The 144179-nt window shown below is 36.7% G+C and overlaps 2 protein-coding genes across 3 annotated transcripts; both read left to right on the top strand.

Annotated features, from left to right (window-relative positions):
* The first annotated feature begins 6157 nt into the window (after nt 1-6157).
* LOC122041058 (probable E3 ubiquitin-protein ligase ARI8) lies at nt 6158-71615 on the top strand. 2 transcript variants are annotated; one of them, XM_042600601.1, is made up of 15 exons: nt 6158-6536; nt 7622-7746; nt 19942-20044; nt 20175-20265; nt 47406-47578; nt 47706-47810; nt 47901-47989; nt 48841-48948; nt 49038-49128; nt 49204-49293; nt 69700-69747; nt 69937-70008; nt 70082-70181; nt 70259-70385; nt 71017-71615. In XM_042600601.1, exons 1-15 carry the CDS (start codon nt 6375-6377, stop codon nt 71297-71299), a joined length of 1767 nt encoding a protein of 588 aa, XP_042456535.1. In that variant the 5' UTR covers nt 6158-6374; the 3' UTR covers nt 71300-71615. The 2 variants fall into 2 exon arrangements, with proteins under 2 accessions (XP_042456535.1, XP_042456536.1); XM_042600602.1 differs by having other exon boundaries at nt 6395-6741.
* On the top strand, nt 28873-37072 carry LOC122041059 (probable E3 ubiquitin-protein ligase ARI8). The gene is made up of 7 exons (XM_042600603.1): nt 28873-28976; nt 35050-35222; nt 35350-35454; nt 35545-35633; nt 36482-36589; nt 36679-36769; nt 36845-37072. Exons 2-7 carry the CDS (start codon nt 35091-35093, stop codon nt 37055-37057), a joined length of 738 nt encoding a protein of 245 aa, XP_042456537.1. The 5' UTR covers nt 28873-28976; nt 35050-35090; the 3' UTR covers nt 37058-37072.
* Nucleotides 71616-144179: the final 72564 nt, after the last annotated feature.

The raw sequence follows: 144179 nt of genomic DNA on the forward strand, positions 1-144179 counted from the left end.
TACTTGTACCTGCAATCAAAGTTATACTCTTCTCGGTCGATCGAGCGTTAACTTGTTTATGTAATTCAAATTCAGCAAACAACTCATCTAATTTAATTGAAGAGAGATCCTTGGATACCTTGTACGCATCTACCATTGATGCCTATAAGTATTCCTTGGGAAAGCATTTAGGGAATACCTGATTATGTCTCTATTTTCTACCTTTTGTCCGATTGTGTGGAGACGGTTGAGGAGGTCTTGGATGCGTGCATGCAGTTGGCTCACTGTTTCACCTTCCTACAACTTTATATTATATAATTTATTAAGAATGAGATCTCTCTTACTTACCTTGGTGTCGGATGTTCCTTCATGTAATTCAATCAGCTTCTCCCATAGTTCTTTGGCGCACGATAATAGGCTAACGCAGTTCAACTCCTCTTTCGTCAGTCCACATTGGAGGGAGTAGGTTGCCTTGGCGTTGGCTTCTACTTTCATAGCATTGTCCATGTAGACGGTAATCTCCTCTTCATGTAATCGTTGAGTTTCCTGAAACCTCTGCAATGAATTGCAGACATGATCAGTGGCTCGCGTATCTACACACCAGGTATCGGTAGATAACACCACTAAACATGTTTTAACTACTAGAGAATAAGATATACCTTTATTGTTCTCCTTCTTGTGAGGACAGTCCACTTTCCAATGTCCAGACTGCTTGCATGTGAAGCACTTGCCCTTTGGTTTCTTCACACCTGTATGCAACCCAGTTCCTAGAGATCGATTCACTTCCTTTGTTGAACCAACTTATTTCTTCTTCTTCTTTCTGCCTTTCGACTTAGAAGCATAAACATTTTTAGCAATGTGAATCTGAGAACTTTGACGAAATAACCCTTTTGATGCTTGAAGTTCTGTCAGAAGTTCCACCAACATATAAACCCTCTTGTTCATATTGTAGTTCAGGCGGAACTGCTCAAAACTTTTAGGCAGTGTTTTGGAGAATAATATTAACCTGAGTTTCCCCATCGATTTCAGCCCCAAGGATTTCTATCTCATTTAAATGAGCGATCATCTTGAGTATATGATCCCTTACGAGTGTCCCCTCAGTCATAGTGGTCGTCATCAAGTTTCTCATAGCCTCTTGCCTAGCAACCCGATTCTGGTGTCCGAAGAGTTCCTTGAGATTGCGCATCATGTCATAAGCAGTAGGCATGGCCTGATGCTGATGTTGCAGCACATTTGACATAGAAGCCAAAATGTAACACCGCGCCATCCCATTTGCCCTGGATCATTTCTTATGACACTCAATCTCCTCTTCACTAGAATCACTATTAGGAAAGCTTGGATAGATCTTAAAAAGTACGAACTTATAGCCTTCAGTAGTTAAGACAATGTCCAAGTTACGTTTCCAATCAATGTAATCGGGACCAGTAAATTTGTTCTCTTTTAATATAACAGCAAGAGAATTGAAAGCTATTTGAAATCCTAAGAATCACAAAATATTGGGTCAATACTTAGAATTTAAAATAATATTGATTCCTCAAACAATATCATTTAAATTTATCAACATCTCAAACATCGTGAATTTTGTATATCACGATAGTGTCGACATATACAAATTCAAATATTTGTAAGAGGGGGTTTTACCCATTAATTTTATTATATTGTCAATTAACTTTATGACAAATAAAACTAATAGTTGGGTTTTTTTCGGTCACACAAATAATAGTAGTGACTCCGATAGGGAGGATACTATTAAATGCGCCTAAGTGTATACCATTACTTGATACTAAGTCCATTAAATAGAATTGTGCCCATTTAGATAGAGAAGATCACACGGTCCTAAATAATTTCCTATAATCATCCATTAAGGAAGTTTGATCTAGTGATCCGCAAATAAACTCATTCGATGTGGAGAAAGACACTCAGAGCCAACGCGCAAGTTTGAATGCATCACTTACAAACCAGTAATGGCGACCGTGGAATTTAATTAATTCCTCTCTCACTTAGTTATTTAGAAACGAGGAATTTTAACATGCACACAAACACAACATATCACAACATAAAAGGCAATAAATATGAAAACTAATTTTCCAACTATTATGGCTTCATCCATAGCTGTCCTCCGTGTGCTGCCACCAATGGGTCATGTCGTCGTATCTATCTTTCTTCCTTTTTCCACTGTGCCTCTGATCCTCAAATAACACCATGCCTCGTAAGGATACGATCCACGATAAAAAATAAAATTTTACATTTATCGATCCTATATTCCACGAAGAAATGTACATGTAATCTAGATCAAATAGAATGTAAAATCCTAAAACTAATACAGCTCCTGTTGTATTTAATAATTACAATCATGCACACATATAAAATACCCTCGACATGTCCGAGTGTCTAATCACACACAATCACAATATGCCATAATAATTGGAACCTGCAACCAAGTTAATATATTTACACATCCTACTATTATTCTGCCTAAACTTATGTATGAAAAGTGCATAATTAACTGAAAACTAAACACACAGAGGCAAAAACCTAGTTCTGATACCAATTGTTGGTTGCTACTCGGAATATCATTCTGTTTCCCCTGTACAAAAATTTATACAAGCACAGAACTTAACCTAGCTACCCATGTTCTCTATTGAAGTTAAACTTGGATTGGAAACGATACTTAACATTTTTACTCCAAGTTTAACCAATGTGATTTTCCTAAGTTAAACCATATTACAGAAGTTGATTAAATATCTATTTCAAAGATTGGCTTCCAGGTTAAACATGGCGAGACACTAGACCTTTTTGGTTATGAGATCATCCACCACTTCCTAGACAAAACCTTTCAAAGAAATTGGATATTTAACTTCTTACAGTAACCCTAGGTTTAACTACAGAGACCACAATCGAAACACAAGATCGAAACGTAAAATCGAAATATAAAATTGATAGCACGAAATCGAAACATAAAATCACTAGCCTCTTGTGTTGGTGTTTCAGAATCCATGCAAAGAAAATTAACTAATTAATTCGAAGTGGAAACCATTAATTAGTTATGCCTTTTTTTTGTAGCTAAAGATCTCTTGATCTTCTGTTGTATTCCTCTCCTCCTCTTGGGCGTTGTGTGGGTAATGATCTACCAAGATGGAATCCACCCAAACCACTTCTTCTCCTCCAAGACTCTTGAGCCACCAAGGGATGCCAAAATAGGAAACTTTCTTCCTCTTCTTCTCTTCCAAGCAACCGGCCACCAAGTGCTTCTCATCTTCTTCTTCTTCCTCTCCAAGCAACCGACTACAAGGACTTTTCAATCCTTGATACCACCGACCCTAAGGAAGCAAAAGAGGAGATAAGTGAGGCGCCGACCTAAGAGAAAAGGAGAAGGGAAGGGGCCGACCACACCAAGGAAAAGAGAGGAGGCTTAAGGTTATGTGTATATTTTTTATGAGGCACCCTCTACCTTTCTATTATAATCCTTGGTCATGGCAAAAAAGAAAAATTTTAAACATAATTAAAACTTCCTTATTTGTGACCTCCCATTAAAAAGGAAATTTTAACAACAATTAAAATCTCTCTTTTCTAATTTTCCTATTGTACATGGCAATAAAGGAATGTTTTAAAATTAATCTCTCTCTTTTAAAACATGTAGACAACTACAAAAAGGAAAGATTAATTAAAACTTCTCTTTTTAAATCATGGTTATAAAAAAGGAAAGTTTTATAAAAAATTAAAATATCTCTTTTAAACATTATAGATAACTACAAATAAGGAAATATTTTAACAAAATTAAAATATCTCTTTAATTTTTTGTAGATAGCTATAAAAGGAAAGATTTTAAAATTTTAAAACTCTCTTTTAAAACCATGAGGATAACTATAAAAGGAAATTTTAAAATTAAAATTTTTCTTTTAAATCCCTTCATGAATGACTACGAAAGGAAAGATTTTAACAAAAAATAAAATCTCCCTTTAGTTCTAATGGTGTGGCCGACCCCATGCTTGGACACCAAGCATGGCTTGGCCGGCCACCTCTTGAGCTCCAAGCTAATGCTTGGCCGACCCCCTTTGCTCCAAGCAAGGATGTGGCCGACCCATTACTTGGGTAAGAAGTGGACTTGGTGGATACAAGGTTTTATAGAGGCTACAACAGGGACTGAGAGGAGAAATTTGTTTTGGCCTCCCGATGAGCTTGAGCTTCCTGTGTTCACCTCGAACACCCAACTCAAGTTCATCAATAATAACTTATACCACTAAAGAGTTATTATTGAACTACCGCACCAATCCCAAATTACATTATGAGCTTCTTCTTATCATGAGTGCGTTAGTCTCCCTGCGTTTAAGATATAGAATGCCCACTAATTAAATGAGTTACTGACAACTCAATTAATATCTAGATCCAAGAGTAGTACCACTTAACTTCATTATCATGTCGAACTAAGTCCACCTACAGGGTTTACAAGATAATCCTTATGAGCTCCTCAAGGGGGCATTATTAACCTAGATTATTAGGACACAGTTTCTTTCTATAATCAACAACACACCATATAAATAATATTATTTTCCAACTTATCGGGCCTATTGATTTATCGAACTAAATCTCACCCATTGATAAATCAAAGAAATAAATACTAAGTATACGTGCTTATTATTATATCGGGATTAAGAGTACGCACATCCATAATAACATAGGTTTTGTTCTTTTATGTAGTCAGTATAAAAAGAAATAACCTCAAATGATCCTGCTCAATACACACATAGTGTACTAGTATAATTTTATAGTTAAGATAAACTAATACCAAATTATATTACAACCATTCCAATGGTTTGCCCCATTCTATCTTAGTTGTGAGTTACTATTTATAATTTATAAGGAACTGATAACATGATCTTCTGTGTGACACTACACACCATGTTATCTATAATATAAATTAAATGGACAACTACATTTAACATAAATGTAGACATTTGACCAATGTGATTCTTATTTCAAAATAAATATTTACAAAAAGCTAGGCTTTTAGTATACATCCTAACAATCTCCCACTTATACTAAAAGACTATGCTGACATATATATTACCATACATCTGATTTCTATCCTCTCAACATGCCCATCAAAAGCTCTCGCTGGAAAGGCCTTAAAGAAAGGATCTGCCAGGTTATCTACTGATGTAATTTTGGCGACAACAACCTCTCCTCGTATTAGGTGGTACTTGTGTTCTATGTGTTTACTTGCCTTATGGGCTCATGGTTCCTTCGAGTTTGCTACTGCACTACTGTTATCACAATAAACTGTAATAATTTTGGACAAACCAGGAATCACATCTAAGTCCATCATGAAGTTTCTGAGCCATACAGATTCTATGGCTGCCTTAGAGGTTGCCACATACTCAGCTTCCATGGTGGAGTCTGAAACGCATTTCTGTTTAACACTCTTCCATTGTTATGGCTCCACCTCCTAAAGTAAACACAAAACCCCGAGGTCAACTTACTATTGTCCATATTAGTCCGAATCCGTGTAACCCACAGGTAGCAAATCATCTGCCTTGTAAACTAGCATATAATCTCTAGTCATTCTCAGGTACTTTAATATATGCTTTACGACAGTCTAGTGTCCCGGTCCTGAGTGACTTTGATATATACTAACCATGCCCACGACAAAATAGATATCCAGTCTCGTACATAGCATTGCATATATTAGGCTTCCTACAGCCGAAGCATAAGGAACCACCTTCATCTCCTCTAGCTCCTTTGATGTTTGAGGAGACATCTCTTTAGATAATGGTATTTCATATCGAAAAGGTAGAAAATCTTTCTTAATAAGATGTTAAATTATGTTATAAACTAAAACCTCTAAATAAATAAGTTTTTATACATTATTACATTATATATATTGAACGAAATAATATTAGATTATATTTTATTTCTTATAATCTTAATTATATAATTATCAATAATCACATAGCTAAAATTATTTTTAATAACTTAAATCAAACAAATCCTTAAATGGTAAAGCCAATTCTAAATCCTACTTATGGATTCCTTTTAGTAATTTTGTTTTACTATCTTTTACCTTTGTTTAACACAATTATCATTATTAAACAATCTTCAATGAAAATTTTTAACCTCTTCAATTATTCGGCACGCCTTCCTTGATCTACTTGTCTATATAAAACAGAGAAGGGTAGATTACGCCTCCCGCAGCAGGGAAAACGCGGCCTAAAACCCAACAACAACAACTAGGATCGAATCGGCCCTTCACTCTCCAACGCTCTTTCTCTCATTTTCTCTCTCCTCCCTTTGATTCGATTTCTATCCCTCTCAGTTTTTATTGGTTCGGTCCGTCCAGCAGAATTCTAGGGTTCTTGGTGCGTTTGGGCTGGCGGGTTTCGGGTTCGGGGGGAGTGATGGACTCCGAGGATGACATGCATGACGCCAACGACCTGGAGTCGGTGGACGACGATTTCTATAGCGGGGACACCGCGATGGGCAGCGATGATGGCGACGATTTCGATTTCGTCGACAACGAGTCGGATGACTCCGAGGACATCACCTACCACCGCCAGCAGGTAAGGGAATAAACTGGAGCGTGTGTAAGTATTCTACCTTTCTTCAAGATTGGTGCTTCGCTTGGTGGCTGTGCAAGTTAGTCTTTGTCGACTTGAGAAAGCAAGGCACTTTCTGTCACCCACTCTCGGATAGATGGCATACATGGGATTAGATCAGTTCAGCTCAGATCGAGGAATGGTTGTGTTGAATTTTGCGGTTTTTTATGTATGATAAACTCTTCACGTTTTTATAATGATTTTCTTAATGAAACTTGTTTCAGAAAAAAAGGTTCCTTTCAGCTGCTATGTGTTGACATTAATGGAAATAAAATCAATTGTCTTCTTAAACGAAGTCAATGCCCTCTTATGTCCTTTCCCAACTTGTGTGGCAACTAGGAATTTTGAGACTTGAGTTAATCTCATTTGTAATTGTTGTTACTCTCAGTTTTTCCTAGAATCTTGATTACTTGATTCAGGAAATTGTGCTTACTATGAAATTTCCATTTGTTTCTTTCTGGCTTAATGCCTGTTTATATGTGAAAAGTACGTTGGAATCATCTTTTAAATGTGAAAAGGGTGAAATTTGCAATATGTTTGAGAAGGAAGTCCCTCATATTGTCTGATCTCGAATTCTTATACACTATCGCAGTACTTTATAAAGTGCACCATACCATATGCTATTTCACTGCTCAGCCCTTTGTCCTTACTGATTGGAAAAACTTCATTTTAAACTACTTATATGGTACACATCTATATGATGTTTCACCTCTACCTTTGATTAATCATCTAACAAAATAATCTAAGAAAAAGAAACAAACTTAGCTGATTATGTATTCACAAATAAATGCATTTTTCTTAACAGACTTCTATGTGAAAACTATGTTTTCTTTCTTTCATATTTCCAGCACTATTTTTGTAACTGATATCTTGGTATTTTTAAGTATTCATGTTCATAACACAGTCAAACATTGTAATGAAGTTCATTCTCTAATCAACAATTTGAAGGAATTCCTTCAAGCCCACTATGAATTTTATTGGTGTCGTTTCCATCATTTATTTCTTATTATTATGCTTCTTTTTCTAACAAGTCTATTTCACCCTTGTAGCAAAATTATACTATTTTAAGTGAAGCTGATATAAGACTGCGCCAAGAAGAAGACATTAGTAGGGTTTCAACTGTGCTTTCAATATCCAGATCAGCTGCATGCATTCTCCTACGCCATTATCAATGGTAATTTACTGTATGAATCAACTATTTTCTGCTAATATTCTATATTATTTTCCCATGTATGTAGTACAGTTCCAAATAATTAGCTTTAAGTTGGAAAATTATATGTAGACTGTCATATGCAGTGCTCTGTATATGTTTTTCACATGTTTTTTAAAAAATTAAAGTTGATGCTTTCAGATTTTTTTTTGTTTGATTCAAGGTGTATTTGGCTAGTCCACCACTTGAATACCAAGATTGTTTTTAAGAACATCACATATTCTATTAGAAACTCTTCTAAATAGATGCAATAGGATTGACAATTTTAAGCAATTTCTCAGTTTTGAGCTTTACCAATTGAACAAGTGAAGGTAGAACTTGCCAACATGATCCGCATTAGCTTTATCAATATTAGATAATTGATGCTTATAAGTTGATATTATGCACCTAATCAACTTCAAATAGCCATCGATTAGATTAGACAATATTGACTTAGAACTTAGAAGATCAGTATATAGCCTACTAATTATAAAGTATTTAATATATGGGATGTGAACATTTTGCTCCACTAAGTTCTAAAAACTAAATATTTTTACAGGAAATAAAGGTATACAAATAACGTTGGATGTTATCTTATTGTTGAAATCATTATTTCTTCCTAAATAAAAATAGTAATTGTAAATTATGAATGTTTAACAACACTTTTTTGAAATCATAAATAATAATGATGTTTATGATTTATTATCTAAAATAAATTAATAATATTGTTATATTAATATTGTTAATAGCATTCAAATTATTAATCGTTAATTAGTAAGTAATAATAATAATAGTTGTTAATTAGTCTACTAAATATTAAACTCCTAATAACCATTAAATAATATCAGGTTAAATTTGTAAACAAAAATAGTAAATTATATTAAAAATAAATAATGATTAATTTCTCTCACCTTCCTTATCTTTGTGAAATCTCACACCCATCCATGCACAATCACACATCCCTTCTCACCCATAATTGTTAGAGCTGGACGAATTCTAAAAAAAAAGATCCGGGTCTTTATTTGGTCCAATTCTGGAATTAGATTGGACACGCATCAACTTAGGTAAAAACTTGTCAATATTTACTATAATTGAATTGGCTAGTTCTATGAATATGCCTAAACTACCCATTTCTTTAATATAATATGAGATAGGTAACATGTCTTTGTTTTTTATCTTTACCTAACGTCCCATTTATTGAAAAATAAACCTAGCAAGTGGACTACACCGATGTGAATTTTTCCTAATCTTCCTTTGTGGATAGGAAAAGCTCTAGCTCCGGTGGTGGTGCCGCTAAAGAGGTGATTCTTGGGCTTTATCTTCACTGCACAAGTCCCTATACTTCCCTTATCAACAAACTCAATTCCTGCAACATCCATTGCATCGAGTGGTTGTGCGACCAAAGGAAATGATTCTTGGGCATTACTTCCATATCGTAAGTCCCTACACGTTTATCCACAACATTATAGGCAGGACAAAATATACCAAGATTAACATTAACAACAAGAGTAATAACAACAACATTGGCAGACACAACCAAGGTTTAAAATCTCGACCCGTGCCGAGGTTTCGGTCTCAGACCGGAACGATACGGTTTCAGTATCGTATCGTGCCGTGTTGATACGGTTTCGATACTTATATATATATATATATATATATATATATATATATATATATATAGAGGTTGTTGTATTAATGTTATGTAACTTGACCATATATGTAAAAACTTCTAAAATAAAATTAGACATTTATATCAATAAAAATGTGCTTTATATGTTTAGGAACTAAGAATCTAAAAATAGAGAAGATAAGTATTATAATATTTATTATTTCAAATCTCAAATTGATTCTAAGATAAAAAAATATTATCTATAATAATTATATAAATTAACAAAAATCATAATATATATAATAATTATATAATTATAGTTTATAAATATTCTAAATAATATTATATATATTTACACATAAAATTAAATTTATTTTAAAACATTTATTTATATTTTATTTTTTTTAACAATTATTTTTTTTAGAATTATTTATAAAATTTTAAAATTATTATAATTTTTCAAAATTATTTTAAATTTATAAAAATAATTTAAAGTTTGTTTTTTAAATTATCTATTTTACTTTATTTTTTTTATAATTTAAATAAAATAATAAAAATATAAAATTATATATTTTAATTAGATCAATTAATTAACCGTTTCTTTAATTAATTATTAATTTATATAATATAAAACTATAATTTATATAATAATTAATTAGAAATTAGAAATTATATATAAAATATAATAGTTTTATTTAAAAGTTTTAATAAACCCTAACGTTTTCTCAACCTCTCCCATCGCGATTTTTGCACTTGCCGCCGCCTCACCGCAGCCACCGCCGCCTCACCGTAGCTACCGCCGCCTCACCGCAGCCGCCGCTTCGCACCGATGATTCGAGGTAGGTCTTCATACCCAAATTGATTTGTTTTTTCTTCTTTCTTCCTTCTTCTTCTTCTTCTTCTTCTTCTTCCTTCTGTCTTCCTCCTTCTTCTTTCTTCTTCTTCCTTCTTTCTTCCTTCTTATTCTCGAGATTTCATTCACTGAACACAACTAAATCTTTTTCTACAATTGATGCCTCAGTGCCTCTTTGCCCTGGTTGTTTTGTGTTGTAATAAGATTTTCCCACTTGATTTGTAAGTTGAGAAACTGCTACAAATATGTATTGTATGTTCTTTTGCTTTATACATCTTGCTACAAATATCTATTGTATGTTCTTTTGCTTTATACATCTCACAATATAGCTTGACCATTGAAGGTAGTCGGGGAGGATACCCCATTTTTCTCCGTGTACTACATATGCAGGGTTTACAAGAATTGGGCAATCATCAACATCATGCCATCTTACACTGCAAAGCTCACAATAACAGTTAGAAAAATTCACAACATCCAATAGGTCGACCCATTGAGTTTGAGCATCCAACTTGCTTATACAGAAAACCTATCCATAGAGAGGTCAAAAAAAGACAGAAAAAGCATTAGAAGAAGGAATAAAAAATATCGTAGCAAAGAAATACAAAAAGGAATCTAGATTAACTAAATTGCTAATCAACTAATGTTAATCGAAATAGTCTTCGACAACGGCATTAAAAACTTGATGTGGTAAATCATAAGTGCACGATTTCATCGTCAAGTAAGAGACTGTTGATTAAGCACTAGCCGAGTTTGCAAATCAAGTTATCTAGGAGGGCTGAGAGTAGAGAAGGTCAAGGGAAGACAAGTGGTCAAAGGGAGAAGTTGGAATTGAAGGAACGATTCTATGACTTTGGTTTCATCACAATGATTGTAAATACCTAATCTATGTTTGATTTCCTATTCTCAATAGTTATTTATGTAGGTAGATTATCCTATGATATTCAATGTGAACTTTTGAGACTACATTGACATATTCATTCCAATTCATCATCTACTGTTGGAGCGATAAAGCTGAGGGATTGCTTTCTTAAGGAGATCCCTTTCTTAAGGAGATCCTGTCACATGATCCCACAACCCCCTTGCCTTTTCCTACTGTGTGGCAACAAATTGGAATTGATCTATTAAGATCTATGATAGCCTATTACTCTCCGTGGCATACAGATCTACTTTCGTAAGCGACTCTCAATGTCTCAGGTTTCAACGGGTCGGAAGATTGGGTTCTCCTTTCGGTTCATCCCCGCACCTTAAGAGATACGAATATTATACTTTTGGCATTAAGATCCTGGACCACAAACACACATGCCAATAAATACGAAACATGCAAACTCAATAGATTCAACAAATAGTGTTTACATATCAAAAGGATTAATCCCTAATCCTAAGATCCGGAGTTCTACTCCATGGAGAAAGATATACAATCAAAAGACAGAAAATAACAATTTACAACTCAATGAATGCTTATTCATGCGTTGTCGGTCTTCTCGGATGAAATCCTTGCTCCATAAGTGGATGGATAGTCGAGATGAATGAAGATAGCCCCTCTAGGGTTTCCCCTAGAGGCAAAACCCTTTTTAAAGGAAGGGGGCGAAGCCCCTGGTCCAAGATTATCTCAAGAAGGGTTTCACCCTTTTATATTTATCAGATTTACATGACTCCGTCAAAATATATTTTTTGCCCCTTAGACCTAGTTTTCTTAGGTTTGACCCTGAAACAAACTTGTAGAGCTTGTGATTATTTATATTTGATAGGCCGTACAACCCGTAACTCCAACCGAGCATAAAGTTATGGTCGTTCGAAGTTTAGTCTGTAATTTTGGGTCGGAAGCTGAAACGACCGTGACAAACTAGCATAATCGGTCGTGATCAGCTTTGGAAAATTTTTAAAATCGACACGGTCGTTCCTATCGGCACGACCGGGTCTGTTGGAAGTTGTTGGCTCCATTTTAGCACTGTTTTGTGATCGATTTCTTCCGTACAAACATGCTCATGTCATAGGACACGACCGGAGCATGTTCCTTTATTAAAACTTCATTTTGAAAGTCTTTTGAAAGCCTTTTTCTTCATGTATGCTTTGTGTGTTTGGCTCGATAATGAGGCTTGATGATGAGGCATGACTAGTCCGTGTTTAGTCTTTTTTTCCGCTCTATTCTTCATCTTTCTTAGCCGTATGAGTACGCCTGTGTCATGGACATGACCAGAGCGTGCTCCTTGCTCCAACTTCACGTTCCAAGGGGTTTATGCTCTATTTTAATTCCGAATTCACGTCCTATCAACAAAATAAGCAAAGAGCAGTTCTCCGAACTAAAAGAGTAAAAATAATGAAATCACATAGAAATAGGGTGCGATAATGTAAATTATGCTCATTAAATGTAGGTAAATGTACGATAAACAATGTCTAGAAACATGCATAATCTACGCACATCAATCTGTTATGATTTTTAATGTTTAGAGTTCACTCTTCTGGGACTTCAATCTTACTTGACATTCAATCACCCCGAATTTCATCATTGCCAAACATCTAGTCCTCCATGATATGTTAGGACTTTTATCTCCTACCTAACATTTAGTTCACCTTCACCGATTAGTTTTTCTTTGTCAAATCCTTTTGGACTTCAACCATTGCCAAATTTCAATCTATCCTGACCACTTGGTCTTTTCCCTTCCCAACTTCTTGTTGGGCTCTCTACATTTGGACTTCTTCAAGTATTAATTATCCAAACAACCTTGACCTACTTGACACATCATCCCTAACATTAAGCATAGTGCTCAAACATCAGACTCTAGACTATGATCACGGGCCAATTGTATCAACACTTACCACCTCTATAGGCTCGTAGGCTACAATGGTGCTAGAGTCTCAATCACTTGTTATTGGCTCTAGCTTCCTAGAAGCCATCAAACTTGACGATTAATGTAGTTATAAACTGAGTTTGACTTAAAAAATTGGTGAGTATTGAATTAGATTATTTTGGTAGACATGATTCTTCATAGTCTTGTTCTAATGTCATTGTTATGATAAGCCACATAATAATGGTGTTTGAATTATTGAGAAGTTAGTATTGTAGATGTAAATATGCAAGGAAGGCTATAAGCTTGTGAGCCTTTCGATTAGCATCTTTAGCACAAGCACACACATATATATTACAAAATGTCTACATCCGAGTAATATGGTTAACATGAATGATGGTATGTGTAAAACTAAAGTAAGAAGTTAAGATTAATAAAATGTGTTTAACACTATAAATAAACTTAGTGAAGCTCCTCATGATTTTTTTTAAGAAGATGAATTTAGCCATGTGTAGATTTTGAGTGAGATAAATGAAATAGGCCGTGTTCCTATTTTGTAGAACAATCAATAATGACACTAACAAGCCTGAATCTTGTTTGTGCAATTGTGCCCCAAGTGGTGAGTTCCTTTAAGTGGTAGACCTTGAATTTTGATGTGTAAATGGTTGAAGTTAGGCTTTGCATATTATATTTGAGTATGTAGGGACTTCTAGAACATACACGGAGCTAGGAGAGTTTGTGGCTCGACAAGATCGAGAATGCATGGATGATGAGTTGGCACAGCCAAACAACATGTTTAGTGACTTGGAGGTTCGTGGAGATCGGAGAAGGTTGCATGAGATAACTTGATGGACTGCAAGATGGAAGCACTAAGATTGTGTTATTGCAACTCTAGAGCATGACTTGGTGTGGTCAAATTGGAAGTTTGGTGGTTTGAGATCTGTAGAGATTGGAGAAGGATGGAATGAGACATCTAAGAGATCGTAGGATGAGGAGCATTGAGGATAAAGTTGATGATAGCCGGTGGAGGCACACTATATGGGTGACGCATGAGGATGACATATGGAGCTAGACGTAGACTGTGCATCTGAGGGATAACTAATGAGAGGTGAGGTTAAGTTGCAAAGGTAAGCTCTGGTAAAGTGTGAGATTTGAGAGATCTATATGCATGGAGTGAAAGTAGAATCTCAGCTTAGGTGCAAAACTTGATTAGGATAATTATAATTGCTCCAGTCGACTAAGGAATCAACTTAGTTTGATTAATCAGTGACAAAATTGTTTTTGTTTGGTGCTGAGTTGACGGAGTTGCGTTGCAATGGTGGATGACTTGAGAGTTACAGTTGAGTTGTCGACTTATGGCGAAATCTAGTCCACTTTAATAGCCATTGGCAGGCTTAGGTTGACAATATAAGATGAAGCAATCGATTGATGGTTGATTCTAGTCCATTGATTGATGACGGATCAACTTACAGTAAGTGAAACATGAAGAGGCGATGAGCGGTATAAAAGGAGAGCTCAATGGACGCTTGAAGGTTGACGAAATATAGTTGATCAAATTCTATTAGAAGCCTCACCCTTTTGTCTTAGTCTTTCTCTTTGTATTTTTGTAAGAAATTTCTCCACCTTCAGTAGTTGATCAAGGATGAGAAAGATATTGACTTTCCAAGAGTAATCCATTATAGGCCGTGGAGTAAAAGCCTCGGGGCTACCGAACCACGTAAACACCTTGTATTAACAATTGTGGTAAGCTTGCTTATGAGTGTTTTTATTTTTGTTGTAGTACTAGTATAACCTTGCTAAGCACTAGCAAGTGTAGTTAGAATCACATTTGTAGCTACGATGACTATTCACCCCCTTTAGGTTATTCGATCATCTCACATGCCAGTCATTGAGTTGTATAGTATTGTAGACATAAATATGCAAGGAAGTCTACATTGATGGTATGTGTAAAACTAAAGGAAGAAATTGGTTTAATGAAATGTGTTCAACACCACAAATGAACTTTGTGAGGCTCCTCGTGACTTCTAGGAAGATGAACTGCCATGTGTAGCTTCAAAGTGAAGTAAATGAAATAGACTACCCTTGCTCGTAGAATAGTCAATAGTGACACAGGCCTGAATGTAACGACCCTGATAACCCCAACACCAAGTTGACACTAGTTGAAGGTGGTCCTTCCATTCTTATCCTTTTGGTTTTCCCTTCTAGTTGTTTTTTGTCGTAGAAATTTACACTTGCATAATTATTGGGTGGTTTTGATAACCTATATTGTTAGTTATTTCAACTACATATACACACACCTAAACTGTTTCATTGCCATTTTTCCATAGGAGTTTAACAGAGGGTTTAGTTTTAATTATATATACATAATAATAACAACAATTTATAATAGTTATAATATCATTAAGTGTATTGCTATTACTATATTGTTATAACAATTATGTGATTAGGCAGGTTAATCAGGAACATTTAGGCTTGTTAGCTTGATCCATTGGTTTGACCAATGAATAAGTGTCTTGGCTTTTCTACTCACCACATACCTCACATCCCTCATGTGATAAGGAGATAAATTTTCTCTTGTTGAGCAAGCAATCCGAATGTCACTCACTCTTGGACTTGCTGTCAACACTCAAAGCCCCCACAGTTGCTGTTCCATCAAGACACCTATATAATTGGGACTGACTAATTTTGCTAGGCATTTTTGTTTTTCATTTATTTCCCACTACTCATATATTCTTTTGGTCTTTTATTGATATGTTCTGCTCTATCCTCAATGGTTTCCATGACATGAGCAAGAAATTAGCTAAAATTTAGATTGTACTAGACTAATTCTGATCCAACTATGCTAATTTAGTGTGGAATCAGTTGGGTTTTCCAACTATACAACCACATCTGACCTATTTCAATTGAAATGTAAAGCGTTTAATTTAGTGTAAGTATCTTGTTCTAAGGAGCCTTTGTTAATGTCTAGCATGCCAAAAATGAAGTACTTGTCACATATCCTCAAGTTTTATAACTGAAAAAAAAAATACTGCATGGCATTTGTGTTGGTTGCTATGCGGAATATCATACCGGTTCCCCTGTACAAAAATTTTGTACAAGTCCTGAACCTTTACTAACAACCTATTGTGTTCTTTAGAAATTAAATTAGGAATCGCAAATAGAACTTAACATTATTGATTCCAAATTTAACTTATCTGTTCTTAGTGATTTAGACTTGGATCGCAAATGATGCTTAACATTATTGATCCAAATCCACCCATGTTATAAATTCAATTAAATATTAATTTCAGAAATTGACTTCCAGGTTAAACATGGCGAGGCACTAAGTCTTCTTGGGTATGGGAGCATCCACCACTTCCTAGATAAAGCCTTTCAATGAAATCTAATATTTAATATCCTTATATAACCCTAGGTTTAACCAAAAGGAACAATCGAATCACAAATTCGAAAAACAAAAAAAACACAAACTCGAATAACAAATTCGAAAACTAGAATCATATGCCTCTTGTGTTTGGTATTTCAAAAACTATACAAAGAAAACTAGTATGATGCGGAAAATAATTACTAGTTATACCTTTCTTTGTAAGCAACAACCTCTTGATCTTCTATCGTATTCCTCTTCTTATTTCGGACGTTGTGTGGGCAACGATCTACCGAGATGAGAATCCACCAAGCCTCCTTCTTCCTTCCTCCAAGTTTCGGCCAATCACCTTTCTCCAAGAGATAGCAATTCTCGGCCACCAACCAAGCTCCAAGGGATGCAAGAGCAAAGTCTTCTTTCTCTCATTCTCCTAGCAAGAACCGACCACCACAAGAACTCCAAGAAGGGGATGCACCAGCCACTAAAGAAGAAGAGAAGAGGAGAAGAATAGGGCCGGCCACACACCAAGGAAGAGAGGAGAAACTATAGAAGATATATTGTGAGGTGAGGCACCTCTACCCCCTCTTTTATATTCCTTGGTCTTGGCATATAAGGAAATTTAATTATAATTAAAATTCCCTTATTCTCCTTGCCATTTGTTAATAAGAAAAATTTAATTAAAAATTCCTTTTAACCCATGCTATGGGCGGCCACATCACATGCTCCAAATAAGATAAGTTTTAAACACAAAATTAAAACTTCCTTATTTGTTTCCGGAATTTTTTTAAAATAAAAATTTCTCTAATAATATTTCCCTTCATGGTTGGTTATAAAAAGAAATTTTATAAATTAAAATCTCTCTATTAAAACATATGGATGATTTCCAAAAAGGAAAGTTATCTTTAAAATTAAAATCTTCCACTCAATCTACAAATAAGGAAAGATATCAAATCTTGTCTTAATTTTTTGTAGAAACTATAATAGGAAAGATTTAATTTTAAAACTCTCTTTTATATCATTAAGATGGTTAAAAAAGAGAAAGTTTTATCAAAAATTAAAATCTTCCTTTTAACTACAAATAAGGAAAGATATCAAACATTTCATTTAATCTTTTGTAGAAAACTATAAAAGGATAGATTTAAATTTTAAACTCTCTTTTAAAACTATGATATCCACATAAGAAAAGATTTTTAAAAAATAAAATCCTTTTTAATTTTACATGGCTGGCCACACCATGCTTGGGCTCCAAGCTAGGGCCGACCACCTATACTTGGCTCAACCTATGGCTTGGCCGACCCAAGCTTGCTTGGCCGACCACCTAATGGTTGGGTAAGAAGATGGGTATAGGTGGGTATAACACTTTATAAATAAGAGGCTGCGATAGGGACCGAGAGGAGGAATTGGTTTTGGACTCCTGATAAAATAAAGCTTCTCGTGTTCGCCCCGAACACCTAAGTTAATTTCATCAATAATAATTCATACCATTAAAGAATTATTATTGAACTACCGCACCAATCCCAAATTACATTTTGGACTTCTTCTTATTATAAGTGTGTTAGTCTCCCTATGTTTAAGATACAGAATGTCCACTAATTAAATGAGTTACTAATAACTCACTTAATTAATATCTAACTCCAAGAGTTGTACCACTCAACTTTATTGTCATGTCGGACTAAGTCCATCTGCAGGGTTTACATGACAATCCTTATGAGTTTCTCTTGGGGATATCATCAACCTAGATTACTAGGACACAGTTTCCTTCTATAATCAACAACATACACTATAAATAATATCATTTCCCAACTTATCGGGCCTCTTAATTTATCGAGCTAAATTTCACCCTTTGATAAGTCAAAGAAATAAATATTAAGTACACGTGCTTGTTACTATATTGGGATTAAGATCACACACTTCTATAATAACAAAGGTCTAGTTCTTTTATTAAGTCAGTATAAAAGAACTTACTTTAAATGGTCTAGCTCAATACACTGTACTAGTATAATTTTATAGTTAAGATAAACTAATACCAAATTACACTACGACTATTCCAATGGTTCGTTCCTTTCCATCTTGTCGTGAGCTACTGTTTATAATTTATAAGGAATTGATAACATGATCTTCTGTGTGTGACACCACACACCATGTTATCTACAATATAAATTAATTGAACAACTACACTTAGCATATAAATGTAGACATTTGACCAATGTGATTCTTTATTTCACAATAAAATATTTACAAAAGGCTAGGTTTTTAGTATACACTCTAACAATTTGATACTGAGAGGTTGATTAGTATTTAATAGGTGGGTTTGAGTATGATGGTCTTCTATCCAATGCATTTTTTGGTATGGTCAAGATGATAGAGCCATGAGCTCTCTTTCCTTAAAAAATGCATTTGATACTTCTCATGTAATTATCCTGGACTACATATTGTCTCTGCATTGCTTGTTCAATCCTTCAAGAATTTAAAAATGCATGCTTTTCTTTGTATCTATCCCTTATTTTCATTGTAGACAAGGAGTATATTATGTCTAGCACAACATAGATGGCCAAATAGAATTAAAACCTAGTAAAATGCTAAATTTGTAAAGAGCTCTAGAGTTGGAAATTTTCTGACGATTGGCTTACTCTAGGTTTTGGTGCTGCGTGGTACAGTGGGTGAAAACAAGCAGGGAAATTTGTATAGGTGTTGCAATTAAAAGAGAAAGATGCATAAACAGAGAAAGGGAGATGAAGAAAGAAAAAAATAGAGAGAAATAAAGAGAAAGGAGAAAATAAGGAATACAGAGTTTTTTTCTTGCTTTGGATTTTCTTCTTTGTCTTTTAGGAGTCTCACAAAATTTGGTGAGATCATTCTGTCTTCTGTTTCATTTCAATTAGTTTACGAGTTTGGGCCATCTTATGAAATGCTATAAATTTCTTCTCATGTAGTGGGATACTCGAAGTTGCCTTTTATATTTTATTGTTCATCTAGAGGGTTTTACATGTAAATCTTAGCATTTTTATTTTATTGTTGCTGCATATTTTTTGTTGCTTCTCATGTTTGCTTGTTTGTAATAGGATTATTGAAGGAGATATATTTCTCATTTAGATCCTGAACAGGATAGACAGTTGAATATGTGCTAAATCCTATTAATTTAGAGGTTGGATCCTGTTATTTTTTTTGTAACTGACATTTTTATTTTATTTATTTATAGAAATGCTGGCTGTATTTTTGTTCATGATATTGCAGTGGTCAATCGAACAAATTTAGAATTAACATCTGAAAATATGACTATATTTGAATTCAATGGTTGAATGAATGTGAGCATGGTATCTATGATAGAATATAGTTGTATCGTACTATCTACTACATTCAGGAAAATGTTTCTTTTTTCTTTGATCATTCTATTGATACCTTTTCATGGATATCTATTCCAAATGAGTTAATTCTCCATATCATTTATTGTTTAATATATAGACAAACTACTTGAGTGGATTTATTGCTTGGTATTGTTTTCACCAGAGGTACTTTTTTTGTACTTTTGTTTACACTTCAATTTATGATGTATTAACATTTGCTTGTTCAGGAGTGTTAGTCGAGTAAACGATGAATGGTTTGCAGATGAAGAACATGTTCGAAAGGTTGTTGGTCTGTTGGAGAAGCTAGTTGAAGTGCAGAATTCTAGAGAGGTAAGAGGACTTTGTAATTTTATTATTTTTAATAATGTTTGTTGCATGCGATTTTTTTTGGTATTGGATGGATTAGTGCAATTTTTTTTTAACTTTTCGTTTGTTATGCATGGACTTCTGTTGATGGCAGCTTACTTGTGGAATTTGTTTCGAAAACTATCCTCAGGACAGGATGACCTCTGCTATTTGTGGCCATCCTTTTTGTGGCACTTGCTGGAGAGGTAAGTAGGATCCCAAGGAGAGTTCTGGATCTAGTAATTTTCTCTTTCACACATTTTTTTTCAAAAATCTTTTTTCATAATTTAAAGGTTTAGGGAATTGCTAGTGCGCTGCTGCAATTCCATTTCCCAGCCGACTAGATTTTGATATCAAATTCAAGCTCTTGCACTATACATACACTAAGCTCATCAGTTTCTGATAATAAACTCTTGAATCTATTTAAAAAAAATATAATTGTAAATAAAATAAAGAGAAAAAATTCGTTTGGTTAAATTTGTTGCATTATTTTCTGGATAATATGAGAGCGAGCTGCTTTTTTGTTTCCTTGAGAATAACCTTAGTTCATTTCATAAGCTGTCAACATGTGGCTGCACCTGATTTGTTAAAAAAATAAAAATTGAAATGATCTAAAAAATTTATTTAACATATAAAAAAAGGAAATAAAAATTCTAATAATTATAAAGTTTATGTTGCATTATATTTCTATTATTAAGAACACTTCATATTATAATTACTATTTAATTATTGAAATATTGTAAGTGGTTATTATTAATCAAATTAATAAACAAATAAATTTCCATAATATTAATCGGATAATCTGATTATTGATAGAAATATTTATTTGTTTAATATTAAATTTATAATGATATGATATTAAAATTAATATTTATCAATTATTCATATGATTTTTATTAGATAATCATTTGAAATTACTAAGATAATTATTATATAGTAAACTAATATATGCTTGTTGATATTAAAAATTGATGAATAATCTATAATATAATTGTCATTTTTAAAATGTTATCTTTTCATGATAATTATGCAAATTGAACAAGAAATGCACTAACACAATCGCTAATACATATATGTAATGACGTTCAATAGCCCCTAGGCTCCTACTCCACTTTGGAAAGCCACACTTTCTCCTTCTCGATCAACTACCGAAGGTGAAGAAATCTTTTACAATCACAATGGATTAAAAGAATACAAAGAGGAAGAGTACAAAATGCAAGGTTTTTATTTAACTAAGGTTCAAAATTTTGAGCCATGTAGAGTTTTGGATTTTGACCATAACAATACTTTCAGTATTGTGCTGACATTTCACCATATAGTGTCGGTGGCAAATATAAGGTGAAAGGAGGAAGGAGATGAAAAAGAAATAGATAATACAACTATATACTTAAATTTAAAATTTATTTTCCACCAATAATGGTATGATTTTAATATTATTTTGTATGAAGATAATTTTTTTTAAAAAAATTATCTCAATTTATTTTAACTTGGATTGTAGCATGTCAAAAAGTATTGGTTATTAGCACAAGACAATCATAATCTATATGATTGACACAACAACACATGAGACATTGCTTACATCGAGTAATATTGAGTTTTAGTAATTTTCCAGAATGATATGCTTCAATCATTTCGCCAAACACGTTACATGATTTAAATAATAAGTTTAACCAACACTATTTCACCAACATGCAAGGCCTCGACCGAGCCTACTTTTATAGCTTTGGATCTTTTATTATAGGTTTGCGTATCGCCCAATATTCGACTTGTATCACTAATGACTTTTTTCTGCTTTCCATGTGAACCATTAGTCGACTAGAAACTTACTAACAATTAACCAACGGGATTAGTCGATTGCGCAGTTGATTCACGAACAAAACCATTGTATTCAACTACTCTATGGACCTTATCGATTGTCTTAGTCGGCTACTCTATCAATCAACTGAAATACACATTCTAGTCGATTGTAGTCAATTGAAATACACATTCTAGTTGATTGCTAAACCACTAAATCTCGAAACCATTTAGGGTATTGGGTTTTTGTTACCAATTGATTGGTCTCCAATACCAATTGATTGGTAACCCCGACTCCAACCTTACATCTTGTCTTTGCTCCTTGGCCATCTTCCGTTTGGCTAACCGACCCTCAGATGTGCATGAGTCCACAACTCCTCCACATGCAATCCTGCACTCCTTCACCTACGGAGATCGCCTCCATTGACTATCTTCCTCGTTGCCTTGATGCCTCTCTCGTTCTGCCTCAAGCAACAGTCTTCGATCTCTACGAACCTTGAGGTCAATGCTCTAGAATTGCGCCAGCACAACCTTTATGCTCTTCGTCTTGTAGTCTCTCGAATGTCCCCATATCATCTTTCTCCAATCTTTCAGACCTCTAAGTCATCGAGCATGCCACCTTGGCTACGAGCTCTCCAAGCTCTATGTCTTTACCTGCGACCCTTGCATATTCAAAACACATATCAAATAGATAGGCAATTCCTAATTTAAACCTTTTGCCCAAACGTTACACTGGACCTCTTAGAGCACGATTACACCAACATTAAGCAATTAATACCATTAGCAATTAGCTATATAAAGGTCTGACTTTGATACATTAGAAGCCCCCTCTCACTTGTAGTTTTTCCCCATTTCCCTTTTAAATAATATTTTTACAAACTATTGTTTTTATAAATATTAAGATATAATTAATAAAATTTTAACATGCATTAGTATAATTAATATCTCAATAAATAGTATATTTTTAGACCATTGAATTAATTAATTAAAAATATGATTTTTCCACGTATATAATATATTATTATTAACAGTATCTATAATACAACAACAACCAAGCCTTTTTCCACTAGGTGGGGTCGGCTATATGAATCTTTTTATACCACTGAGCTCTATCTCCGACTATATCATCTATATTTAAATAAATTTTATCTTGTTTTATTGTTGCTAACCAAGTCTTTTTTTGATCTTCCTCTTTCTCGTTTGATATGCATGTTTATCATAGTTTCACATCGCCTAACTAGAACATTTATTGATCGTCTAAGTACATGTCCGTACCATCTTAAACGTGCCTCTCGGAGTTGTTCCTCAATACATGCAACTCTAACTCTCTCTAATGCTCTCATTTCTTATTTTGTCCATCCTCGTATGCCCACACATCCACCTTAACATCCTCATTTCTACAACTCTCATCTTTTGCTCATGTGCTCGAGTCATAGCCCAACATCCAACTTCATATAATATAGCAGGTCTAACTGTGGTTTTATAGAACTTACCTTTAAGTTTAAGAGGTACTTTACGGTCACATAAAATACTTAACGCTCCTCTCCATTTCAACCATCCTGCTTGTATTTTATGTAAGACATCTTTCTCAATCCTTTTGTCGTTTTGCAAAATGATCCTAAATATTTAAATCTCTCGGTTTCGGGTAAATCGTCCTCTCCTATCTTAACAATCGTCTCATTACTTCTAATATTGCTAAACTTAAATTCTATATATTTTGTCTTTAATCTACTAAGCTTAAAATATTTTCTTTCTAGTGTTTCTCGCCAAAATTCTAGTTTAACATTTACTCCTTCACGTGTTTCATTTACTAAAATAATATTATCTGCAAACAACATGTACCACGGTACTGTGTCTTGCATGTGCGCAGTGAGTTCGTTCATAGTGTAAAAAGATAGAGACTTAGAGCTGATTCTTGATGTAACCCTATCTTTATTGGAAATACTTCAGTTATTCCGCCTGAAGTCTTTACTCTTATATCCTCATACATATCCTTAATTAATTCAATATATGTTATGCTAACATCTCTTTTTTCTAGAATTCCTTATGTAATTTCTCTTGAGGCTCTATTATAAGTTTTTCCTAAGTCAATGAATGCCATGTGTAGATTTTGTTTTTGCTTCAAATATTTTTTAATTAATTGTAAGAAGATGTATAACTTCTATTGTCGACCTTTCAGGCATGAACCCAAATTGATTTTCGATTACTGTGGTCTCCTTCCTTAATCTTTTTTGTATTACTTTTTTCCAAAGTTTCATAGTATGACTTATTAGTTTAATACCCCTATAGTTTGCGCAATTTTGTACGTCTCCCTTGTTCTTATATAAGGGAACTAGAGTACTTATCCTCCATTTATCAGACTTCTTTTTCGTTTTCAATATCATGTTAAATAATTTTGTAAGTTATTCAATACCTTGTTTCCTTAGGCACTTTCATACATCTATCGGAATATCATTTGGTCCAACGACTTTTCTATTGTGCATTTCATTTAAAATTTGTTTTGCTTTTGAATTTGAATTTTACGATAAAAATTAAAATTTCTATGCTCATTTGACCTACTTAAATTACCTAAGTTAAGTTGGTCACCAAATCTTCATTAAAAAATTGTTGAAAATACCTCTTCCACTGCGCGTTTATTTCTCCATCATTTATTAATACCCTATTGCATTCATCTTTATTACATTTTATTTGGCTAAGATATCTTTTTTCCCTTTCTCTCACTTTAACTATTCTATAAATGTCTCTTTCCTCTTCTTTTGTATCCAATTTTTGATATAATAGTTCAAAAATATCATTTTTTGCTTCATTCACTACTTTCTTAGTTTCTTTCTTGGCTATTGTATATTTTCTTAAGTTTTCTCGTTCTTACAAGTATATAATTCCATATAAGCTATTCGTTTTTCCTTCACTTTCTCTTGTACTTTCTCATTCCACCACCAAGACTCACTGAGTTCACTCTTAGCTACTATTTTCAATTTTGATACCATCTTATCCCATGTTGTATTAGAGTTATCGTATATTTCACCTAATGCTTGTACTTCTACCTTCTCTTTAAATATATTTTGCTTCCCATCCTTTAACTTCTACCCCTTAATTCTAGGAATCGTATATATTTTCTTTTTATTGATACTATGTTTGAGGCGTATATCCAACACCACTACCTATGTTGGGTAGTTAAGTTTTTTTCCAGGGATGACTTTGCAATCTTTACAAATCTTTCTATCATTTTTTCTAATCATAAGAAAGTCAATTTGCAATTTATTATTCCCACTTTTAAATGTGACTAAGTGTTCTTTTCTTTTATTAAAAAATGTATTAGCTAATATAAGGTCATATGCTATCGCAAAATCTAATATAGTTTTCCCTTCCACATTTCTCGTTTCAAACCCGTAACTCCCATGTACCCTCCTATATTCCTCATTTTTCACTTCGACATGCTCATTTAGATTACTTCCTATTAAAATCATTTCATTTGGTGGAATATTTTGTAATATTTTATCTAAGTCCTTCCAAAACTTTGATTTGGTAACTTTATCTAATCCTACTTATGGTACATATACACTAATTATGTTCATAGTTTTCTTTCGCTACTATTATCTTAAGGGCTATAATTTTGTCTCCTTTTCTAACTACTCCTACAACTTCATCTTTTAACAAATTATCTACAATAATACCCACTCCATTTCTTGCTTTACTCTTTCCAGTGTACCATAATTTAAAACCTGAGTTTTCTATCATCTTTGCCTTCTCGCCCACCCCTTTTATCTCTTATACACACAAAATACTAATTCTTCTCCTAATCATCATATCTACTACCTTCATTGATTTATATGTGAGAGTTCCTGTGTTCCAAATATTAGATTATTAGTTTTCCTATCATATTTGTTCTTATCTTAAATAGGCAAGAGTTCATATGGTGTGAGAACTCTTGCCTATTTAATACTATATCCAAGTTCTCATGGAGATGTAGCGGTCCTTGTCGAGACGTTACAGTCGGACCCTGTAACGCGAACTCTTGCATATTTAACATTACACCCGAGTTCTAGAGATGTAGCGGTTTTTGCCGAGACGTTACAGTCGGACCCTGCAACGCGTTCCTTCCGTGGAACGACTTAGCATTATCACAATAGTTTAATGGATCTATTCATTGAATATTTACCATAGTTTTAACGCTTGCTGGCAACCTAACGCAACCCTCCTCCTTTATCCGGTCTTGGGACAAGCTATGATTAGTCGTCATGGGCGGAGTTTAACCGTATCTATAATAGATCAATAAAAATAAGTCTTTTTTAAGTATTCTTATTTAAATTAATTAATAATGTATTAACCAACAAATAATTAAACAACTATGTTTTTAAATTTAATATTTGTTGCTTCATTATTTATTAAATTTTAATAAAACTTGAAGTCTAGAACGTTGCTTCTCATGCAATCTGTGGTGCAACACAAAACAATAATGCTGCCAAAAAAACTCAAAATCACAACTCATAAAGAAGGAAATATTATTAAACTCAAGATCCTCTAATACATGAGATCCTAAAGTAAAATAAAATCTTAGATTGTGTTATTCTACCTTTCCAAGACGAACTTGACTCTATTAAGTGGAAATATCAAGATCTATAGCGCCTTATATAGGTCCAATATAGGCACCTTCGTAGATGGATTAGTTGCGTTTTATTTCTTGAAATAATTCAGTGTTGAAACTCATCTTAGTAATCTAAACATCATTAATTTCCAGCATTTTCCCCACTGAACTAGGTATCTCTTACTGATGTTGCAAAAGGTTGTTGCTGTGAAAAAGCTAGCATTGTTTCAGCATTTGTAATGTGCTAATTTAAGGAATGAGCTTTGTCCTGGGTGGGAGTGCAAGAACTGACACTGTAGAAGGGTGTGTCCTATCTAGGGTTGTGTCCTCTAGGAAAATCAATAGATAAGACCTTTCCAATGTCCTCCTCCGTATGATAATAAATTCCTTAACCAAGTTTTTTGATAATTTAGAAGGGGTCAAAGGAATGAGCATGAAACTTTTTGAAGGGGTTTAGGAAAATGTTCAGGTCTGATGTGGAGAAGCATATAGTTCCTTATGTTGTATTTCTTAAATTTATAGTTGTGCAACAACTTTGAATTTTTAATTACGAATCTCTCTCAAATATGCATAGTTGATTGTTGTTTTATTTCATTTTTAAGTAACTTGGGAGCATAGGGAGGAAGGTTCGAGTGCCCCTTAGTATGATAGTGAATTCTTCAGATTGAATTGAACTAATATTTAAATTAGTAGGTAAGTTAGTAACCTATGTATTATAATCAAGATTGCTCATGATATAGTAGTGGCCTGAGGAATGAGCATAAAGCTTTTGGAAGGAGATTAAATGTGGAGAAGCGATTTTAGGAAAACTGTAGAAATATGAGATTTAGTTTCTGTATTAGAAAAGATTAAGATTTATTTATTTATTTTTTGGTAGTACCGAATTTAGGAAATTACAATCAATTAATTGATTGTCTTCCTAATTTGTAGATATTCAATTTCCTAGTTTAGTAGATATATACTCTATATATTAGGATGTAATTTTTTTCCTTGAGTAAGAAGAAAAAAAGGAAGATCATCAATTTCTTCAGGGTATCAGAGCAATAGTTCCTCATTCGTTCTTTTTCTGGGCAATTTTTTTTTTCCTTTCGTTCCTTTTATTTTTTGGTAGCATGGCGTCTCCCTCGACTTTCTCGGAAGTGACTTCTAAATCAGAGTCCACTCTTACGGTTTCCACCATTCTCGATTTTTCTCCACACCTTGTTATCAATCACAAACTGAATGGCAAAAACTTTTTGCAATGGTCCTAGCCTGTGTTCATGTTCGTGTGTGGCAGAGGCAAGGATGGACATCTCACTGGTGAAATCGTTGCTCTAGAGGCCATAGATCCAAAATTTCGCTCATGGAAGACTGATAATCATCTAGTTATGTCGTGGTTAATAAACTCTATGACCATTGAAGTTGGAGAGAATTTTCTGCTTCATAAAACAACCAAGGAGATAGGGGATGCTGCTCGTGAGACTTATTCTAGCATAGAGAATACCTTAGAAGTATTTGAGGTTGAGACATGGCTATACAATCTGAAGCAGGGAGACCTGAATGTGACGCAATACTTTAACCTGCTTACTCGCTGCTGGTTGCAATTGGATTTGTATGAGACATCCGTGGAAGTGTGCTAATGATTCATCCGTCTATCGGGAGATTGTTGAACAAAACGGATTATAAGGTTTCTTCTTGACCTGAATAGAGACTTAGATGAAGTCAGGCAGATAGTTATGGTGATGAAACCCTTTCCCACCATTTGGGAAGCTTTTGTGAAAGCAGGAAGAAATTAATGTTGCTCGAAACCACAATCACCGTTGAAGGTTCAGCCGTATTTACTCGTAGCCCTTCATAGAACAATAGGGTTGGAAAAGGCCATCGATGGTGTGATTATTGTAAAAAACCTGGACACGTGAAGGCGACTTGTTGGAAGTTGATGGAAGACCCACTGATTGGAAGTCCTCCAATCATCAGGATAGAGATTCTCGTGCCAATGCTGCTACATCAAGAGAAACGAGTGCAGAAAATATTTCGTTTACAAGGGAGCAAATTGAAGCACTACAAAAGATGTTTAGTCAGACTCCCGGTTCCAATAAAAAATCTGCTTCTCCGGTCGAGCAACATACTCGCTTTTTTGCACATAAAGGTATTCCGCCTCCTGATTTTGTGTTTGGACTGATTAGCCAATGATGTGGATTGTTGCATGACGGGAGATTCCAGCATTCTCACGAACTTTCAACCTTGTTCTAGTCACTAAGGAGTAAAAATTGAAGATGGCATAATTTCTCCAGTCGCAGAAAGAAATTTATATATATTACATAAGACTCACATCTTTCATCTGTGTTTTTTGTTCCAAAGTTGAATTGCCATTTACTTTCTATCAGTCAGATCACTCGGGATCTAAATTGCTTCGCTAAGTTTCATTCCAATTCTTGTGTTTTTTAGAGTGGATTCAAGGAAGGTGATTGGTGGTGCTAATATGCACGGAGGACTTTATTTGCTCAAACAAAAGAACCTCCCAAGTAGACAAGTTCATCAATCAAGTTGTGATTTCGAGTTAAGTCCAAAGTCCGTCAAGTTTACTTCTAATTCCGTGTTTGTTCCCAATTCTAAGTCTATCCGAGTAGAGAGTCAAGTCATGTTGTGACACTATCGCCTTGGTCATCCAAACTTTGCTTATATTAAAAATTGTTCTCTCATTTGTTTATCAATAAGGATTTAAGTTATTATCAGTGTGATATTTGTCAATTAGCAAAGCATACATGACATGTATACTCAAGTTTACCATATAAACCGTCACATCCATTTTCAGTCATTTATAGTGATATTTGGGGGCCATCATGTGAAAAATATCAATGAGGCTCGGTGGCTTGTAATATTTATCGATGATCACACAAGAACCATGTGGACATTTCTCATGAAAGAAAAATCTGAAACAACCATAATTCTTCAATCCTTTTATACCATGATTTCAACCCAGTTTAGAAGTCAAATCTAAGTTCTCAAAACTGATAACGCAAAGGACTATTTCAACTCCATTCTCGATCCTTGTCAAAACATGGAATTGTTCATATAAGTTTTTGTGTAGACACTTCACAACAGAACGGAGTGGCTGAACGGAAAAATAGACACTTGCTTGAAGTCGTCTGTGCTAATATGTTTACTAATAATGTTCCTAAACATTTTTGGGGAGGCTGTACTTGCAGCCACATCAGCCAAGTCATGTTTTAAAATTCCAAACATCTCATCATGTTCTCACCACATCCTCAAATTCTTGCTTTCACCTCTAATCTTCCTCTTCGGATTAGTGGGTGCACCACCTTCGTCCACATTCATCATAGTCATCGTACCAAACTCGATCCAAAATCACTCTTGTATTTTTTAGGGTACTCTTCTCATCAAAAGATTATAAATCTCCTATTACCAGGAAAGTCTACAATTCCATGGATGTTACCTTTTTCGAGAGTCAATCCTACTTTCCTAAATTCGACATTCAGGAGAAGAACAATTCCAAAGAATATCAGATTTGGGATCTACTTCAAGATACTTAATTAGTTTTTATTCCATTCGATCAGCCTTTAAATTCTTGTACTACACTTGATTCCAGTGCTACTCCTTTAGATTCTAGTACTACTCCTGTCCTTGCACCTCTTCAAATTGTCTCTGTCACTATAGAAGCGTAAAATCCGTTGCAGCTTGATACCAATAACATTGAGCTTCGTGTCTACAGAAGGAGAACAACCAAGCAAATGGGAGAACTTCTGTAAACTCAACACTCTTAAACACAAAAACCAAATCCCACTGTATCTGACACTCATGATGGTATGGATTCCTCTCCTCATTATACTCCTGCTCCTATAATTGATGATTCAGATTTGCCCATTGTTCATAGGAAAGGGATCTGTGGATGCATTGAACATCCAATTCAAAGATATGTTGCATATGGAAAGTTGTCTCCATACAAGGCATTTGTCACAAATCTGGACAGTGTTAAAGTGCCCCTATCTATTCAGGAGGCTCTCATAAGACCAGAATGGAATAAAGCTGTAGAAGAAGAGGTTCGGGCCTTAGAAAACAACAACACCTGGGTCTTGACAACATTACCACCTAGGAAAAATCCAGTTGGGTGTAAGTGGATTTTACCGTCAAGTACAAAGCTGATGGGAGTATAAACAGGTTCAAGGCAAGACTTGTGGCTAAGGGGTTTACTCAATCCTACGGAATTGACTATCAAGAGATCTTCACACTAGTGGCCAAACTAAACACAGTTCGAGTGTATTGTCCTTAGCAGTAAATTGAGATTGGCCATTATATCAACTTGATGTCAAGAATGTATTCTTGAATGGAGATCTCGAAGAGGAAGTCTACATGATCATACCTCCTGACTACAAAATAGGTTAAACTGAAACTTGGTGTGCAAATTAAAGAAGTCATTGTATGACTTAAAGCAGTCTCCTCGCGCATGGTTTGAGAGATTTGCTAAGACTTTGACAGCCAATGGGTATTTAGACCGATCACACATTGTTTGTTAAAGGTGGGTCAGAGGAAAAATGACAATTCTTATAGTCTTTGTGGATGATATCACCCTTATTGGAGATGATTCAGAGGAAATTCTTAGGATGAAAAAATTGCTGGCAACCGAATTCGAAATCAAAGACCTCGGGACGGAGGTGGCTCGATCAAAGGAGGGTATTGTTATATCACAAAGTATATACTGAACTTGTTGAACGAAATCAGTTTTCTTGGCTGCAAACCTGCTGATACATCTATGGATTCTACAAAGAAACTGAATCGAAGTGAAGAAAGCACGCCAGTTGACAAGGGTAGGTATCAAAGGTTGGTTGGAAAGCTCATTTATTTATCACACACTCGACCCGATATTGCTTATTCAGTGAGTGTAGTCAACCAACATATGAATAATCCAACTAAGGATCATTTAGATGCAGTTACCAGAATTTTGAGATATTTGAAGATAACTCCTGGTCATGGATTACTCTTCAAAAAGAGTAAAGGCCGTGTAGTTGAGATTTACACAAATGCAAGTTGGGCAGGAGAACAGACTGATAAAAGGTCAACTACTGGTTAGTGCTCTTATGTTTGGGGGAATCTTGTCACTCGAAGGAGCAAGAAATAGGCTTTGGTTTCTCGCAGCAGTGCAGAATCGGAATATTGAGCTCTTGCTCTTGGTATATGCGAAGGAATGTGGTTACAAAGATTGCTAAGGGAACTCAATATTGAAGTTCAAGCCCTGGTGAAGATGTTTACTAGGCAGCCATCTATATAGCTAAAAATCCAGTGCATCATGATAGGATGACACATATCGATATTGATTGTCATTTTATCTCTAAAAAGGTCAACACAGGAATCATTTAGCTTAGCTACATTCCTACAAGACACCTGATGTCCTCACCAAGGCACTTCCAAGAGTCAGTTTTGATGAGTTGAATTCCAAGATTGATTTTTTTAACATATATAACTCAGCTTGAGGGGGAGTGTAGAAATAGGAGATTTAGTTTTTGTATTTAAAAAAGATTTAATATTTATTTATTTTTTAGTAGTACCGAATTTAGGAAATTACAATCAACTAATTGATTGTCTTCCTAATTTGTAGATATTCAATTTCCTAGTTTAGTAGATATATACTCTATATATTAGGATGTAAATTTTTTCCTTTAGTATGAAGAAAAAAGAAAGATCATCAATTTCTTCAAAAACATTTGGGTTAGATGTGGAGAAGAATATAATTTCTTATGCCAGGCTTCTTAAATTTACTGGGTGCGTGACAACTTGAATTTTTTCATTAGTCAATATAATCTCTCCTAACATTGGTGTGTATCTCTTGGATACTTGCTGGAAGACTCTAGCTAACTTGGATAAATTGGAAGTGTTGGGTAAAAGAATTAAGATGATGCTCTTTAAGTTCATACATGGCCTTGAATGTACTTCAACCAAAAATGATTTACTAAATTGTGAATTGTTGTAAGTAAATTCCTTAAGTGGCAAAATTGAATCTTAAACATACTTTTTTGCCGACTAGCACCTAAGGTTCCTAAAATGATCTGGGATTGCTCATCAGTTTGTGGGTGGAAGACAAATGAAAACTTGAGTTGTGTCCAAGTAACTTCTATAAGGCTTTCCAAAAGGAATTTTACATCCTTATTTGAAATTTTAGATGTAGTAACCTATGCAGTCTATCTCTTTAAAAAATAAACTAGGTTATCAGTGATTCATCATTGGCCTTACTACAAATGAAAACTTGAGTTGGGTTCCAAATATAACTTCTATAGGCCTTTCCAAAAATAGCTAAGAAATTTTATGTCCCTATTTGAAACTATAGATATAAGTAATCTATGTTGTCTATCTTTGTAAAAACTAACCTAGGTTGTCTATTATTAATCAGTGGCCTTATTACATGGAATAAAATGTGTCATATTCAAAAATTAGTCTACCATTATTAATATAGAGTGGTGGCTTTGATTAGTCCAGACTACCACTATTAAGATAGGGTCGTGGCTTCGGTTAGTATGGGGCAAACTTAAAACGGAATCTATGTTAATGTCTTTATGTCTTTTCAAGGTTTATATGAAATTGGATGACGTGGAAAGACCCGTGGTTTGCTTAATTGTGTTGACCATCTAACACATGACACTATGGTACAATTCGGATAATATCTTTTCATAATGAGGGCCAAGGGAATCAATTTAGAACAATGAAAATGGTCTTATTTTTCCTAAAATGTTTGGCTAGGCCACTTGTTTTTATTTCCTAAATAAGAAAGTGTCTAAGTAATGTCCTAAGAATGCATAATTTTGCATTGCTAAATAAGTAATCATTTTTCATCACAAAGTCAACCAAGTCTTGATGGTTCCTGTCACACACATCTCGGAAGATGACAATTGGCATTCTCTTCCGGTGCTCAAATTCATTGTGTGCAAAGAGGCTATTAGACAACTTAGTGCATTCGCGGGTTTATTATTCACACCAAATTGATATTTAAAGACAAAGGTATATTCTTGAAGGAATTCAATCCACCTGTTATATTTGGTACTTAGGTTCCTTTGGGATTTAATGAAATTTATAATTAGAATATAAGGTGAATATATTAGGAATAGGTAATAATGCCAATGTCTAAGTGTACAAAGCGTAAAACTTGTCCTCATTGGTCGAATACCATTTTTGAATTTTGTTTAAAGTTTTTCACCAAAAATACAATTGGATATCAGGTTCCTCCTACTCTAGTTAGGACACTTCAACAGGTTTATAGAGATTGGGATGTCTAAGAACAAGGGGCTAAGTCATCCCTTCCTTAATCTTCCTAAAGACTACCAATGGGATCTAATGCCTTCTTAATATATGTTTTTATAAGATCTATAGTATTGCTAAATGTTGGTGTTGCGGAAGCGGTTTAGATCGCTAGAGGGGAAGAGTGAATAGTGTAGCTGCAATTAATATTTCTCTTGCTAATGGCTTAGCAAGGACACACATTAAGCGATAAAAACAAGCAAAGACAAGCTGACATAGAGATAGTTTAGCTCTAATATTAATTAATGTAGCACCAACTAATTGTGATGCCAAAAACTCATGGAATAGGTTTCGGGATATGAACAAAAAAGTCAGGGGAGAATCGCACTGAGACCAAACCAGGATTTTAGCTCTAATATCAATTGATGCAGCTCAAACTAATCATGATGCCAAACCACTTTGAACTCACAACTTACAGAGAGAAAAATATTATTAAGCTCAGATCCTCTGACTCATGGGATCCTTATGCCTTTTATTGGCTCGAAGTAAGACCTGTTCAACGGAAAAATAACTTGGCTGTCTTAAAAATTCTAGCAACTCCCAAATAATTATAAGAAACCTTTGATTTAAAAATAATAGAAATAAAATAAAATCACTATGTTAATTTTCTGACGACCGTATCTATCCTCTACCTCATTTCCATCACACAAGATCTACTGAAGTCTAGGTTAACCTCCACCACCTCCCCTCTTCATCTACAACCTAATTGTCCTCCATCGCCTTTCCTCTATTGTTGCAGGTGTTCAAAGGCTTCTTTCTCTCTTCCTGGTTTTGATTGTGAGAAGTTTCATAATAAATTGGCTAGTTCAATTCTCGCCCGACTTCATCCTTAATCTATCACTTTCCACCAATTTCAATTGTGTTTTTTTAAAGAAAGTTGTTTTCTTTGCTCAATCTCATGATTTTGAAATGATGTCCAAAAAAATTATCCTGATTTTCATCTAACTTGGCTGATTTGGATCAGGATTCGCCTAGTTTTCCAACTATACTTTTCTGACGTTACTATTCTGGATACTAATCATATACAATTGGTACAAGTGTAATCTTTCAATTTAGTAATTCATTGCTAACTTGGCAGCATTGAGGATATGATGGTGTACCACCATTCGAGTAGTTAACTTATCTGAGTCCTGATTCCTTTAGAAATGATGCTCTAGCTTTATACTTTATCAACTGATTAAATGGTTAAAAGAAAGAATTATTGCAGATTCTACATTATTGCCAACTTTTGGTTTAAATGACTTTAAAAATTTTCTTTTCCTGTACGAAAAGTCATTTATATCTCTTCTTCAGAGTTTGATTTCATGATTTTTTTTTTCTAATTCAGGTTATGTTGGCACATCAATAAGCGATGGCCCTGGATGCTTAATGCTGAGGTGTCCAGATCCATCATGTGGTGCTGCTGTTGGTCAAGACATGATTGATCTATTGGCTAGTCATGAAGATAAAGAGAAGTATTCTCGCTATCTTCTTAGATCTTATATTGAAGATAATAGAAAGGTAAAGTTTTGGAAACAATATACATCAAGATATAGTTGACTTAGTTTTTGATTTGTATGAGGATGAACATATCTTGAAAAAATTATTTATGGTTGATCTTGCATTTTCATAATTTCCCCCCATGCAGACAAAATGGTGCCCTGCTCCTGGTTGTGAATTTGCGGTTGAGTATGTAATTGGTAGTGGAATCTATGATATTTGCTGCAATTGCTCATATGGCTTCTGTTGGAATGTAAGTATTACAAATACTTATGATTATGTTCTATGTTTTGGTCTTTATCTTTGCATTAACATTTGGGGTTGATGAAATGAAAAAACACAGTGCACTGAGGAGGCTCATCGGCCAGTTGATTGTGATACAGTGGCAAAATGGATACTGAAAAACAGTGCTGAATCTGAGAATATGAACTGGTAGTTATGAGGAACAATTTATTTTTCTCTCTTCTTTGTACTGCTTCTTCCCTTATGTTTCTAGTAGCTGCAGTTGATTGGTGAATTTGTATCATCTCCTTATAAATAGTAAAATTCTACATATATCCCTTGTTTCTTTGGTGGCATTTTTACTTATCTTCTTATAAATACCAAAAGAATCCAACATTTATCTATTAAGATGTGTGTGTTTTTAAAAACTAAGGTAAATATTCTTTTCAGGTTCATAAGGAAAGGATACAATTATAAGGCCATCGATGTTGTAACTTTACTAATATATAGGCAAAGATGCACAAACAACTTGAATCCATTATATTTAATTTACAGGATGAGATATAATAGATATCAATGTTAAATAGTTTGATATATTGAGTGTAGATTAGTTTTGGTGCTTAACCAATGGAATCACTTTGACTTTGTATATTGGATATAGAGAACATTAGGAAGATATTTGACTTAAAAATGTTAATCCTATTCCTTTCATTTTTTTTTAATTTCATAGGAGGCAAGAAGTCAGGACCTGAACCTACAGTCTTGGCAACAGCTTTCAAACTCCTTATCCAAGCAACATGGCACTTTTCTATTTCCTCATTTTTTTTAAAGTTTTATTTATTCAAGTTTTGCAGTGACTCTTTTTTGGAGCATTGTAACATTATCTTTGACAATTGATGTTATAGTTGTGCATTGAATAAGATCTTTAGTCTCTCTCTCTCTATATATGATTAAAATAAGTTCTTTTGGGTGCTAATAATGTGTTAATTTTTCTTTAACCAAATATATTATAGTATTTGTTGATTAAATTGTCATATAATTGTTGTTTCCATTTCTAGGATATTGGCAAATTCAAAACCTTGTCCTAAGTGCAAACGCCCAATTGAGAAAAATCAAGGATGCATGCATATTACATGTACACCTCCTTGTAAATTCGAGTTTTGCTGGTAAAATCTTATATATTCACAAATTTAATATGCTCCTAATTTGGTTGTTCTACTAGTCCTTTTCTGTTGCATAATAACTGTCCTTGTAGGCTGTGTCTTGGTCCATGGTCAGAACATGGGGAAAGGACTGGTGGCTTTTACGCCTGTAATCGCTATGAAGCTGCAAAGCAGGAAGGAGCGGTATAGGTTTACTTGCTTTATCATTATGAGATAGCTTTCACAATCTTGACAATCTGGATTTCCTTCTTTTTTTAGTATGATGAATCTGAAAGAAGAAGAGAAATGGCTAAAAATTCTCTGGAAAGATATACTCATTACTATGAACGATGGGCAACTAATCAGTCAGTATGTGACCTTTCAACCCTTCATTCATTTTCATTACTTAACTCTTCTATTTTTGAAATATCAGTGGTTTGGACATTTGATTTACTTACAAACTATCAGTTGCTGACACTGATAATTAGTTGAGATAGTGCCTCGCATATTTACTTGTTAAAATACCTTGAATTTTTAAATTCAGGTCTTAGTTAAATAGCAATGATTTTGATAGCACTTCTTTCTACACTATGCTATTCTGGAAACTTAAAGACTTGATAATATGGATAAGTAAGATACACACACTCCTAGCAAGAAGAGGGAAACAGGTAATTTAAAGTGAGCAAACAAATTTGATCTCATTAATACATATAGAATTTTGTGGAAATACTGTTTTTTTTGGAGGGGGAGTGCATATCTTTTGAGACCATCAAACCTGATTTTATAGATAAATACAAAACTTTTGAGTAGTGTATTTGATGAAGCCATAAAGGGTGAGTTCTGTATCAATAGAGATCCTCACTTCCATATCGGTTAAAAAGACAAAATAGTTAATTTGTGTTTACACTAAAAAGAAATGAGAACAGAAGACGAGAAACACTAACAATTTTTATTTAGAGAAGACGATTCTACCTTATCGTGACATGATTATGCTGATTATGGTGAGTAGATGAAATGATAAAAAGAGAGGTGGGAAGACCAATGGAACATCAACAAAGAGGAGTGACAATGAGATGTATCCAATCCTACATTATTTATACTCTAGTTATAATCATTATTTGAAGTGGATGGTTTTTATCGTTATGGCATGGAACTAGGGATGTAAACGAGCCGAACAGTATTAGGCTTGAGCTCGAATCGAGCTTTTATCACAAGGCTCGAGCTCGGCTCGTTTTAGAATTATCAAGCTCGTGAACTGTTCGAGTTCGGCTCGTTATTAGCTCGATTATCAAAGTTAACGAGTCTAACTCGTTAAGCGAGCTCGGGCTCGTTTTTGGGCTCGTTTAGAGTTCATTTTTTGGCTCATTTTAAAGTTCGTTTTAGATCTCGTTTTTTTGGTTCGTTTTAGAGCTCGTTTTTTGGCTCGGTTTAAGGCTCGTTTTTTTGGCTCGCGAGTCTATAAACGAATATGTTCGCGAGCTCACGAGCCGAATATCCTTACGCTCGAGCTCGACTTGATAAAACTGTCGAGTTCGAAATCGAGCTCGAGCTCGAGCTCGGCTCGATAAGATAAACGAACGAACTCGAACGAGCTTTTTATCGAATCGAGCTCCGAATAGCTCGCAAACCGTTTGGTTCATTTACATCCCTACATGGAACTGACATTGGTACCCTATTGACATAACGTAAATGATGAAGGCTATCGGGGAGGGTGATCGATGAGAGATCAGTAGTGGCGGTGAGGCGGCGACCACTTTGGATAGGTACGATAATATTTGTATAATTCAAGGAGAGGGGAGATACTGGCTGTGGACGACAAAAATCACATTCGTTTCCAACTAGCAACGCGAGTGGGAGGATGGACTAGGCGGAATTGCAAGCAGAAGAAAGGAAAAGAAGAAGAGTTTTAATAAAAATTTAATATAATGATCTTAATTAAAATCATTATATTAAATAAAATATAAATTTATATGTTACAATCAATGTTATATATCTAATATATTAGAGCTATATAAAAGTATTATATTAGTTAATTATATATATTTATTATATGTTATTTAGATTATATATATATATGTAAACTATAATATTTAATATATAACAACAACCAAGTCTTATTCTACTAAGTGAGATCTGTTGGGTTTGTGGATGCGTATTTTAAAAATTTATTTTAAAACAAGCAGTGGAAGCGTAATAATTTCCTAAATTATTACCACACACGTATACATATACATGATACACACATGCACAAGACACAACCATAGATCAAAATTACTTTGTTAGAAGATGTATGAGTTCGTAATCGAACTTTGTAGAGAGCGTTTGCTAGCCTTTATTGGAATGCTAGCCTTCATTGGAATCAACGAGCAAGCCTAATGAGGCAAGACTTGCCTATACTTGTATCCACACTGAGTTATCCTCAAGGCTACTTCGCTAAGTCACGGGTTGTGTCTCCGCTTTGGTACTAGCCAAAGGTGAGAGACGAAGTGATCCGAGAGAGGGATCAGTACCCGGCGGCACAAGGCAACCCGATGGTACAAATTTAGGTGAACAGCAGTTGCTGCTGTTCGGAGCCAAAAACCCTGCTGCCAATGAGGGACAGCAGGTCCAACGACAACAAGGTTCTGGTGACACAACCTTTGCTGGCCGGAACAACACCTTTGGGTGGCGGAATTGGGCTGCCAGTGGCGGAACAATAGTTGTTGGGCGGCAGCATCTTCTCTTGGTCGGAGCAGCAGTTGGCCGACCAGAACAGCCCCTTTCGCAGAGGAGCAGGGCTGCAGCCTTGCTGCCGGAACAGCACCACCGCCGGCAACAACAGTTGCTGGCCGGTGGCAGGAGAACAACAACTCATCTTCTCTTGGACGGCAGCAGCTTGGAGATCTGGCCAACACTTTAGCCGGAGCTTGCTTGTGCGGCTATAGCAAGGAGGTCTGGTCAACTCTTTGGCCGGAGCTTGCTTGGTCGGCGGTTGCATAAGAAGGCGGTGGCACCTTCTTGTTGGGCGGTGGCAAGGAGAGGGAGAGAAGAGAGAAGAGGAAGAGAAGGAAAACCTAATCAAATTAGGTTAACAACAATATTTAGGAAATTACAATCAATTAATTGATTGTCTTCCTAATATGTAGATATTCAATTTCCTAGTTTAGTAGATATATACTCTATATATTAGGATGTAATTTTTTTCCTTGAGTAAGAAGAAAAAAAGGAAGATCATCAATTTCTTCAGGGTATCAGAGCAATAGTTCCTCATTCGTTCTTTTTCTGGGCAATTTTTTTTTTCCTTTCGTTCCTTTTATTTTTTGGTAGCATGGCGTCTCCCTCGACTTTCTCGGAAGTGACTTCTAAATCAGAGTCCACTCTTACGGTTTCCACCATTCTCGATTTTTCTCCACACCTTGTTATCAATCACAAACTGAATGGCAAAAACTTTTTGCAATGGTCCTAGCCTGTGTTCATGTTCGTGTGTGGCAGAGGCAAGGATGGACATCTCACTGGTGAAATCGTTGCTCTAGAGGCCATAGATCCAAAATTTCGCTCATGGAAGACTGATAATCATCTAGTTATGTCGTGGTTAATAAACTCTATGACCATTGAAGTTGGAGAGAATTTTCTGCTTCATAAAACAACCAAGGAGATAGGGGATGCTGCTCGTGAGACTTATTCTAGCATAGAGAATACCTTAGAAGTATTTGAGGTTGAGACATGGCTATACAATCTGAAGCAGGGAGACCTGAATGTGACGCAATACTTTAACCTGCTTACTCGCTGCTGGTTGCAATTGGATTTGTATGAGACATCCGTGGAAGTGTGCTAATGATTCATCCGTCTATCGGGAGATTGTTGAACAAAACGGATTATAAGGTTTCTTCTTGACCTGAATAGAGACTTAGATGAAGTCAGGCAGATAGTTATGGTGATGAAACCCTTTCCCACCATTTGGGAAGCTTTTGTGAAAGCAGGAAGAAATTAATGTTGCTCGAAACCACAATCACCGTTGAAGGTTCAGCCGTATTTACTCGTAGCCCTTCATAGAACAATAGGGTTGGAAAAGGCCATCGATGGTGTGATTATTGTAAAAAACCTGGACACGTGAAGGCGACTTGTTGGAAGTTGATGGAAGACCCACTGATTGGAAGTCCTCCAATCATCAGGATAGAGATTCTCGTGCCAATGCTGCTACATCAAGAGAAACGAGTGCAGAAAATATTTCGTTTACAAGGGAGCAAATTGAAGCACTACAAAAGATGTTTAGTCAGACTCCCGGTTCCAATAAAAAATCTGCTTCTCCGGTCGAGCAACATACTCGCTTTTTTGCACATAAAGGTATTCCGCCTCCTGATTTTGTGTTTGGACTGATTAGCCAATGATGTGGATTGTTGCATGACGGGAGATTCCAGCATTCTCACGAACTTTCAACCTTGTTCTAGTCACTAAGGAGTAAAAATTGAAGATGGCATAATTTCTCCAGTCGCAGAAAGAAATTTATATATATTACATAAGACTCACATCTTTCATCTGTGTTTTTTGTTCCAAAGTTGAATTGCCATTTACTTTCTATCAGTCAGATCACTCGGGATCTAAATTGCTTCGCTAAGTTTCATTCCAATTCTTGTGTTTTTTTAGGCAGTGGATTCAAGGAAGGTGATTGGTGGTGCTAATATGCACGGAGGACTTTATTTGCTCAAACAAAAGAACCTCCCAAGTAGACAAGTTCATCAATCAAGTTGTGATTTCGAGTTAAGTCCAAAGTCCGTCAAGTTTACTTCTAATTCCGTGTTTGTTCCCAATTCTAAGTCTATCCGAGTAGAGAGTCAAGTCATGTTGTGACACTATCGCCTTGGTCATCCAAACTTTGCTTATATTAAAAATTGTTCTCTCATTTGTTTATCAATAAGGATTTAAGTTATTATCAGTGTGATATTTGTCAATTAGCAAAGCATACATGACATGTATACTCAAGTTTACCATATAAACCGTCACATCCATTTTCAGTCATTTATAGTGATATTTGGGGGCCATCATGTGTGAAAAATATCAATGAGGCTCGGTGGCTTGTAATATTTATCGATGATCACACAAGAACCATGTGGACATTTCTCATGAAAGAAAAATCTGAAACAACCATAATTCTTCAATCCTTTTATACCATGATTTCAACCCAGTTTAGAAGTCAAATCTAAGTTCTCAAAACTGATAACGCAAAGGACTATTTCAACTCCATTCTCGATCCTTGTCAAAACATGGAATTGTTCATATAAGTTTTTGTGTAGACACTTCACAACAGAACGGAGTGGCTGAACGGAAAAATAGACACTTGCTTGAAGTCGTCTGTGCTAATATGTTTACTAATAATGTTCCTAAACATTTTTGGGGGGAGGCTGTACTTGCAGCCACTTATCTCATCAATCGGATGCCAAGTCATGTTTTAAAATTCCAAACATCTCATCATGTTCTCACCACATCCTCAAATTCTTGCTTTCACCTCTAATCTTCCTCTTCGGATAGTTGGGTGCACCACCTTCGTCCACATTCATCATAGTCATCGTACCAAACTCGATCCAAAATCACTCTTGTATTTTTTTTAGGGTACTCTTCTCATCAAAAAGATTATAAACGTTATTCTCCTATTACCAGGAAAGTCTACAATTCCATGGATGTTACCTTTTTCGAGAGTCAATCCTACTTTCCTAAATTCGACATTCAGGAGAAGAACAATTCCAAAGAATATCAGATTTGGGATCTACTTCAAGATACTTAATTAGTTTTTATTCCATTCGATCAGCCTTTAAATTCTTGTACTACACTTGATTCCAGTGCTACTCCTTTGGATTCTAGTACTACTCCTGTCCTTGCACCTTTTCAAATTGTCTCTGTCACTATAGAAGCGTAAAATCCGTTGCATCTTGATACCAATAACACTGAGCTTCGTGTCTACAGAAGGAGAACAACCAAGCAAATGGGAGAACTTCTGTAAACTCAACACTCTTAAACACAAAAACCAAATCCCACTGTATCTGACACTCACGATGGTATGGATTCCTCTCCTCATTATACTCCTGCTCCTATAATTGATGATTCAGATTTGCCCATTGTTCATAGGAAAGGGATCTGTGGATGCATTGAACATCCAATTCAAAGATATGTTGCATATGGAAAGTTGTCTCCATACAAGGCATTTGCCACAAATCCGGACAGTGTTAAAGTGTCCCTATCTATTCAGGAGGCTCTCATAAGACCAGAATGGAAGAAAGCGGTAGAAGAAGAGGTTCGGGCCTTAGAAAACAACAACACTTGGGTCTTGACAATATTACCACCTAGGAAAAATCCGGTTGGGTGTAAGTGGATTTTACTGTCAAGTACAAAGCTGATGGGAGTATAAACAGGTTCAAGGCAAGACTTGTGGCTAAGGGGTTTACTCAATCCTACGGAATTGACTATCAAGAAATCTTCACACTAGTGGCCAAACTAAACACAGTTCGAGTGTATTGTCCTTAGCAGTAAATTGAGATTGACCATTATATCAACTTGATGTCAAGAATGTATTCTTGAATGGAGATCTCGAAGAGGAAGTCTACATGATCATACCTCCTGACTAGAAAATAGGTCAAACTGAAACTGGGTGTGCAAATTAAAGAAGTCATTGTATGACTTAAAGCAGTCTCCTCGCGCATGGTTTGAGAGATTTGCTAAGACTTTGACAGCCAATGGGTATTTAGACAGATCACACATTGTTTGTTAAAGGTGGGTCATGAGGAAAAATGACAATTCTTATAGTCTATGTGGATGATATCACCCTTATTGGAGATGATTTAGAGGAAATTCTTAGGATGAAAAAATTGCTGGCAACCAAATTCGAAATCAAAGACCTCGGGGCAGAGGTGGCTCGATCAAAGGAGGGTATTGTTATATCACAAAGTATATACTGAACTTGTTGAACGAAATCGGTTTTCTTGGCTGCAAACTTGCTGATACACCTATGGATTCTACAAAGAAACTGAATTGAAGTGAAGAAAGCACGCCAGTTGACAAGGGTAGGTATCAAAGGCTGGTTGGAAAGCTCATTTATCTATCACACACTCGACCCGATATTGCTTCTTCGGTGAGTGTAGTCAACCAACATATGAATAATCCAACTAAGGATCATTTAGATGCAGTTACCAGAATTTTGAGATATTTGAAGATAACACTTGGTCATGGATTACTCTTCAAAAAGAGTAAATGCCGTGTAGTTGAGATTTACACAAATGCAAGTTGGGCAGGAGAACAGACTGATAAAAGGTCAACTACTGGTTAGTGCTCTTATGTTTGGGGGAATCTTGTCACTCGAAGGAGCAAGAAATAGGCTTTGGTTTCTCGCAGCAGTGCAGAATCGGAATATCGAGCTCTTGCTCTTGGTATATGCGAAGGAATGTGGTTACAAAGATTGCTAAGGGAACTCAATATTGAAGTTCAAGCCCTGGTGAAGATGTTTACTAGGCAGCCATCTATATAGCTAAAAATCCAGTGCATCATGATAGGATGACACATATCGACATTGATTGTCATTTTATCTCTAAAAAGGTCAACACAGGAATCATTTAGCTTAGCAACATTCCTACAAGACACCTGATGTCCTCACCAAGGCACTTCCAAGAGTCAGTTTTGATGAGTTGAATTCCAAGTTTGATTTTTTTTAACATATATAACTCAGCTTGAGGGAGAGTGTAGAAATAGGAGATTTAGTTTCTATATTTAAAAAAGATTTAATATTTATTTATTTTTTATTAGTACCGAATTTAGGAAATTACAATCAACTACTTGATTGTCTTCCTAATTTGTAGATATTCAATTTCCTAGTTTAGTAGATATATACTCTATATATTAGGATGTAAATTTTTTCCTTTAGTAAGAAGAAAAAAGGAAGATCATCAATTTCTTCAAAAACATTTGGGTTAGATGTGGAGAAGAATATAATTTCTTATGCCAGGCTTCTTAAATTTACTGGGTGCGTGACAACTTGAATTTTTTCATTAGTCAATATAATCTCTCCTAACATTGGTGTGTATCTCTTGGATACTTGCTGGAAGACTCTAGCTAACTTGGATAAATTGGAATTGTTGGGTAAAATAATTAAGATGATGCTCTTTAAGTTCATACATGGCCTTGAATGTACTTCAACCAAAAATGATTTACTAAATTGTGAATTGTTGTAAGTAAATTCCTTAAGTGGCAAAATTGAATCTTAAACATACTTTTTTGCCGACTAGCACCTAAGGTTCCTAAAATGATCTGGGATTGCTCATCAGTTTGTGGGTGGAAGACAAATGAAAACTTGAGTTGTGTCCAAGTAACTTCTATAAGGCTTTCCAAAAGGAATTTTACATCCTTATTTGAAATTTTAGATGTAGTAACCTATGCAGTCTATCTCTTTAAAAAATAAACTAGGTTATCAGTGATTCATCATTGGCCTTACTACAAATGAAAACTTGAGTTGGGTTCCAAATATAACTTCTATAGGCCTTTCCAAAAATAGCTAAGAAATTTTATGTCCCTATTTGAAACTATAGATATAAGTAATCTATGTTGTCTATCTTTGTAAAAACTAACCTAGGTTGTCTATTATTAATCAGTGGCCTTATTACATGGAATAAAATGTGTCATATTCAAAAATTAGTCTACCATTATTAATATAGAGTGGTGGCTTTGATTAGTCCAGACTACCACTATTAAGATAGGGTCGTGGCTTCGGTTAGTATGAGGTAAACTTAAAACGGAGTCTATGTTAATGTCTTTATGTCTTTTCAGGGTTTATATGAAATTGGATGACGCGGAAAGACCCGTGGTTTGCTTAATTGTGTTGACCATCTAACACATGACACTATGGTACAATTCGGATAATATCTTTTCATAATGAGGGCCAAGGGAATCAATTTAGAACAATGAAAATGGTCTTATTTTTCCTAAAATGTTTGGCTAGGCCACTTGTTTTTATTTCCTAAATAAGAAAGTGTCTAAGTAATGTCCTAAGAATGCATAATTTTGCATTGCTAAATAAGTAATCATTTTTCATCACAAAGTCAACCAAGTCTTGATGGCTCCTGTCACACACATCTCGGAAGATGACAATTGGCATTCTCTTCCGGTGCTCAAATTCATTGTGTGCAAAGAGGCTATTAGACCACTTAGTGCATTCGCGGGTTTATTATTCACACCAAATTGATATTTAAAGACAAAGGTATATTCTTGAAGGAATTCAATCCACCTGTTATATTTGGTACTTAGGTTCCTTTGGGATTTAATGAAATTTATAATTAGAATATAAGGTGAATATATTAGGAATAGGTAATAATGCCAATGTCTAAGTGTACAAAGCGTAAAACTTGTCATTATTGGTTGAATACCATTTTTGAATTTTGTTTAAAGTTTTTCACCAAAAATACAATTGGATATCAGGTTCCTCCTACTCTAGTTAGGACGCTTCAACAGGTTTATAGAGATTGGGATGTCTAAGAACAAGGGGCTAAGTCATCCCTTCCTTAATCTTCCTAAAGACTACCAATGGGATCTAATGCCTTCTTAAGATATGTTTTTATAAGATCTATAGTATTGCTAAATGTTGGTGTTGCGGAAGCGGTTTAGATCGCTAGAGGGGAAGAGTGAATAGTGTAGCTGCAATTAATATTTCTCTTGCTAATGGCTTAGCAAGGACACACATTAAACGATAAAAACAAGCAAAGACAAGGGGACATAGAGATAGTTTAGCTCTAATATTAATTAATGTAGCACCAACTAATTGTGATGCCAAAAACTCATGGAATAGGTTTCGGGACATGAACAAAAAAGTCAGGGGAGAATCACACTGAGACCAAACCAGGATTTTAGCTCTAATATCAATTGATGCAGCACAAACTAATCATGATGCCAAACCACTTTGAACTCACAACTTACAGAGAGAAAAATATTATTAAGCTCAGATCCTCTGACTCATAGGATCCTTATGCCTTTTATTGGCTCGAAGTAAGACCTGTTCAACGGAAAAATAACTTGGTTGTCTTAAAAATTCTAGCAACTCCCAAATAATTATAAGAAACCTTTGATTTAAAAATAATAGAAATAAAATAAAATCACTATGTTAATTTTCTGACGACCATATCTATCCTCTACCTCATTTCCATCACACAAGATCTACTGAAGTCTAGGTTAACCTCCACCACCTCCCCTCTTCATCTACAACCTAATTGTCCTTCATCGCCTTTCCTCTATTGTTGCAGGTGTTCAAAGGCTTCTTTCTCTCTTCCTGGTTTTGATTGTGAGAAATTTCATAATAAATTGGCTAGTTCAATTCTCGCCCGACTTCATCCTTAATCTATCACTTTCCACCAATTTCAATTGTGTTTTTTTTAAAGAAAGTTGTTTTCTTTGCTCAATCTCATGATTTTGAAATGATGTCCAAAAAAATTAACCTGATTTTCATCTAACTTGGCTGATTTGGATCAGGATTCGCCTAGTTTTCCAACTATACTTTTCTGACGTTACTATTCTGGATACTAATCATATACAATTGGTACAAGTGTAATCTTTCAATTTAGTAATTCATTGCTAACTTGGCAGCATTGAGGATATGATGGTGTACCACCATTCCAGTAGTTAACTTATCTGAGTCCTGACCCCTTTAGAAATGATGCTCTAGCTTTATACTTTATCAACTGATTAAATGGTTAAAAGAAAGAACTATTGCAGATTCTACATTATTGCCAACTTTTGGTTTAAATGACTTTAAAAATTTTCTTTTCCTGTTCGAAAAGTCATTTATATCTCTTCTTCAGAGTTTGATTTCATGATTTTTTTTTTTCTAATTCAGGTTATGTTGGCACCTCAATAAGCGATGGCCCTGGATGCTTAATGCTGAGGTGTCCAGATCCATCATGTGGTGCTGCTGTTGGTCAAGACATGATTGATCTATTGGCTAGTCATGAAGATAAAGAGAAATATTCTCGCTATCTTCTTAGATCTTATATTGAAGATAATAGAAAGGTAAAGTTTTGGAAACAATATACATCAAGATATAGTTGACTTAGTTTTTGATTTGTATGAGGATGAACATATCTTGAAAAAATTATTTATGGTTGATCTTGCATTTTCATAATTTTCCCCCATGCAGACAAAATGGTGCCCTGCTCCTGGTTGTGAATTTGCGGTTGAGTATGTAATTGGCAGTGGAATCTATGATATTTGCTGCAATTGCTCATATGGCTTCTGTTGGAATGTAAGTATTCCAAATACTTATGATTATGTTCTATGTTTTGGTCTTTATCTTTGCATTAACATTTGGGGTTGATGAAATGAAAAAACACAGTGCACTGAGGAGGCTCATCGGCCAGTTGATTGTGATACAGTGGCAAAATGGATACTGAAAAACAGTGCTGAATCTGAGAATATGAACTGGTAGTTATGAGGAACAATTTATTTTTCTCTCTTCTTTGTACTGCTTCTCCCCTTATGTTTCTAGTAGCTGCAGTTGATTGGTGAATTTGTATCATCTCCTTATAAATAGTAAAATTCTACATATATCCCTTGTTTCTTTAGTGGCATTTTTACTTATCTTCTTATAAATACCAAAAGAATCCAACATTTATCTATTAAGATGTGTGTGTTTTTAAAAACTAAGGTAAATATTCGTTTCAGGTCCATAAGGAAAGGATACAATTATAACGCCATTGATGTTGTAACTTTACTAATATATAGGCAAAGATGCACAAGCAACTTGAATCCATTATATTTAATTTACAGGATGAGATATAATAGATATCAATGTTAAATAGTTTGATATATTGAGTGTAGATTAGTTTTGGTGCTTAACCAATGGAATCACTTTGACTTGGTATATTGGATATAGAGAACATTAGGAAGATATTTGACTTAAAAATGTTAATCCTATTCCTTTCATTTTTTTTTTTTAATTTCATAGGAGGCAAGAAGGCAGGACCTGAACCTACAGTTTTGGCAACAACTTTCAAACTCCTTATCCAAGCAACATGGCACTTTTCTATTTCCTCATTTTTTTTAAAGTTTTATTTATTCAAGTTTTGCAGTGACTCTTTTTTGGAGCATTGTAACATTATCTTTGACAATTGATGCTATAGTTGTGCATTGAATAAGTTCTTTAGTCTCTCTCTATATATATATGATTAAAATAAGTTCTTTTGGGTGCTAATAATGTGTTAATTTTTCTTTAACTAAATATATTATAGTATTTGTTGATTAAATTGTCATATAATTGTTGTTTCCATTTCTAGGATATTGGCAAATTCAAAACCTTGTCCTAAGTGCAAACGCCCAATTGAGAAAAATCAAGGATGCATGCATATTACATGTACACCTCCTTGTAAATTCGAGTTTTGCTGGTAAAATCTTATATATTCACAAATTTAATATGCTCCTAATTTGGTTGTTCTACTTGTCCTTTTCTTTTGCATAATAACTGTCCTTGTAGGCTGTGTCTTGGTCCATGGTCAGAACATGGGGAAAGGACTGGTGGCTTTTACGCCTGTAATCGCTATGAAGCTGCAAAGCAGGAAGGAGCGGTATAGGTTTACTTGCTTTATCATTATGAGATAGCTTTCACAATCTTGACAATCTGGATTTCCTTCTTTTTTTAGTATGATGAATCTGAAAGAAGAAGAGAAATGGCTAAAAATTCTCTGGAAAGATATACTCATTACTATGAACGATGGGCAACTAATCAGTCAGTATGTGACCTTTCAACCCTTCATTCATTTTCATTACTTAACTCTTCTATTTTTGAAATATCAGTGGTTTGGACATTTGATTTACTTACAAACTATCAGTTGCTGACACTGATAATTAGTTGAGATAGTGCCTCGCATATTTACTTGTTAAAATACCTTGAATTTTTAAATTCAGGTCTTAGTTAAATAGCAATGATTTTGATAGCACTTCTTTCTACACTATGCTATTCTGGAAACTTAAAGACTTGATCATATGGATAAGTAAGATACACACACTCCTAGCAAGAAGAGGGAAACAGGTAATTTAAAGTGAGCAAACAAAATTTGATCTCATTAATACATATAGAATTTTGTGGAAATACTGTTTTTTTTTTTTGGAGGGGGAGTGCATATCTTTTGAGACCATCAAACCTGATTTTATAGATAAATACAAAACTTTTGAGTAGTGTATTTGATGAAGCCATAAAGGGTGAGTTCTATATCAATAGAGATCCTCACTTCCATATTGGTTAAAAAGACAAAATAGTTAATTTGTGTTTACACTAAAAAGAAATGGGACAGAAGACGAGAAACACTAACAATTTTTATTTAGAGAAGACGATTCTACCTTATTGTGACATGATTATGCTGATTATGGTGAGTAGATGAAATGATAAAAAGAGAGGTGGGAAGAGGAGACACCAATGGAACATCAACAAAGAGGAGTGACAATGAGATGTATTCAATCTTAGATTATTTATACTCTAGTTATAATTATTGTTTGAAGTGGATGGTTTTTATCGTTATGGCATGGAACTAGGGATGTAAACGAGCCAAACCGAGCCGAACAGTATTAGGCTCGAGCTCGGCTCGTTTATTCAGGCTCGAGCTCGACTCGAGCTCGAATCGAGCTTTTATCACAAGGCTCGAGCTCGGCTCGTTTTAGAATTATCAAGTTTGCGAACAGTTCGAGCTCGGCTCATTATTAGCTCGATTATCAAAGTTAACGAGTCTAACTCGTTAAGCGAGCTTGGGTTCGTTTTCGGACTCGTTTAGAGCTCTTTTTTGGCTTGTTTTTTTGGCTCATTTTAAAGCTCGTTTTAGAGCTCGTTTTTTTGGCTCGGTTTAAGGCTCGTTTTTTTTAGCTCGCGATCCTATAAACGAACATGTTCGCGAGCTCACGAGCCGAATATCCTTAAGCTCGAGCTCGGCTCGATAAAACTGTCGAGTTCGAAATCGAGCTCGAGCTCGGCTCGATAAGATAAACAAACGAACTCGAACGAGCTTTATCGAATCGAGCTCTGAATAGCTCGCGAACCGTTTGGTTCATTTACATCCCTACATGGAACTGACATTGGTACCCTATTGACATAACGTAAATGATGAAGGCTATTAGGGAGGGTGATCGATGAGAGATCAGTAGTGGTGGTGAGGCGGCGACCACTTTGGATAGGTACGATAATATTTGTATGATTCAAGGAGAGGGGAGATACTGGCTATGGACGACAAAAATCACATTCGTTTCCAACTAGCAACGCGAGTGGGAGGATGGAGTCGGCGGAATTGCGAGCAGGAGAAAGGAAAAGAAGAAGAGTTTTAATAAAAATTTAATATAATGATCTTAATTAAAATCATTATATTAAAATAAAATATAAATTTATATGTTACAATCAATGTTATATATCTAATATATTAGAGTTATATAAAAGTATTATATTAGTTAATTATATATATTTATTATATGTTATTTAGATTATATATATGTTAATATTTAATATATAACAACAACCAAGTCTTATTCCACTAAGTGAGATCTGTTGGGTTTGTGGATGCGTATTTTAAAAATTTATTTTAAAACAAGCAGTGGAAGCGTAATAATTTCCTAAATTATTATCACACACGCACACATATACATGATACACACATGCACAAGACATAACCATAGATCAAAATTACTTTGTTAGAAGATGTATGAGTTTGTAATCGAACTTTGTAGAGAGCGTTTGCTAGCCTCGCAAGGCTAGCCTTCATTGGAATCAACGAGCAAGCCTAACGAGGCAAGACTTGCCTCTACTTGTATCCACGCTGAGTTATCCTCGAGGCTACTTCGCTAAGTCACGGGTTGGGTCTCCGCTTTGGTACTAGCCAAAGGTGAGAGACGAAGCGATCCGAGAGAGGGATCAGTACCCGGCGGCACAAGGCAACCCGATGGTACAAATCGAGGTGAACAGCAGTTGCTGCTGTTCGGAGCCAAAAACCCTGCTGCCAATGAGGGACAGCAGGTCCAACGACAACAAGGTTCTGGCGACAACCTTTGCTGGCCGGAACAACACCTTTGGGTGGCGGAATTGGGCTGCTAGTGGCGGAACAACAGTTGTTGGGCGGCAGCATCTTCTCTTGGTCGGAGCAGCAGTTGGCTTACCAGAACAGCCCCTTTCGCAGAGGAGCAGCAGCCTTGCTGCCGGAACAGCACCATCGCCGGCAACAACAGTTGCTGGCCGGCGGCAGGAGAACAACAACTCATCTTCTCTTGGACGGCAGCAGCTTGGAGATCTGGCCAACACTTTAGCCGGAGCTTGCTTGTGCGGCTATAGCAAGGAGGTCTGGTCAACTCTTTGGCCGGAGCTTGCTTGGTCGGCGGCTGCATAAGAAGGCGGTGGCACCTTCTTGTTGGGCGGTGGCAAGGAGAGGGAGAGAAGAGAGAAGAGGAAGAGAAGGAAAACCTAATCAAATTAGGTTAACAACAATAGCAACCCAACTTTATCCCACTAGGTGGGGTCGGGTATATAGATCTTTTTATGCCATTGAACTCTATCTCCTACTATATCGTCTATAGTTAAATAAATTTTATTTTTATTTTATTGTTGTTAACCAAGCTTTTTTTGGTCTTCCTCTTCCTCATTTGATATGCGTGTTTGTCATAATTTTACATCGCTTAATTGGAGCATTTATTGGTCGTCTAAGTATATGCCTATACTATTTTAAACGTGCCTTTCAGAGTTTCTAGATGCAATTCCGACTTTTTCTCTAATGCTCTAATTTCTTATTCTGTCCATCTTCATATGTCCACATATCCAACTTAACATCCTCATCTCTGTAACTCTCATCTTCTGCTCATGTGCTCGAGTCATAACCCAACATTCAGCTTCATATAATATAGTAGTCTAACTTCGGTTTTATAGAACTTTCATTTAAATTTTAAAGATACTTTACGGTCACATAAAACATCTGACAATATTCTACTAAGCCTAAAACTTTTTTCTTCTAGTGTTTTTCGCCAAGATTTTAGTTTAGCATTTACTCCTTCACGTGTTTCATCTACCAAAACATTATCTACAAACAACATACACAACAGTACTGTATCTTGAATGTGTGCAGTGAGTTCATCCATAATTAATGTAAAAAGATAGGGACTTAAGGCTGATTCTTGAAATACTTCAGTTACTCCACCTGATGTCACGCCCCAAAGGAGTCCCGATTCAGAAAATGGATAACATCTTCCTTGTAACAGTGATAATGAAACGTGGATACAAGGCCATAAAGCTGCACAAGTAATAATCAACAGCTCACACGACTGGAATATACACAACTGCACAGTTATATACACATCCCACACGGCTGGAACAAAAAGAACATAATCATGCAGTTGTATAATAAGCAGTCCACACGGCTGTACCAAAAATACAGCGGAAGACAAAAGGAAAACCCATAAACCAAAAACGATCGGCTAGGCTTTACACAACCACAACAAGGAAAATACAAAACACCACATGACAAAATTCCAAAACAAAGTCGAATTATACAATGTCAAATCCATAAATACGTAATGCAAGTAAAACAAGAAACAAAATTAGAAACCGTCCTCGGATGTGACTGGGATCGGCAGATAGGATACTCCAAGCGACTCCACAATCATCTACTTGCTACTTGAGAAAAAAGACAATACAATACACAAATGGGGTGGTGAGTGTGGGTCACTCAACGGGTAATAGACAAGATAGTGCATGACCTATATAAAACATGGAAATCAAAATATACAGTCTCAATAGAGAATTAAAAACATGATCATATTGACATAATCAATACACCTAAACATAATTGCATAATGAATACACATAATTATAACCGACATAATAAAAACACATACTCAATCTAGAACCAACACATACGGTATAGATCAGTAAACTCACTAGGGATCAACAATAAATTGGCTCGTAACACCTGAGCAACATAACTGACAGGAATGATAAATAAACATGTATGAAGTATGACAACCATATGCAACAATCATATCTCAAGTATGTGCAACAATCACAAGCAAATGCAGATATATCTCTAAAAGATGCACCGCGCATCATATGTAAAATGCACATGCATGCAACATGGTTACCCTACCCACCCCTCAAGACACCATAACCTCTGTGTGGCCGAAAGGTTAGAAAATGACAACTGTACTACTCTCCAGATACCACTATAGAATGACCGAGGTAGAGAGCGCTAAGTAGCTATCTCACTACATAGCATCGGGGTCCCTGACTGCTCACAACGCCGAATATCACTACCCTTGAGTAGCTGGGTGGCACGGACAAGCGACAACTGTTCCCGTTACCACTACCCATGAGTGGCTAAGTGTGTGACACTAACATGACTAGCTCATACCATAAAGGAGCTGGTGGTCATCAACATTCATATATATGACTGACCACTAGCTCATACCACAAGGAAGCTAATGGTCGTCTACACTGTTGTGCCCAGCTAGTGTTCGACTTCTCGTTGGATGAAGAAGATGTTGGGTTTTTGGGCCGCAAAAATCGCTTTTTGCGTTGCGGAAACCCCGAAATCCCCATGCCACGGATCCGTGCGAAGAAATAAAATTATGTAAAACTTTCATATACATGTTTTCTACTCCTAGATGTACATTAGATCTACAAAAGAAAAAGGTTACCTTTGATGCGAAGCCCTTCGCAATCCCGCTCGTCCAAGGTTCGTCGCCGGATCTCGAAAGTATCAAAGTAGATACTCCTCTATGTGTATCCACACGAACAACTCAATGGAGAGAACCTCTAAGGATGTGCTAGCAACCTTAGAAGATCAGTAATGGTGGAGGAGAGGGAGAGAAGAGAAGAGCTTGAGGAAGAAGAAGTTACTCACCAAGCACACAAAATGCACTAACTCCCTCATCTAAAGTGGCCGGCCACTTTAAGAGAGATAGTAACCTCCATGGGATGCCAAGAGTCACAACTCTTGGTAACTCCCATGAGGTGACATCTCACTTAAGCAACCATGATGATGTGGGGCATCATCATTGGTCCACTTCTTGCCAACTCACCAATGAGGTGACAAATTGTTAAGTCAAACTTGACTCTTCATCTTCCTCTTAAATCAAGTCAAACTTGACCATTTCTCTCCCATGGTTGATCAAATCTAACCATTGGTTCAAGTCAATTTTAATTTAATGAATCCCTATTCATTGAATTAAATTGATTCAATGAGTCTAAGTCCAAATTAGACTCATTTAATACATGAACCAAATTGAGTCCAACTCAATTAGCCTAATTTGGATTATTCTTAATCCAATTTGGTTCATCACATGAACTTAATCCTTTAGGTTCATCAAATGAATCTAATCTCCATCTAATCGCCCTTTGTGTGTGACCCTATATGTTCTTATAACGTTGGCAATGCTCCTAAACCCATTTAGAAGCATAAGTAATTAGTGATATCTAGCAACACATCATTACTACCAAAGTTATAAGAATGTTGAGATCCAACATCACCTTGTGACTACTAATTGTGACTCTTCACAATATATGACAAGTGTCCTTCTATCCTTGACATCTAGATTGATCAATGTGAGGCATAGACCGTGTCATCCTCTAATCAATCTAAATCTTGAACTCCAAGTAGACTCACTCAATCAAATGAGCTCAATATCTATATTGACTCATTTGGGCATGACCATGCACTTAGTGGTCTCACTCTATCAAGAATATCGATGTTACTCCTGTCATATAGGAGGGATAGATCCCATCTACATCACTCACATCCCTCCGCATAATTTGTTACATACCCAATAATCGCCTCTATAGTTCACCCAGTTACGGGTGACGTTTGACGAAGTCAAAGTACGTAACTCCTTATGTAGGGAACCATGGTGACTTCAGGTCCAAGAACTAGTAGTCATACTAATAGCCACATGAGAAAGTATATGACACTCAAATAACGATCCATGATACTTTCTCATGGCGGGTCATTCAGTATACATTCTCCAAGGCATACCCATGTGTCAACTTGATATCTCTATATCTATGACTTGTGATATCAAGTCATCGAGTTGACCTACATGCTAGTCTCGTCACATTAACATTGTCCCTGAATGTTAATACTCGACTAGGAATGATTAAGAGTAGTGTTCCCTATATCATCTCACTATCGATTCAACCAATCGATTGATATAGGTAAGAACCTTTTACTCAAGGACGCTATTATACTTATTTATTTGGCACCAATACAAGTATAATAACAAAAAACAAATGCCTTTATTTATATACAAGAATATGATACAACGAGTCCATACATCAATCATCAAATGATTGGCTTTAGGGCTCTAACTAACAGAAGATAGATCCGACACTGTATCTTGTGGCCAAAAAGTGGTCGAAACATGGATTAGGCAGCCTCTCGGTGACGACCAACAACGACAATCCGGCGGTGGCGGCAACAATTGGGGAGAAGAGTGGTAGCTACCCTGGCTATGTGTGATGTTAGAGATCAGCGGCGGAAGATCAAATCTAGGGTTCAGACCCCTCCACTGGTCGGTTGGTGCTTGATTAGAGGCGGAAGCAACAATCGGATTGGCGTGCGGCGGCGTCTGGTAGAGTTCTAACGTCTCCAATGAAGACGGTGGTTAATGGTGGTCACAACACCGTCAGCAGCAGCGACCGATCGGGGCGACACAGCTAGGATGACGCCAACATGGTGATATCACAAGGAAGAAGGATGAGGGAAGGGGATGAATCGGGCAAATGAGGTATCGGAATTTAGGGATAGGGAAAAAGAAATTACTTAGGTTTATATATATAATGATTTCAACCATAGGTTAATCAAATCAATCAACTCCTACTTTAATTGGGTATTCTAAATAGACTTTCTCCTTGCCCAATAAATTGATCCCCTTAAAACATATCATATGAACTTAGTTTAAATCCCGAAAATTTTTAAAAAATTCTCGAAAAATCCAATAAGGTTATTTCTCTAATAATTCTTATTAATTACCTTATCTTACATTCTCCCCCACTAATAAAAATTTGGTCCTAAATTTATTGCTCAACTCAAGGATCCTTATCTGAGGGTAACAACTAAGCGACACCCTTATCGACTACACCATCCTAGTAGCATGAACAAATTTTCAATCGTAAGGATGACTCTGTAGGTTATGAGCCCACCCTACTCCCATTACTCCCACATTGCTATCTAGCCAACTGGGTAAATTCTACCCAACATAAATGGTCTTCACAACTATTTGCGAAATCTATAACACATGCTATCAGCAGATCCCCGAATGTTTATATGGTAATCCCATAACAAAGTCTATCGTAACATGCTCCCATTTTTATTCCAGTATCTGTATCTACTGAAACAATCATGCTAATCTTTGACGTTCAACCTTCACCTGTTGACATATTAGACATTAAGTTACAAAATCAGCGGTGTCTTTCTTCATGTCATTCCACCAATAGGGACGCTTCAAGTCTCTATACATCGGATACCACTCGAATATATCACAAATCTAGATATATGTGCTTGCTACAGTAACTCCTCTCGAATCAAAGTCTTGCAATTACATGATATACAGATTTAGCTAATTACATATGAATTAAATAGCTATATCAAATTCCCAAATCTATTTAGGGTAATCCCAATTGAAATACGATCATCCCCACTTAATGTTTAAGTCTTACTACTACAATTCACCACCAAAATTAAAGTTATTAAGCCAATTTACCCCTAATTAATCCATCATCTTCATAATACAACTTAATCAATTTCTACAATCCATTAACCCATCATTTGATCCATTGTATCTTCTACTAAACATCATAAATCAACCCTACATAATTCATCCACATTAATTAATCTAACCCACAATCAATCCAACCCACATTACACTATTTACATCTAATATAAAAATGAAATCAACTTCAAAACTCACCTAAATCCGAATGCTCCACCGTTGACTCGTAGCCGGAGAAGTGCTTACTGTTGAAAATTGTAGCCGGGGCAAGGTGGAGTTGCTGATTTCCCAAATTAATATCCTAAAACACCATTAACACATTTACATCTGAGCATTAGCCCCAAAATCTAAATCCACAACCCTTAAACAAGAGATCTTACACTCAATCAAACTCTTGGTCTTGTCAGAATAGTGGAGTCCACACCGTGGTGCCCAGCTAATGTTCGACTTCTTGTCAGATTAAGAAGAGAGATCCGACATTGTATCTTGTGGCCAAAAAGTGGCCAAAACATGGATTAAGTAGCCTTTTGGCGACGACCGTCAACGATAATCTGGCAGCAACATATCGGGGAGAAGAGGGGTAGTTGCTCTGGGTAGGTGTGACACGCTCTAGGGAAGGGATCGGCGACGGAAGATCAAATCTAGGGTTTAGACCTCTCTAGCCGGCTGGTGCTTGGCTAGTGGCGGAAGCAACATTCGGATCGACGTGCGGCGACATTTGCTAGAGCTCCGACGTTTCTAATGAAGGCGGTGGTCAGTGGTGGTCGCAACACTGGTAGTGGCAGCGGCCGATTGGGGCAGAACAGTGAGGATGACGTCGACGTAGTGAGATCACAAGGAAGAAGGATCGGGGGAGGGGATGAGTCGGTCAAATGAGGTATCGGAATTTAGGGATAGAGAAAAGAAATTACTTAGGCTTATATATATATAACGATTTCAACCGTAGGCTAATCAAATCAATCAACTCCTACTTTAATTGGGTATTCTAAATAGGCTTTCTCCTTGCTCAATAGAGGAGAAAGCCTGTTTAAAATGCCTAGGGAAACAAGGTATTGAATGACTTACAAAATTATTTAACATGTATTAAAAACGAAAAAAATGCTTGATCAATGGAGGATAAGTACTCTTATTCCCTTATATAAGAACAAGAGAGATATATAAAATTGTGCAAATTATATGTATATTAAACTAATGATTCATACTATGAAACTTTGGATAAAAGTAATATAAAGAAGATTAAAGGAGACCACAGTGACTGAAATCAATTTTGGATTAATGCCCGGAAGGTCGACAATAGAAGCTATACATCTTCTTAGATAATTAATTGAAAAATATCGGGAGTAAAAACAAGATTTACACATGGTATTCATTGAGAAAAAACTTATGATAAAGTCCAAAAGAAATTATATGAAGAATTGTAGAAAAGAGAGGTGTTAATGTAACATATATTGAACTAATTAAGGATATGCACGAGGATGTAATGGTTAGAGTAAGACTTCAGGCAGAGTAACTGAAACATTTCTAATAAAGATAGGGTTATATCAAGGATCAACTCTAAGCCCTATCTTTTTACACTAATTATGGACGAACTCACTGCACACATTCAAGAAAATACCGCGGTCTAGGTTGTTTGCAGATGATATTATTTTGGTAGATGAAATACGTGAAGGAGTAAATGCTAAATTAAAATTTTGGTAGGGAACACTAGAAAGGAAAGATTTTAGGCTTAATAGAATAAAGTCAGAATATATGGAATTTAAATTTAGTAATATTAGATATAATGAGACAGTTGTTAAGATAGGAGACGACGAGTTGCCTTAAATTGAAAGGTTTAGATATTTAGGATCATTTTTGCAAAATGATAGAGGGATTGAGAGAAATGTCTTATATAGAATACAAGTAGGATGATTAAAAGTGGAGGAGAGCGTCGGGTATTTTATGTGACCGTAAAGTACCTCTAAAATTTAAAAGAAAATTCTACAAAATTGCAGTTAGACCTGCTATGTTATATGAAGCTGAATGTTGGGCTATGACTCGAGCACATAAGCAGAAGATAAGAGTTGCAGAGATGAGGATATTAAGGTGGATGTGTGGACATACGAGAATGTACAGAATAAGAAATGAGAGCATTAAAGAGAAAGTTGAAGTTGCATTTATTGAGAAAATTTCGAAAGTTGGACATACGAGATGTGTGGACCCACGTTTAAGATGGTACGGGCATGTACTTAGACGACTAATAAATCGTCTAATTAGACAATGTGAAGTTATGATAAACACGCATATCAAACGAGGAAGAGGAAAACTATAAAAGACTTGGCTAGCAATGATAAAACAAGATAAACTTTATTTAAATATATATGATGATATAGTTGGAGATATAGTTTAATGGCATAAAAGGATCCATATAGCTGACCCGACTTAGTGGGTCGTTATTGTCATCGTCATAATATAAATCATTAGTTTAATACCCATATGGTTTGTACGCCTCTCTTGTTCTTATATAAGGGAACTAGAGTACTTATCCTCAATTGATCAGACATTTTTTTATTTTCAATATCATGTAAAATAATTTTGTAAGTCTTTCAATACTTTGTTTCTCTAAGCATTTCCATACCTCTATTGGAATATCATCTGGTCTAAGGTTTGTCCATTATGTATTCTATTTAAAACTTGTTCTACTTCTGAAGTTTGAATTTTATCATAAAAATTTAAATTTCTATACTCATTTGACCTACTTAAATTATCTAATTTAAGTTGATCAACTTTCATTAAAAAGTTGATAAAAATTCTCTTTCACCACTCTTTTATTTTTTCATCATTTATTAGTACTATATTATATTCATCTTTAATATATTTTATTTGGATAAAATCTCTTGTCTTTCTTTCTTTCAATTTAGCTATTTTATAAATATCTCTTTTTCCTTCTTTTGTATCCAATTTTTGATATAATCGTTCAAAAGTTTCATTTTTTGCTTCATTTACTATTTTTTTTTACCTTTTTCTTGGCTATAATTCGTTTTTCTTTCACTTTTTCTTGTACTTTCTCATTCCACTATCAAGATTTCTTACTTAGACATGTCCCTTTGACTCACCGAGTACGTCCTTAGCTATTATTTTCAATTTTGATATCATCTTATCCCATGTCATATTAGACTCATTGTATATTTCACCTAATGTTTGTATTTCTATCTTATCAAATATATTTTGTTTCCCATCCTTTAACTTCCAACACTTAATTCTAGGAGTCGTATATATATTTTTTTCTATTGATACTATGCTTGAGGTGTATATCTAAAACTATTAATCTATACTGGGTAGTTAAACTTTCTTGAGGGATGACCTTACAATCTTTAAAAATTTTAATATCCTTTTTCCTAATTATAAAAAAGTCGATTTGCGATTTATTATTTCCACTTTTGAACGTGACTAAGTGTTTTTCTCTTAAAAATCGTATTAGTTAATAAAAGGTCATATGCTATTGCAAAATCTAATATAGTTTTCTCTTCTTCATTTCTTGTTCCAAACCCATAACCCCATGTATCCTTTTATATTCAACTCATTTTTAACTTTAACATGTTCATTTAGATCACCTCATATTAAAATCATTTTATTTGACGGAATATTTTGTAATACTTCATCTAAGTCGTACCAAAACCTTGATTTGGTAGTTTCATCTAATTCTACGTGCGGTGCATTATGTTCATAGTTTCTTTCGTCATTATTATCTTAAGGGATATAATTCCATCTCTTTTTTTGACTATTCCGATTTTATCCTTTAACGAACTATCTACAACAATATTCATTCTATTTCTTACTTTACTTTTTCCTATGTACCATAAATTAAAACTCGAGTTATCTATCATCTTTGCCTTCTCGCCTACTCATTTTGTCTATTGTACACATAAAATACTAATTTTTCTTCTAATCATCGTATCTACTATCTTTATTGATTTACCAGTGATGGTTAATATGTTCCATGTTCTAAATCTTAGATTATTAGCAGTGTTGTAAATGACTGTAAACGGTGCGGTGTGGTTAGTGACCATCTACCGCCTCGACCACCTAGGCGGTACTTAGACGGTTGATTTTTTTTTTATACATAATTAAATAATATATTAAGTAAAGGATAAAAAATTAAATAACGGATAATTTTTTTAAAAAAAAATACTATAAAATATATTAACTAAAATTAGAAAAGTTAATATAAATATTTTTTAAAAATAAATAATTATATATATATATATATATAATTTTATTGGACTTTAATTAAGCGTATTTAAATTATTTCAATCATGATTAAAATTATTAATCTAAAGTTTTGATTAAATCCTAAGTTCAAAAAAAAAAAATCTATTCTATTCGGCGATTGACTTCGATGTTTTAGCATCGGGCGCGTCCTCAGACTCATCGCTTGGTGCGATGTAGGACGCGACACATTGCCTAAGCCCGACGATGAGTTCAAATTCTTCGTCTGGGTTGGGGTGTACGCGGACGTGTCGCTCGAGTTCGAATTGGAAATGCTTTACCTTCGTCTAAACACAAGACGGTCCGGTTCAAGGCCGTGCGATTGAGGTCCGCCTCTTGCCTATGAGGCGCCTAGGCGGCCGTCTCAACCACCATTTAGAACACTGACTATTAGTTTTTCTATTGTATTTGTTCTTATCCAATATATGACGTGAGAATTTTTGTCTATTTAACACAACACCCAAGTTCTCATAGAGATGTAGCGATCCTTGTTGATATGTTACAGTTGGATTCTGTAACGCGAACTTTGCATATTTAGCACTACACCTGAGTTTCGGAGATGTAGCGGTCTTTGCTGAGATGTTACAGTTGGACCTTGCAAATTGCAATGTGTTCCTTCCGGAGAACAACCTAACATTAGTACAATAGTTTAATGGATCTATTCATTAAATATTTGTCATAGTTTTAATGCTGGCTGACAACCCTAAACCTTAAATCAAATTTGGTCGTGTCTTCTAATTCCAATGAATCATAATTCTCCTCATGGAGGGGTATATTTATACACCTCTTCAATTATTTGGGGAGCAAGTTATCTCCCATATCCAATAGCCCAATAGCAATCCGATCTATTACCATTAAGTTTGGTCCAAAATTAAACCATTTTGGTTCATAACCTGACTAATCCATTTTGGTTCATAACTAAACCAAACCCTTTTGCTTTATTATTAAACCATAATGAATCTAACCTTGCCTACAAGAGGCATGACCCACCATCTCTTCCGTTGTACCAAACTCTTTCCATATTAGCCCTTGTCCAACCAGACTCAATCTCTCTCGCGATTTAAGAATCTAATTCTCAAACTCGTTTTATGTCTTTAAGACAAACTCCTGTGTGTGATCTCATAGGTTCCTGGTTTATGTTGGCCATCCATAATTAACTATTAATTATAGATTGAGTAGTACATCATGATCCCCAATTAACTAAAAAATCACGATTGATTCTAGAACAATTCTGAACCCTTTTCATGCGTTTGTTTCTTTCATTCATCTTATTTCCACTTGATTTAGGATATGGTCTATGTGTCAGTCCCCATTTGGTTGACTACACATCTAGCGCAAGTAGTTCCCTGTCTGACTCAAATTACTCAAACACATGTCCAAGAAGACCATATTCTTGATGTGTATTGCTTTGACAAAAAACATATGAGTAATAATTCTGACAAGTGACCATAGGGTATAAATCTTCTAATAAAATGAGTGGTGAATCCTTTGTGGGCTAATCAATCACCTTCGGTTATTTCGACTTATACCCAATCATCCCGGATCCACACCTCCAAGGAAATGTTTATTTAAAATGTTAAAGCATAAGTCTCCGTGACCAAGACGACTAGAATACCTCAAATCGAAGGAAACTTGCACTCGAGTTATAATAAAATCTTCATTGACATATTTATATATGTATAAAACCATATAAAGTTTCATGGCAGGTTAACTAACATTCATGTTTAACTCTTGACATTCGAATGTCTCCGGCCCGTGAGGAGCAGTTGCTTGGATAAACTAAGGAGTATAACATGTGTTAGTTTTTCAGAATTGATGATGTCCGAATTCATCAATTATCGACTAGGGAATATTTCAATACATTTATAATTACATATGTAAAGATGTTCACTTGTTGTGATCTAATCACAAGTTCCTATAAATCGTATTGAGAACATTCAGTAAATGAGTTTAAGAGCTAATCATATACATTAAGAATTTACATTCAAATAGTAAATTTATTTATCTAATAAATAATATAATATCTAAGGCGGTCTTAAAATAACTCTCAAATATAACAAGATCAACAAACTTATATAAAAAATTAAAGTAAAAAATAAAATATTTTAATTAAAAATTTATTAAAAAATAGACTAAAATTTTTAAAAAAATTATAAATAATTTTAGAATTTTGTAAAAAATTTATTTATTTTTAAAAAAGATATAAAATTAAATCTTTTAAATAAATTTAATTTTAGAATACAATATAAAGTATATATATAAATATATAAACCGCAGTATTTAATATAGATATTATACTTTATAAATTATAATTTTATAACTATATATTCTATAAATCAGTAATTAATTAAGTAAACTAATAGTTAATTTATATAATTATTATATATAAATTAATATTTATTATTATTTTTTAATATCCAATAAAAAAGAAAAATAAATTGATGTCAAAAATAAGAAAATATGCTATGAAATTATTGTGAGATTAGGGTAACACTTATTATAAATCTTTTCTATTAACAATTCTTTCTAATAATAATGTTTAGATTTGGCTTGCAAAATATTTTATTTAAATAATTTAGATTAGGAGATTGAGAACAAGCTTATGAATTGCAAATTTTAAACTCGTTAAAACAAACTTATAAATAATTAAAATTTCCAAAAATAATAAATAATTCATTTTTTTTGTTAATTAATTTTTAAAATATGATTTTACTTGTTCGGTAGAATTTTAGTTTTGGAACTATATATAAATATATAAAGTGTAATTTTCAATATATATTATATAAAGTAGATAAACAGTTACTATATAAGCATATATTATATAAATTAATAAATAATTAATTGGACTGATAATGAATTAATATAATTACAATATCTAAATTTATATTTTTGTTAGTATTTTTTATATCAATAAAAATATAAATAAATTAAATTAAATTAAAAGATTTGGATTATAAAATCGAAACTTATATTTTAAATTAATTCAAATCATGGTTTAAAGTGCCGTGCCGAAACGGGCGAAACGTCTCGTTCTGCTCGGCGACCGGCACCGGCATGACCTCGGCACCAGACCCACGACAGGTGCGACGTGTTGCGCGACCCCGTGGCAGGAGTCGCTCGACCCTGCAACAGTAGCAGAGAGGTCGCATAACCCTTCCGCTGCCGCCGTGGAGGCATCGTGCGACCTTGCGGTCACTGTAGAGGGGTCGCATGATCAACGTGGTCGCATCGAAGGAGTCATGCAATCCTCACGGCCATGGTTGGTCGCACAATCCTGCTACAACAAGGCATCGTGCGACCTTGCGGTCACTGTAGAGGGGTCGCATGATCAACGTGGTCGCATCGAAGGAGTCATGCAATCCTCACGGCCATGGTTGGTCGCACAATCCTGCGACAACACCGAAGTCGTGCTGGCTCATGAGTGGTGTCGGAATTCAGATTTTTTATAATTAAACTTGGGTTAATTTTTTTAATCAATTCCTAGTTATGGTGGAGATAATCTAAAGAAACTTTATTAAACCTTAATAAAATTATCTAATTAATTTTATATTTCATTTATTTTAATTTAAAAATTATAATAAAATTTTTATTTATTTATTTATCTATTTTCATATCTTTTTCTTTTTTAAAAGATTATTTTTTATCTTGTTTATTTTTAAAATATTTATGTTAAATATTTTAGTTTTTAATTAATATATTTTATATTTAAAATATATCGAAACTATATCGGCACGCTACGATATGGAACCGAAACTGTATCGTTCCGATCCAAGACCAAAACTTCGACACGGGTCGAAATTTTAAACCTTGATTCAAATTCATATTAATAAAGTATTAAATTAATTTTAAATCTTTAAAAATATTTTTATAATAAATTTTTTTAAGATATCTAAGAAATAAAAAATATTCCATTGGTGCACCCAAGAAAGCAGTGAGTGAAAATAAAATGAAGCTTTTGCTTGTATCTTTAGGTTGATTCAAAAGAAGCGGAAATGAATATCTATTAAATAGCTAATTCGAGAGAGAACAAGGATTCTTATCCAAATAAAATGTATTAAAGATTAATATAGTAGAGTACTAATGATGGATGAGGAAATAAAGGAGCGATTGAATTGATATTTTTATCATTTTTTTAATGAAGGTTTAGGTACCAATTTAAGAAATTTAAATAGTTCAGTGGAATATAGAAAGTTAAATTATTATTGAAGAATTTAAATTTCAAAAGTAGAATAGGTGTTAAATGAGATACAAAATGAAAAAACAATTAGACTGAATGTATTTCAATAGAGGTATGGGAGGGTCTAAGGAAACAGGATATTGAATTGTTTATGAAGTTATTCAAACCTTGAATTGTTTACGAAGTTATTTAACCTAAAATTGAAAAACAAAAAAAATATAAAAAAATGTCTTATCATTTAAGGGTAAGTATTCTAATCTCTTTTACAAAGGAGATGTATAAAATTGTGTGAATTATAGCGACCTTAAGCTAATGGGCTATACTATGAAGCTTTAGGAAAAATGTTAAGATTAAGGAGACTAAGGTAATTAAAAATCAATTTGAATTTATGCTTTGATGGTCAATGATAGCAACTATACTTCTCAAACATAAAGTATCTAGAAACAAATTAGGATTATATATGGTATTCATTGATATATAAAAAGTTTATGATAGAGTTTTGAAGGAAATTATATGGAGAATTTTCAGTGTTCTAAAATTTGCCATAAGTGACCACCTAGGCATTATGTGGTAGCCTACAACACCAGAAAGTTGGAAGGCAGCCCTATGTGGCATGACATCGCTGCAAGGTAGACAATGATGTTTTGGTCTTTTAAATTAAAAGCCGAGTTTGTCTAACCAATTAAAGCCCTAAATCATTTTTAATCGTCGTGGAAGGTCTGCCTCTTCGTCTGCTTCTCGCGTTTGTTCGTCGCCGCGAAAGGTCTGTTTGTCGCTGCAGAAAGGTCTGGAACTCTGCCTCTTCGATCATTGTGGTAAGTTTATTTTGTTTTGTTAATTTCTTTTAGCCCGAATGTCACGAGACATCTAGGACGGTGCAGGATGCATCGTGGGAAGTGTCTGCAGCCACCGGAAGCTTCACTGGAGGTGTTTGTAGCCACTGAAGACGTCGTTGGACGCGTCCTGTGATGCTTTTGCCGGCGCCAGACGCGTCTTGTGACGCTTCTAGAGCCATCGGAAGCATCGAGGGACATCAGACCTGTCGCAGGAGGCGCTCGTAGCTACCGGAAGCACCGAGGGACGGACGCGTCGCAGGACACGTTCGACGCCGTCTCGCGATGCTTCCGGTGGCTCCGGACGCCCCCCGCAACCCTTCCTGCCCTGCCGGAAGCCTTGAGGGACGTTGCCGGATGCTTTCGGCACCATTGGATGCCTCTCGTGATGGGTGGCGTTGCAATCGCGGTACTGTTATAAACAAAATTTTGATTTAATTAATTCAAACAACTCCCAACTAGGATAGTTCCAATAATAGATTTTCATAAAATCTAATTAAATTATCTCAATAAAATATATTTAAAATTTTCAAAAGATTTTAAAATATTATTAATTTATATAAATAAGATTTAAATATATAAAAATATATTTAAACTTTAAAAATTCTAATAAATATTATTAATTTATATAAATCAGATTTAAATATTATTAGAATAAATATGTGATATTTTATTGGTTGTGTAATTTTGAACCTATTTTAAATTTGATATTATTGTGTTGGAGTTATAGTATGTGATTTATTATGTAATTTATATTGATACTGAGGAATCTGCCTAGTGGCGCCTAGTCCCTTCCTAGGCGCTAGGTGCGCCCGACTAGCACTTAATGAATTTTAGAATCTTGAAGAATTTTAAAAAAGAAAGGTGTTAGCATAGTGTAAATTGAAATAATTATAGATATGAATGAGGATGTAATGACAAGGGAAGAATTTAGGCGGATTAATTGAAGTATTTCCTATAAAGATAATGTTATCTTAAGCATCGTTTAAGTCTATATTTTTGTATACTAATTATGGATGAACTCATTGGACACATCCAAGATACGTTACCATGGTGCATGGTATTTATAAATGACATTGTTTTGGTTAATGTGACAAGTAAAGGAGTATTATTTGAATCTTAGTTGGAAACACTAGATGCAAAAAAGTATTAGCCTTAGTAAAGACATAATATATAAAATTTAAATTAAGTAGTTGATATAATAATACAATTATTAAAATAGGAGATGACGAGTTACTTGTAACTGAAAGCTTTAAGTATTTAAGATCATTTTTTTAGAAATGATGAATGGGTTGATAGAGATGCTTTATATAGGATACAAGTAGGATAGTTGAAATGGAAAAGAGTATAAGGTGCCTCTAAAGGTTAAAGGGAAGTTTTTCAAAAATGATGGTTGAAAGTTATATGTAGTTAAATGTTGGGCTATGAATCGAGCGTACGAGCATAAGATGAGAGTCGTTGAGAAAAGTATGTCAAGTGTATGCGTTGACATACGAGGACGGAAAAGATAAGAAATTAAAATATTAGAGAAAAGTGAGGATTGTACTTATTGACGGAAAACTACACACGTTTAAAATGATATGAACATATAGATAGGCAACAATCATGTGAGACAATTATAAATACCATATTTATCAAGGAGAAGACTAAAGAAGACTAAATAATAATGATAAAATAGGTTAAAATTTATTTAAATATATATGAAAATATAATAAGGGATTAACCTTAATGGTGTTGGAGGATCTATATAGCCGATGCCACTTAGTGGGATAAAAACTTACTACTATTGTTGTATATATACTATTTATTAATTTTTAAAAATATTGAAATTTAAAATTATGTTCCCATTGCTGGCCAATAACTTATCAATTCAATCATGACAATGAATTGCCATGATGTTGCTACCACATCTCGAAAACTAACTAAAAATTTAAAAAACTTAAGTCTCACAAGAAGGAGAAAAAAAAAAAAAAATCAGACCAGCTGCCAGTCCAACTGTTGGACTGAAAGAGAAATAAGAGAAGCCAACAACTTGCAACTTAAATGGAAGCTGGAACTATCCATATAAGTGAGATGATGCCACAACCAGCAAGGAACAAAAGGTTGAGTCAATGAATGCCACAAGAATGGTCTTGATAAGTTCAATGTTCCATGCAAGAACCAATAAAGTGAGAGCTTCACCAATACATGACTCATCTTCCCCTCTCCTAGCTGAACACCTCCCCTATTCATAGGGAAACACGTTGACCTTGCCTTTATGGTCCTAAAAGAACAAGTGAGATTAAAGCCCATTACATTCCGTTGGACTCTTAATTATCTAGTTAACCTAATTGGAGACTTGGATTAAGTTAAATTGGATGCAGCAACTCCAACCGCAACTCTAGCCTTGAATTCTTCGATTGGGCCATTAAATGTTTTCTTCATAATCTTAGCTAGGGCCCTTTGTAATTGGTTCTTCTGGGATATGTAAGAGGTCTTCTACTTGCCTTGGAATTAACTGCTCCTTCCTACCAGTTACTTCAGCTCGAGTCTCCTCTGTTTGCTTAGCCGCAGCTCAATCTTTCTCTTGGATCTCATCACTTAGTATTTACCATCTTTATTTTTGTATCTTAATGTATTTTGGTTTTTAAAACTGTTATTTGCTGGGTGCAAATGTGAATTTCAGTCATTTTTAAATTGCAATTTCAGTTGCAACTTCAAATGCAAATTAATATGTAGATCAGTTACCACTTCAAAGCAACCTAAACAATTTTCTGCAATTGCTATTTGTGGTTATGTATTTGTTGGCAGTCAAATAACACCCCCAGATAAGTTAGACTAATTTGAGAAGCTTAATGAATATGTAAATAATAATTATACCAAGACTCTCTGTCGATGGTATCTGAGATATTTCCTCACGTGCTTGAATTGTGATAAGCAAAGCCTTATCTGTGGGAGAAAAAGGTTTTTATTTCTTTGTAATAAATTTTCATGCTTTTATTTTACTTGGATTATACTTTTCATTCTCATTATTTGTCAGGACTAAGAACATGCCATACTTGACTCTGCCATCTGCTGCAGCTGCACTTGATTTTATTGCATTCTCTTTTGGATCTTTAGTCCCTTAATTTTAATTTTATTTCTCTTTGCATCCTAACATAGTTTCTTGTTATTTGCAGTCAAGGCAAAAGGCACTTTCAGATTTACATAGCATGCAAAATGAAAAGGTGGAAAACTTGATTGTATTAATAGGGTTATAATTCTGAAAATATATTTCTAATTATTACCAATCTTATTTAAGCAAGCATGGCTTGGAGGTGGTATTTGTTACTTGATGGTTTTGCCCACTGTGCTTGCCTGCCGTTTAATACAAGCTCTGATGCAAAGTTTCCTACTCACAATTTTCTATGTTTCAGCTTGAGAAACTGAGTGACCGACAAAGCCAACCTGAGTCACAGCTCAAGTTCATAATAGAAGCCTGGTTACAGGTAAAAGTAAATAAGAAATAATGTCTAGTGTTTTCATCTCGTGTGCTGACATATCTCCTGTTGTCAATATTAGATTGTGGAATGTAGGCGAGTGTTGAAATGGACATATGCGTATGGTTATTACCTACCTGAGCACGAACATGCCAAGAGACAGTTCTTTGAATATTTGCAAGGTAGGTATGCATCATCCTTTCTTTCGGCTGGCAAATACATGTTACTACTGAATTAATTATGCTTATTTCTTACTTAGGTGAGGCCGAGTCTGGATTGGAACGTCTTCATCAATGCGCTGAGAAGGAGCTCCAGGTATACCTTGATGCAGAAACTCCTATGAAAGATTTCAATGATTTCCGCACCAAGTTAGCTGGTTTGACGAGGTACCTTTTTTTTTTCAAGTCTCAATTGGTAGTTTAGGAAAATTGGAGTTTGGCTTCTACTTTCTGCAAAAATTTACATATATTGTGTAATGTAAATTGTTGTATAAGTTGCTCTACATGCAGAGTTAGGACTTTACACGCCTCACCTCTTTATGTCTAGCAACTTTACACAGTTAAAAATTTGAAATTTGGATTTCAGACATGGGAATCCCTTAGGATTCTCGAGTAGCAGAATTCATTACATACACTAATTGCGAGTTTAGATAACATTTCATCATATCATATCAGAGGTACATAAAATATATTCAGTCTGTGAATAAAGTTGTCATGTCCCAATTAATGTTGTGCGCCTGAAGGGGAAATTTGCTCTTTTCCTGTAATTACTCCTACATGCCATTTAAATTGGATGATACTGTGGTCTAATTCATATTATATTTGTTACGTTAACAAATTTTTTTTTTCTGAGTTGCTTTGTGCTATTCTCATCTGCAAACCCAGAATCCAAACTCAATGTGGGGATCATCCACATTGTAGTTCTAGATTTCTATATGTGACGAGGATATTATTTTGTGGTGCATTGTCTAATGACAATTCTTTGTTTTTCCCCTATTTGGGCTCACGTAAATTTCAGTGTGACCCGCAACTACTTTGAAAACCTAGTCCGAGCCCTGGAGACTGGTTTAAAGGATGTAGGCTCTTCTAATAGCGAAGCTACCTGTAGTAAAACTTCAAGTTCGAAGAGTTTGGGCACAAAGGGAAAGGGTGGTAAGTCTAAAGCAACAGGAAACAATTCCAGATTAGCTGGTGGTCCCAGTCACAGTTTGGATGAGAGCAACCTCTGGTCCTGCGATCACTGCACCTATGCCAACCCTAAATCTGCCAAGGCATGCCAGATGTGCGAGCATCGGAGGTAGAACAGTGAGAGCATCTTCCCAATGGCAGTTTCATCTGTCTTCACATCGCCAGTCTCATCTGTCTGTAAAGAAACATTAAAGTTATTTTGGTAGGATCTAGTTCTGTGATCATTCCACAAGCCAGTGCCCATGATCTAAGGTTATTTGCACATTGCAAGAAGGGAAATGAAATAACAGGAAACCTATTGCGAGGGGAGGAAAAATGAAACAAAAGAATTCTGTTTATGTATGTTTGTTAAATTATAAGCTGATAGTTTCATTGTACTATCTTGTTAAATATATGTATATAGATTTTTAATGGTGGCTCTTTTCCAAACACACTTGTTTTCAGAGAGTATCAACAGCAGTTGCTCATGTTAAGAAGGCATTACAAGTCTGAGAAAATGTCTATCATTGAATTGAATGACAATGGTGACGGTCCTAGCAAACTGAACATATTTAGCAGACACTAACTGCCATTGTCTCGTAAAATTGTGATCAGATCTGCCAGGCCTTTGCTCAATTATTTCTAGTTAGTTGACCACTGATGAAAAATAGCAAAATTGATTAATATTGTATTTTATTTGCATTTAAACTTTTGCATTTTAATCAATATTTAGATGATAAAATAAGTCGAATTGAATTAACAAATTAGGTTTTGGGCATTAAGTTGAATTCAAATTTGGTTTTGAAGGAATTCATTGGATGTAACAGTCTGATGGTTCTAGAAATGCTGGTCTTTAATCTAACCATTCAAGGCTATTATGGTTTGGTTCACGGTTTATCATGGTTTAAGATTATTATTATTTATTAAATAAATATTTTAAAAATTCTAAAGTTTAAAAAATTAAAATTAAAAAAATTTATACTTATTTAAATCGTCTATTATTTTAGGAGATTGAGCAATCAAAGTTTATGTAATTTGTTTATCCTTTTTACCCTTGTGGGTATTAAAGTCTTCTATCTCGTCATTTAAAAGTTACATTTTTTTGTATTCTCTTTTAGCTCTCGTTTATTCATCAAGTTACGCTTGTGCTCATCCAATATATTACCTTTGAAACTAAATATTTGTTTTACGACAACGGTTGGCAATGTAAGATGAGAAAATTCTGAGTCTCTCATGATCATTACTATAGAATATCGAAATTTATCTCGTTATTTGTCACTAGAATCAAAAGAAATAATAAAATAATTTTTAAATTTCTATTTGAAACTTGAGTTTCCTCATTAATATTTTGTCCGTTCTCTTATAAAAGTTGTGCTTTTATTGGTTCTGTATTATTACTATTACTAATATTTTATATTTCAGATATATTAGTTTCTAATTTATATTTTAAACTATAATCTTTATAAATATTATATAAATTATTTCTAGTATTTTGTATAATATTAACAGGATAAAGAAAAAAAAATACTCTTTTAAATGAAATTAAGACATTATAATACCTAACTAACATTTCATTGTCATGTAAAATATCCAATTTAAGTGGTCTAAATTAAATAACTAAATAAATTTAAAAATATATTTTCCATTTTGTTCTCATTGCTAATATGCAAGGAGATAAAAATTTATTCATAACATATTCATTGAAAATTAAGATTATATTATAAAATTTCATTGTAACTAAATAAAAGTAGGGTAATAAACATTGAAAAATTATTCAGTTGTATAATTTAATATTTTTAAAATTTTATAAATACTACTATATATATATATATATTTCATTAGTATGCAAATAAATATATATCAGTATTATTTTTATTTTGTGTAAAAAATGAACACAGTAGTTTTCTATATTAAAATGAATCTTGTAATAATTGATATGTCGAATTCCAATATATTAGTACATCACATGATTTTTTTTTACAAAATCTATTTTATTATTTCATTATATTAGGATTTGACCGTAAATAAGAAATAATATTTTTTATTGATTTAATTTGATTTTTTAAAATTGTTAATCTATTTTGAAATGTATAAATTTAAAACATAGTATTCGAATATGAAAAAAAAAAAAACCATCACACTAACATATAAATTTAAGTTCATCAAGTAGAGTCTTAGAACTAACTTTATCAAATGACATTTAAAATATTTTAGAAGTTATTACATATGTTTCTAAAATTAAATATAACAATTGAGAGATGTTAGGAGCAGTGTGTGCTTCATCAAAGACTTAATATGCTAATAAATGTGTTTGAATTGTCTAGGAGTTATCAGTACAATGATAACTCATTCCTATATATGTATGACTTTATCAATAACCACTTCAAATATTTGAACATAAAAATATTTTATTATTTAATTTATTAAAGTTTTCAATTAAATAATTTTTTCCTTGCCTTATTAATTTTATAATTGCATAAGTATATTTCGGGTAACATATTTAGTATATGAGTTAAGTGTTTCTAGATAGAAATCTCGAAATGTGCTTTTAGATTCAAAATTGAAAGAAAGATGTTTTATTGAAATAAATCTAGATAATGATTATTTTAATTTATTATCAGAATATTTAAATAAATTTGAATCGGTACCGTCACTATTCAATGAAAATTTGGACAATTACGTTTTAGAACGTTTGACTCCAAATTTTGTTGGGTGATTTGTTTCAACGTATCACTTTAATGACCTATATGTTAGTATTAGCCTTTTGAGCCAATTTTGAGATAATTGACAAAGAAATTTTTGTATTATATTTCATTAATAAAAGGTAAATTTTATGGTTATTATATTTACTTCAGATAAGTGCTAGATAAGTATAACAATATCCTAGGATAATGAGTTATGGTCTATAGCATATCAATCGATTGAATTAATAGTGGGATGCTGTAAATATATATAGAACACTACTCTTAAACTATTTTGAGTCAAGTATTAATATATAAGGACAATATTAATACATTGAGACAAATATATAGGTCAATTGGTGACTTAATCACATAAGTCATGGATATAATATATTAAGTTGACATATGGGTATATATTAGATAATATGTACTGAATTGACCTGCCATGAGAATGTTTCATGGATCAACGATATGAGTATCATAAACATTCTCATAGTGACTATTAGTATAAATAATCCTTAGACCTGAAGTCACTATGATTCCATACATAAGAAGTTATGTACTTTTGGTATCGACAAACGTCACCTGTAATAAGATAGACTATAAAGTCAATCACTCCCTTTTATATGACAGAAATGATATCTGTGAGCCCCTTGATTAAGTAGGACTACTAAAATGTATGACCATGCTCAAATAAATCAATATGAGATATGAGCTCATTTGGTTAAGTGAGTCTACTTAGATATCAAGAAATGCAAAGATTGATAAGAGGATGACATGGTCTATGCCTTAACTAAGTTTTTGACTAACTCTCTTTTTAAAGCTAGGTACTTAATTAAGTTTTTAACTAAGTCTCTTTTTAAAGTTAAAGTACTTAACTCAGTCTTTATCAAAATCTTTTTTTTTTTCAGCTAAGTATTTAGCTAAGTATTTTTTCAAAGAAATCATTTTCAAAAGTTAAGTATTTAGCTAAGTTTTTTCTAAGCTAAACACATTTTTTTTTAAAAGAAAAGTTAAGTGTTATTTTCAGGGGGAGCTTAAAGAAAAAAAAAAACTTTTCAAATTTATTTTTTTTCTCTCTACTTAGTCGCCATTTTGTATACATGTGAAAGGGGGAGAAAGATGTTAAAAGTAAAGTAAAATGCTTTACTAAGGGGGAGTGAGTAACATTTTATTTTTTGCTTTGAAAAATATTACTTGAAAATTTACTTGTTAATTATTCTTCATGTCGTACTATTTTGTATATTTTTATTTAACTTTTGAACCAGGTTTTCATAGTCAAAAAGGGAGAGATTGTTGGTATAGAGAGCACCAGACGATTGAACTTATGTTTTGATAATGGCAAAGGGATTCAAAGTTAAGCTATCTTAGGCAAAGAAAAGTCCTAGTTGTCGTTAGGCAGGTTGAGGACTTGGGCAAAGGGGGAGATTGTTAGGTAACGAAGTCCTGGTCTGGGGGACTGGACGAAGTCTTGACGGGTAGAGGACTTTGGGTGAAATCCTAGAGTCAAGGACTCTAGATGAAAATCTTGGAGGTAATGGACACCAGGTGGAAGATTGGACGAGTTGCGGATCAAAAGTTCAGCATGAAGTCTTGAAGTCTCAGATGCTGAGCAAAAGTCCAAACGGTCTGGAGGACTGTTCTGGCAAAATGTAATTTCTCCTGAGATGAGTAGGTGAGGACGCGTTCCCAGAAGAGGGAATAATAGGCATCGGTCCAACCTAGAGTTTTAGCAAAACTTAAAGTCAGGACCAGATAGTCCGAAAGCTATAAAATCTCGTCATTCTTTATATATTATTTTCCTGGACTAACTCTTTTTTGCAGAAAAGAGAAGTGGGAAAAAGGGGTGTGAGGCACTAGAAGGGGTTCGAGCGCCCGGAGCTAGTCCAGGTCCTAAGAAAGGATCCGAGTGCTCGGAAGGGATCCGGATGCCCGAAGCTAGTCCGAGTGCTCGGACCAATGTCGTCCGGACTAGAAAAGTTATCTCGAAGCTAAGTTGGAGCGTGACGGTTGGTCGAATCCATGTCAATGGTCCAAGCTTCCGGAGGGCTTCCTGGCGCTCAAAATGAGCTATAAATAGAGGCTTCGACCAGTTGCTCAAGAACAACATTCCAAACAACTTTCACTTCTTCATGCTACTCAGAAAACACCTCCTTGATGCCCGAAAGTTGCTCCGACGACGACTACACTGAAGATCAAATCTTCCAAGTTGTCAGTATTGTTTTTATTCAAGTTACTCATGTTTAAATTGTAATCATTTATTGTAACTTTCTGATTGATTAGTATTTTCCTAATGAAAGTACTTTCACGTGCAGACCTTGGAGTAGGAGTTACCACAGGCTTCGAACCAAGTAAATCATAGTTGAGTTACCATTGTTCTTTTGTCTCTTTCTTTATTTTGCTACCTTTACTCTCTTTGATTGTTTTAAAAATGAACGTAAAAACCACAAGTGCTATTCACTCTCCCTCTAGCGCGTCTCGATCCTACAATTACTAGTTGGGTAGTGGATAGAGTTATATTTTCTTGTTGGCTCGGTCAGTAGAGGACTGATTTACACTTTTGACTTGGTCAATAGAGGATTGATTTACTCTTGTTAGTTCAGTTAGTATAGGACTAATTTACTCTTGTTGGTTTGATCAGTAGAGGATCGATTTACTTTTATTGGTTTGGTTAGTGGTGGACCAACTTACTCTATTTCACGGAGATTCTGACCCTTGGATTATTTGTGTTTGGTTAGATAAACTATAAGACACATTTTGATATATGCATTGTATAGACATAGAAAGGATTGAATTAAATGTACACCAATATTGTCTCAACTTGTCATGCCCCACGGGTAAGGTTGTCCGACGAAAATTGGACAACACCTCCCCTATAGCAGTGACAAATAAAATATGTATACATTGGCCCAAGGCTATTCACAAGCCATCAATAGCCCACACGGCTGGATATAAAACACAACCACGTAGTGATATACACAACCCACAGAGCTGGAACAAAAACAACATAACAACGTAGTTATATAGTAAGCAGCCCACACGATTGTAGCAAAACACAACGGAAGTCACAAAATAACGAACGCAAACCCACAATACAACTAACTGTGAGCCGATCCGGCTTGACACAACCACATCAAACTAAATACAAGAACCCATAAAGCTAAACTCCATACAAATGATGCATATACACGAACAAGCCCAAAGCCAAAAATGCGAATGAAAGCAATAACAGAAGAAGTCACTCGATATGACATAAGACTGGAAAACAAGATCTCCAGGAAACATAAATCCTTTACCTGCTGCCTGGCGAAAGAAAACTAGTTTATGGAGTGGTGAGTGCTGGGACTAAGCGGGTAATAGATAGATAATGCATGAACATAATAAAAAACTAGAGATACAAAGGTATACAGTCTCGTAGGAAAAATAGCAGATGCTATAGTGATATCATAATAAATATCCATACCTAAAACCATATCCTAGGCTAGAAATAGAAGGTCAGGAGTAGTAAAGATCTGCTACAGTACTGCTCATAACTACAAGGATAATATGTGAGGTATATACATACTACTAACAAGTAAGCCAGTGTCTAAGCACATGAAACAGGTATATAACTCAACATATGTAAGCATATCACATTGATATAATAAAACAATTGCATAAGTAGGCAATCAACATCATCTGCAAGTATAAATAACAACATATGCACGGATGGTCACCTCATCCACACCTCTGCACCACGACCCCTATCTGGTCGAGAGGCTGGATCGATGATAACTGTACTCACTCAAAGGCTGCCACTACTCTCGAGTGACTAGTGGACAGGTGTTGAGGAGCTATCTAGCTACATAACGAAGGGGGTTCCTGCTGCTCACAACTCCAGCTACCACTACCCATGAGTGGCCGAGAGTGCGACTCTGGCCAACGACTCTCTCAACTATAAGGGATACATGATTGTCGGCATGCATGCAATGGCATGATATGCAAGATGCAACAATCAACACATATATAAATAGAAATCAGGTATGCTACATGAAGCCAACATACTCAACAAGATAGAGAATAAACAGCAATCAAAACAAGTAAGCATGGTATATAGTATATAGTATCTGCTAAATAGCATGAATAACAACGTGAGACTGTATAGATATAAAAACGAGTATTCTAAAGATCGAGTGGATAAACATCAAGCATAAAAAAAATATGAGTGGAGTCAAGGTAAATACACTAACTATCCAAATATATAGCTCATGCATTAAGGTCAAAGTACTAAAGAGACAAAGCAGGAAATACTCACCTTAAATGTAGATCGTCCTGAACTATCTCCATGTCGAGATGTGTCTCTGACTAATATCCTGCAACATATAATACATAATACTACTAAGTTCCATCATAAGTCAAATAGTTAATCCTAATCCGATTAGGATTCCATACTTTAATTCCATTTAATGATCCAACACTTCCTTCATAGCTAATCTCTGTATCAATGAATCCAATTCAATTAGTTAACCCTTCTTGTTAACATACTTCAATTACCCAACAATACATGAACTAACAATCTAACTAATCCATTATCTCTTATCACCATAATTAATTATCCTACCAATAAGAATGAATCCACTTATTTAATAATCAACACGTCATGAATGCAACTCACATAATTCATCTACCTCAATTAATGAAATCCATAATTAATCACCACTAATCATCATACTAATCAAATTCAATGTAGAAATAAAATCAACTTTAAAACTCACCCAAATCTGAAGCCTTGGCCGGTGTTCCACAATCGGAGTAAACCACTACCAAAATTGATGATGAAAGCTACAAGAATCTTTCAAGTAGCTAACCACAATATCCCAAAACCAAAAATAAAATCAAACCTTTACAAATCTAACACCAAGTGTGTCTTACCCCCTGATCTAGATCCACCAATTCCTCTCAATGCTGCTGTGGTGGCGTGCTTACCAAAATGGAATAAACGGAATGCGGAAGGGAACGAAATGTGGAAGTAAAAGGATAAGAATATAAATACTTACTTAAATTACAAACACTTCTTATTTCAGGAGACTCTTAAAGACTATGAGGCTTCGATGCTTACACAGGCTCCTCTACTCGTCTTATATAGAAAAAGAGAAGAAAGCCTTGGGTGCTCTGTGGGCCCCATCGACAAGATTTTTCTCTTATCCGATAAGATCGAATGTATGAGGTGTCCTATCTTTACTTATGGACAAGACGTAAAGAAGGATTGGATTCCTTCTTTTACAACATACCTTATGGACAGGATATAAAGAAGGATTAGATTCCTTCTTTTACAACATACCTTATGGACATGATGTAAAGAAGGATTATATTCCTTCTACACACTTGGAAGGAATATATTCCTTCCTTTACATCGCACTAAAGTACACAATATATTCTTTAAACTTTGAAATTGGAAATTCGTCGAACCACATCGCTAAGTAGATATGCTATCTGTTCCAGCTATTGATCAATTTGTCTCATAGCTGGTAACCAGTCATGCCACCAATTATCTTTTGTACTCAGAGACTGACATTCTTTTACTTTCAACATATGTATTATACGTAGCTGTTGAAGCGTGTTTTGTGCTTAGACATCAATTTGTTGTTGTAATTGGTGCAGATCTTCGCGTCTTTGGTTATCAGACTCAAGGTTGATATGGTATTTTCGTTTGAGCATCTGCTGGTATTGTTCAACCAATGGCAAAGATTATTGAGTGCTTCCGAAAGAACCTCCTCTGCTTTCGGTGTTGGTGCTTGCAGGACTTCCTGGAGAGCCTGAGGGATTAACCCCAAACCATTGAGAACTTCTTTTGGCCATTTTGAAATAGTAAGGCAAGTAATTAGTCGGGATAAAGAATCTGCAAGTAGATTATCCTTGCCTTCAATATGTTCAAATGTAATAGGAATTCCGGTGCCGGTTATATAATCTGTGAATGTCAACCAACGAATCCTTGAAGGTTTGTTGGTTGTTGTCTTTCCGAAAAAGCTAACAATTGCTTGGCAATCAATACGAATGATTAATTCCCTTTTGTCAAGATAGTAGATTTTCAATGCTTCAAGGGAATTCATTATAGCATAAATTTCGGCATCAATGGTGGACTTTGTTGGTGAGAACTTGCCACTAGCATAAGCACACACCTTTTCTGAAGATCGGGGGTCAAACTTACAAATTTTCCATTTGCAAACTCCTCCCCAGCCATCTGAACACCCATCAGTTTCAAGAATAATAAAACTTTCTTCGGGAGGTATCTCCAATTGAGGGAGATTTCGAACTATGTCTTTGATTTTCTTTACTAATAACCAATCTTGAGAGTTCATTCGCTTGTCACGAGTCGGACTTGTTTTTGCATACAAAGGGCCGAGTAACTTACCCAAATTGGGAATATAATTCCTTGCATAATTAAGAATGCCTAGCCATGAACGCATCCCCTTTTTGGTCATGAGGTCTTCCTCTTGGAATTTAGTGATTTTTGTAATTATGTGCGGCTGGAGCTTAATCTGTCGATTTCCCAATACAACACCTAGGAATTTTATTTCTGGAACTGTAATTTTGAGTTTAGTTAGGCTCAAGATCAAGCCATTTTCTTGACAGATGGAGAGCATAATCTTCAAGTGCTTTGCGTGCTCTTGTTCTGTTTTTGAGAAAACCAATATGTCATCTATGTATACTGCTCTAAAGTCTTCAGTGCCTTTAAAACATGTATCCATTTTTCATTGAAAAATTGTAGGTGTATTTTTAAGGCCAAAGGGCATAACTAGCCATTCATAGAGTCCATCAGGCACCCAAAAGGCAGTCCATTCAATGAACTCTGGTTGCATTGCTACTTGATGAAAACTGCTTTTTAAATCAAATTTGGAATATATAGAACTTGTGCCTACCTTTTGTAAGATCGTATTAATACCTGGCAGACTATACTGATCTTTATTCGTCAAGTCATTAAGTCGCTTATAATTAAAGACCATCCTTTCTTTGCCCTTTTTCTCTTTTCCTGTAAGGGGATCAATAGTTGTGCCAGAATTTATAATAATTGTAGTAGTGCGATGATGACTCTTACTTGGTCATCTAACTTTAAGTTTGAGTAATGCCTCAATATGCTTTGTGAAAGCAGCCTTTAGTGTTGGAGTTAGATGTTTGATTGGTTGGTCCTCTATGATAAAGTCTAGATTCTTGATGTCTAAATAACACAAAATCTTATTTTTGGCCCAATGCTATAATGGGGGTTCCCCAATATATCCTTGTTGTTCCAACTCTTTTAATAAAGGCCCAAACTGTTCAAAAAAAGTTTGTGAAGATTGTCCGAGAGAATAGAATACCACCTCTTTGATTTGTAAATATTCTTCCTCATCAAGGTCAAGCTCTTGTATTGTCGCTTGTGTATCTGCTATAGGAAGAGTGTTTACAATTGTTAGATTTTTATAAAAGGTGACAATGTTGCCCTCTATTCTGACTCCCCCGTTCATTGCACGAATAAAATTGCAACCAATAATCATTAGAATTTTGTCACCCAATATCATAGGAAAACTATAGGTGTATGGTATTCAAAAATTATTATCTCCAATAGTCATCCTTCCTTGCTTCAATTTCAATCTTGATGTTTGTTGAGAATTAATACCAGAGAAACGTACCAGAAAGGAGTTTTCTTCAAGTGCTTTACTTGGTACTGAATGCTGATCTACATGTTAGGATGTATACTAAAAGCCTACCTTTTTGTATAAATATTTATTTTAAAATAAGAATCACATTGGTCAAATGTCTGTATTTATGTTAAATATAGTTGTCCATTTAATTTATATTGAAGATAACATGGTGTGTGGTATCATACAGAAGATCATGTTATCAGTTCCTTATAAATTATAAATAGTAGCTCATACCAAGATGGATAGGGACAAACCATTGGAATGGTTGTAGTGTAATATTGATATTAGTTTATCTTGACTATAAAATTACACTAGTATACTATGAGTATATTGAGTAGGATCATTTGAGGTTGTTCTTTTTAAAAGAACAGGACCTCTGTTATTATGGAAGTGTGTGCTCTTAATCCCGACATAATAACAAGCACATATACTTAGTATTTATTTCTTTAATTTATCAATAGGTGAGATTTATTCAGTTGGATCAATAGACCCGATAAGTTGGGAAATAATATTATTTATATGGTGTATTATTGATTATAGAAGGAAACTATGTCTTAATAATCTAGGTTGATGATGTTCCCTTGAGGAGCTCATAAGGATTGTCATGTAAACCCTGTAGGTGGACCTAGTCCGGCATGACAATGAAGTTGAGTGGTGTTGGATCGATGAGTTCACTAGAGGGGGGGGGGGGGAATAGCGATTAAAAATTTCGTAGAGTAAACGCACAGCGAAAAAAGAATAAACGAAAAAAAAGAGTGACACAAGTAGTTTTTTACTTGGTTCAGCGCCTTTGTCAACTCCTACTCCAAGGTCCACACGCAAGGGTGCTTTCGATGGGCAATCCACTAGCAATTCAAAATATTACAGATGAAGTTACAATTTCTTTTAAAGGAAAATAATACCGACAATAACTAAGGAATGACAAGAAAAGCGCGTTATCGGAGGAGCGTCAAAGGAGCGTAGCACATAAGAGCAAGCTGTGGAAGATCTTCTCATTGTTGTGATGACTCCAGCCTTTACCCTCCTTATATAGGAGGTTCGGGGCGCCTGGAACCTCCAGGGCGCCCTGAATATGACGTAGCCGAGCCAACCAGGGCGCTCCACGAGGTGAAATGACGTTCGGGATAGAAATTCACTTTCGGGCGCCCGGACCTCCGGGCGCTCGGATCCCTTCCGAGCGCCCGGATCCCTTCCGGGTGCCTGGACCACTCTTCTCCAGAAAATCCTTCTCCTGCAAGAAAGAGTTAGTCCGAGGTAAAATGCAAATAATATTATCCTGCAAAATAAAGTGTTAGTACAGTTTAAAGTTAGCAACTAGTATTAGCTAGATTCCGTCTCCTCGAGACCGGAATCTAGTCACGATCTCGACTTAGATATCCGAAATGGATCTAAGTCAGATTGACGCCTAATGTTCCCTTCTCGTGAATGCGTCCTCACAGTTACTCCCCTCTAGTGACTTACCTTCTCTTACCTGGCAGACGTCCGGTCAGCCCTTCGACCCGTCTGGACTTCGTGTTAGCTACCTGGTCAGCCCGTCGACCTAGCTGAGCTTTGTTGCAATACCGAGTTAGCACAGTATTAACAGAATTCAAGTATAACCTAGGGTTACCTCCTATGGTTGCCTAGCTTCACTCACTAGGACTTTCATTGCCTGACTTCACTCACTAGGACTTCCTCCACCTAGCTTCACTCACTAGGGTCTGACTTCACTTACCGGGACTTCCACTTTACCTAACCTTTGGTTAGGATTTACCTTTGCTAGTCATCTAGTCCTGACTAGACTTCTCTCTCCCAAACATCAAGTCATGTTTGGGTCAACCCTTAGTCATATTGTCAAACATCGAAACCCTAGAGGTCAATTGCACCAACAATCTCCCCCTTTTTGATGTTTGATAATTTTCTTAAGTTAGGCTTGAGTCTTTTAAGGGTTAATTCTCAAGATTTGAGAAATTTGAAAACGTTTGAGTGTAGGTTAGGAATGTTTTTAACTTAACTTAAGATTAGTCTAACTTAAGATATCACTCTCCCCCTTTGGCACACATCAAAAGGATATGAACTTAAGGGTTAGTTTCCATTAGGTTTTGCACCAACAATGTGTGAAAAACTTTTTGAAAGTAAGTTTTCTAAGTGACAAAAGTGACTTTTGAGAGTTTAAGTTACGTTTTGATAGTGTATTTTCAAAATATTTTTCAAAGTGTTTTCACAAAAGTTTGTAAAGCAAAGAATAATTTTGTAAAAGATTATGAAAATAATTTTTCAAACTTAGTTTCAAAAGATTTTCAATAGTAATTTTTTAAAGATTACTTTTATTCTTTTAATCAGGGCTCCCTCTTAACTTGACACATTCTTAGGATTTCTTGTCAACCACATATAAAACTTCCTATGTGTGTAGGGGTTTGATCCAAATTAGAAGAACACTAAGTTTGAAGGTGAGTTTTCAAAACATTTTAAGAATATTTTTCAAATAAAGTGTGAGAGGGGTTTTCAAAATATTTTATAAAAATAATTTGTCAAAAGATTTCAAAAACACCTCCCCTAACGTCAACACTCCCCCTGAAGTCAACACTCCCCTTGAAGTCAACACTAGGGTTTGGGCATAATTTCAAGGCTTTTACACATTTTTCTTCTTAAGTGTTTAAGGGATTCAGTGTTAGTAATACTTATGTTTATCGAGTATATTATTTATATAAGTACAGTTAATGTTTGAGTTTTTACTTTAATTATTTACTTATTAATTATTTAATCAAATTTTAATTTATTTGTTAAAATTTAAGTTTCAAATTAGTTCGATCTAGTTTAATTTTAAATGGAGTTTTAAATTTCAAGCTTAAGTTCAAGTTTGAAGTTCAATTTGAAGTTAATCAAATGTCAATAATTTCATTAGGATTTAGATTTAGTTCAACTTTAAGTTTAATTGAAATACTTTCTAAGTTTAAACTAAGTTTTTTTTGTTAAACTAATTTAAATATTTTTTTAAAGTTTATAAAATAAAGTTTAAAAGAATTCTGAAGTTTTTAAAATAATTTTTAAAGAAATGTTTAAAGAATTTTTTAAAATTATTTTTAAAGAATTTTTAAAGTGATTTTTTAAAGAATTTTTAAAATTATTTTAAAATAATTTTTAAAATAATTTTTAACGGATTTTTAAAGTTTTTAAAATTTTTAAAAGAATTTTTAGAATAATTTTTAAAAAGATTGTTAAAGTTTTTTTAAAATAATTTTTAAAAGAATTTTTAAAATATTATTTAAAGAATTTTAAAAATTATTTTTAAAAGAGTTTTAAAATGTTTTTTTAAAGAATATTTAAAGTGATTTTTTAAAGAATTTTTAAAATGATTTTAAAATAAAATTTTAAATAATTTTTAAAGGATTTTTAAAGTTTTCAAAATTTTTAAAATAATTTTTAAAAATATTTTTAAAGTTTTTAAAATAATTTTAAAAAATATTTTTAAAATTTTTTAAAAGGATTTTTAAAATAATTTTTAAAAGGATTTTTGAAGTTTTTAAAAGAATTTTTAAATTTTTTTTATTTTTAATGTTTTAAAAGAATTTTTAAAATGATTTTTAAAGTTTTTAAAATAATTTTTAAAAATATTTAAAAAGTTTTTTTAAAGAATTTTTAAAAATAATTTTTAAATAATTTTTAAAATGATTTTTAAATACTTTTTAAAAGATTTGTAAATGAATTTTTTAAATAATTTTTAGAATGATATTTGAAAATATTTTTTATGTAATTTTTAAAATGATTTTAAATAATTTTTAAAAGATTTTTAAAAGAATTTTTAAAAAAATTTTAAAATGATTTTTAAAGAATTTTTAAAATGATTAAGCTGAAAATATGTATGAGATGTGCATAATTATACTGAAAAACCAAACACACAGAGGTAATATCCTAGCTCTGATATCAATTGTTGGTTGCTACTCGGAATATCGTACTAGTTCCCCTGTACAAAAATTTTGTACAAGTCCCGAACCTTTCCTAATAACCTATAGTGTTCTTTAGAAATTAAATTTGAAATCGCAAACAGAACTTAACATTATTGATTCTAAATTCAACTTATCAGTTCTTAGACGTTTAGACTTGGATCGCAAACGATGCTTAACATTATTAATCAAAATCTACCCATGTTACAAATTTGATTAAATATTTATTTCAGAGATCGACTTCTAGGTTAAACATGGTGAGACACTAGGCCTTCTTGGGTATGAGATCATCCACCACTTCCTAGACAAAGCCTTTCAACGAAATTCAATATTTAATCTCCTTATAGTAACCATAGGTTTAACCACTAAGAACAATCGAATCACAAGATTGAAAAATAAAAGAAACACAAAATTGAAACATAAATTCGATTACCTAGAATCGTTGGTCTCTTGTGTTTGGTATTTTAAAATCCATACAAAGAAAACTAGTATGATGCGGAATAAGACAACTAGTTATACTTTTTTTTGTAGCTAAAGACCTCTTGATCTTCAGTTGTATTCCTCACCTCCTCTTGGACGTCGTGTGGGCGACGATCTATCAAGATGAATTCCACCGGGACCACTTCTTCTTCTCCAAGACTCTTGAGCCATCAAGGGATGCCAAAATAGAAAATTTCCTTCTTCTTCTTCTCCTTCAAGCAACCGACCACCAAGTGCTTCTCCTCTTCTTCTTCTTCCTCTCCAAGTAACCGGCCACAAGGATATAGCAACCCTTGATGCTGCCGGTCCTAAGGAAACAAAAGAGGAGACAAGATGAAGGTGGTGCCGCCGGCCACAAGAAAGAAGAAAGAAAGGGAGCATGGCTGGCCACCAAGGAAATAGAGGGGGAATAAGAATTGGTTGCGTTGTTCATGAGGCACCCTCTCCCACTCTTTTATAATCCTTGGTCTTGGTAAAAAAGGAAAGTTTAATTAAAACTTTCTTTTAATCTTCTTATGGCCGGTCATATCATGGTATACTAAAAAGGAAAAAATTTTGCAACAAAAATTAAAGTTTCCTTTTAAACCATAATGTTTACAAAAAAGAAAGTTTTAAACATAATTAAAACTTCCTTATTTGTGGTCTCCCTCTAAAAGAGGAAATTTTAATAACAATTAAAATATCTCTTTTTAAATTTCCTATTGTACATGACAATAAAGGAAAGTTTTAAAATTAATATATCTCTTTTAAAACACGTAGACAACTACAAAAAGGAAAGATTAATTGAAACTTCTCCTTTTAAATCATGGTTACATAAAAGGAAAGTTTTATCAAAAATTAAAATCTTTCTTCTAAACATTATAGACAACTACAAATAAGGAAAGATTTTAACAAAATTAAAATCTCTCTTTAATCTTTTGTAGATAGCTATAAAAGGAAAGATTTTAAAATCTAAAACTCTCTTTTTAAAACCATGAGGAGGAAATTTTAAAAATAAAATTTCTCTTTTAAATCCTTTTCATGAATGGCTATAAAAGGAAAAATTTTAACAAAAATTAAAATCTCCTTTAATCCTATGTGGCAGGCCCCATGCTTGGACACCAAGCATGGTTTGACCAGCCACTACTTGGGCTCCAAGCCTATACTTGGCTGGCCCCTTGCTCCAAGCAAGGTTGTGTCTGGCCCATTACTTGGATAAGAAGTGGACTTAGTGGATACAAGGTTTTATAGAGGCTACAATAGGGACCGAGAGGAGAAATTAATTTTGGTCTTTCGATGAGCTTGAGCTTCCTGTGTTAGCCCCAAACACCCAACTCAAGTTCATCAATAATAACTCATACCACTAAAGAGTTATTATTGAACTACCGCACCAATCCCAAATTACATTATGGGCTCCTTCTTATTATGAGTGCATTAATCTCCCTGTGTTTAAGATATCGAATGTCCATTAATTAAATGAGTTATTGACACTCACTTAATTAACATCTAACTCCAAGAGTAGTACCACTCAACTTCATTGTTATGCCAGACTAGGTCCACCTGCAGGGTTTACATGACAATCCTTATGAGCTCCTCTAGGGGACATCATCAACCTAGATTACTAGGACACAACTTCCTTCTATAACCAACAACACACCATATAAATAATATTATTTCCCAACCTATTGGCCCTTTTGATTTAATGAGCTAAATCTCACCCATTAATAAGTCAAAGAATTAAATACTAAGTATACGTGCTTGTTGTTATATCGGGATTAAGAGTTTCACACTTCCATAATAACTGAGGTTCTGTTCTTTTATGCAGTCAGTATAAAAAGAACAACCTCAAATGGTCCTGCTCAATATACTCATAGTGTACTAGTGTAATTTTATTAGTCAAGATAAACTAATACCTTATTACACTACAACCACTCCAATGGTTTGTCTCATTCCTTCTTGGTCGTGAGCAACTGTTTATAATTTATAAGCAACTGATAACATGAACTTCTGTGTGTCTCCTCACACCATGTTATCTACAATATAAATTAAATGGACAACTACACTTAGCATAAATATAGACATTTGACCGATGCGATTCTTATTTCTAAATAAATAATTATACAAAAAGCTAGACTTTTAGTATACATTCTAACAGTCATGTATAGTAAACTTACTAACCTTTGCTCCCCCTGGATCCTTGAGTCTTCTTTCTGGACATTGAGGTTTGTAGTGACCCATCTTTTTGCAATTGAAGCATTGGATATGCTCTTTCCCTTTTCTGAATTTTAGGTGTCACTTCTCCTTTACCTCTAGTTGTGTGATTTGAGTCTTATAGGTGGGACACTTACTTTTGTAATGCCCTCTTTCACTGCATTTAAAACATATTAAATGATATTTAAATTTTGAATTTTCAAATTTACCTTTAGAATCCTTGTTAGGATTCTCCTCCTTGTCCACCGTCGTCTCATATTCGACTTCTGAATTTTGTTCTAACTCTGATTCAGATCCTTCCATCTCTTCTTGTGCCATTAAGGCCATAAAGCTTGTTTGGTCTGATTCTGAGGATGACTCTGGGGATTCAGACTCAGATCCAAACTCTAGTTCAACTTGATCCTCTAGCTCCATCAGCTCCTCGCGAAACTTGGTCAGGTAGGTCCAAAACTCGTGGGCATCCTTGACTTTCCTTTCCTGCAATTAACTTTGTTAGGTAATAATTTTGAAACTAATTTTATTACCTTCTGGTTTGCTTCCGAGTTTTGTGTTGATCTTCTCAGTGCCAAGCCACTATCAAAATCGTTCATGAAAATGAAGCTTTCCATCTGCATCCTCCACAAATTGAATTCATGTCTCTCGTACATCTCATATGGAGGTGGTTCATTGATGCTCCGTCCTTCTAGAAAAGACATTGGTCTTGTACACAAGGAAACGAAAGAAAGATCCCAAGACTTGGTCTTGGATCAGCAGTGCAGGAGAAAAAGAAATATGCGTGAAAAAAATAATAAATTTTTTTAATAATAAAATATTTAAAAAATATTAAAAAAAATATTATTATAAATTTTTTAAAATGCGATATTTCGCTAATACCGACTAATGGTGAAAAGATGAAAATGAAGTTTTCAAAAACAGTTTTGGAGGGAAAAAAATGAAAGGCCCGCACGCAAGGGTGCTTTCGATGGGCAATCCACTAGCAATTAGAAATATTACAGATGAAGTTACAATTGCTTTTAAAGGAAAATAATACCGACAAAAACTAAGGAATGATAAGAAAAGCGCATTGTTGGAGGAGCATCTCAGAAGCGTAGCAAAACAGAGTAAGCAGTGGAAGATCTTCTCGTTGTTGTGATGACTCCAGCCTTTACCCTCCTTATATAGGAGGTTTGGGATGCCTGGAAGCTCCAGGGCACCCTGAATATGACATAACCAGTAACGGTCACCCTTAGAGAGTAGTATAGTAAGACTCACTTGGCTACCAGGATTCATAAACTCTAGTACTTAAGCCTGGAGGTCTAGAGTTCGAATCTTGGGGGAGGCAAAAATCCACTGGCCAGGGGTGGAAAGTCCTAGTGAGTAACGGCACGACCGACGGTCGACGGTTGACGACCCGAGGGTCGCCAAATGGGCCGGGTCGTTACATAGCCGAGCCAACCAGGGCGCTCCACGTGGCGAAATGACATTGCGGATAGAAATTCACTTCCGGGCGCCCGGATCCCTTCAAGGCACCCAGACCACTCTTCTCCAGAAAATCCTTCTCTTGTAAGAAAGAGTTAGTCCGAGGAAAAATGCAAATAATATTATCCTGCAAAACAAAGTGTTAGCACAATTTAAAGTTAACAAGTAGAGTATTAGCTAGATTCCATCTCCTCGAGATCGAAATCTAGTCACGATCTCGACATAGATATCCGAAATGGGTCTAAGTCGGATCGACGCCTAATGTTCCCTTCCCAGGAATGCATCCTCACAATCACTCCCTCCAGTGATTTACCTTCTCTTACCTACTAGACGTCCGGCCATCCCTTCGACCCGTCTGGACTTCGTGTCAGCTACCTAGTCAGCCCGTTGACCTAGCTGAGCTTCCCCGCAACACTGAGTTAGCACAGTATTTACAGAATTCAAGTATAACCTAGGGTTACCTCCTAGGGTTGCCTAGCTTCACTCACTAGGACTTCCATTGCCTGACTTCACTCACCAGGACTTCCTCCACCTAGCTTCACTCACTAGGGCCTGACTTCATTTACTGGGACTTCCACTTTGCCTAACCTTTGGTTAGGACTTACATTTGCTAGTCATCTAGTCCTGACTAGACTTCTCTCTCCCAAACATCAAGTCATGTTTGGGTCAACCCTTGGTCATATTGTCAAACATCGAAACCCTAGAGGTTAATTGCACCAACAAGTGGTACTACTCTTGGAGCTAGATATTTATTAAGTGAGTTATCAGTAACTCATTTAATTAGTGGGCATTCGATATCTTAAACACAGGGAAATTAATGCACTCATGATAAGAAGGAGCTCATAATGTAATTTGGGATTGGTGAGGTAGTTCAATAATAACTCTTTAGTGGTATGAGTTATTATTGATGAACTTGAGTTGAGTGTTCGGAGCGAACACAGGAAGCTCAAGCTCATTGGGAGACCAAAACCAATTTCTCCTCTCGGTCCCTGTTGTAGCCTCTATAAAACCTTGTATCCACCAAGTTCACTTCTTACCCAAGTAATGGGTCAAGGGTACTATTTTTAATTTTTGATGTAAATTTTTCTAAGTGTTCTCTTGTATTTAAAATATAGATATTACATCCAAATACTTTAAAATAATTAATGTTAGATTTTTTATTATAATAAATTTTATAGGAAGTTTTATTATGTATTTTATGAATTATTGTTCTATTTTGGACATAGCAAAATGTACTTATAGTTTCAGCCCTGAGGTATTTAGGTAGTTGATATCCATTAAGCATTGTCTTAGTGGCTTCTTGCAAGGTTTTGTTCTTTCTTTCAACTACTTAATTTTGTTGAGGTGCTTTAGGACATGAGAATTCTTGGTGATAGTATTTTCTAAAGAAGATTTGGTAAACATATGGTTTTTAAATTCTCCACCATTATCGCTCTTAATTCTTTTGATTTTTAATTCTTTTTCATTTTCAGTTTGCTTACAAAAATTACTAAATGTTTCAAATATTTCATCTTTGTTTCTTAAAAATGTTATCCAAGTGAATCTTGAATAATCATCAATTATTACTAAGCAATATAGACTATCATTAATTGACTTAACTCCATATGAATCAAATAGATCTAAGTGTAGTAATCCTAATGTACAATTGGTTTGAGTTTGATTAATTAATTTATGAGTTGATTTGGTCTATTTTCCTTGTTGACAAGCATTACAAATAGTTACTTCTAAATTAGGTAATTTTTCTAGTCCTCTAACTAGTCTATTTAATTTAGTGAGGTTTCTAAAGTTAGTGTGGGACAGTCTTCTATGCTATAGTCAGGTTTCTTCTTTTTGTGCCAAGTGACACTTAAGTGAGGAATTGGCTAGGTTAATTGTATAAATATTATTATACCTAAATTATTTTAATTTTATATTAGTGTTTTTATATGTTTAATTAAATATTCAGATGATAAGAACTTAACCTTATAACCAGAATCATACAATTGACTAATGCTAAGTAAATTGAATTTGAAATTTTCAACAAGTAATACTTTGCGAATAAAGAAATCAGATTCTAGTTTAATGTTACCTATTCCAATTACCTTAAACTTGTCATTATTTCCAAAGATAACTATTTCTAGGCTTTTATGTTTTAGTTTGATGAATTTGGTGTGATCCCAGTCATATATCTGGAACAACCACTATCCAATCACCACATGGATTCCTAAAAAATGTAGGAGTTAAAATTAATCTTTGGTTTAATTAAGTTAGTTAAATTAAGTTTAAGTTTTAAACTTAAGTTTTTAAATTGAGTTTGAATTTTAAATTTCAGTTTAGTTTAATCTTAATCTTAATTTAATTTGATTTTTAATTTTAATTTAATTTGATTTTTGATTTTTAATTTAATTTTAATTTTGATTTAATTATAATTATAATTATAATTATAATTTTAATTGAATTTTAATCATCTCACCTAATCTAATTGTTCAACCAAGATATTCTATACTTTTGTGAGATGATTAATATTTTTATTTTAGAAAATCGTTTGACTTTCTATTAGATTTCGATTTAACAGTTAGTTAATTAAATGTGCATTTCAAAAATTAGATTATAGGTTGTGACGAGACAAAGGGGTTCTCTTCGGTATTGGAGCAACAACTACTTCTAGACAAAGTCTTTTTAAGAAATTGAACATTTAATCCTCCTATTGATAACCCTTGGTCTAACTAGCTTAAGATGTGGCGAGGTAGCTTCGGTTAGTTTCACTTAGCTAAGTAGACAAAGAAGGGTACGTCTTACCCTACTTGACTCCCTAGACTAAGTTTTCCTAACGTACTATTATCTCGCACCACCTTGGTACTATGGTTGGACAAGAGTCAAATTGTCTTTATAGTCTAGACCTAGTTATCCAATTGGTGGGCTATTATTTTGGAGGTGCCAACTGATTTGGTGCCTCCCCTTGATTTATTGAACTTGGATTTTATTTTAAGTTTAGATTTATTCCAATTTGTTTTATAGTAGTAGTAAACTTGATTATATCTTGAGTTTAGATTTGATTTGTTAGAGTTGAATTTATAGTCAGTTTGAATTTGATTTATTAGATTTAAATTTACAGCTTAAGTTTGGATTTGATTTGCTTGATTTGAGTTTATAGTTTGAGTTGTTAGATTTGACTTAGTAGTTTATTTTTATATTTGAGTTATTAGGTTTATATCATTTTGTTTTTAGGTAGTGGATTTTATTTTTGGGTATATAATATTAGTTTGGTCCTACTTGTATGGTTAGACAAGCTTTTGGAATACAAGCTTTGGTTTAGTTTTTATTTTGACTTATTAGAGACATAAAAGTTTTGTTTCTTGAGCTAGACTTGTATCCGAGTCTAGATTTATTGTACATAGATCATTGGGATCCAAATATCATATCTAGGTACTTGGATCTTGTTGTGAACTTTCTAAAAGTTCTCTAAGTTTTACAACTTCATTTTTCAAATTGGAATATTCCTCCTCAAAATTTTCAACTTGAGTTGGATTTTTAGATTGAATTGGTTCAGTTGTTGGATTTGATTTGATTTGTTCTTTAAGGTTTTAATTTTCCTTAAGGAGTGTTTCATTTTATTTTTCATATCCAGACAATTTCCTATTCATACATGCGATAATTTTGAAAAACTTAGCAGACAGATTTCGATATACCTCATCGGAACCTTAAAAAATGAGTATGAACTCATGGCTTGACTCATGTTGAAACTCATCATCTTGATTTAATTCACTTTAAGATTTTAGTCCGGATGCCATCTGTGCAAAGTAGCTGTAAAATACCGTAAAATTAAATAATAAATGTTATTGGACGAAAAATCTTATTGGATTTTTTGAGAATTTTTAGGATTTTTTCGGGATTTAAACGGAGTCCGTATGACTTGTTTTGAGGGGATGAATCAGTTGTGTTAAGTGGGGGCCTATTTGGAATACACAAATTAAGTGGGAGTTGATTGATTAAATTAAACTATAGTTGGTTAACTAAATCCTATGTTTAAAAACCTAAGCCTAATTTCTTCCCATTCATTTTCCCCGACTCCCTCCTCTGTTCTTCGCGTTCTCTGATCCCGACGATCGGCGATTTCCTCGCCTCTTCTCGGTGTCGCCGGCGAGGAGCTGATCTTGGAGTGGTGAGGGGGAAGAGATAGCTACAGTTGATCTTTCTTCCTCTCCTCGCATTTTCCTCTCTTCTGCTTTCTCTCGTGCGCGCGGACGACCCGACGCCGACGGCTTCCCCGATGATCTCATCCTCGCCGCGTCACCGGAGGAACGCCGACAGATCTTGATGGTTTTGACGTTGTTTGGGCCATCTCCGATGGAGCGATCGCTTCCTCGTCGGTTTCTTGCATGCGATCGATGGGATCTGATTTAGGGCACAGCGAAATTGGGATCGCGTAGCCCCCTAGCCAATTGACCTCCTTCAATCCTCTTCCTGGATCTGATCACTGGTGTATGCTCGGTGCCTTTCCATTACAAGGATTGAGTCGGACGATCGGGTTAGGTAAGCATCCTCTGGACTCTAATGGATTCAAAGGTTTTGCTACTTTGTGATGTTCTTCTTGTTTTAGATTGGAGGAAGGCATCAGATCAAGGGATTAGTGGATTTCCCTGCTGTCGATCACTGCTTCTTCATTTCTTGAAGCTGTAGAGGTCACGGGAGAGGAGGTAAGGTTCTGTTAAGGTGAATTTTGTATTGTGGATTAGGGTTTCAGCAATTCTTTGCTGTACAATTGGGTTTTGGATTGATTATTTGGAAGAATTGGTTGTGGATGTTCTCTTGTAGCTTACGGACAATGAATTGTAGGGTTATTGAACTATTGGATTTGCGGCCACACCTCAAGGACTTTGATATGAGATGTTCATCACGATGTGAGATTTATTTTATCATGATCGACAGATTTAAGGCGGGTATTTCTTCCTTGGCCTCTATGTAGTCTTCCTTTGAGCTTAGTGCATGGTGATTATTCGATGGATTAGGCTGCTTTACCTTATATCGTGTTTGTTTGTTGCTTTCTTGCTTGATACTTATGCTTGATCTTTGAGGTGTTCTGGTTATATCATATACAGTCTCAACGCTTGTTATCTACTCTCCTGTGTATACACGTGTAGAGTATGTATTGTAGGGATTGCCCGGTTGTTTGAATTACCATGCTGATTGTGCATAGGATATGGATTATATGTAGGTTGGTATGTGTTATAAGAGTCATCATGTTGACCGTACATTTACATGTTGTATGCACACACGTATTTGTTATGTACTTTTGGAGGAGTTGTGTTGATTGTATGTTTTGTGGTATATATACGTGTTTGATGTGTTTTATTGGAGGATATATGTTGGTTGTGCCTATGTTCTGTGTACATGTGTCTAGTGGGATTATTGGAGATATTTGGTTGATTATACATGTGTAGTTGTGTACATATGTTTGGTGGGATATGTGGATATATCATGATGATTATATTCATGTTGTGGGGTACTTATGTGGATTTGGAGGTTGCATTGATGATTACGGGGTCTGTATCATGATTACATATATATCATGTTCATCATTCATTGCATGTTGTCGACCATTATCTCCCTTGTGTGAAAGAGTCATCAGTCGTTCTAGTTTAGCGCCGCACACTCGGCCACTCATGGGTAGTGGTAGCTGGAGCAGTTGCCGCTTGTCCTGTCGTGCCACCCGGTCACAAGGTTTGTGAGATCCAGCGTTGTGAGCAGTCAAGGACCTTGATGCTATGTAGTTAGATAACTACTAGCAGACTGCCCGCCTCGACCACTTTATTGTGGGTTGGAGGGTAGTACAGTCATCACAGACCCAAGCCTCTTGGCCATACAGGGGGCATGGTGTCTAGAGAGGTGGCGGGGGTGACCATGGAGCATGCATACACATTTTTGCATATGATGCGCTATTCATCTATGGAGATATATTTACATACATGCCTAGTAGATACTAGTTGCATGTGATTGTGATGTGTTGCACTTGTTTGAGATATGATTGTTGCATATGGTTGTCATGCTGCATACATGTCATTTATTTTACATGTATATGCAGTTGTATTTATATTGTACAAGTGTCATGAGTGGGTTTGTTGCAGATCCGGTGAGTTTACTGATCATTGTACCATGTGTCGTTTCCAGATTGGGTATGTGTTTATCATTTTGTCAGTTGTAGTATGTGCAGTTTTTGTATGTCAGTTATGATCGTTATACCATGTGAGATAGACTGGTACTGGTAGTTGTGTTTATTGGATATATTAGTATGATCATGTTCTTTATTCTCTACTAAGACTGTATACTTTGATCTCCATGTTTACTTATAAACTATGCACTATCCAGTCTATTACTCGCTGAGTTACCTATACTCACCACCGCATATATATCTTTATGTTTTCAGGTAGATGGTTGGAGTGTCGCTCGGAGTATCCTGTCTGTCGGGTCCTACGTCACATCCGAAGACCATTTCGGGTTTTGTATATGTTTTATTTGTATTTGGTATTTGCTGTATTTAGTGTGTTGTTATATTTGTTGTTGTGGTTGTTGTATAAAGCCTAGCCGGTTAGCAGAGTGTTCATTTGTTTTGTATTGGGCTTTCCGTTATGGTTTTTCCACCGTGTTGGTTTTTAATGCAGCCGAGTGGGCTGTTCATTATATATATATAACTGTGTAGTTGTGTTTTATTATGTTCCAACCGAGTGGGTTGAATATAAACTGCATGGTTGTGTATATATTCCAGCCGCATGTGGCTTATGTATTTTGTATGTATGTATGCTTCAGATTATCACCGGTACAGGGGAGATGCTGTCGGATTTTTGTCTGGCAGGGACTCCTCTGGGGGCGTGACAATTTAGATATTGTAATACCCCGGTTCTGAGATTCTGGTTAAATATGACTTAAAAGGTTAGATGGTACTATCCATATTACCAAGGTGCACCATCCTTTTCGGAAGCTCAAACTTAAGAACTTCAAAGTTAAGCGTGATTGGCATGGAGAAATCTGAGGATAGGTGACCTCCTGGAAAGTTTTCCAGGGTGTGTGCGAGTGAGGACAAAGCATGTTGAAAGAACCTCTGGTGGTCTGTGGAGCTAATCGTCAACCCAATGGGCAATTCTGGTGGCATTCCCGGTTTGGTCCAGGTGGAGCCCGCCCGGGTCGGGGCGTTAAGATGGTATCAGAGCGACCTTGCGACCGTGAATGCGCTTGTGGTAGGGGCACCCAGGGCACCACCTAGCGAGGGAGATTCTGGGATTTGTCTGTGGTGTGATTCGTGGTTACACAACGAGGACGTTGTGTCTTTAAGTGGGGGTAATTATAATACCCCGGTTCTGAGATTCTGGTTAAGTATGACTTAAAAGGTTAGATGGTACTATCCATATCACCAAGGTGCACCTTCCTTTTCGGAAGCTCAAACTTAAGAACTCCGAAGTTAAGCGTACTTAGCTTGGAGAAATATGAGGATGGGTGACCTCCTGGAAAGTTTTCTAGGGTACGTGCGGTGAAGACAAAGCATGCTGAAAGGACCTCCGGTGGTCTGTGGAGCTAGTCGTCAACCCGATGGGTAATTCTGGTGATGTTCCTGGTTCAATCAGGGTGGGGCCCGCCCGGGCCGGGGCATTACAGTAGCTGCTTTGCTTTGGTTCATCTTTATCCGATCCTTCTATGGATGACTCTATTGGTGCATTTGACACCAATAGTCAAACCTAAGTTTTGATGAATGAAAAGTGGATTAAAGTTAGATGTGTTGTGTGATCTAACCTTTCTACTAAATAAGCAGGACTTGACTGATCTGACACTAGGTTGAAACCTAGCTAGGTCTGGAGGACCTAATAGTTGGTGTAGAAGTTCAGATAGATCAAGGAGTAACTTGATATCTGATGGAAAGCCCGGCTAAGTTTGCTGAACCTGAAAGTTGGCCGAAGTCCAGTTAGGTCTGTAGACCTGACAACTGGCGGGAAGACCTGGTGGACCAAGGAAAAGTCAAGTGATTCTATTGGCTAAGTAAGATAAGTCACTAGAGGAGAGTATTCCAGTAAGGACGAGTTATAATTAGGGACTTTAGGCGTAGGTACAATTTAGGTCCATTTATGATCTCTAAATTGAGACCTTGACTAGATCCTAATTATAGACAGATAGGATATAAGTCATAAAATTGATCATATTTTATAATTGTACTAATCTTGTTTTACAAGTTACACTTTGCTTTTGGACTAACATATTTTTTTAGGAGTTAGAAAGAAAAATCAGCCTTGATGAACAGTGCTCAAGGCTCCTTCGGTGCTGCTAATGGCACCTCGGATGCTCAGTCAAAGAGTCCATGTGAGAGGGCACGAAGGTTCCTTCCATGCGAAGGAAGGTGCCTTGGGCAGGTGTTGGAAGGCGCCTTGGAGAGCCTTGAAGGCACCTTCGATAGGATAAGACAAGGGCTTCATCAACAATAAGGAGAAACTTTGTTGGGATAAAATCTTGAGGGTTGAAGGCGTGTCCAGTGTTATGGAAGGCGCCTTCAGAACTCTATAAAGGGCAGGTTTGACCAGTGCTTCACATACATCTCTTCTATAAGCTTTTACGCAATCGTTCAACGCTCCAACCACACCAACTTCATGTTGCTGCTCTACTACGTCACTGCTGCACTTGACTACTGCTGAAGAGCCATCCAACACTAGCTCAATCCGACTATCTTCAAAAGTGTTGGGTAATGAAAGTTTGTTTTAGTATTTAATTACTGCTTCATGGAAAGTTAGCTTATTACACTTATCTTCATTTTTATTGTACTCGATCCCCTCTTCCTGCGATTTCAGAAGAGGTCATTAGTGGATTACCCGTCGATAGGTCCGCGAAACCTAGGTCTTGGAGTAGGAGTCGTCGAAGGCTCCGAATTAAGTAACCGACCGAGTTTGTGAGCTTGTTCTATTTTTTGGGTTTAGTTTTTCCACTGTGTACTTATTTTATAAAATAAAAAGACAAGTTTTATAAAACCACATGATTCCCCCTCCTCTCATATGCAATTGATCTCATAGACTCATCCCAAGTCACTTTGAGGGCCTTTTTCTTCTTGAATTTCATTGGTTTGTCTTCTTTGAGATTCGGGCACTCATACTTGTAGTGCCCTCTTTTGTTGCACCCATAGAAAGTGATGCTTGATTTGTTAAGGTTAGGCTTGATCATCTTTTAAATGCCCTTTTTGCTAAAATTATTCTTCCTTCTGGTGAACATTTTCCTTACCATATTCACCAATTGCTCTTCTTCATATGAGTCTAAGTCAAACTCAATCTTTGGTTCAAGTTGGGTTCTGGTTTTTACTTCTTTTGAGGATCTTGCAAATAAAGCAATAGCTTTCTGGATTATTTTAGAGTTAGTTTGTTCGTGTAATTCTAGTTCATAAAATAATTCATCTAATTTTAACTTGGATAAATTCCTCAAAACTTTATAGGCATCTATTATCGATGCTCACAATGCTTTTGAGGAAATGAGTTAAGGGTGTATCTAATGATGTCTCGGTTCTTCATCTAGTGGTTGGTCATGTGGAGTCCATTAAGGATGTCTGTGATCCTTGCATGTAGCTAGTTCATCGTTCCTCCATCCTACATCTTAATATTAAATAGATTATTAAATAAGAGGTCACATTTTGTTACCTTAGTGTCATTTGTTCCTTTGTGTAGTTCGACGAGTTTGTCCCATAGCCCTTTTGTATTCCCATGCGGGCCAATGCAATTCAGTTCTTCTTTTATGAGTCCACACTAGATTATGTTCATTGCCTTCGAGTTGACTTGGGATTTCTTCTTTTGGTTTAGATTCCAATTTTTTGGGTTAAGTGCTACTTTTGTCGCTTCCTCGATTGGAGTTGTGTATCATCGTCAGATGGAGAACCACTGGTCGATGTCAATTTTGAGGTACACCTCCATCTACTTCTTCTAATATGAAAAGTCATCCCTATTGAAAAGCGACGAGAGGGGGGTGAGCGGTGTTGTAACCTTCATTTTGGGGCATTTGGTAAAAGTACCTTGAACACAAAAAGAAACAACTAGAAAAATCTCAAAACTAGGTCTTGAATTAGTAGTGTAGGAGATAAAGAAAGATATGACTCGAATGGTGTTGCATCAATATCGAACAATTCAAAGAAATCACAATAAAAATTTATCTGAAGAGGTAATTATACCAATTTAGATGGATTCAAAAAACTTAAAACTAAAAAAAAAAGTTAAATGAATGAAAGCAAAGAAATAATCCCCCTGCTCAATTGGTTGTTGCACCAATTCAGAGTGAACATGGCTCTGATATCACTTGTAGAATCGATGCACACGTTAAAGGGGGGTGAATCACGTGTGTTTAAAAACTTTGTTCTTTTTCACTTTTTAAAACTAAGTACGAATGCAAATTACACAGCAGAAAGATAGAGAATGAAAGAACAAACACACAAAGATAAGGTTGGTTTACTTAGTTTGGAGCCTTCGGTGACTCCTACTCCAAGACCTACAGCCCTCCGGACCATATCATTGGGCAATCCACTAAAAACTTCTTCCGAAACCGCTGAAAGAGTGAATCAAGTATAGGAACACAAAACAAGGATAATGTAACAGACTACACTAACTTAGCAGTAAACTAAATAGCTTTAAGTAAATTGTTACTAATCACAAAGTATGCCGATGTGGGATGCTTATGTATTGGTGTCGGTTTGACAGTAGCAATCAAATATTTCAGAGTAGTAGTCATAGTGCAATAGTAGAGAGCAGTAGAAGCAGTAGAAGAGTCATCGTAGCTCTTATTCAAGTTGTGTGTAGATGGTGTTAGGACCAAAAGAATTTAGATATCTCCATAATGATATGATATTGTTCACTTTAGACGTAAACCTTCATGGTTTCACTTTTGGGCTCTGCCCAAAAGGCTTCATACCAATGAAGATATCTTTCCCTTTAAGTCCATGATTCTTTTCATGTGTTTTCAATGTTGGACTTTGTTTGCAACTATTAGAAGCCAACAATCTTCCCATCAAATGAAGGACTCCCCCCTCAAGCTTATCTGCTTGATGCCATCTAATTCTTGACTCACTAGGACTTTCCTATCCCTCGGTGCAATTGACTTACTAGGACTTCCTTGCCCATCAATCCACCTAACCTACTAGGTCTTCCTTGCCTATCTGCAACTAAGACTTTTCTGCCTAGTGTCTGGTCATCTTGATCCAGACATAAGAGCCCCACTTCCTTTGTTAGAGGTCAATATTCCACTCTCATGGCTCAATTGGACCATGACTCTTGTACATAGTCAGTGGTTAGTCCTTCTAGTAGTCTGGGCTTTGATACCAATTGTTAGGACCAAAAGAAATTAGATATCTCCATAATTCTATGATATTGTCCACTTTGGGCCTAAACTCTCATAGTTTTACTTTTGGGCTCTATCCAAAAGGCCTCATACCAATGAAGATATTTTTTTTCTTATAAGTCTATGAACCTTTCCATATGTTATCAATGTCGAACTTTGTTTGTAATCATTGCAACCCAACAGATGACTGGTCGAATAGGGATTTTATGGAGTATTGACGGTGCCTCCTGTTGGTTGCTACTCGGAATATCATATTGGTTCCCCTGTACAAAAATTTTGTACAAGTCCTGAACCATTCTTAACAACCTATTGTGTTCTTTAAAAATTAAATTCGGAATCGCAAACAGAACTTAACATTATTGATTCCAAATTTAACTTATCTGTTCTTAGAGGTTTAGACTTAGATCGCAAACGATGCTTAATATTATTAATCCAAGTCCACCCATGTTACAAAGTTGATTAAATATTTATTTCTAAAATTGACTTCCAGGTTAAACATGGCGAGGCACTAGGCCTTCTTGGTTATGGGATCATCCACCACTTCCTTGACAAAGCCTTTTAAAGAAATTCAATATTCAATCTCCTTATAGTAACCCTAGGTTTAACCAATAAGAACAATCGAATCACAAGATCAAAAAAGAAAAGAAACACAAAGTCGAAACATAAATTCGAAACCTAGAATCATTAGCCTCTTGTGTTTGGTATTTCAAGATTAAAAACAAAGAACATGAACTAACTAACATGATGCAGAAACAATTAGTTAGTTATACCTTTCTTTGTAGCTAATGACCTCTTGATCTTCTATTGTATTCCTCTGCTTGTCTTGGACATCGTGTGGGCAACGATCTTCCAAGATGCAATCTACCCAAGCCTCCTTCTTTCTCCCAAGTTTCGGCCACACCAAGGGATGCAAAATAGAAAACCTTCCTCTCTTTCCCTTCTTCTCCAAGTATACCGCTGGCCCCTTGCATTCTTCTCTTCCAAGCTTAGATTCGGCCACCAAGCAAGATAAGAGGAGGAAGAGCTAAAATATGGCCGACCCTAGGAGAATAAGCAAAGGAAAATCTAGAGAGGGATGACCAACCACAAGGATTAAAAGAGGAGGAATAGAAGAGGTTGTGTCACCAATGAAGGCACCCTCTCCCCCTCTTTTATAATCCTTGGTGAATCCAAAAAAGAAAAGTTTTATAACAAGAATAAAACTTCCTTTTATTTCTCTATCATGGCTAAAAAGGAAAAATTAATACTCCTTTTAGACCATGACATGGTCGGCCCTCTATTATGCACAAACAAAGAAAAAGATTTCAATAAAAAATTAAAATATTCTCTTTTAAAATCCCTTTTATGGAAAACTATAAAAGATATGTTTTATAAATTAAAATCTCTCTCTTTTAAATCCTTTTATGGATATCTATAAAAGAAAAGATTTTAATAAATAAAACTTCTCTTTTAAATCATGGTTTCAAAAAAGGAAAGTTTTATCCAAAAATTAAAATCTTTCTTTCACAATATAGGTAACTACAAATAAGGAAAGATTTCAAATCTTTCTTTTAATCCTTTGTAGAAAATCTATATAAGGAAATATTTTAAATTTTAAAATTCTCTTTTAAAACCATGTGAAAGTTATAAAAGGAAAGTTTTCACAAATTGAAAACTCCTTTTATTTCCTTTTGTAACCGTTAAAAAAGGAAAGTTTTATAATTTAAAATCTCTCTTTTAAATCCTTTTGTGGATGTCTATAAAAGGAAAGATTTTTAAAAATTAAACTTCCTTTCATACCTTTGTGTGGCTGGCCCCATCTTGGACACCAAGATGTGCTTGAGCCGACCCTAACTTGGACTCCAAGCAACTCATGTGGCCGACCACATCTTTTACACCAAGATGGGCTAGGTCGACCCCTTTGCTTGGGGAAGAAGCTGGGTTTAGGTGGATACTAGGCTTTATATAAGAGGCTATAATAGGGACTGAGAGGAGGAATTGGTTTTGGTCTCCCGATGAGCTTGAGCTTCCCGTGTTCGCCCCGAACACCCAACTCAAGTTCATCAATAATAACTCATACCACTAAAGAGTTATTATTGAACTACTGCACCAATCCCAAATTACATTTTGGACTCCTTCTTATCATGAGTGTGTTAATCTCCCTGTGTTTAAGATATAGAATGTCCACTAATTAAATGAGTTACTGACAACTCACTTAATTAATATCTAGCTCCAAGAGTAGTACCACTCAACTTCATCATCATGTCGGATTAAGTCCACCTGCAGGGTTTACATGACTAAACCTTATTGTCATGTCGGACTAAGTCCACCTGGTTTACATGACAATCCTTATGAGCTCCTCTTGGGGACATCATTAACCTAGATTCCTAGGACACAGTTTTCCTTCTATAATCAACAACACACACTATAAATAATATTATTTCCCAACTTATCGGGCCTTTTGATTTATCGAGCTAAATCTCACCCTTTGATAAGTCAAAGAAATAAATACTAGATATATGCATTTGTTATTATATCAGGATTAAGAGCACACACTTTCATAATAACAAAGGTCTTGTTCTTTTATTCAGTCAGTATAAAAAGAACTTACCTTAAATGGTCCAGCTCAATACACTCTAAGTGTACTAGTGTAATTTTATAATCAAGATAAACTATTACCAAATTACACTATGACTATTCCAATGGTTTGTTCTTATCCATCTTAGTCGTGAGCAACTGTTTATAATTTATAAAGAACTGATAACATGATCTTCTGTGTGTGACACCACATACCATGTTATCTACAATATAAATTAATTGAACAATTACACTTAGCTTATAAATGTAGATATTTGACAAATATGATTCTTATTTCTAAGTAAATGTTTATACGAAAAGCTAGGCTTTTAGTATACATTCCAACACCTCTAGCGTTATTCGAGGTTCCTTCAGCTGCAAAAATAATCCCCCAAGCTTCAAACTCAAAAAGCTCCACAGACTACGCTTTTTATCCGTCCAAGGCACCTTTCAAGCACTCCGAGGTGCCTCCAATGTATTTGAGACATCTCCAGCATACTCTAGGGCACCTCCCCACCGAGAGAACTTTATCCTCAAAGTTTATCCATGTGAGGGCGCCTTTGCTGGATCCAAGACGCCTCTTAACCCTTCGAGGCACCTTAGACATTGTTCATCTGAGGCTTTACTTTGTTTTTGGTCCTACAAAACATGTTAGTTTAATAATAAAAATATTTAATCTATAAAATAAAGTTAACACAATTTAATAAGATTATTAATTAGATTCTGCCTCTTTGAGATCAAGATCTAGTCATGATCTCAGCTTAGATTTCTAAAATGGATTTAGGTTGGACCAGCGCCTAAAGTCCGTAACTGGGACTCATCCTCACTAAATCAATCTCCTCTATTGACTTACCTCACTTACCATTCAGAATCATTTGACTCTCCTTTGACCCACCTGGTCTTCCTGCCAGTTGTCAGGTCCTCAGGCCGAATTGGACTTTGGCCAGTTGTCAGGTTCGGCGGGCCCAGTCAGACTTCTCGCTAGATATTGACACTCCTTGACCTATCTTGACTTCCCACTAGATATCAACCTGGTGTTTGGTCCTCTAGACCCGTCATGTCCTGCACACTTTGTAATAAGGTTAGATAGCATAACATCTAACTTTAATCCATTTATCATTCATTAAAACCTAAATTTGATCATTAGTGTTTACTACACCAATAGATATCTTTTATTACTTGATGATATTCCATGCACTTACGGATATCACATCACTTGACCAGCACATCAAATCTCAAATGACTTAACTTTTATCCCTTTACCAATATCAAAACCTAAGCTTGATCGTATGGTACTTCTTGCACCAACAAATAATATTTCCTTATTAGGTGTTCTAATCTAGGTCAATTTATCTCTTTCTTTGCAAAAAATAACTTTTATACAAATTTTCAGAAGCAACATTGGAATACATCTTTACATGCATGCTATCTGGGATTCTGAGCAATAGTGATATGCCTTTGGTTGTGAAGGCCAATTTTAAAATTTAAAAATTTTACCTTTTGAATCCTAGTTCTCAAAGATGTTAACTAGTAATCCCTTAAGTAGAATTTCTGGTATGCTAAGGAAAGACACAAAGAGTTACTGCTTATAATACTAATGTGTTTTTCATGGAGATTCATTCGTGAATGTCATTTTCCCTTGCCCTTACCCTTTGGGGGAGTTTGACAAAAAAATCTATATACAATTTACTCATCAAATATAATTTATGCTTGATAAACATTTGAGCTTTGTAAATAATCAATCAAATAACATAATTTTTGTCAAACTAATTTAAACTATTTAGAAGACCAATACCACTTTGGTAGGCAATTCTTCAATGGTAAGAACTATGACACAAAAGTCAAAATAAATTACACTTTTTAGGTAATTCATCTAGATATAATTAACAAACTCAAATACGAACTAAATATGACAATCAGTAGTCTTAGTAATTGATTATACAAATTGAGTCATTTGTAAACATTATTCGTAGTAGATGATGGTATTGAGATAATACATTTTTTTAATTAAGCTCGATCACCTACCTATATCATCCTGCTTAAGCCAATTCAATTATATAAGTATGCATATTGTGACGACCCGGCTCCTCGGTCCCTTGGGCGGCCCAATTGGCAGTCCATTTGGTGGCCCCTTAGTGGTCCCTTGGGTAGCCCAACTGATGACCCCTTATGTCGTTAACCGACGACCCTCGGTCATGCCGTTACTCACTAGGTCTTCCCACCCCTGGCCAGTGGAATGTTGTCTTCCCCAGGATTCGAACTCTAGACCTCCAGGCTAAGTACTAGAGTTTATGAATCCTGGTAGCCAAGTGAGCGGGCTACCAGGATTCATAAACTCTAGTACTTAGCCTGGAGGTCTAGAGTTCGAATCTTAGGGAAGGTAAAAATCCACTGGCCAGGGGTGGGAAGTCCTAGTGAGTAACGGAACGGTTGAGGGTCGTCGGTTGATGACATAAGAGGTCGCCAGTTGGGCCGCCATTGTGGCCGCCCAAGGGACCGCCAAGGGGCCGCCAGTTGGGTTGCCCAAGGGGCCGAGAGGCCGATGTTGGGATCTTAGATGGCTAGAGGCCTCTTTGAAAACTTAAACACAATCTTTCTTAAAGAAAAACTTGTTAGCACAGCGGAAGTAGAAAACTAAAACGGAGGAAGAAAGACACACACAGCAGACACACGGATATACAAGGTTCGGGGATAACTTGCCCCTACTCCTTGGCGTGTCCGTAAGGAGGACGACTCCTTGATCTTTCGGTAGATCACATCCCGGACAAAATCCGGCTAAAGATGTCTCCTTCTCGGTGGAGCAACCTCTCAACAGAGTCTCAGTTGATTATAGAATTAAGCACAAGACTTACAGTGGCTGAGAAAAATAATCAGATGAGCTTACAGCCACGCGGAGAAGAACAGAGCAGAGAGCGCACAACAACAACCTTCTTAGCAAGGAGCTCACAGCTTCACCAACTTGCTTTCTCAAAGGATTGATCGATTGGAAAACAGAGAATCCAGTTTCTCCTTTCTGAACCTCTCTTCTTCCTTCTTATGTCTCTCTGCTTTACTGGCTCGAATCACTGCCGCCTGCAGAATCGCTGCTGCCAACAAGGCGTAGCCAATCACCTCTCCTCCTCATCTGGTTCTCTGAACCCATGCCAATGGAAATCACTGGCGTCTCTGGATACGAACCAATAAGTAGAGGTCAAACTGAGCGCAGCCCAATCGCAATCAGATTCGTCAGTGAACGTTGATGCCTCAAATGCATCTGTTGCAGCAAATCACAGTGTAAAGGGCACTTGTCTTCTTCTCTTAATGAAGCTTAATTTGAATTCAACCATGAGAGTGTGACCTGCAACCTGCAAGCTAAAAAGACTCACAGCAGATGGTTAAAAACAGATGGGTGAATACAAATACGGCAATCAGAAAAAGTACATGAAAAACAAACAATACGTGGGTGGCCTGCGAGACCGATCCACGCTCGAATCATCGCGATCGGCGCGATCGATCAGAATTAACTGATCGGTCTCGCATCGATCGATGTCGCGATAGCTTCCGATCGATGCGGACCGATCAGAACTAACTGTTCGGTCCCGAGACCGATCAGATGTCGCTCTTCCCAAGCGCTTACCTCTGATCGGTCTCCGGGCCGATCAGAAAATCCTGATGAACTCGATCGATTTCGATCGGACGATCGACAGAATCGATCGCAGCATCGATCGATTCCTGATCGGTCGCCAGACCGATAAGGTGTCCAAGGTTTCACTGGATCGGTCTGCCGACCGATCCAGCTTCTTGACTCAGTCCGGGTCGAGCCTTCTCTGACCTAGTCTGGAGAAACGAGCTCCCTAGCCCTCTCCGACTTCATCTGGTCCTAGAGAACGAGCTACCGAGCCCTCTCTGACTTCACATGCCAAGTTTCCTTCTTGGACTTTTCAACATCAGATGTCCGATCACCCTTGATCCATCTGGATTTTCCCTTGCCTGGCTTCACTCACCAGGACTTGCACCTAGCTTCACTCACTAGGGTTTTCACCTGGCTTCACTCACCAAGATTTCCAATCTGCCTGGCTTCACTCACCAGGACTTTCCAACTGCCTAACATCACAGTTAGGACTTTCTCAATCAGGTCAACCAAGTCAACCTAGATTAGTAATCAATCTGAGTTAAATATCTGATACAAACTTAAATCAGTGTCAACAGCAAAACAACATCCAGGTCAGACCGTATCAACAATCTCCCCCTTTTTGTTGTTTGACAACACGATTTAAGTTTAGATCAGAAATGCTCATATACCCATATTTTTTAGGGAAATCAGGATCCTCCCCCTAAGACGGATATACCTTAGTTATCTTCTCCCCCTTTCTCATATCGACTCGATGAAGTCAATTCATCACTTAACTTAACATAGTCGAATAGGTGCGAATTAGGTAAGAGGATTCAATTCATCACTTAACTTAACTTAGTCGAATAGGTGCGAATTAGGTAAGAGGATTCAAAAAGACTCAAAGTCATCCTCTCCCCTAAAATCAACCTTTCATTCATTTCTAAACTTAGTTATCTTCTCCCCCTTTGTCAAACACCGAAAAAAGGAGCGAACAAGGTAAGATAACTTAAAGAGCTCCCCCTTAATCCATACTGTCTTCTGCTTAATCCCCCTAGAATTCCTTCTAAGTGTATTTTAGGACAGTAAATGAATAAAGAAATAAAAGACATATGAAGAGTATAGTAACAACCAAGAAAAGAACAGCAAATATATAAGGAAGAATGAGTAGCATAACAGTAAGTAGCATACAACCAGGTCAGGCATAAGCATCTAGCAACCATCATCCAAAACATACAATCAATATGATCATCAAAAAGTATCAGTCATCTTCCTCAAGACGAGGAACATCTCCAGTGTCGGCTGGAGGAATATCTTCCGGAGGCGGGATGCTGCTGCTCGAAAGTGTATGGTCCGGGTGGTGCTGCGGAGGTGGGTATCTGGCCATCCACCCTCGAAGCAGTTGCTGAGTCACCAACTGCTGGCTGCGCAGATCGTCGTAGCGCTGGTCAATCCGTATGCGTAGTCCATCGAACTCAGCAGCCATCATCTCCTCGTGGCGATCAAAGCGACTCTCCAGCTCGGCGATCTGCCAGCGCAGATCCGGATCGGCCTCTCCATCGTCAGCAGCAGGAGGAGCAGCAACAGGAGCAACCTGTCGTCGAGGTAACTCACCTAATGCCCTCCCATCCTTCCACCTAACTGCCCCAGCCTGTCCTAAGATTCCAGACTTGGAAAATGCACGTTTCCCAAGTCGACAATCCTGCCTAACCATCTTTACCATCCTCCCCCTAGAGACGTCAACACCCAGGGTCTCAAGCCAATCAGTAATTACATGCCCATAAGGCATATAGATGGTGTAACCGCTTGGCTCGCTATGGGATATGATAGAAGTATAGACACTCGACATGATATCAAAGTCAAGACGCCTACGCAACCCATAAAGCATCAGACAATGATACGGTCGAATCTCTGCCAATGGTTTAGAAGTAATAGGTAGTAGACAGTTTGTGACAATTTTGAAAAGAATGTAATCAGGAGCAGAAAGGCCAAGGGCTGCAAATGTAGGAAAGTCGACATCTAACTCATCTAATCCATCCGGTCTCGGATGTCCAAAGAAGTACTCATAAATCGAGTCAGATGAGACATCAAGAGGATGAGGCACGGGTTCAGGCAAAGCAGGATAGAATGAGAACACCGTCCCCGAACACAAACGACAGCCTAAATAATCAAAGAAGGCAATTAAGCTGAAATCAATGGTTTGCTTAGCCACTCTTGATCTATAACTACCATCAATAGTCTGATGAAGGTTGTTATAGAATTCAGAAACTAGGTCAAGGTTGATATCCTTCTCTAAATATACCAAGGAATCAAGTTTATAGTAGGCTATGGTCTCCGTAATCGCTGGACAAAACTCATTCATGTATTTTTTATCGACTGATCTACATGGGAGCAACTTGAAGGTCCTTTCCTTAAAGGATTGTTCAAACTGTTGGTTGGGAAATCTTCCCGAACTGGATGGTTGAGGTCGGGAGGTTTCTTTGGATTTGGATTTATCTTTGGACTTGGAAGTACCCTCATCTACTGGTTTCTTCCTAAGGGGTTAGGAACATGACACAGATGAAGCAAAGGAGCACAACCCGAGCACCACCCCAAATCACTGAATCAGTGAGAAATGAAACAAATGAAGTACTAACGAGAAATAGAGCTGATGAAGTTACCTTGGAGCCATTTCTCTGGTTTTCGGAGAAAGAAAGAAATGCTGAGGCAGGAGGGAGTCGTCTAGGGTTCGGCGATCAAGGGGAAGAAGAAACGGGGGAAAAAAAAAGGAGTCGGCTAGGGCTTCATAGGTAATGGGAAAGGAGGGAGTCGGGAGGAGTTAAAGCCAGGGATCGATCTATTCCCTGATCGGACGGCTGTTCGATCAGGAGAAATCCTGAACGATCAGATTCACCTGAGTGAATCGGCGATACCTGATCGGTCAGTGGACCGATCAGGGATCATCCTGATCGGTGCCCGGACCGATCAGGGGGCTTTCTTCGTGCGCTGATCGGTCACTGGACCGATCATATACCAAACAGAGAGTTTGGCTTCGTTCTGGATCGGTTGACAGACTGATCCAGACTTTCCTGATCGGTCTGTGGACCGATCAGTGTCTGATAACCCGATTTCAGTAATTTCAGTAACTAAAATACTGAGCCATGAAGTCTGAAGAATCCGGAACTCAAGAATTCATAACTTCCCTAAGACATACCCTAGAACTTAGGAATCACCAAACACTAATATATTCGAAATATGATTTCTTATGGCCTGAACTTGTTCATAATCCAAAAGTTTCAGACTCTTATCAAACAAAACCTCACACTAACTCCAACCATATGGAGTTCTGTCTTCTTGGTCCTTAGAAGTTCAAAACATATTTTTGCTAAACTCATCTCTATGATCAGGTTCAAATTTGTCAAAATATAAACAACTTGTCCTAATTTTTCAATCAAGGCATGAAAGCTGAAATTTTTAATCCTTGTTATGTTTAGTTTCAAGTTTGTCAAAATATATCCAAGTTGCTATTATTTCCTTTAACAACCTATCATTTTATCAATCAAAGTCATGAAATGAACCAAACAACAATACCAATCAACACATCAACCATCAACCATAATTAGATAATTTCTAGGCAAAAGTCCAACCAAGATTCCTTGGTTGGAATATATGAGTAAGATCTAGGAGACAAATACACATGAATTATGTAATGGCCTTCCCCATACTCAATTAATGTCTCTTCAACCTAATTATTCAAGGGATGCATGATACATTTTGAATAATTTGGTTGATCCTAGCATCTCACCCCATATTTAGCAAACAAAAACAATTTGTTAAACCTTATAGTTTGTGTGAGATGTCCCCAAGTTGCCCAAATTAATTTCCCAATTTTTCTTGTCATTTTAATGGTTCTTATTGATCATGATGTGGTCAACATGACTTATTGAGCCAAACACATTCCCAATTCCCTCCTTAAATGACTAAATTCATTTTCCGGAAGGGGTTTTGTGAAAATGTCGGCTAAGTTTGACTTTGACTCAACATATCTGAGTGCAATGTCTCCCTTAGCTACGTGATCTCTAATGAAGTGATGACGCACTTCAATGTGTTTGGTCCTTGAATGATGGACTGGATTTTTCGTTAGGTTTATTGTGCTAATGTTGTCACACAACACTTGCACTCCTTTATACGAAAGTCCATAATCTTCTAGAGTGTGAATCATCCACAACAATTGTGATACACTCTCTCCCATGGCAATGTATTCAGCCTCGGTCGTGGAGAGAGCAACACAATGTTGCTTCCGACTTGACCAACTAACTAATGATGAACCTAAGAATTGGCAACCCCCACTAGTGCTTTTCCGATCCAATTTGCACCCAGCATAATCGGAATCGGTATAGCCTATCAAGTCAAAAGACTCTGTACGAGGGTACCATAGACCTACTCGAATTGTGCCCTTAAGGTATCTCAATATTCTCTTAACTGCAATTAAATGAGATTCCTTGGCACAGACTTGATATCTAGCGCACATGCCCACAGCAAAAAGTATGTCTGGTCGACTAGCTGTGAGATATAGAAGACTACCAATCATGCTTCTATATTGCGTTAGATCAATTGGTTTTCCACTCTCATCATTGTCAAGGCGAGTGTTTGTCGCCATTGGAGTGGACACTTCCTTAGAGTCACTCATATTGAATTTTCTAAGCATCTCTTGAGTGTATTTTGTCTGATGGACATAAATTCCATCTCGAGTTTGTTTGATTTCAAGTCCGAGGAAGAATGTCAACTCTCCTACTAGACTCATCTCAAACTCACTTTTCATGTGAGAAATGAATTCATTCAAATAGCCCTTGTTATTTGAGCCACAAATTATGTCATCGACATACACTTGGGCTACAAAAATGTTTTCACCATCTCTACGCAGAAATAGTGTTGGGTCTATTTGGCCTCTTACAAAGCCCTTTTCTAATAGGTAAGTTGACAACCTTTCGTACCATGCTCGAGGTGCTTGTTTAAGCCCATAAAGAGCTTTCTTGAGCTTGTACACGTGGTTTGGAACTTCGGTATTCACAAACCCCGGTGGTTGTTCAACATAAACCTCTTCTTTGATGAATCCGTTTAAGAAGGCTGATTTAACGTCCATTTGATAGAGCTTGAAACCTCTATGTGCAGCAAAAGCTAGCATCAAACGAATGGACTCTAATCGGGCCACGGGAGCATAAGTCTCATCATAATCGAGACCTTCGACTTGACTATAGCCCTTGGCTACAAGTCTTGCCTTGTTTCTTACAACTTCTCCCTTTTGATTTAACTTATTTTTGAAGACCCATTTAGTTCCAATAATGGTGGTCTTCTTAGGTATAGGAACTAAGTCCCACACTTGGCTCCTTTCAAATTGACCTAACTCATCTTGCATAGCTAAAATCCAATCAGGATCGTGCAATGCCTCATCAACTATTTTTGGTTCAATCTCTGAAATCAATGCAACTTCATTAGACTCATTTCTAAAGAATGACCTAGTCCTAACCCCTTGTTGGATGTCTCCCACAATTTGGTCTTGGGGATGACTAGTGGCTAACCTAGACTGCCTTGGTGTTGGCGGTGCCTCATGAGTGGTCTCACTCGGCACAGGCAAGGACTCAATATCAGGCAAAGGATCAGATTGAGTTCTTTGTTGCCTTTGCTCATCAACATCAGAGTCAACTTCGACTCGTTCTTCATTTTGATCATTCAAACTTAGATTTCTAAGTTCAAATTGAATTTCTCCTACATCCCTTGGTTGATCATTTAAGTTAGGGATTTCTTCAAAAGCTACATCAGAGGACTCTTCAATCAATTTAGTCCTATTGTTGTAGACTCGATAGACTTTGCTGGTAAGAGAGTACCCGACCAGTATCCCTTGATCAGCCTTAGCCGTGAACTTCCCAAGATGATCCTTGGTGTTCAAGATAAACACCTTACAACCAAACACCCTAAGATGTTTAATTGTAGGCGGTTTCCCAAACCAAAGTTCATGGGGAGTCTTTCCTAAAAACCTATGTATTAAAACTCGATTTTGCACATAGCAAGCTGTATTCACAGCTTCAGCCCATAAGTAGCTCAGTAGTGAGTACTCATTGAGCATGCTTTGTGCAGCCTCTTGTAGGACTCGGTTCTTTCTCTCCACAACCCCATTTTGTTGTGGGGTCCTTGGAGTAGAGAACTCATGCCTATATCCCTTTTCTTGACAAAACTCTAAAAACCTATGATTTTGAAATTCCCCACCATGATCACTTCTAATGGTTTTAATTGTTGTCGATTTTTCATTTTCAGTTCTTCTACAAAAGGAAATAAAAATATCTATAGTTTGGTCCTTATGTTTCAAAAAGAAAGTCCATGTGTATCTAGTAAAATCATCAACGATTACCAAGCAATATCTACTTCCATTCAATGATATTACACTACTGCAATCAAATAGGTCCATGTGCAATAAATCTAAAGCAGTAGATGTACTTACAGTGCTTTTACCTTTATGAACAACTTTTGTTTGCTTACCCTTTTGACATGCATCACATAGTTTGGTCTTGTGGTACTTGATGCTGGGTAAGTCTCGTACTAATCCTTGGTTGGCCAACTTCCGGATGTTCTTCATGTTTACATGTGCCAACCTTCTATGCTATAGCCAAGACTCTTCTTCTTTCGACATGAAACACTTAATCAAAGCATTAGTAGCACTTTTAAACAATACTTGATAAATATTATCAACCCTTGTGCCTACTAGTATTGTGTCAAGTGTGTCAATGTGTTTAACCAAACATTGACTTGAATGAAATTCAATTGTGTAACCCGTATCACACAATTGACTGACACTTAGGAGATTAAAAGTCATCCCCTTGACTAGAAGGACATTCTTGATATGGAAACATTCGGATATATGAATGTCTCCAACTCCTACAACCTTAAGGCTACCATTATTACCAAAAGACACATTACCTCTACTTTTGTTTTGAATGGTTGTAAACAGTGATTTGTCCCCGGTCAAGTGCTTGGAGCATCCACTATCAACAAACCAAGTTGATAGATGCTCCCCCTCGACCAATGCCTACAAGACACGGAAGATAGAGGTTTTAGGTACCCAAATCTTGGGACCTAATGCTTACAACGAAAGACCTAGGAATCCATGCCTTGGTCATACCTTTCCTAGTTCCATGAGCCCTAGAAACATGTGATCTACTATTTTGAGTTCTAGACATTAGAGAAATGAAACTCGACTCCTTGGGTTGATACCCTAGCCCGGCCTTGTTGTAGACTGCCCTTTGGGCATTTAGAATCATGTCTAGAGTCTTAGAGCTAGTTGAGAACTTCTCAAGCATTTTCTTGAGTTTCTCAACCTCACCCTTTAAAGCCTTGTTCTCATCCTCAAGGACTTCTAGATGTAGGTCATCGACCTCATCTTCCCTAAGGGTCCTTAAGGTTTTTACTTCTTCTTTTAACAATTTATTTTCTGTTTTTGACTTTTTAAGCAATGTAGATAAGTGAGTGATAGTCTTATAACACTTTTCTATATGAGAAGAGGTTACCTCTTCATCATCCGACGATGATGAAGCCGCGGTTGAAGCGTCGCTCGAGTCTCCCTCACTTCCGGAGTCCGAAACCTCCCTTGCCATAAGTGCTAATTGTCGTGTGCTCTTTTCCATCTTCTCTTCTTCCTCCGATGAGCTTGATGAGGACTCATCCCAAGTGGCCTTGAGAGCCTTCTTCTTCTTGACTCTTTCCTCCTTCTTTTTGGCTCGTTCCTCCTTCCTCTTTAATTTCGGACACTCGCTCCGAATGTGTCCTTTCTTGCTACACTCATAACATATAACATTAGATTTATCAAAATTTTGATCATTAGTTTTACCTTTTCCTTTGTATCTTTGGCTTCTTCTCATAATCCTTCTTACGAAGTTCGCCATCTCACTTGATGATGATCCACTTTCATCATCGGATTCGGAGGAAGAGGTGGATGAGGAAATCTCCTTTTCCTTCTTCTTTTCCTTCTTCCTTCTTCCATCCTTGCTCTTTGGTCCTGCAAATAAAGCAATACCCTTCTCTTTTTGACCTTTGTTAGCAAGCTCATGAAGTTCCATCTCACAGAAAAATTCATCTAGTTTAACAATGGAAAGATCCTTGGATACCTTGTAGGCATCTACCATAGATGACCACAAGGCATTCCTCGGAAAAGATTTAAGAGCGTACCTTACTAGATCACGATTCTCCACTCGTTTGTCCACAGAGTGTAGACTGTTGATGATCTCCTTGAATCTCCCATGAAGTTCACTTACCGTTTCATTGTCCTTCATGGCTAGATTTTGGAGCTGATTCAAGAATAGGTCCCTCTTGGCAATCCGAGAATCTCGAGTTCCTTCTTGGAGCTCGATGAGTTTGTTCCATAGGTCTCTTGCACTCGAGAACGGACCTACCTTGACGAGTTGGTCCTTGGCGATTCCACATTGCAAGGTGACCATAGCCTTGGCATCGGCTTGTGCTTTGCGGAGTTGTTCGGTAGACCACCTTGACGAATCGAGTTCCTTACCTTCTTCATCCTTTGGTGGTGTGAAACCTTCCTTGACTGAGAACCACATGGCAATGTCAGTCTTGAGGTAATACTCCATGCGGCCCTTCCAATATTGAAAATCTGCTCCTTTGAAGTAGGGTGGTCGATTTGTGCTAAAGCCTTCCTTCATAGCCATCCTTGTTTGCTCTTTTGGGTGTTAATCCGAATCAAAGAGCCCCTTGCTCTGATACCACTTGTTGGGATCTTAGATGTCTAGAGGGGGGGGGGTGAATAGCCTCTTTGAAAACTTAAACACAATCTTTCTTAAAGAAAAACTTGTTAGCACAGCGGAAGTAGAAAACTAAAACGGAGGAAGAAAGACACACACAGCAGACACACGGATATACAAGGTTCGGGGATAACTTGCCCCTACTCCTTGGCGTGTCCGTAAGGAGGACGACTCCTTGATCTTTCGGTAGATCACACCCCGGACAAAATCCGGCTAAAGATGTCTCCTTCTCGGTGGAGCAACCTCTCAACAGAGTCTCAGTTGATTATAGAATTAAGCACAAGACTTACAGTGGCTGAGAAGAATAATCAGATGAGCTTACAGCCACGCGGAGAAGAACAAAGCAGAGAGCGCACAACAACAACCTTCTTAGCAAGGAGCTCACAGCTTCACCAACTTGCTTTCTCAAAGGATTGATCGATTGGAAAATAGAGAATCCGGTTTCTCCTTTCTGAACCTCTCTTCTTCCTTCTTATGTCTCTCTGCTTTACTGGCTCGAATCACTACCGCCTGCAGAATCGCTGCTGCCAACAAGGCGTAGCCAATCACCTCTCCTCCTCATCTGGTTCTCTGAACCCATGCCAATGGAAATCACTGGCGTCTCTGGATACGAACCAATAAGTAGAGGTTAAACTGAGCGCAGCCCAATCGCAATCAGATTCGTCAGTGAACGTTGATGCCTCAAATGCATCTGTTGCAGCAAATCACAGTGTAAAGGGCACTTGTCTTCTTCTCTTAATGAAGCTTAATTTGAATTCAACCATGAGAGTGTGACCTGCAACCTGCAAGCTAAAAAGACTCACAGCAGATGGTTAAAAACAGATGGGTGAAAACAAATACGGCAATCAGAAAAAGTACATGCAAAACAAACAATACCGTGGGTCGGTCTGCAGACCGATCCACGCTTTCTGAATCATCGCTGATCGGTCTGCAGACCGATCAGGAACTAATCTGATCGGTCTCCAGACCGATCAGATGTCGCTGCGCACAGCTTCTGATCGGTCTGCGGACCGATCAGGCACTAATCTGATCGGTCCCGAGACCGATCAGATGTCGCTCTTCCCAAGCGCTTACAGCCTCCTGATCGGTCTCCAGACCGATCAGTAAAATCACAGTAGACTACTGATCGATTTCTGATAGCCACTGATCGATTCCTGATCGGTCGCCAGACCAATCAGGTGTCCAAGGTTTCACTGGATCGGTCTGCCGACTGATCCAGCTTCTTGACTCAGTCCGGGTCGAGCCCTCTCTGACCTAGTCCGGAGAACCGAGCTCCCTAGCTCTCTCCGACTTCATCTGGTCCTAGAGAACGAGCTACCGAGCCCTCTCTGACTTCGCATGCCAAGTTTCCTTCTTGGACTTTTCAACATCAGATGTCCGATCACCCTTGATCCATCTGGATTTTCCCTTGCCTGGCTTCACTCACCAGGACTTGCACCTAGCTTCACTCACTAGGGTTTTCACCTGGCTTCACTCACCAAGATTTCCAATCTGCCTGGCTTCACTCACCAGGACTTTCCAACTGTCTAACATCCCAGTTAGGACTTTCTCAATCAGGTCAACCAAGTCAACCTAGATTAGTAATCAATCTGAGTTAAATATCTGATACAAACTTAAATCAGTGTCAACAGCAAAACAACATCGAGGTCAGACTGTATCAACAGCCGAGTCGTTACACATATTTTGTAAAATACCGGAAATAGGCGAATATTAATAAGGGAAATTTCCGAAATTTTTAGAAATTTTTCGGGAATTTTTCGGAGCTCGTATGGACGAGTTTTCAGGAATTTTGTTGATTACATCGGTGTTGTGATATGTACATATGGGTTTGATGTGGTATCTGAGGTATTTTTTTTATTATGTTTGATTTTTAGTGCACCTGGGTTTAGTATGCTTTGTTGGAAGTATTACATTGATTATACTCTTGGCATAGGTGTATATATGCCATGTGAGGTTGTTTGAGGTGTATTGTCGATTATACCCATGTTGATATATGCACACGGGTTCGGTAGGTATTGTTGGAGGTATCACACTGATTTATACCTGTGTGTGTGAGTTTGATGTATAATAATTGGAGGATTATGTTGATCATACATATGTTGTGTGAGTAAGTGTGTCAGGTGTATTATTGGTAGCAGCATGATTCTACTTATGTTGAATGTAGGATGTAGAGTGTCTGCATTATGTCATTTGTTGGATTACCCTGTCAACCCATATTCTTATCAGTGAGTGATTCACTACGATGTTGATAGATTTGAGGATGAGTTTGATTTGTTTACTAGGTTGTTTATACCTTTGGCTGCCCACAATGATATGTGGTTGAGTGATCTCGTGCAGCCTCTAGTTGGATAGTTAGGTGCCTTGGACACTTATGGATCATTTGTGGTGGAGCGGAGTTCCCACATATACATATTTCGGATTGCTTGTAGCGGAGCATTGCTCCCATATCTATTGCAGATACATGATATAGATTATTTGTAGTGGAATGTTACTTCTGCATATTGAGGATTTCTTGTGGTAGAGCGTTGCTCCCACATATGTGGTATTTTCTGTGATGGAGCGTTGCTCTCACACTGGAGGATCTATACTTAGATGATTTATATCGTTGGTGATCATATTTCAGATTTATTGTCGAGGATCTTATGGATTGGGAATGTCTGTGATACGAACATTATATGTATTGGTTTTACCATTAGGGCTTGCGGAGCCTTAGATGTTTTCATGGACTAGATGATTTGGGTATCCCTAGGATATTGGATCAGAATTCGTTATCGTTATTGATGATGTGGTGTTTTATTCCTGATCTGAGGTGTATCACGTACACTATCTTTGCATAGTTCTAGAGATGTTTCGATGGAAACGTCTATATGTGAAGTTCAGTAGTGTGTATTTTGGTTGTCTTCTGTGAGATGTTTGAGACACACGGTCACCAGTAGGAGAATACCGTGGTTCCACAGGAGGACGAGGTTGTTACCATTGGGAGTAGACGGGGTCTATAGAAGAGGCTCGCAACTTCCTTTGTTTGGCTCGATATTTCCGGAGATACGTTGAGGGTTTCTCTCGGATAGCTATGTCACTGACACGTCTGACCTGGAAAGGTGTGAAGTTCACTTGGACTAAGGATGACAAGACCAGCTTCTAGGAGTTGAAGCGGAGACTAGTGTCGGCTCCGATTTTGGTGTTACCTTCTGGAGAGGACGGATATGTCCTCTACACCGATGCATCTATTCAGGGTTGAGCGCTGTTCTGATGCAACACGATATGATAGTCTTCTATGCTTCTCGTCGATTGAAGGAACATGAGAAGAACTACCCTGTACATGATCTGGAGCAAGTCGTCATTATTTTTGCCATGAAGATTTGGCGATATTAGTTATATGGCATTACATTTGAGATTCTCACTGACCATAAGAGTCTCAAATATCTGTTTACTTGGAAGGAATTTAATCTCCGACAGAGGAGATGGATGAAGTTCCTGAAGGATTATGATTGTACCATTAGCTATCACCCGGGTAGAACTAATGTGGTTGTCGAAGCGCTTAGCAGGAAGTCCGGAGGGACTTTAGCTTGCCACCGAGTTGTGGTCACAGACTTGATTTAAGGTTTCTCCGATTTGGGCCTTGAGGGGTAAGGACAGACAGAGCATGGTACTCTGGTTACCATGGTTGCTCAGTCGTCGATCAGGACGAGGATCCGAGAGCCCTAGGCTGCTGATCAGTATTTGCAGTTTATTTGCAGCCAGATAGCTTCCGGCAACAGACTGAGTTCACACGAGACGAGGAAGGTGTTATACACTTCCGAGGCAGATTATGTGTACTTCAGTCTCGTCCGGTCTTACAGGAGCTACTTCAGGAGGCTCATCGCTCTCGATTTGCGATCCATCCGGGCGGGACCCGTATGTATCGAGACTTGAGGCGTTCCTACTGGTGGAACGGCATGAAGAAAGACATCGCGAATTTCATAGCTAGATGTCTTGTCTGTCAGCAGGTGAAGGCTGAACACCAGAGACCTGCAGGGTTACTTCAGCGGATTCCTATTCCTGAGTGGAAGTGGGATCACATTACCATGGACTTGTGGTAGGGTTGCTGAGGACACGACGAGGCCATGACGCGATTTGGGTAATCGTTGATCGATTAACCAAATTCGCGCACTTCTTAGCGATCCGGAGGACTGATTTCCTGGATTGATTGGTAGATCTGTTTTGCCGGGAGATGATCAGATCACGTGATGTTCCGTTGACTATTACTTCGGATAGAGACCCCTGGTTCACGTCTCGTTTCTGGCAGAGTCTGCAGCAGGCCTTGGGCATGCAGCTCCGATTTAGTACAACCTTCTATCCATAGACAGATGGACAGTCAGAGCGGACCATTCAGACTTTAGAGGACCTGCTGAGGTCATGTGTTATGGATTTCGGAGGCAGTTGGGAGGACCATCTGCCGTTAGTAGAGTTTGCTTACAACAACAGCTTTCATTCGGCTATCCAGATGGCACCGTTTGAGGCGTTGTATGGTAGACCTTGTCGGACACCCGTCCTCTGGGATGAGGTTGGAGAGGCCCAGTTGTTGGGACCTCATAGAGTTCAGCAGGATGCAGAGTTGGTCCGTACTATCAGACGGAGGATGTCAGAGGCACAGTATCGCCAGAAGAGTTATGCTGATCGGAGACGCAGACCACTAGAGTTCTTTGTTGGCGACCATGTATTTCTGCGAGTTTCACCCACGAAATGGGTGAAGAGATTTGACCTCAGAGGTAAGCCAGCTCCATGATACATTGGACCTTTCCAGATCTCGGAAAGGATTGGAGCAGTAGTTTACTGGTTGGCACTATCGCCGTCTTTGGCAGGCGTTCACGATGTATTCCACGTATCTATGCTGAGAAGATACGTACCTGGTCCGACGCATGTGCTGACAGATATCCCAGTTCCCCTTCAGCCTGACATTTCTTATGAGGAGGTTCCGGTACGGATTCTCGACCGGAAAGAGCGTCAGTTGCGGAACAAGACTATCCGGCTGGTTAAAGTCGGATGGCAGCATCATTCGGACGAGGAGGCTACTTGGGAGCTCGAGGATACTATCCGAGCTCGATATCCCCATCTTTTCACTTGAGGTATGTGATTTGTTTACCGTTCAGCATTTATACTTTATATCTGTTGTTAGTACATGCTGATGGTAGAAACAAAATTTGGGGACCAAATTTTTATTAGTGGGGGAGAATGTAAAATACCGGAAATAGGCGAATATTAATAAGAGAATTTTCCGGAATTTTTAGAAATTTTCGGGAATTTTTCGGAGCTCGTATGGACGAGTTAACGGGGATGAAAACGGGGTCCGGAAAAGCCTGTTTAGGCTACCCTGTTTTAATGAGGAAAAGTTTTAATTTTTCCTTTTCCTTTTCTTTTTCTTTTTTCTTCTTTTTCTCCGGTTTTCTCCGACGCTGAACCCGCGTGCCGACTTCTTCCTCTTCGCGCGCCCGACGCCTCCGAGCCCTAACCGCTCGAGGCGATTCTTCATCCCCTCTCCTCTCCCGAGCCGATCTTCACTTCTTCCCTCTTCTCATCTTTCTCTCCTTCTCTGCCGAGCTGGTCGAGCCACCACCCGATTCTCCTCCTCTTTCGAGCGCCGGCAGCCGACCTTCCCCACTGCTCTCGGCCGACACTGTCCAGCAACGCCAGTGCCGATTGGGTTGTGCCCTAGCACCGTGGCCGGCTACCCCTCCGACAAGACACCGCTGACCTCCCTCCTGCCCTAGCCTCTGCCCCGATTTCTTTCTTCCCGCACGAAGCAGTCCAGCGACGTCGCCTCTTTGCCCAGCCTCAGCCGCAACACCCATCTCACGGTGCCACCTTTTTTGTGCCCTAGAGACGGTGACCAGGTTTCATTTGTGCCCTAGTTCCGAGCCTTGGCTTCTCCTCAAAATCTGTGGTGATCGGTTTTCTTTTTCCCTCCCGCGGCTTAGCTTCCACTGTCGATCTGTTGTTCTTCTTTCTCCGCTCACAGATTCAAGCAGTGACACCAGAACCTGATGAGTCTTGGCCGGCAAGTGTTGATTTGGGGCTCAGATTACAGAGGTATGGATGCTGCCCTAATTGGTTGTGTAGGGTATTTAATTGTTGCTATGGGTTTTTATTGTGATCCTGTCAGTGTGGAGGATTTTCAGCAGCAATTACTTCGTTTGGCAGCACGTTGTCTTACGGTGGAACAACCGCTGAGGTTTCAGATTAAGGTAAGGATTGGGTGATTGAATATATATGTGATGAAGTATGAGTTGACACATAATTTATTTATAATTATTTGATCATTAGGTTTGTGTAGATTTATTTGGTTATCTGGATTTGGATCTTATAATTGTTTATGGATAATGGATCCCTGATGTAGATTGGTTTGGTTTAAAATGGAACGAGGGTTAAGATAATTAACCCTAGACAATTATTATATTTAATTTAGGTAGGCAGATGGTTATGTGGATTAGGGTTTTCCCTAATTTAGTTTCGTGGATTTTATTTAGCTATTTAAATTCTTATGAATTTAGCTAAATAAAAAAAAATATGTACATTGATTGGTACAGGACTTTGATTCGAGACGGTGACTCGACGAGGGATTTATTTCGGAGTGGACCTTTTCTTATTGGAGGCGGGTACTTTTGACTTTTTTTGTCTTTGATATGCTTAGTAATGAAATTAACATGTTGCATTAATTGTGTTTCTTATCTGTTTCGGTTAATCACTACCAAAATCTTGGTACATACTTGATTTATTGATTGGTTTGCATCTCATGTATATTTTACCTATTTATACATGCTTATAGGGGGTAGTGATATACCATGCTTTACCATGTTCAGGACCTAGGTTTTATACCTTCTGTGTACCTTTGGATTGTTGCGATTCGTGGACCTATGATGCATTTTTATATACATGTGGATTAGGTCAGGATATTTTGTGGTTAGTGCCATGCACCATTTGCATGATTGCATGTTGTGCGATAGTCCGCTCCATTATTGTTGAGCACATCGCCAGTTACATGGATCTGCACACACCACCACTCATGGGTTAGTGGTCGATTCAGGCTGAGTGTGTTGCAGTAGGGACTCTGTTAGATACATGTACATTCCTTTTATTGTGATTTAATTGTTCTCTTTGGTTAACCTAAAGTTATTTTAGGAAATTAAATATTAGCTTTCTATAAAAGGTTTTGTCTAGTCGGTGGTGGTTGCTCCCATATCCAAGAAGGCCATGTGCCTCGCCACGTCAGTACTGGGAACCAATTATGGAAATTAATATTTAATGGAATTAATAACTTAAGGAGACTTGGGTCGAATGTGTAAAGTTTCGCAGGAGATCCAAGTCAAAACCTAAAAGAACAAATAGATTAAGTTTTGGATCAAACGTGTTAAGTTCCGCAGGCGATCCAAAATTTAATTTAAAAGAACACATGGTAGCTAGGAAAAGGTTCAGACCTTTGTACAAAATTTTTGTACAGTGGAACCTATAGGTTTTCCGAGTAGCAACCAACAATTGGTATCAGAGCTAGGGTTTTGCCTCTGTGTATTTGGTATTTAGTTTAATTATGCACATGTCATACATAATTTAGGCAGGTTAATAGTAGGATGTGCTAACTTTGTGGATGCAGGATCCAACTATTATGGCTTTTAGTTATTATGTGTGTGATTGGACCCTTGGACATGTCAAGGGCATTTAAATGTGTGTGCATGATTGTATTCAAATACAGCAGGAGCTGTATTTAGTTTTATTAGGATTTTATTTTTGATCTAGATACATGTACATTCCTTTTATGGAATATAGGATCAAAATGTAAAATTCTATTTATGTCGCAGATCGAATTTTGCAAAGCGTGGAACCTTCTAAGAACCAAAGGCGCAGCGGAACAAGGAGCAAGATGGATGCGACAGCTAGACCCGGTGGCGGTGTCCAAATATGGCAGCAGCTTGGGATGACAACACACGGAGGACAACTAGAGATAAAAGCCATAATAGTTGAAAATTAGTTTCTCTATTGCTTTTGTATTATGCTGTGTGTGCATGTTAGTTTACAAGTAAAGTAGGCTAGCATAGTTAAAATTCCTCATTTATAAATAACTAAGTGGGAGAGGGATTTTTTAAATAAATCCCATGGTCTCCATTACTGGTTTGTAAGTGATGCAAACAAGCTTGCGCGTTGGCTCTGAATGCCTTCCTCCATAACGGATGAGCTTGTTTGCGGATCACTAGAACAGACTTCCATTTTTGGATGACTATAGGAAGTTAATTAAGAGCGTGTGATCTTCCCCAACGGAAGGGGCATAATCTTATTAATGGACTTAGTGTCAAGTAATGGTATACACTTAGACACATCTAATAGTATCCTCCCCATCGGAGTCACTGCTATTATTTGTGTGACCAAAAGACACCAACTATTAATTTTATTTGTCAAAAAGTTAGGTTGACAAGATAATAAAATTAATGGGTTAAAACTCTCCTTTTACAAATGTTGAATTTGTATACGTCCACACTAACGTGGCATACAAAATTCACGGTGTTATGAGGTGTTGGTTAATTTAAAATAGTATTGTTTGAGGAATCAATATTATTCTAAATTTAGAGTTCTGACCAAAAGTTATTTGTGATTCTTAGGATGTCTTTCAACCCACTGTCCATCATACTTCAACAGAATAGACTTACTGGACCAAACTACATAGATTGGAAAAGAAACCTGGACATTGTTCTTACTGCTGAAAGCTATAAATATGTACTTTGATGCACCTACTGGTGAATCTACCCAAGAGGAGATTGAATATCATAGGAAATGGGTAAAAGCAGATGAGATGGCGCGGTGTTACATTTTGGCTTCAATGTCAAATGTATTACAACATCAGCATCAAGATTTACCAACAGCCTATGATATTATGAACAATCTCAAGGAACTCTTTGGTCATCAGGATAGGGCTTCTAGGCAAGAAGCCATGAGAAAGATAATGACAGCCACCATGCAAGAGGGTACTCCTGTAAGGGATCATATCCTAAAGATGATGACTTATCTGAACGAGATACAGATCCTTGGAGGAGAAATTGATGGGGAAACCCAGATCGATATGATCCTCCAAACGCTACCTAGAAGTTTTGAGCAGTTTCGCTTGAACTATAATATGAATAAGAGGGTTTATTCATTAGCGGAACTACTGACAAAACTTCAAGTAGCAGAAGGATTATTTTGTCACAATGCTCAAATTCACTATGCTGAAAATGGTTCTACTTCTAAACCGAAAGGAAAGAAGAAGAAGAAACAAACTGGTTCAGCAAAGAAAGTGAATAAATCTCAGAGTACGGGATTTAAAGCTGGAATGAAGAAGCCGAAGGGCAAGTGCTTCATCTGTAAGCAGGCAGGACATTGGAAGGCGGACTGTCCTCGTAGGAACCAAAACAAAGGTATATCTCATACTCTAGTTGTTGAAACATGTTTAGCGGTGTTATCTACCAGCACCTGGTGTGTAGATACGGGAGCCACTGATCATGTCTGCAATTCCTTGCAGGGGTTCCAGGAAACCCGACGACTATCTGAAGGAGAAATTACCGTCTACATGGACAATGCTACTAAGGTGGCAGCTGTTGCAGTGGGAGACGTCTACTTATCTTTTAGTAGAAATAGAAATTTGATTTTAAGAAATTGTCTTTATGTACCCAGTTTTAGAAAGAATTTAATTTCGGTTTCTAAACTGTTTTTAGATGGATATTCAGTTTCTTTCAGTAACGATGTAGTTATTAAAAGAAATAAAGTGATTATCTGTTCTGGTGCATTAGTTGGCAATTTGTATACTTTAAATCCAATTTCTTCCACAAAGCAAAATATGGAAATTTATAACTCATCTTCTAACTCTAATAAGAGAAAAGAACCTTCGGAAATGAACCAAGCATATCTTTGGCATCTAAGGCTTGGTCATATTAACTTAAGTAGGATTCAGAGGCTTATAGCCGATGGACTTTTGAGTTCATTTGAGTTGGAAAATTTTCCAACTTGTGAATCTTGCTTGGAAGGTAAAATGACCAAGAGGCCGTTCAAGGCCAAGGGGTATAGAGCCAAAGAAGTGTTAGAGTTGGTTCACTCTGATTTGTGTGGTCCTATGTCTGTCCAGGCAAGAGGGGGTTTTGAATATTTTGTCTCTTTCATAGACGATTATTCAAGATATGGATATATTTACCTAATGCGCCGCAAGTCCGAGTGCTTTGATAAGTTCAAAGAATACAAGGCTGATGTGGAGAAACGACTAGGTAAAGTATCAAGACACTACGGTCTGATCGTGGTGGCGAATACCTCTTAGGAGAGTTTGGGATTCAATCCCAATTGTCTGCACCTGGAACACCCCAACAGAATGGTGTAGCAGAACGAAGGAATAGGACTCTTATGGAGATGGTTAGATCAATGATGAGTTATTCAGAATTACCAAATTCGGGGATATGCTCTGGAAACAGAAGTATATGTTCTGAACTTAGTACCTTCTAAATCGGTTTCTTCTACTCCCACAGAATTGTGGAATGGGCGAAGCCAGTCTAAGACATATTCGGATTTGGGGTAGTCCGGCACATGTGTGAAAACGAGATCTTGATAAGTTAGAATCCCGTCTGAAGTTCGCGTGTTTGTAGGATATCCCAAAGGCGAAGGTGGTTTATTTTATAGTCCTAAAGACGAGAAGGTCATTGTTAGCACCAATGCCCGTTTTAGAAGAAGACTATATAATGGATCACAAGCCCGAGCAAAGTTGTTTTAGAAGAACTTAGAGGACATGTCTACTTCAGTACCACAAGACAAGATGAAGTACCACAAGAGATGCAACACGTGTCACATATGATACACAACCACGCGGTGCCTCGTCGTAGTGGGAGGGTTGTTAGGAAACCTGAGAGATTCATGTTTTTAGGAGAGTCTTTGGACTTGATTCCTGGTAAACATGAACCTGATCCTTCAACATATGACGAAACACTCCAAGATAAAGATGCAACATCTTGGCAAAGTGCAATGAACTCTAAAATAGAATCTATGTATTCTAATAAAGTCTAGGATCTGGTAGAACCACCAAATGGTGTAAAAGCCATTAGATGTAAGTGGGTCTAAAAAAGGAAAAGAGGGGCAGACGGGAAGGTGGAAACCTTTAAAGCGAGGCTTGTTGCGAAAGGCTATACTCAGAAAGAGGGAATTGATTATGAGGAAACCTTTTCACTGGTAGCCATGCTTAAGTCTATCCGGATTCTTTTATCTATTGCTGCTCATATAGATTATGAGATTTTGCAAATGGATGTCAAGATAGCTTTCTTTAATGGAAGTCTTGAAGAAAACATCCATATGAAGCAACCAGAGGGATTCATTGCAAAGGGCAAAGAGCATCTAGTGTGCAAGCTCAATCGGTCCATTTATGGATGAAGCAAGCTTCAAGTCTTGGAACATCCGGTTTAATGAAGTAATCCAGTCATATGGATTTATTCAAAGTCCGGATGAGTCTTGTGTATATAAGAAGTGTAACGGAAACGTGGTGGTATTTCTTGTACTATACGTAGATGATATTTTGCTCATTGGCAACAATGTCAAAGTATTATCAGACGTAAGGGTATGGTTGTCTAAACAGTTTGATATGAAGGGCTTGGGAGAATGTGAACATATTATTGGGATCAAAGTAATAAGGGATCGTAAGAAAAGAATGTTATGTCTGTCCCAAGCTTCATATATAGATACAATCCTTGCTCGTTTTAGCATGGATTCCAAGAAAGGTTTCTTACCTTTTAGACATGGGGTAGCTCTATCTAAAGAGATGTCTCCAAAGGACGTCGAAAGAGATAGAGGACATGAAAGCAGTTCCTTATGCTTGGTGTAGGAAGCCTAATGTATGCAATGCTATGTACGAGACACGATATCTGTTTTCGTGGGCATGGTCAGCAGATATCAGAGTAACCCTGGACAAGGACATTGGACTGCGGTAAAGCATATATTAAAGTACCTGAGAAGGACTAGAGATTATATGCTAGTTTACCAAGCAGACGATCTGCTCCCTGTGGGTTACACGGATTCAGATTTCCAATCAGATAGGGATAATAGTAAGTCTACATCAGACTATGTGTTTACTTTAGGAGGTGGAGCCATTTCATGGAGGAGTGTTAAGCAGAAATGCGTTTCTGACTCAACCATGGAAGCTGAGTATGTAGTAGCCTCTGAGGCAGCTAAAGAAGCAGTATGGCTCAGGAACTTTCTAATGGACTTAGATGTGATTCCTGGTTTGCCTAAAATCATCACAATTTATTGTGATAATAGCGGTGCAGTTGCAAACTCGAAGGAACCACGAGCTCATAAGGCAAGTAAACATATAAAGCGCAAGTACCACCTGATACGAGATATCGTGAAGCGAGGAGAAGTTGTCATCGCCAAGATTGCATCAGCAGATAACCTGGCAGATCCTTTCACTAAGGCCCTTCCGGCGAAAGCTTTCGATCGGCATGTGGAGGGAATGGGAATTAGATGTATGGTAGAAGATATGGCAGCTTAGTCATTAATATAAGTGGGAGATTGTTGGAGTGTATACTGAAAGCCTAAGCTTTGTAAACATTCATGTTAAATAAAGAATCACATTTGGTCAATTTATCTACATTTGTTTGTAGTTGTTCAATTAATTTATATTGTAGATAACATAGCATGTGGTGTCATATGCAGAAGATAATGTTATCAGTACCTTATAAATTATAAACAGAAGCTCACGACCAAAATGGAAAGGAACATACCATTAGAAGGTCGTAGTGTAATTAGGTATTAGTTTATCTTGACTATATAATTACACTAGTACACTCAGAGTGTATTGAGTAGGACCATTAAAGGTCGTTTCTTTTATACTGACTTTATAAAGGAACAAAGACCTCGGTTATTATGGAAGTGTGTGCTCTTAATCCTGATATAATAACAAGCACATATATTTGATATTTATTTCTTTAATTTATCAATGGGTGAGATTTAGTTCGATGAATCAATAAGCCCGATAAGTTAGGAAATGATATCACTTATAGTGTGTATTGTTGATTATAGAAGGAAACTGTGTCCTAGAGATACTAGGTTGATAATGTCCCCAAGAGGAGCTCATAAAGATTGTCATGTTAAACCCTGCAGGTGGACTTAGTCCGACATGATAATAAGGTTGAGTGGTACTACTCTTGGACTTAGATATTAATTAAATGAGTTGTCAGTAACTCACTTAATTAGTGGACATTCGATATCTTAAACACAGGGAGACTAACACACTCATAATAAGAAGGAGCCCAAAAATGTAATTTGGGATTGGTGCGGTAGTTCAATGATAGTTCTCTAGTGGAATGAATTATCATTGATAAAATTAAGTTGTGTGTTCGGGGCGAACACGGGATGCTTAATTTTATCGGAAGACCAAAACCAATTCCTCCTCTCGGTCCCTATCGTAGCCTCTTATTTATAGAGTTCTATACCCACCTTCTATACCCACCCAATAGGGGCCGGCCAAGCTAGCTTGGGAACAAGCTAGGGCCGGCCTAGGTATAAAATTGGGTGGCCGGCCCTAGCTTGAACCCAAGCTAGTAGGGCCGGCCGAATTAAATTAAAAAAGAAATTTAATTTTAATTTTTATTATTATGTGGAAGATATAATTTAAAGAGAATTAAAATTAAAATATCTCTCTTATAAAAGATCTACAAAAGATTAAAGAAAGAGATTAGATCTCTTTCCTTATTTGTAGATTGGAGAGATGTTTTATTTTCTCTTTAAAAAAAAATTATTCACATGTTGATAAAATTAAAATTATAGAAATTTCCTTTTATCAACCATGAAGAGATTTTAAAGAGAAATTTTATTTTTTAAAATTTCCGGAAACAAATTAGGAAGTTTTAATTTGTTGATTGAAACTCTCCTAATTTGCTCTTTTGATTGTGGCCGACCATTGGTTTTAATTTGGGAAATTTTATTTTATTTTTCTCAATAAAATCATGTCAAGGAAATTGAGGAAATTTTATTGTAATTAAATTTCCTAATTTGCCTAGGCCAAGGAATATAAAAGAAGGGGTGAGGGTGCCTTCATGAGATACAACCTCTATTATTTTCTCTCCCTCTTTTGTTCCTTGGTGTGGCCGGCCATCCTCTCCCTCTCTTCCTCTTGTGGTGGCCGAACCTCTCTCCCTTCCTTGGAGCTCTTGTGGTGGCCGGATACTACTTGGAGAAGAAGAAGAAGAAGGAGAGAAAGCTAGCATCTCTTGGAGCTTGGTTAGTATTTTGGTTTTCTTCTTTGGTGAAGTTCTTCCTTTGTGGCCGAACCTTGCTTGGAGGAGAAGAAGGTGGTTGGTGGTTTCTCATCTCGGTAGATCGTTGCCCACACAACGTCCGAGGTTAGAAGAGGAATACGGTAGAAGATCAAGAGGTTTTTCTACAAGGTATAACTAGTAATTTTTATTTCCGCATCATGCTAGTTATTTATGGAAATAATACCAAATACAAGAGGCTTACGTTCTAGAATTTCGAATATGTTTTTTCGATGTTGTGTTCTTTTGTTTTTTTTTTCCTTGTGATTTGATTGTTCTCTTTGGTTAACCTAAAGTTATTTTAGGAAATTAAATATTAGCTTTCTATAAAAGGTTTTGTCTAGTCGGTGGTGGTTGCTCCCATATACAAGAAGGCCATGTGCCTCGCCACGTCAGTACTGGGAACCAATTATGGAAATTAATATTTAATGGAATTAATAACTTAAGGAGACTTGGGTCGAATGTGTAAAGTTCCGCAGGAGATCCAAGTCAAAACCTAAAAGAACAAATAGATTAAGTTTTGGATCAAACGTGTTAAGTTCCGCAGGAGATCCAAAATTTAATTTAAAAGAACACATGGTAGCTAGGAAAAGGTTCAGATCTTTGTACAAAATTTTATACAATGGAACCTATAGGTTTTCCGAGTAGCAACCAACAATCTCCCACTTATTGTTCTTAGTTCTAAGAGGACAGTCTACCTTAATGTCCAAATCCTATTTCCAATCAATTATAATTGGGACCACTAAGTCTATCCTAAAGTATATCAGCTAGGGATTGACCATCATCCTAAGAATCACAAAAATATTTGGTTAAGACCAACTCCTTAAAAATCCCATGAATTTTGTATGCCACGTTAGTGTGGACGTATATAAATTCAAAGAGGAAATTTTATCATTTAATTTTATTATCTCGTCAACCTTACTTTATGACGAATAAAATTAATAGTTGGTCTATCTTTAATCAAATATTTGGTCAAGACTTCTAAATTTAAAATAATATTGATTCCTCTAACAATACTATTTAAATCTACCAACACCTCAAAACACCGTGAATTTTGCATGCCACGTTAGTGTGGACGTATACAAAATCAACATTTGTAAGAGGAGGGTTTTACCCATTAACTATCTTGTCAACGTAACTTTATGACAAATAAAATTATCTCAAACACCGTTAATTTTGTATGCCACGTTAGTGTGGACGTATACAAAATCAATCATTTGTAAGAGGGGTTTTAACCCTTTAATTTTATTATCTTGTCAACCTAGTTTTATGACAAATTAATAGTTGGTTTCATTTGGTCACACAAATAATAACAGTGACTCTGATAGGGAGGATACTATTAGATGTGTCTAAGTGTATACCATTACTTGACACTAAGTCTATTAATAAGATTATGCCCCTTCCGTTGGGGAAGATCACACGCTCTTAATTAACTTCCTATAGTCATCCAAAAATGGAAGTCTGTTCTAGTGATCTGCAAACTAGCTCATCCGTTATGGAGGAAGGCACTCAGAGCCAACGCGCAAGCTTGTTTGCATCACTTACAAACCAGTAATGGAGACCATGGGATTTACTTAAAAATCTCTCTCCCACTTAGTTATTTATTAATGAGGAATTTTAACTATGCTAGCCTACTAAACTTGTAAACTAACATGCACACACAACACAATATAAAAGCAATAAATAGAAAATCTAATTTTCAACTATTATAGCTTTTATCTCTAGTTGTCCTCCGTGTGTTGTCATCCCAAGCTGCTGCCATATTTGGCCACCGCCACCGGGTCTAGCTGTCGCATCCATCTTGCTCCTTGTTCCGCTACGCCTCTGGTCCTTAGAAGGTTCCACGCTTTGCAAGATTCGATCCGCGACATAAATAGAATTTTACAATTTTGATCCTATATTCCATAAAAGGAATGTACATGTATCTAGATCAAAAAAATAAAATCCTAATAAAACTAAATACAGCTCTTGCTGTATTTTATAATACAATCATGCACACACAATAAAATGCCCTTGACATGTCCAAGGGTCCAATCACACACATAATAACTATAAGCCATAATAGTTGGATCCTGCATCCACAAAGTTAGCACATCCTACTATTAATCTGCCTAAATTATGTATGACATGTGCATAATTAAACTAATACCAAATACACAGAGGCAATGCCCTAGCTCTGATACCAATTATTGGTTGCTACTCGGAAAACCTAGAGGTTCCACTGTACAAAAATTTTGTACAAAGGTCTGAACCTTTTCCTAGCTACCATGTGTTCTTTTAAATTAAATTTTGGATCGCCTGCGGAACTTAACACGTTTGATCCAAAACTTAATCTATTTGTTCTTTAAGGTTTAGACTTGGATCTCCTGCGGAACTTAACACGTTTGATCCAAATCACCTAAGTTATTAATTCCATTAAATATTAATTTCCATAATTGGTTCCCAGTACTGACGTGGCGAGGCACATGGCCTTCTTAGATATGGGAACAACCACCACCGACTAGACAAAACCTTTTATGGAAAGCTAATATTTAATTTCCTAAAATAACTTTAGGTCAACCAAAAAGAACAATCAAATCACAAGGAAAAGAAAAATAAAAGAACACAACTTCGAAAAACATATTCGAAATACTAGAATCGTAAGCCTCTTGTATTTGGTATTATTTCCATAAATAACTAGCATGATGCGGAAAGGAAAAATTACTAGTTATACCTTCTAAAAAGACCTCTTGATCTTCTACCGTATCCTCTTCTAACCTCGGACGTTGTGTGGGCAACGATCTTCCGAGATGAGAACCACCAAGCACCTTCTTCTTCCTTGAAAGTTTCAGCCACCACAATTCTCCAAGAGAAGTAGAGGTCCGGCCACCACCACCAAGCTCCAAGGGATGCAAGAAACAAAACCACCTTTCTCTCCTTCTTCTCCTAGCTAGAACCGGCCACCATCAAGAGCTCCAAGAGAGGTTGCCGCCGGCCATAAGAAGAAGAGAAGAGGAAGAAGCTAGGGCCGCCACCAAGGAGGAAAAGAGAGGAAGAATAATAGAGTTGATCACCCTGAAGGCACCTCTACCCCTCTTTTATAATCCTTGGTCTTGACAAATAAGGAAATTTTAATAAAAATTCCTTAATTCTTTTGTCATAAAAAGAAAAATTATTTTAATTAAAAACAATTTTCTTCTTTTAATAATAATGGCCGACCACTTCTAATTCCCAAAACAAGGAAAATTTAATTCACACAAGAATTAAAACTTCCTAATTTGTTTCTAGAAATTTATAAAAATTTCTCCAATAATTTTATCCCTTCATGATTGGTTAATAAAAAGGAAATTTTATAAATTAAAATTCTTCTTTTAAACATGTGGATAATTTCCAAAAGGAAAGTTATCTCTAAAAATTAAAATCTCTTTTCAATCTACAAATAAGGAAAGATATCAAATCTTTTCTTAATCTTTTGTAGAAACTAATAAAAGAGAATATTTAATTTTTAAACTTCTCTTTTAAATTATTATCATGGTTAAAAAGGAAAGTTTTTCTTAAAAATAAAATCTCCTTTCAATCTACAAATAAGGAAAGATTTCAAATCTTTTCTTAATCTTTTGTAGAAAGCTTTAAAAGGAAAGATTTAATTTTTAAACTCTCTTTTAAAACTATGATATCGAAATAATATAATAAAAAATCCTTTTTAATATGATGTGGCCGACCACCTAAGCTTGGGCTCCAAGCTATTGGTCGGCCACCTTAAGGCCAACCTTTAGGCTTGGCCGGCCCTAAGCTTGAGCTTCAAGCTTAGCTTGGCCGACCGACCCCTATTGGTTGGGTAAGAAGGTGGGTATGTGGTGGGTATAAATCTCTATATACAAGAGGCTACGATAGGGACTGAGAGGAGGAATTGGTTTTGGTCTCCCGATGAAATTAAGCTTCCCGTGTTCGCCCCGAACACACAACTTAATTCCATCAATAATAATTCATTCCACTAAAGAACTATTATTGAACTACCGCACCAATCCCAAATTACATTTTGGGCTCCTTCTTATTATGAGTGTGTTAGTCTCCCTGTGTTTAAGATAACAAATGTCCACTAATTAAGTAAGTTACTGACAACTCACTTAATTAATATCTAGCTCCAAGAGTAGTACCACTCAACTTCATCGTCATGTCGGACTAAGTCCACCTGCAGGGTTTAACATGACAATCCTTTTGAGCTCCTCTTGGGGACATTCTCAACCTAGTATCTCTAGGACACAGTTTCCTTCTATAATCAACAACACACACTATAAGTGATATCATTTCCCAACTTATCGGGCTTATTGATTCATCGAACTAAATCTCACCCATTGACAAATTAAAAAAATAAATATCAAATATATGTGCTTGTTATTATATTAGGATTAAGAGCACACACTTTCATAATAACTGAGGTCTTTGTTTCTTTATAAAGTCAGTATAAAAGAAACGACCTCTAATGGTCCTACTCAATACACTCTAAGTGTACTAGTGTAATTATATAGTTAAGATAAACTAATACCTAATTACACTACGACCTTCAAATGGTTTGTTCCTTTCCATCTTGGTCGTGAGCTACTGTTTATAATTTATAAGGTACTGATAACATGATCCTCTGTGTGTGACACCACACACCATGTTATCTACAATATAAATTAATTGAACAACTACATTTATCACAAATGTAGACATTTGACCAATGTGATTCTTATTTCTAGATAAATGTTTATATCAAAAGCTAGGCTTTTAGTATACACTCTAACAATTTTGTGGTTAGTGCCATGCACCATTTGCATGATTGCATGCTGTGCGATAGTCCGCTCCATTATTGTTGAGCACATCGCCAGTTACATGGATCTGCACACACCACCACTCATGGGTTAGTGGTCGATTCAGGCTGAGTGTGTTGCAGCAGGGACTCTGTTAGACACCGTTGGTCCGCTCATGGGTAGTGTGACACAACGTGTTATCCGGTAGGGATTCCTCCCCGTCTTTGAGTACCTGGAGATGAGAGCATTGCGCTCCCCCATTTATGATTTGGGGTAGGAGGATAGGTGTACTCCGACAGCATCCCGTCCACTCGGTCACTCATCAAGAGTAGTGACGACAGAGTGCACGGTTGTCACAGCCCTACCCACTCGGCCTCACTATTGTGTGTGAGATGATCGACTGGCATCAGGGGTGACCAGGACACATCATTGGCATCATGTGCATGATGCATTTATTGCTTGTGTTTGTGCTTGCTGCATTTATATGCTGCATATTGTTTGGATACCTATGTTTGACATGCATACAGGATTCCTATACCACTCGGACTGTTTGTCCTTATACACAGGTCCTGGTTAGTACAGTTCCTCTCCTGTTTACTTCAGATGCATATTTATATCTTTCTTATATCAGGAGACTATACGCATGATTAGTGTTAGGTGTTATTTCTTTACTTTGCATATCAATTGTACCTGCTGAGTGTTGGACTCACCCCGCCTCCATTGTTGTTATTTTCAGGTTGATGCTGTCCGGAGGGAGTTCCAGTCGCTAGTCCTCACTGCACGTAGTGCTAGATCCCTGCAGACCTCGAGGATTTATTTACCATTTGGTTTGGTTTTTATTTGCTTATGTGTGTACTTGGTTATTTGGATACTTGGACATCGTATGTTTTTCTTTTGATATTGATGGATGTTCTATTCGATATGTTTTTACTACATGCCTGCCTGGACGGCAGAAGAGGTGAGTTTCGTCGGATTTGAGCTTTACGAGTGTAGTTGAGTAGGGTGGATTCCGAGTCAGAGTACTATAGTTGTGATTACTATTATTAACTGCGTGGTTGTGACAGCCAGAGGCTGAATATCTATATAAACTGCGTGGTGATTGTTTTTATTTATTGTTATTATTCCAGCCGCCTGTGGCTGAGGTATATGAGGATGTAGAAAAGTTTCAGATTGTCCACCGTACAGGGGAGATGCTGCCGAAATTTTCTCGGACAGGGACTCCTCTGGGGCGTGACATATTTTGCTAGAAATTTTTGAAAACATATAATCAAAATAATTTCACCTGAGAAGATGATGAATTCTTCGAGATTTCAAATATTAATGATTTTGTAGTCTTGGGGTCAACTCTCACTCAGACCTAATTCTTCGGAAGAATAAATATCAACTAAGGGGATGAAAGCCTTGTAATAGAGGGGGATCACACGGTCTCTGGTGTACACTAACTGGAGGCAACCGGTGAAGTAAAAGTAGGCTTTTAGGTCGTTTTCACTAGTGGGAACTAGGGTTTTAGATTTTGCCGATGAAATGGGAGCGAGGTGGTGTAAGGAATTTTTTACAGGAAAACACACGAGTAGTTTGGTGAAATGCCTCGGACTATTGTTTAGACACATCTCTACTTAGAATGATCATGTGAGATTGTCGATATTTGAAAAGGGCAAAATAGGAAAGTTATGTTGGTGCAATATTCCCTAAGTCAAGGTTGACCTGGTTGACTGAGCTTGAATTGGTTCAAGCTTGAGTCTTGATGTTTGGGTTTCGATGTTTGACAATACATGTAGACAACACATGGAGATTGCAGGTGCGATTGTTCATGTGGGGAGATTGTGAAGAAGAGTCAAGTATGTCAAGGTTGACTAGATACTTGACTGGAAAATCCTGGTGAGTGAAGCCAGGTGAAAGACCTAGTGAGTGAAGCTAGGCAGTATGGAAAGTCCTGGTGAGTGAAGCCAGACAGATGGGAAAGTCCTGGTGAGTGAAGCCAGACAGATGAGAAATCCTAGTGAGTAAAGCTAGGTGAAAGTCCTGGTGAGTGAAGCCGGGCAACTGGAAAATCTTGATGAGTGAAGCCAGGTGAAAGACCTAGTGAGTGAAGCTAGGCAGTATGGAAAGTCCTGGTGAGTGAAGCCAGACAAATGAGAAGTCCTAGTGAGTAAAGCTAGGCAGAAGGAAAATCCTAGTGAGTGAAGCTAGGTGAAAGTTCTGGTGAGTGAAGTCAGGCATAGGAAATCCAGATGGATCAAGTTTGATTAGACATCTGGTGTTGGGAAGCCCAAGTAGGTCAAAGGGATTGACCGGATACTTGGCACGGGAAATCCAGATGGATCAAGGTTGATCGGGCACTTGGTGGAGATAAGTCCAAGTGGGTCAAGGATGACCGAACACTTGGCACGAGGAGAAAAGTCCAAGTGGGTCAAAGGAATTGACCGGACACTTGATGAGGGAGTTCTAGCAGGTCAAGGGTGACCAGATGCTAGGCATGATGTACCAACAGGTCATGGTTGACTGGATGTTGGTCTTGGGGACTTTGGACTTGTTTTAGGGCAAAAACAGGAGCTGAATCGATCAGCCGATCGATTGGCTCATGCCCAATCGATCGGTTGATCGATTGGGTGAGTCCCCGTGACAAGCCTCCTCCCAATCGATCAGTGGATCGATTGGGGAGAAGTGTCACGCTAACAGAAAGCCTCCTAATCGATCAGCCGATCGATTGGGAGCCTCCAATCGATCGGGAGATTGATTGGGAGGTGCGATTTCGCACGATAAGCCCTGGATCGATCGACCGATCGATCCAGGCAATTCTCGAGAGTACAGAGGCGCTCTGGATCAATCAACCGATCGATCCAAAGCCTCCCCAATTGATTGGGAGCAATCCAATCGATTGGGATCTGACCGTTGGTGCTGTATAAAGACGTTGCCGTGCGATTTCGTCGATAGAACTTCCACGGCTTCCATCTCCGATCTTCACAGCGACTCCAACCACTTCTCCACCACTCTCACGCCAGATCTTGAAGGTTCTTGGAGGCTTGTGCTGGTGCACATCCAAGTCAAGAGGTGAGAAAGAAGCTAGGGTTAGGGTTCTTGTGCATATCTTGTAAGCTTTTGCTTGTATTGTATTTCCCTTCCATTTCTTCTTGTACTGTGAGCTTGTAGGGCTTCTCCACCTTCGGTAGTTATCGAAAAGGAGTGTTTTTTTTTATAGTGGAGGGTGCGTGAGTGTGTGGATCATTGGACTAGTCACCTCTTCTTGAGGTGGATACCAAGTAAATCTACGGGTTAGCGTTGTGGTGTATTGTTTCTTGTAATTTCCGCTGCACATCTTCACGAGAAGTAAGCAACGCTGAGCACGAGATCGCGCCGAGCTATTCACCCCCACCCCCCTCTAGCTACATTTTGGTCCCAACAAGTGGTATCAGAGTGAGGCCGCTCTTCACCGGAATCATCGCTGGAAGGGGCAACAAGCTAGAGGGTGAAGAAGTTGGAGCAAAATTCAACAAGTAGAAGACTTCATCAAAAGGCTCAACTTCAAGATGGAATTCCAAGATGGACTTGGATTCGATACAAGGGTGCCTCCACCATATGTATCCACGAGTTTCGATTCTTGGAAATCAAGAATTGAAAACTTTCTTATGATGGAGATAGAGCAATGGTTTGCTCTCATGGAAGGCTTCGAGGCTCCAAGAAATTCAAAGGGCAAAATCCTCAAGAAGAGCAAATGGAGCCAAGAATAAATCCAAAGGTGTGAGGCTAATGATAAAGTGACCAAGCTTTTGATCAATCTATTACCGAGCAACATCTTGGAGAAAATTGGAGAATTTGAAGATGCCAAAGAGCTTTGGAGCAAATTGGCCAAGCTTCATGAAGATACCTCTACTGTACAAAATCAAGACAAATCCATAGAGGGCGACTCATTGGAGCAAGACCAAGAGGAGGAGGACTCCGAAGTTGAGAGATGCTCAACTTCCGAAGAAGAAGTCCAAGAAGCTTCATCTTCAAAGGAATACAATGAAAAGGGCAAAGAGGGAGCATATTTTTTGTTCCATATAAAAGATGAAGATGAAGAAGCCTCCACCTCTAGGATTGAGGGAGAGCGACTTTAGGTGACACCGGATCAAGAAGAAGGAGAAACTTCTACATCCGGGTCAAAAGGAGAAGAAGATGATGCATCCTCCAAAGATCAAGAAACATCAAATGGAGGATCAAGTGTCATCCCTACACATGAAGGTATAAATATTTCAAATAAAAATAAACAACATATCATATGTTTTGAATGTAGGGAACATGGGCACTACAAGAGCAAGTGCCCTAAATTGGCTAAGAAGAAGGGCCAAGTGACATCAAAGGGAAAGGAGAAGCCCAAAGAGACCGCTCCCACAATAAAGAAGAGCAAGGAGCACATTGTGTGCTTCTTGTGCAACCAAAAAGGACATTATCGGAGCCAATGTTCTAAGGGGAAGAAAGCGGTCAAAGTCAAAGGAGGAAGCACGAGTCAAGGGGGAGCTTCTAAGGTAAAACGCAAGGTATCATTTATTGAACCTATTCCTTTGGTAAATGATAAAAGCATGCTAATTCCAGTTTTTATCATTTTAATACTATTTACCATAAAAATAGGGAGCATGATAGTATTAAAGAAAAACATATGGCTCTCCATGCTAAGACTACTACACCTAGGGTTAGGAAGGTAGGTAAAAGTGTAGGCAATAACACTAAGGACCATAGTTATAAGCCTAGAAATAAAAATGCTCAAGGATTTAAAGAAAAATCAAAATCTAGGGAGTTGTGGGAAGAAAATCAAGTCTTGAGGTCAAGGCTTGATAAAATAGAAAAGACCCTAAAAAGGATGGAAAATATCCTAAAAGGGCAAAATGAGCAAAATCTAGGTTTAGGACAACAAGGGTCATCCAAGGGCCATATGAGTTTGGGATACAAACCTAAAACTAAAAAGGATGTGCCTTCTTATCATATGGTTCCATATAATTATAGAACTAACCTTAGGTCAAATGGTCAAGTCAAAAATACTAGGAAGGTTATTCCTAAGAGTATTTTTGCAACAAAAGTGACTAAGACTTCTAAGAAGTCCAAGAAAGTCACAAAGAAGGTCACAAGGGAAGAAATCTCTAGAGTTGACCTAGGAGATGTGACCAAGACTTCTAAGAAGTTTAACAAGGTCACTAGGAAGGTATCTAGGGAAGTTATCCCTAGTGAATACCTAGAGCATCCAAGGAGCACCAATAGGTTTTGGGTTCCTAGGAGCATTTTCTCTACCCCTTAGATGAGTTAGAGAGTGTCAACTATAATTGGAAGGGTAGTTAACCCAATCATGATGAAGTTGGCACTCTAAGAGCATTTTCAAGGTTATTGTTAACCTTTGAAAATGAAAAGGATTATGAGTTTACTCTTGGAAAGAGTAAAATGCGCTATAATTTGAGTATTTGGATATAATCTTAATTGGCACAAGAAATTAAGTTTAAAGAAATGTCAAGTTGTGATGTTGGCATTTTATTGGGAAGTTAAAGGAAAATCTAAGTCTTATTTTAATTTGTTACTCTTTAAAAGAGTAATATGTGCCAAATTTGAGGAATATGCATAATTTTAAATTGACACAAATTAGGAAAAGTAAAAAAAATGTCAAAATTGGGTTTTGGCATCTTCTTGGGACATTTTGGGCAATCTAGGTTTAAACTTTGAATTAGCTAAGGTTTAAGGATACTTAGATAGTTATTCTAGGTATTTTATTTATGCTAATTTGTCATGCTTTGTTTGCCCATCATATGTCATGACATCATATTTATTCTTGCACTCATGACTCATTATGAAAAATATAAAAATACCATGTCATGTCATACATACATCATGTAGTTCTAGGAAATGTTCTTTTGAAAACTATTTATCTTTGATATATGTCATATCGCATCATGCATAATTTTTAAATTTCTTGAAATTAAGGACAAATGGCATTTGTTAACAAGTAACATCCTTGGTGGATGTTCATAACCTCAAAATGCCTAGATAGATATGCATGATCCCTAGATTAGGGCAAAATCAAAGTTTACATCTCACTAAGAACTATAAGGTGACTTGTATGTGGTTTCGTACACATTAAATACAAGTGAGATGTTAGGATGATGAACAAAACTCAAGATGTTGATTTAGTACATTTTTGTGAGTTTTATGTTCATCAAAACACATAGTTATGTGTTTTCCAATCATTGGAAAAGCTAATGTGCAAGTCATGTGCATTGAGCCCAAAGAACATGGTTGAATATTGGTTTTGAAAATGATGTTAAATATATTTTGGAAAACCTTGATGAAGGCTATCTTTTGATAGTAATCATCATTGAATAGTTGAGCACAAACTTGGAAGAAAACACTAAAGTTTTTACAAGTTTCGAAGTTTGTGTAAATCTTTGAAAATAGGAAGTATTTTCTTAGAAAACTATTTTTCCTTGATAATATATGTCCTAAGGAATGTCTACATGAATTTTCATGATTTTTTGATTTTTGTAGAATTTTAGGGGAGTTTCTGAAATTCACTGAAATAAATTTTCAGTCTTTCAGAGCTCCAATTGATCGGGCGATCGATTGGAGTGCCTTAATCGATCGGGCGATCGATTGAGAGGAGCTTTTCCCGCGAGCAGAAGCTCGCTGGATCGATCAGCCGATCGATCCACGGAGTCTGAATCGATCAGTGGATCGATTCAGCAGGGTTCAATCGATTGGGGATGCTGATTTTGGCTGGAAAAGCCTGATTTCAGCTTTTTGAACCATTTTTAGTCTATAAAACCTTTCTTAACCCCTCAAAACACATTTATATACATTTAGGGGGAGTTTTCATGATGAAAATAAGGACGGATTGGTTAAGGGAGACTAAGTAGAGGTTTAGATTGAGGTTTGGTTTCAATATTGAATTTTTGAACCTCAAAACTTCAAAATTTGGGTTTCCTAAAGGTTTAGGGATTCCAAGTCATTGTTGGTGCAATGACAAAAGTTACGTGCATGTCTTTAGGGGGAGTTACTCTTTAAGGACATGAAAATCCATTTTTCATACACCTTGGGAGGTGATTAACCTTCCTTAGCGAAAATACTCAAGGTTGGGCATTTGAATATAATGGAGAGTGGATATCTTCATTATTCATGTGATGCATGCTCACGGATGAGCATTTGATGACAATGAAGGGTATGAGACCTTCATTTGAATCGTGTGTGAATATACCAAGTGGTATATGCTCAAAGATGAGCGTTGAGAATAATGAAGGGTATGAGACCTTCGTTATTGTGTTGTGAACAACGAGTGAAGTTGTAAACAACGTTGTGTAACTCTTCAAGGGGAGACTTTTTGATGTGTGCCAATAGGGGGAGAATGTATGGTTAAGTTAGGCCTTCATTACCTAAGAGGGAGTTTGCCCTCTAGAAAAGGAGGAGAATAAAGGAAACCATCATTCTTACATTGGCATGAAGGAGAGTTGAGACTATGAGATTAGCCTAACTTAAAGGTATTGTCAAACATCAAAAAGGAGGAGATTGTTGGTGCAATATTCCCTAGGTCAAGGTTGACCTGGTTGACTGAGCTTAAATTGGTTCAAGTTCGAGTCTTGATGTTTGGGTTTCGATGTTTAACAATACATGTAGACAATACATGGAGATTGCATGTGCGATTGTTCATGTGGGGAGATTGTGAAGAAGAGTCAAGTATGTTAAGGTTGACTAGATACTTGACTGGAAAATCCTGGTGAGTGAAGCCAAGTGAAAGACCTAGTGAGTGAAGCTAGAAAGTATAGAAAGTCCTGGTGAGTGAAGCCAGGCAGATGGGAAAGTCCTGGTGAGTGAAGTCAGGCAGATGAGAAATCCTAGTGAGTAAAGATAGGGGAAAGTCCCGGTGAGTGAAGCCGGGTAGCTGGAAAATCCTGGTGAGTGAAGCCAGGTGAAAAACCTAGTGAGTGAAGCTAGGCAGTATGAAAAGTCCTGGTGAGTGAAGCCAAGCAAATGAGAAGTCCTTGTGAGTGAAGCTAGGCAGAAGGAAAATCCTAGTGAGTGAAACTAGGTGAAAGTCCTGGTGAGTGAAGCCAGGTATAGGAAATACAGATGGATCAAGTTTGATCATACATCTGGTGTTGGGAAGCCCAAGTAGGTCGAAGGGATTGACCGGATACTTGGCACGGGAAATCTAGATGGATCAAGGTTGATCAGACACTTGGTGGAGATAAGTTCAAGTGGGTCAAGGATGCCCGGACACTTAGCACGAGGAGAAAAGTCCAAGTGGGTCAAAGGGATTGACCGGACATTTGGCGAGGGAGTTCTAGCAGGTCAAGGGTGACCAGATGCTAGGCATGATGTACCAACAGGTCATGGTTGATTAGATGTTGGTCTAGGGGATTTTGGACTTGTTTTTGGGAAAAAAACAAGAGCTGAATCGATCAGCCGATCGATTGGCTCATGCCCAATCGATCGGTTGATCGATTGGGTGAGTCCCCGCGACAAGCCTCCTCCCAATCGATCAGTGGATCGATTGGGGAGAAGTGTCGCGCGAATAGAAAGCCTCTTAATCGACCAGTTGATCGATTGGGAGCTTCCAATCGATCGGGAGATCGATTGGGATTGGGAGGTGTGATTTTGCACTATAATCCCTGGATCAATTGGCCTATCGATCCAGGCAATTCTCGAGAGCACAGAGGCGCTTTGGATCGATCAACCGATCGATCAATAGCCTCCCCAATCGATTGGGAGCAATCAATCGATTGGGATCCGACCGTTGGCGCTGTATAAAGATGTTGTCGTGCGATTTCGTCGACAGAACTTCCACGACTTCCATCTCCGATCTTCACAGCGACTCTAGCCACTTCTCCACAGCTCTCACGCTAGATCTTGAAGGTTCTTGGAGGCTTGTGCTGGTGCACGTCCAAGTCAAGAGGTGAGGAAGAAGCTAGGGTTAGGGTTCTTGTGCATATATATCTTGTAAGCTTTTGCTTGTATTGTATTACCCTTCCCTTTCTTCTTGTACTGTGAGCTTGTAAGGTTTCTCCGCCTTTGGTAGTTATCGAAAAGGAGTGTTTTTCATAGTGGAGGATGCGTGAGTGTGTGGATCCTTGGACCAGTTACCTCTTCTTGAGGTGGATACCAAGTAAATCTACGGGTTAGCGTTGTGGTGTATTGTTTCTTATAATTTCCGCTGCACATCTTCACGAGAAGCAAGCAATGCTGAGCACGAGATCGCATCAAGCTATTCACCCCCCTCTCTCTAGCTACATTTTGGTCCCAACAATTTATCCATGTGAGGCTATGCGATTTGGACATCCCAAAATAGCTACGTGATTTGAGTAAAACAC

This window comes from Zingiber officinale, chromosome 2A (assembly GCF_018446385.1).
Source record: "Zingiber officinale cultivar Zhangliang chromosome 2A, Zo_v1.1, whole genome shotgun sequence".
NCBI classification, from domain to species: Eukaryota; Viridiplantae; Streptophyta; class Magnoliopsida; order Zingiberales; family Zingiberaceae; genus Zingiber; species Zingiber officinale.

Bases quoted from the DNA above. Each gene is read 5' to 3' on its own strand.
- LOC122041059 (XM_042600603.1), top strand. From the start codon at position 35,091: ATGCTGAGGTGTCCAGATCCATCATGTGGTGCTGCTGTTGGTCAAGAC. The intron at 35,634-36,481 runs GTAGTTATGAGG...TTCCATTTCTAG, and splicing joins GAATCTGAGAATATGAACTG to GATATTGGCAAATTCAAAAC. The intron at 36,770-36,844 runs GTATAGGTTTAC...TTCTTTTTTTAG, and splicing joins CTGCAAAGCAGGAAGGAGCG to TATGATGAATCTGAAAGAAG.
- LOC122041058 (XM_042600601.1), top strand. From the start codon at position 6,375: ATGGACTCCGAGGATGACATGCATGACGCCAACGACCTGGAGTCGGTG. The intron at 47,990-48,840 runs GTAGTTATGAGG...TTCCATTTCTAG, and splicing joins GAATCTGAGAATATGAACTG to GATATTGGCAAATTCAAAAC. The intron at 70,182-70,258 runs GTAGGTATGCAT...TTTCTTACTTAG, and splicing joins GTTCTTTGAATATTTGCAAG to GTGAGGCCGAGTCTGGATTG.